Source organism: Hibiscus syriacus, unplaced genomic scaffold (assembly GCF_006381635.1).
Source record: "Hibiscus syriacus cultivar Baekdansim isolate YM2019G1 unplaced genomic scaffold, ASM638163v2 tig00110528_pilon, whole genome shotgun sequence".
Lineage (NCBI taxonomy): Eukaryota > Viridiplantae > Streptophyta > Magnoliopsida > Malvales > Malvaceae > Hibiscus > Hibiscus syriacus.
Window position 1 is genome coordinate 4,865,379 of NW_024062770.1, and position 105,612 is coordinate 4,970,990.

The 105,612-nt window shown below is 34.1% G+C and overlaps 2 protein-coding genes and 2 pseudogenes across 2 annotated transcripts; 2 read left to right on the forward strand and 2 right to left on the reverse strand.

Annotated features, from left to right (window-relative positions):
- Positions 1-35,185: 35,185 nt before the first annotated feature.
- LOC120130235 (histone-lysine N-methyltransferase ATXR4-like) lies at positions 35,186-55,608 on the reverse strand (the record flags this gene model as incomplete). Its single annotated transcript, XM_039147514.1, has 8 exons — positions 35,186-35,473; positions 35,737-35,798; positions 36,076-36,085; positions 36,401-36,580; positions 36,674-36,743; positions 37,105-37,231; positions 54,200-54,312; positions 55,234-55,608. Coding segments are annotated over 8 exons (1,056 nt in total), but the record flags the coding sequence as incomplete, so codon positions are not given.
- A 1,622-nt stretch (positions 55,609-57,230) lies between these two features.
- LOC120130236 lies at positions 57,231-58,321 on the forward strand (annotated as a pseudogene).
- A 3,110-nt stretch (positions 58,322-61,431) lies between these two features.
- On the forward strand, positions 61,432-61,815 carry LOC120130237. The gene has a single exon (XM_039147515.1). It carries the CDS (start codon positions 61,432-61,434, stop codon positions 61,813-61,815), a length of 384 nt encoding a protein of 127 aa, XP_039003446.1.
- Positions 61,816-62,104: 289 nt separating this feature from the next.
- LOC120130165 lies at positions 62,105-93,056 on the reverse strand (annotated as a pseudogene).
- Positions 93,057-105,612: the final 12,556 nt, after the last annotated feature.

Below are 105,612 nucleotides of genomic sequence, written 5' to 3' on the forward strand. Positions count from 1 at the left end.
TATATTATAAACATAATTAATAATATTAAATTATATACTTAATCTCTCGATAAGTCCATTTAAGTACAATAACTTTTAAAATTGTTTAAGATTTAAAGATAATTAACTCATAAAATAATCATATAAGATTATAGTAATATTTATAAGGTAAATTATAATAATGATTGATCGTATAAAATACCAAAAAAATGAAAACAACAAAATATCTCTCTCCTATCTTTAATTCTTCTTTAATTTCTTTCCTTGGTACATAATTTTTCCTTTTCTGAAAAAAAAGAACTTGTAGGATATATAGTACCTACCACGTATTTTTTTTATTGATAGTTGTAGATTATTGGTCTATATATTAAAAATTATTATGTTAATTTTATATTATATTATTTATTTAATTTTTATATAATATAATTATATATTGTTGTACCACCTCTCATATTTTCTCTGAAAATTATATCTATATTATTATTTTCTGTTTATAAAATTTTAATATCTTCAGAATTTTATATCATTCGATTAGCCACAATCCTTTATAATTTCATACACTTCGGATTAATGAAAAGTGTCATTTAGAATTTGATACTCGGCTTTCAATTCAACTAATTTAAATAACGAGGGTAAATTAAGTTAGATATCATTAAATTTTGTCTGTTGATTCGTTTATACTATTGAACTTTCAATTTTATTAATTATAACACTGACATTATTTTGAGAAGAGTAGCAATACCTCAAAATTAGCTTCATCGGTTGGTCATCGAAAGAGATCGAAATATTAATATATTGAACTTTTAAACAAATTTTTGTTGATTCTAAGTGGATTTCATGGAAAATCAATCATAGGAGAAGAAAGAGGAGTGAAACACGAATGTTTTGATACCGATCTTGTCACGACATATGACCGATGAACGACGATGCTTGGCTGACGACGACAGTTGGAAAGTGCAGTGGTAAAAAAACTGTTTAAAATTTAAGTGAAAAAATCGATACACCCTAAAAGTTTAGTGTCTAATATGTCGTCGTTTTAAACATAATAACAACTACACCAAATGATGTCATTTTTGTGTGACATGCCACGTAAGCAACGTCACTCATGTAATTGTTCCGTTAATAACTTAACGATTGTCGCGATCGTCTTTCGGGTGGACCCAGAATTGGGCTTCGGCTTAGGAAAATGGGTTGGAGTCGCCACCGACTATTTTAAAACGAATTTAGGTGGATCGGACACCATCTTACCTGATCTGCGTTTTACCATAAATGTGTCGGGTTCAGGAGTCGGTTACGGTCAAGGAAGGATTAGCACCATTGAATCGCCCTTTCGGTACCAATTAATTTGTCGTTGTCTTTAATTGCAAAAAATTAGAAATTAAAATTTAAAAACCCATTCGGATTACTTACCTTTGATCGATTGAAAATATCCGTAAAAAGTCAAAAGTGTTAGAGAAAAAAGAAGTAATGGAAAAAAATAAAGTAAGGAAAATAAAATAAAGAAGATTAAGATAAAGAAAGTAAATAATAAAATAAAAAAGGATAATAAAAAAAGAAAAGAAAAGAAAAAGAAAAAACAAAAACAAAAAAAACAAAAACGATAAATAATAATAATAATAATAAAAGAAAAAATAATAAAAATAAAGAATGAAAAACAAAAATAAAACCAAAGAAATAAAATAATATATAAAATGAATGAAAAATAAGGAATAAAAAACGACAAATAAGAAGGAAATGTTAATATATATGCATATATGTAAAATATAATATTAATTAAATAGAGAAAAAATGTAAAAAGGACTAGATTAAAATAAAATAAATAGAGAGCAAATTAAGAGAAAATCGGGATTAAATTGAATTAAAGGACTAAAATGAATCCTTAATACAAATGAGGGACTAAAAGGGAATTAACCCCTTTTTCTCAAAAACGCGTGGACTCATAGGTCGGGTCACGCGCGGGTCGAATCGGACGGGTTCAATATAATCCTAAAAATCACCCTTTAACCTCAATTTAATCATCCCTTAAAAAACAAGCCTCAAATGCTCTCAACTACTCTCGCTTGGGCGATATCCGGTGTTTTTTTGTATTTTTGTGTGTGTTTTTATTTGTTTTGTTTCGACTTTTGGTTACTGTGATGGGTTTTGGTTTGATGTTTCAGTGTTGATCGTGGTGGTCTTGTTTGGTTGTTGGTAATTTTGTGTGTGGTTGTTTTGTTCACCGATGATGCTTGTGGGTTCAGTTTTTTCGATGATGCTTCGTACCCTTTTCATGGCCTCACCAGGGGCATTTTATAGCCCCGATGTTGGCCGTTTTGGTCCTGAGATGAGCTGGATTGTGGCCGTTGTGAGGCCGGTCAACTCGAGATGGGTCAGTCCCGGGATTATCGGCCGACCGTTTCGCCTGGTCTCCAACTGTTTGACCGGCGTGTGTTGTCACGTGCACCACTTGACCCCCCTCTATACGACGCCTTTGTTGATTTTGTTTTAGTGTTCCCAAACCCTAAACTTCGACAAGCTGGATCAGGCCCATCTCTGGATTGCTTATTGGACCCTGACAGTGAACCCATATGAACCTGAAATGAAAAGAAAAAGAAATGCATAAATAATAAATAATAAATAAAATAATAAAAATAAAATAAAAAAGAATATTTAAAAATCATATTTATATATGTTTTTTAAAAATATTTTTAAAATCATATAATATATATTTTCAAATAACATTTTAAAACCATATTATATATATATATTTTAAAAATGTTTTCAAAATTATATATTGTATAGTTTTCAAAATGTTTTAAAAAATTATATATTATATATATTTTTCCAAATATTTTTTAAAAACCATATATTATATATATTTTTAAATTGTTTTCGAAAACTATATTATATATATTTCAAAATGTTTTTTTAAAAAAAACTATATAATATATATGTTTTCAAAATGTTTTCAAAAACTATATTATATATATATATATTTCCAAAATGTTTTTTTAAAAACTATATAATATATATGTTTTCAAAATGCTTTTTAAAAAACTATATATATATCTATTTCAAAAACCATTAGCACATATATATATATATATAAAATAAAAATACGGACGAAATGAGTGTCTATAACTGCCCCTCTTTGTCCTTTTTCATAGAACGAAAAATAGGACAAAGATAAAATGACACAAATTTTTGTTCGGTGGAGTTGAAAATTGATCTCGATTAAGAATAACTCCCTGTCGAAATATGATGTGGATGACTCCTCATTCGCGAAGTCGGGTCCATCTTAAAATGATCTGGAATTGAAGCCGTAATTCGAAAATAGAATGTGGCTTCTCGTTGCCAAATTGTAGTCAACTTCAGTCTTCTTCTCGACTTGAAAACCTCGACTGCAACAAAAAAAGTAGTGTGATTGATGTGTCATTGAGATGAATGGAATCGAACTCGATACTTTTGTTGACAGATATCCCTTTTTGCCTTGAACTATGCTGTTAATGAGCTGAGAGATTGTCCCAGATCTTCTTCTTGACTTAAAGACCTCGGCTTCAACCAGAAAGTAGTTTCTTGATGCTACCATGTGATTGATGTATCATCGAGTTGAATGGAATCGAACTCGACAATTTTTATTGACAGATAGCTTTTCTTGACTTAAGTTATACTGTAAATTTGTCATGCCCTTGAGCTGAATGGAATCGAACTCAAGGGGTTTTTTTTTGGCAGATAGCCCTTCTCGCCTTGAGCTATGTTACAAATAATGTGCCTTGGAGCTGAGTGTAATCAAACTCGAAGGTCTTTAGTTAGCAGATAGCCCTTCTTGCCTTGAGCTATTCTGCAAATGATGTGCCTTTGAGTTGAGTGTAATCGAACTCGAAGGTCTTTTGTTGACAGATAACCCTTCTAGCCTTTGGTTATGCTGCAAATAATGTGCCTTGGAGCTGAGCGTAGTGGAACTTGAAGGTCTTTTGTTGGCAAATAACCCTTCTTTCCTTGAGTTATGCTGCAAATGATGTGCCTTGGAGCTGAGCGTAGTTGAACTCGAAGGTCTTTGGTTGGAAGATAACCCTTCTAGTCTTGAGTTATGCTACAAATGATATGCCTTTGAGCTGAGCGTAGTCGAACTCAAAGGTATTTTGTTGGCAAATAGCCCTTCTTGCCTTGAGTTATGTTGCAAATGATGTGCCTTGGAGCTGAACGTAGCCGAACTCGAAGGTCTTTGGTTGGCAGATAACCCTTCTAGCCTTGAGTTATGCTGCAAATGATATGCCTTTGAGTGTAGTCGAACTCGAAGGTCTTTCGTTGGCAAATAACTCTTCTTGCCTTGAGCTATGTTGCAAATGATGTGCCTTGGAGCTGAGCGTAGTCGAACTCGAAGGTCTTTGGTTGGCAGATAAACTTTCTAACCTTGAGTTATACTGCAAATGATATGTCTTTGAGCTAAGCGTAGTCAAACTCAAGGTCTTTTGTTGGCAAATAGCCCTTCTTGCCTTGAGCTATATTGCAAATGATGTGCCTTGGAGTTAAGCGTAGTCGAACTCGAAGGTCTTTGATTGGCAGATAACCCTTATAGCCTTGAGTTTGCTGCAAATGATATGCCTTTGAGCTGAGCGTAGTCGAACTCGAAGGTCTTTTGTTGGTAAATAGCCCTTCTTGCCTTGAGCTATGTTACAAATGATGTGCCTTGGAGCTGAGCGTAGTCGAACTCGAAGGTCTTTGGTTGGCAGATAACCCTTCTAGCCTTGAGTTATACTACAAATGATGTGCCTTGGAGCTGAGTGTAGTCGAACTTGAAGGTTTTTTTTGTGGCAGATAGCTCTTTTTGCCTTGAGCTATGCTACAAATGATGTGCCTTTGAGCTGAGTGTAATCGAACTCGACGGTCTTGGCTGACAGATAACTCTTCTCGCCTTGAGTTATGCTGTCTATAGTTTCTTAAAAAATGGCTTCCCTTCACGGGTCTAAGCCGGTCATAATTCTTTAGGTGGTTCCCCTGAGCGGGTCTGAACCAAGTGATATGATTTCTGGATGACTCTCCTTCACGGGAAAGCACACTGATAAATTATGTTAGTCGGACATCTTCCGTCGTGGAATTGAAATCTGGCTAGAAACCTGCTACTCATTATTGAGCTGAACTAGTTCTCGAACCTATCTGAAATTGATTCTGAGATTTGTCAATCTTTTGATGTATCAAGTAGGTAGCTTCGCACTGCTGAGTAAAGCAACTACCATCATGCTTTAAAGGAGCTTTTGAATCGAATATCCTTCATCCTGAAGTCGGAACTTGACTCTAAAAGCTATAAAAATTATGTGTGCTAAAATGATGAATGTGGTGCTCTTATGTATGTCTAAGATGCATACAACATGAATGAGTTCGATTTTATTTCTTGGATGAAGTCTCGTGCTTTGTCTGCCAATCTGGTCCTTGGAATTGATCGTGCCCCATTTGCTTCACGAGCTTTGGCTTTACAGACCTTTCATATTTGAGATTGTCATGTTTGAAAATGTTTTTCTCCTTTTCCTTGTTTTAGGAGGGAAAAGGATAAAAATTTTGTAAAATATTACTCCTTAATTCAGGCTCGTAATCGAATCAAATTATAAACATGAGTTCAAAGAAAATCAAAGGAATCAATAGCTCTTTTAATGCCTTCAAAGTTATAGCTCTTTGAAAAATATTCAAGTGGATGAGTTGGCTTTAGGTTGACCTAAGGTTTCAGCCATAAAAAAATGTCATTTTTTCGGTTATTGCAACATGCTTTTTCTTTGGCTTGGCATTTTAATTGGATGCGGGCAAAATGACGCAACTAGCATAATCAATTAGTAGACCTTCTATTTCGGTCCTCTAAAATCTTCCATTTGTTCAAGCGTTGTAGACTCCTCTAGCAAAGGCAGTGCGGAAATATCGGTCTAAAAATGAAATTCCTGAGTGTTCGTGTAAAACTGACTATAACAGGTGTTCTTTAACTCCCTTAGTTTATTTTTACCAAAACTCCTTATTTAAATAAATTTAACTTGCCATTGTCTGGCTAGCTGAATCCATAAAGTCGGGGCGTTTAACCAATTGCTCTAGAGGGACAACTTAATATCATTGTATAGATATTATAATCACCTTTATCAGGCTAGCTGAATATTATCCATAAAGCTGGGGCATTTAACCAGTTTCTCTAAAGGGACAACTCAAGCTTTATTATAATTACCTTTATCAGGATAGCTGAATCTTATCCATAAAGCTAGGGCGTTTAACCAATTGCTCTAGAGGGACATCTCAAGCTTTATTGTATATATATAATATTATAATTTGGGTATACGGATCTAATTTCTTAAGTTTGTCAAGAAGAACCTGTTATAGTCTAGGTGTTTTTGAAAGTCAAGGAATCTCATCTTTAGAGTTCAATTTCCAAACAACTGACCTAAACTAGATTTACTTACTCGACTATTCCATCTGTGAATATCATTATCATCACTGAACATCCTCAATAAAAGTATAATAATGTCATACATAAGAGATGCCCCATGTTGTCCGCTTCTATGTATACCTAATACCAAGCCTTTTGTTTATTCCCTTATGAGATGAGAAGACTGTATCTGTTCTTTACAATAAAAGGGTACAGTGTTTGAGCGTATCTTCTTGGGTAAGGTCAAAGTCCTTATCATGTTACTTTATCAAAGATCTGTAACTCCGACCACTTACAGAGTTTTTAATTCATTTGATATTCAAAGAATTTCAAGTTGTAAATTTGATTCAATGTTCTGCATAAATTCATTGAAATATCCAAAGAAAGTTTAAAAACAAGTTCCAAATATGAGAAAGTTCAAAAACAAATTCAAACAAGATGCCTCAAAATTGAATAAGGCCTCATCAGGATGCCTCACTTGCCATGACTCTTTATGCTTTGGGAGTGTCATTGCTTTCATCATAAAATTCTAGCTCTTTTTTGTCCATCATTAGCTGGATCAATGCTCTAAATTCGGCACATTCTTGTACATCATGTCCATCGTCATTGTGATAACAGCAATAACTGCTACCTTTGGAATCTGATGTGCCATGAGGTGGTGTAAGATACCCTGCATTTATCATTTGCCTCCACACCCAAGCAAGAGATGACTTCAGTTCGGAGACTTCGATTTTGGCCTTTTTACCCATCTCCTTGGTGATTGCATTTTCCTTATTATCTAGATGATTAGATAGAGGGTTCTGTACGACAGTGGGTGATTCTGAATTGTTGAAATGAATCCAACTCCTGTTGCACATTCTTTGGATAATCCTCTTAAAGACAAGGCAATTTTCAATAGCATGCCCCGAAACACCGCCATAATATTCACAATGCACATTTTTGTCATACCACTTGGGGTATGGGGGCTTTAGAGGTATCCCTGGATAGGGTGACACCATATGTGTGTCAAATAGTTATTGGTAGAGCTCCTTGTATGATATGGGAATGGGATCGAAATGCTCTATTTCTCTCTTTGATTTTCTCGAATCTTGTCTAGAAGATGGTACAACTGTAATTGGTTTTGATTTGGAGATTGTAACGCCTTTGCTAGAGTTGAAAATGCTAATGATCTCTCCTTCTTTTTTCTTCTGGGGAGGCTTTCTACTCGACTTACCTCCTTGTTCAATGGTTGTTTTTACTTCTCCCCCAAATTTTAGAATGTAGTAACTATTCAAATTATTTTGAAGTCCTGATAAGATTCTGGGTGAGACAGCTACTTGCGGGGTAGGTGACATAGTTACCCTTTCTGATGAACCTGCCCCAGGTGCACTTGTCTGACGTAGGCCGGTTAACTTAGCAATGATCTGATCGACCAAAGACTCTTGGCCTTTCGTGATTGTATCTAGGGAACTCTGGCTATTTTGATTTATCTTTTCTTCTAGATCCTTCTATAACCTTAGCATGTTCTCTTCAAGTTGAGCAATTCTGACTTCCATTTCCTTTCTGTTTGAATGGTGATGACATGTGTCCGAAGCTTGTGGAGGTATGTCCAGTGTTTGTACCCCCTTTGTTTATGAAAATCTTTTGTTAGTTCGTATGGATGCAATGAAAAAAGAAAATTATACGAAATATGCAAGAATGCATGATGCATGAAATGTTCGAGGCATTGATCCAAAAATGTATATGTTATTATAAATAATCCTTATTAGGGACAAAAGTGTCACTTATTAAGAGACAAAAAACATTTTAAAGGTATAGATCCCGAACAGCCTCTGACAAGTTGATTCGTCTTCAGCCTTTTTTCTGTCACTGGTTGAATGCCCTGTCGAACTGTTCTGGCTTCTATGGCTAAACTGTGCAAGTGACGAGTTGCTTGCTCAAATAACTGTATCTCCGGCTTTAACTCTCTGCTGAGCTTGTTCCTAACGAAAGCGCCATTGGAGCCCTCCATCGATAGGAACTATCCGAAGTTTATCTGCTTGTTTCTTGAATTCGTCAACAATGGTCTACATCTTAGCTAGGGTTTCGCTATTTTGTTCTTGTTGTCTTTGAAGGGATTCTCCAAGTCAGTAACCTTTTTTGTGTATGTCCTGTAAATTTTTTCCAACTTAAAAAGGTGACTTTTGGTGTGCTCGGTGTAAATCCCGGTCCATTTCTGAGTATTCTCTGACCATAGTCGGACTCCTGAGCTTTTCATCTCTTGTATTATAACCCTTTTGTCCATTAATACAAAATATTTACGTTTAACGAACACATTTTTGGTGGATCAACACCTGTTTTGAATGATGCAAATGATGAAAATAAAATAAAATAAAACAAAAATGAAAAGAGTTAGTGAGGTAAAAATAATAATCAAAACAATCATGAAAATAAAAAGTCATAGCCCACATGATATCTACCTCACATGCTTATTATTCCTACCCAGACAAGATCTCTATCCCACATGTTAATCTTGAACCAGTCCTAACCGCATAAATTTCTAGTTCAAATGCTTTGAACAGAAAATAAAGCAGGAAATAATATCAAAGCAGCCTAGGATTTGAAATGAGGTTTTGGGGTGGGCTCTAATTCCTTGTAGTCTCCCGGTTTACGTTCTAAAAAAGGTACCCGAGTTCTCCTTGCTGGTGCCCCTTGGGCTTGCCAGACCCTTAGTCCTAAGCTCATTACAAGCTTGTGTGGACTAAGTTAAACTCGAGGGGATACATTCCCTTATGTTTGTGCGGTGAATAAATTCACACGAAGACATAAGGTATATGAATCCCGAAGGTTACTTGCTAGGCATATGCGTAGAATAATTTCTCACAAAGGCGTCGCTTTCACCCCCACTTAAAAGGGTTCGGAGCTCGGGTATAGAGCCAGAGATATAAACTTTTCAACAATCTGAAATCATTAAAAAAATTGTTAGTACAACTATTTATTTGAAAAATAATCAAAGGTAAATAATTAGAACCAAATAAATAAATTAAAATTAAAATTTACCATTTTTGCATAAAAAGACAACCGAAAATTAATTATGGCCTGACTCACTTACCTGTCCCCAGTGGAGTCGCCAAGCTGTCACGACCGTCTTTCGGGTGGTTGGAATTGGGCTTCGACTTAGGAAAATAGGTTGGAGTCGCCACCGACCATTTTAAAACGAATTTAGGTGAGTCGGACACCATCTTACATGATCTATGTTTTACCAGAAATGTGTCAGGTTTAGGAGTCGGTTATGGTCAAGGAAGGATTAGCACCCTTAAACCGCCCTTTCGATACCAATTAATTTGTCGATTGTCTTTAATTGCAAAAAATTAGAAATTAAAATTAAAATTTAAAAACCGATTCGGATTACTTACCTTTGATCGATTGAAAATATCCCTAAAATGCCAAAAGTGTTAGAGAAAAAAAAGTAATGGAAATAAATAAATTAAGGAAAATAAAATAAAGAAATAAAGAAGATTAAGATAAATAAAGTAAATAAATAAAATAAAAAAGGACAATAAATAAAAAATAAAATAAAATAAAGAGAAAAACAAAAATGATAAATAAAAATAATAAAAGAATAAAGAATAAAGAATAAAGAATGAAAAACAAAAATAATAATAATAATATAAAATGAATGAAAAATAAGGAATAAAAAACAACAAATAAGAAGGAAATGTTAATATATATGCATATATGTAAAATATAATATTAATTAAATAGAGAAAAAATGTAAACAAGACTAGATTAAAATAAAAATAAAATAGAGAGCAAAATTAAGAGAAAACCGGGATTAAATTGAATTAAAGGGACTAAAATCTTTAATACAAATGACGGACTAAAATGGATTTAATCCTTTTTTTCTCAAAAATGAGTGGACCCATAGGTCAGGTCGGGTCACGTGCGGGTCGGATCGGACGGGTTCAATATAATCAAAAAAATCACCCTTTAACCTCATTTCAATCATTCCTTAAAAAAAGCCTCAAATGCTCTCAACTACCCTCGCCTGGGTGATATCCTGCCACCGCCCGGTGGCCTCCCCGCTATGCCATCCGCCGCTCCGGTCGTCAGAAAAATTTTAATTCACCAACATAACCCTCTTTACACCCTAAATACTAACTCGATGCCCAAAACTCCAAAAACCTTGCGAATTTCTAGGCCTCTACCTCTTCCGGCGAGACCTTTCACTTCCCCGGCGTGCTTGCTTCTTGCTTTGCTCAGCTCTTTGTTGCTTTTTTGTATTTTTGTGTATTTTTTATGTGTTTTGTTTCGGTTTTTGGTTGTTGTGGTGGGTTTTGATTTGATGTTTCGGTGTTGATCGTGGTGGTCTCGTTTGGTTGTTGGTATTTTTGTGTGGTCATTTTGTTCTCCGATGATGCTTGTGGGCTCTGGTTTTTTCGATGATGCTTCGTACCCTTTGCATGGCCTTACCGGGGGCTTTTTATAGCCTCGGTGTTGGCCGTTTTGGTCCCGAGATGAGCGGGATTGTGGCCGTTGTGAGGCCGGTTATCCCAGGATGGGTCAGTCCCGGGATTATCGACCGACTGATTCGTCTGGCCTCCAACCATTTGACAGGTGCGTGTTGCACGTGCGCCCCTTGACCCCCATCTATGCGGTGTCTTTGTTGATTTTGTTTTAGGGTTCCCAAACCCTAAACTTCGATGGGCTGGATCAGGCCCATCTCTAGATTGCTTATTGGACCTTGACAGTGGACCCATTTGGACCTGAAATGAAAAGAAAAAAGAAATGAATATAATAAAAATAAAATAAAAAAGAACATTTAAAATCATATGCTATATATATGTTTTTTAAAAATATTTTTAAAATCATAAATTATATATTTTCAAATAACATTTTAAAACCATATTATATATATATATATATATAATGTTTTCAAAATTATATATTATGTAGTTTTCAAAACGATTTAAAAAAACTATATATTATATATATTTTTCCAAATGTTTTTTAAAAACCATATATTATATATATTTTTAAAATGTTTCGAAAACTATATTATATATTTCAAAATGTTTTTTAAAAAACTATATAATATGTTTTCAAAATGCTTTTTAAAAACTATATTATATATCTATTTCAAAAACCATTAGCATATATATATAATAAATTTTTTGTGTTTAATTTCGTGGATTTTGAGTGAGTTTCATAGAAAACTAAACAAATGAGAAGAATGAGTAGTTAGATGTAAATATTTTGATATTGATTTTGCTGTGAAAGATGATCAATGACTGGATTTGTTTAGCTGTCAACGAAATTAAAAAAAATAGAGCATTAAAAAAGAAACTTGTTTAAAGTTTAGTGGCATAATCATCAAAGTTTTAGGCATTAAAACAATCGCACCAAAACGACGTCATTTTGGAGTGGCATGCCACAACAACAATTAGCCATGTCATCATCTTGTTAGTGACTTATCAATTGATTGACATAACTAAATGGAAAATAAAGTTCAGTGCTATAATTGACAAAATTGAAATTTTGTGATATATACTAGTCAACAGACAAAGTAAAATGGTATATGATGTAATTTACCCAAATAATTAGTAATCAAAATTTTTAAAATCAAATTACATCTATTAAATTAGGTTAATAAAAATCAATATATTTAAATCTCAAAATTTCAAGATGTTACACAATCAAATGGCAAGAGTTGGGCAAAACTAAACAATGGTACAGATGGTAAGGTTTATGGCTTCATGCTAATCCTACTTATACTACTAATATTTTCCAAATACAAATATCAAATTTTATCCAAATTCATTTATAAATGAATAATTTAAATTTATTTAATATATATATATATATATATATTATCTAAAATGTTTATACATTACTAGTAATAGTCTACCTAAACTACAACAAATTTTAATTTGTTTAAATTAAGGCTTAATACAAAAATAAGTGTATAAACTATATTTCGAAATGCAATTTGGTGCTAAAAGAAATTTTCACTAAAAATAAGTATCTAGCATAGGGATGGGCATGGGTGGGGTTTTTGGTCCACCCGACCTGACTCGAGAATAAGTAATCCTCCACCCGAGAACCGACCCGACCCGACCAAAACAAGATTTCAACCAACCCGATATAACTTAAAAGCCAGACCCGACACGACTCGACCCGAATAATAAAAAAAATTATTCAATAAAAACAATGACTTAATTAAAATAATAATATAGAGGGGTATTATTGTAATTATTCCTAAATATATAAGGTAAAATTATATATTTTTTCGGATCGGTCGGGTCAGATATTTTTCACCCTAAAACCGAACTTGACCCGACCCGAACATAACGTTTAAAAACACCGACCCGACCCAACCCAAACCCAAAATATTTTTAAAAAACCCGACCCAGTCGGGTCGGGTCGGAACCCGTTGGGTTCGGGTCCCGTGCCCATCCCTATTCTAACATTTTCAACATTAAATTTTTAGGTGTTTAGATAACGACCATTAAATTTGATCGTTATCTGACACATGTCATGCATATAAAAATTTAAAATTATTTTATTTAAAAAATTAATGTTATAATTAAAAAAAATAACACTTGAAATTTTACATTTTCATCATTGATTGGCCACCTCTGGTCTGTGGTTGTCACCATTGATACCATTAGAACCAACTCGTCATCACGACCAAAATCCATTCCCCACCCACCGTGAAATTGCACCGATCATTGTAAAAATGTCGCAAAGGGTGTCGAATTTTTAGATTTTCGTTTATGTTTTCCGGCAATTTCAACGGCTACAATCGTCCTTACGTTACACGATCATTGAGTTCGTCATCGTGCTCCAAACAAAATCCGACCATTGGTGATTGTTTGTTGTCGGAGGTGGGGCGACGGGAGGGAGAGGGACGAGTTAGAAAGATATTTGTTTTTTAAAAAAAAAATCTTTTTTTAAAATATTATTTTTATGATTAATAAAATAAAAAATATATAACAGTGGACCACTAAAAGTGTAACGGAAAAACGTTAAATACTTATTATTAGCAAAAAATTATTTAAACACTAAATCGTATTTCGAGATATAGTTCATTTACTTATTTTTGTATTAAGCCTAAAATTTAATGTTTGAAAAAGATAATAAACTTGTAAAAAAAAGTTCAGTGCTATAATTGACAAAATTGAAAGTTTTGTGATATATACTAGTCAACAGACAAAGTAAAATGGTATATGATGTAATTTACCCAAATAATTAGTAATCAAAAATTTTAAAATCAAATTAAATCTATTAAATTAGGTTAATAAAAATCAATATATTAAATCTCAAAATTTCAAGATGTTACACAATCAAATGGCAAGAGTTGGGCAAAACTAAACAATGGTACAGATGGTAAAGTTTATGGCTTCATGCTAATCCTACTTATACTACTAATATTTTCCAAATACAAATCTCAAATTTTATCCAAATTCATTTATAAATGAATAATTTAAATTTATTTAATATATATATATATATTATCTAAAATGTTTATACATTACTAGTAATAGTCTACCTAAACTACAACAAATTTTAATTTGTTTAAATTAAGGCTTAATACAAAAATAAGTGTATAAATTATATTTCGAAATGCAATTTGGTGCTAAAAGAAATTTTCACTAAAAATAAGTATCTAGCGTAGGGATGGGCATGGGTTGGGTTTTTGGTCCACCCGACCTGACTCGAGAATAAGTAATCCTCCACCCGAGAACCGACCCGACCCGACCAAAACAAGATTTCAACCAACCCGATATATAACTTAAAAGCCCGACCCGACACGACTCGACCCGAAATAATAAAAAAATTATTCAATAAAAACAATGACTTAATTAAAAATAATAATATATAGAGGGGTATTATTGTAATTGTTCCTAAATATATAAGGTAAAATTATATATTTTTTCGGATCAGTCGGGTCAGATATTTTTCACCCTAAAACCGAACTTGACCCGACCCGAACATAACATTTAAAAAATCGACCCAACCCAAACCCAAAATATTTTTTAAAAAACCCGACCCAGTCGGGTCGGGTCGGAACCCGTTGGGTTCGAGTCCCGTACCCATCCCTATTCTAACATTTTCAACGTTAAATTTTTAGGTGTTTAGATAACGACCATTAAATTTGATCGTTATCTGACACATGTCACGCATATAAAAATTTAAAATTATTTTATTTAAAAAATTAATGTTATAATTAAAAAAAATAACACTTGAAATTTTAACTTTTCATCATTGATTGGCCACTTCTGGTATGTGGTTGTCACCATTGATACCATTAGAACCAACTCGTCGTCACGACCAAAATCCATTCCCCACCCACCGTGAAATTGCACCGATCATTGTAAAAATGCCGCAAAGGGTGTCGATTTTTTAGATTTTCGTTTATGTTTTCCGGCAATTTCAACGGCTACAATCGTCCTTAAGTTACACGATCATTGTGTTCGTCATCGTGCTCCAAACAAAATCCGACCATTGGTGATTGTTTGTTGTCGGAGGTGGGGCGACGGGAGGGAGAGGGACGAGTTAGAAAGAGATTTGTTTTTTTTAAAAAAATATCTTTTTTTAAAATATTATTTTTATGATTAATAAAATAAAAAATATATAACAGTGGACCACTAAAAGTGTAACGGAAAAACGTTAAATACTTATTATTAGCAAAAAATTCTTTAAACACTAAATCGTATTTCGAGATATAGTTCATTTACTTATTTTCGTATTAAGCCTAAAATTTAATGTTTGAAAAAGATAATCAACTTGTAAAAAAAAGTTCAGTGCTATAATTGACAAAATTGAAAGTTTTGTGATATATACTAGTCAACAGACAAAGTAAAATGGTATATGATGTAATTTACCCAAATAATTAGTAATCAAAAATTTTAAAATCAAATTACATCTATTAAATTAGGTTAATAAAAATCAATATATTTAAATCTCAAAATTTCAAGATGTTACACAATCAAATGGTAAGAGTTGGGCAAAACTAAACAATGGTACATATGGTATGGTTTATGGCTTCATGCTAATCCTACTTATACTACTAATATTTTCCAAATACAAATCTCAAATTTTATCCAAATTCATTTATAAATGAATAATTTAAATTTATTTAATATATATATATATTATCTAAAATGTTTATACATTACTAGTAATAGTCTACCTAAACTACAACAAATTTTAATTTGTTTAAATTAAGGCTTAATACAAAAATAAGTGTATAAATTATATTTCGAAATGCAATTTGATGCTAAAAGAAATTTTCACTAAAAATAAGTATCTAGCGTAGGGATGGGCATGGGTGGGGTTTTTGGTCCACCCGACCTGACTCGAGAATAAATAATCCTCCACCCGAGAACCGACCCAACCCGACCAAAACAAGATTTCAATCGACCCGATATATAACTTAAAAGCCCGACCCGACCCGACACGACTCGACCCGAAATAATAAAAAAATTATTCAATAAAAACAATGACTTAATTAAAAATAATAATATATAGAGGGGTATTATTGTAATTGTTCCTAAATATATAAGGTAAAATTATATATTTTTTTGGGTCGGTCGGGTTAGATATTTTTTACCCTAAAACTGAACTTGACCCGACCCGAACATAACATTTAAAAAACCGACCCAACCCAAACCCAAAATATTTTTAAAAAACCCGACCCAGTCGGGTCGGGTCGGAACCCGTTGGGTTCGGGTCCCGTGCCCATCCCTAGTCTAACGTTTTCAACGTTAAATTTTTAGGTGTTTAGATAACGACCGTTAAATTTGATCGTTATCTGACACATGTAACGCATATAAAAATTTAAAATTATTTTACTTAAAAAATCAATGATATAATTAAAAAAAATAACACCTGAAATTTTACATTTTCAACATTGATTGGCCACCTCTGGTCTGTGGTTGTCACCGTTGATACCATTAGAACCAACTCGCCGTCACGAGCAAAATACACTCCCCACCCACCATGAAATTGCACCGATCATTGTAAAAAATGCCGCAAATGTTGTCGGTTTTTTAGATTTTCATTTATGTTTTCCGAGAATTTCAACGGCTACAATCGTCGTTACGTTACACAATCGTTGTGTTCGTCATCGTGCTCCAAACAAAATCCGACCATTGGTGATTGTTTGTTGTCAGAGGTGGGGCGACGAGAGGGAGAGGGACGAGTTAGAAGGAGATTTGGTTTTTTTTTTAAAAAAAATCATTTTTAAAAATATTATTTTTATGATTAATAAAATAAAAAAATATAACAGTGGACCACTAAAAGTGTAACGGAAAAAACGTTAGATACTTATTATTAGCAAAAAATTCTTTAAACACTAAATCGTATTTCGAGATATAGTTCATGTACTTATTTTTGTATTAAGCCTAAAATTTAAAGTTTGAAAAATATAATCAACTTGTAAAAAAAAGTTCAGTGCTATAATTGACAAAATTGAAAGTTTTGTGATATATACTAGTCAACAGACAAAGTAAAATGGTATCTGATGTAATTTACCCAAATAATTAGTAATCAAAATTTTTAAAATCAAATTACATCTATTAAATTAGGTTAATAAAAATCAATATATTTAAATCTCAAAATTTCAAGATGTTACACAATCAAATGGTAAGAGTTGGGCAAAACTAAACAATATTACAGATGGTAAGGTTTATGGCTTCAAGCTAATCCTACTTACACTACTAATATTTTCCAAATACAAATCTCAAATTTTATCCAAATTCATTTATAAATGAATAATTTAAATTTATTTAATATATATATATATTATCTAAAATGTTTATACATTACTAGTAATAGTCTACCTAAACTACAACAAATTTTAATTTGTATAAATTAAGGCATAATACAAAAATAAGTGTATAAATTATATTTCGAAATGCAATTTGGTGCTAAAAGAAATTTTCACTAAAAATAAGTATCTAGCGTAGGGATGGGCATGGGTAGGGTTTTTGGTCCACCTGACCTGACTCGAGAATAAGTAATCCTCCACCCGAGAACCGACCTGACCCGACCAAAACAAGATTTCAACCAACCCGATATATAACTTAAAAGCCCGACCCGACCCGACTCGACCCGAAATAATAATAAAATTATTCAATAAAAACAATGACTTAATTAAAAATAATAATATATAGAGGGGTATTATTGTAATTGTTCCTAAATATATAAGGTAAAATTATATATTTTTTCGGGTCGGTCAGGTTAGATATTTTTCACCCTAAAACTGAACTTGACCCGACCCGAACATAACGTTTAAAAAAACCAACCCGACCCAACCCAAACCCAAAATATTTTTAAAAAACCCGACCCAGTCGGGTCGGGTCAGAACCCGTTGGGTTCGGGTCCCGTGCCCATCCCTAGTCTAACGTTTTCAACGTTAAATTTTTAGGTGTTTAGATAATGACCGTTAAATTTGATCGTTATCTGCATGTAACGCATATAAAAATTTAAAATTATTTTACTTAAAAAATCAATGATATAATTAAAAAAAATAACACCTGAAATTTTACATTTTCAACATTGATTGGCCACCTCTGGTATGTGGTTGTCACCGTTGATACCATTAGAACCAACTCGCCGTCACGACCAAAATACACTCCCCACCCACCGTGAAATTACACCGATCATTGTAAAAAATGCCGCAAAGGGTGTCGATTTTTTAGATTTTCGTTTATGTTTTCTGGCAATTTCAATGGCTGCAATCGTCCTTACGTTACACGATCATTTTGTTCGTCATCGTGCTCCAAACAAAATCCGACCATTGGTGATTGTTTATTTTCGGAGGTGGGGCGACGGGAGGGAGAGGGACGAGTTAGAAGGAGATTTGGTTTTTTTTTAAAAAATTCTTTTTTTAAAATATTATTTTTATGATTAATAAAATAAAAAAATATAACAGTGGACCACTGAAAGTGTAACGGAAAAAACGTTAGATACTTATTATTAGCAAAAAATTCTTTAAACACTAAATCGTATTTCGAGATATAGTTCATGTACTTATTTTTGTATTAAGCCTAAAATTTAAAGTTTGAAAAATATAATCAACTTGTAAAAAAATGTTCAGTTCTATAATTGACAAAATTGAAAGTTTTGTGATATATACTAGTCAACAGACAAAGTAAAATGGTATATGATGTAATTTACCCAAATAATTAGTAATCAAAATTTTTAAAATCAAATTACATCTATTAAATTAGGTTAATAAAAATCAATATATTTAAATCTCAAAATTTCAAGATGTTACACAATCAAATGGTAAGAGTTGGGCAAAACTAAGCAATGGTACATATGGTAAGGTTTATGGCTTCATGCTAATCCTACTTATACTACTAATATTTTCCAAATACAAATCTCAAATTTTATCCAAATTCATTTATAAATGAATAATTTAAATTTATTTAATATATATATATATATATATATATATATTATCTAAAATGTTTATACATTACTAGTAATAGTCTACCTAAACTACAATAAATTTTAATTTGTTTAAATTAAGGCTTAATACAAAAATAAGTGTATAAATTATATTTCGAAATGCAATTTGGTGCTAAAAGAAATTTTCACTAAAAATAAGTATCTAGCGTAGGGATGAGCATAGGTGGGGTTTTTGGTCCACCCGACCTGACTCGAGAATAAATAATCCTCCACCAGAGAACCGACCCGATCCGACCAAAACAAGATTTCAACTGACCCGATATATAACTTAAAAGCCCAACCCGACACGACTCGACCCGAAATAATAAAAAAATTATTCAATAAAAACAATGACTTAATTAAAAAAAATAATATATAGAGGGGTATTATTGTAATTATTTCTAAATATATAAGGTAAAATTATATATTTTTTCGGGTCGGTCGAGTCAGATATTTTTCACCCTAAAGCCGAACATGACCCTACCCGAACATAACGTTTAAAAATAACCGACCCGACCCAACCCAAACCCAAAATATTTTTAAAAAACCCGACCCAGTCGGGTCGGGTCAGAACTCGTTGGGTTTGGGTCCCGTGCCCATCCCTAGTCTAACGTTTTCAACGTTAAATTTTTAGGTGTTTAGATAACGACTGTTAAATTTGATCGTTATTTAACACATGTCACGCATATAAAAATTTTAAATTATTTTATTTAAAAATTAATGTTATAATTAAAAAAATAACACCTGAAATTTTACATTTTCATCATTGATTAGCCACCTCTGGTCTGTTGTTGTCACCGTTGATACCATTAGAACCAACTCGCCGTCATGACCAAAATCCATTCCCCACCCACCGTGAAATTGCACCGATCATTATAAAAATGCCACAAAGGGTGTCGGTTTTTTAGATTTTCAATTATGTTTTCTGACAATTTCAACGGCTACAATCGTCGTTACGTTACACAATCGTTGTGTTCGTCATCGTGCTCCAAACAAAACCCGACCATTGGTGATTGTTTGTTGTCGAAGGTGGGGCGACGGGAGGGAGAGGGACGAGTTAGAAGGAGATTTGGTTTTTTTTTAAAAAATTCTTTTTTAAAAATATTATTTTTATGATTAATAAAATAAAAAAAATAACAGTGGACCACTGAAAGTGTAACGGAAAAAATGTTAGATACTTATTATTAGCAAAAAATTCTTTAAACACTAAATCGTATTTCGAGATATAGTTCATGTACTTATTTTTGTATTAAGCCTAAAATTTAAAGTTTGAAAAAGATAATCAACTTGTAAAAAAAAGTTCAGTGCTATAATTGACAAAATTGAAAGTTTTGTGATATATACTAGTCAACAGACAAAGTAAAATGGTATCTGATGTAATTTACCCAAATAATTAGTAATCAAAATTTTTAAAATCAAATTACATCTATTAAATTAGGTTAATAAAAATCAATATATTTAAATCTCAAATTTCAAGATGTTACACAATCAAATGGTAAGAGTTGGGCAAAACTAAACAATATTACAGATGGTAAGGTTTATGGCTTCATGCTAATCCTACTTATACTACTAATATTTTCCAAATACAAATCTCAAATTTTATCCAAATTCATTTATAAATGAATAATTTAAATTTATTTAATATATATATATATATATTATCTAAAATGTCTATACATTACTAGTAATAGTCTACCTAAACTACGACAAATTTTAATTTGTTTAAATTAAGGCTTAAAACAAAAATAAGTGTATAAATTATATTTCGAAATGCAATTTGGTTCTAAAAGAAATTTTCACTAAAAATAAGTATCTAGCATAGGGATGGGCATGGGTAGGGTTTTTGGTCCACCCGACCTGACTCGAGAATAAGTAATCCTCCACCCGAGAACCGACCCGACCCGACCAAAACAAGATTTCAACCGACCCGATATATAACTTAAAATCCCGACCAGACCCGATCCGACTCGACCCGAAATAATAAAAAAATTATTCAATAAAAACAATGACTTAATTAAAAATAATATTATATAGAGGGGTATTATTGTAATTATTCCTAAATATATAAGGTAAAATTATATATTTTTTCGGGTCGATCGGGTCAGATATTTTTCACTCTAAAACCGAACTTGACCCGACCCGAACATAACGTTTAAAAACACCGACCCGACCCAACCCAAACCCAAAATATTATTAAAAAATCCGACCCAGTCGGGTTGGGTCGGAACCCATTGGGTTCGGGTCCCGTGCCCATCCTTAGTCTAACGTTTTCAACGTTTAATTTTTAGGTGTTTAGATAACGACCGTTAAATTTGATCGTTATCTGACACATGTCACGCATATAAAAAATTAAAATTATTTTATTTAAAAAATTATTGTTATAATTAAAAAAAATAACACCTGAAATTTTACATTTTCATCATTGATTGGCCACCTATAGTCTGTGGTTGTCACTGTTGATACCATTAGAACCAACTTGCCGTCACGACCAAAATCCACTCCCCACCCACCGTGAAATTGCACCGATCTTTGTAAAAAATGCCGCAAAGGGTGTCGGTTTTTTAGATTTTCGTTTATGTTTTTCGGCAATTTCAACGGCTACATTACACGATCGTTGTGTTCGTCGTCGTGCTCCAAACAAAATCCATCCATTGGTGATTGTTTGTTGTCGGAGGTGGGGCGACGGGAGAGAGAGGGACGAGTTAGAAGGAGATTTGATTTTTTTTTAAATCTTTTTTAAAAATATTATTTTTATTATTAATAAAATAAAAAATATATAACATTGGACTACTAAAAGTGTAACGTAAAAAACATTAGATACTTATTATTATCAACAAATTCTTTAAACACTAAATCGTATTTCGAGATATAGTTCATGTACTTATTTTTGTATTAAGCCTAAAATTTAAAGTTTGAAAAAGATAATCAACTTGTAAAATAATCATATAAAATCATAATAACTTTTAAATTATGATAATTAATTAATCGTATAAAACACAAAAGAATTGAAAAAACAAAACATGTCTCTCCCAACTTTAATTTCCTTCCATGGAACATAATTTCCTTTTTCTAAAAGAAAAGAAAAAGAAAACACTTGTAAGATATATAGGTTGGCATTTGTATGTTTTTAGGGTAAAATACACCATTGTCACAAAACTTTACTCTATCCACTATTTCATTCATCGTACTTTTAATTTTTTTCAATTTACTCATTAAACTTTAGAATTACTTCTGTTTTGGCACTACAAGTTATTTTTTATTGTTATTATTCTATGACATGTCATTCTTACATATTAAAATAAATAATAAAATAATATTTTATTATTATTAAATTTAAAATGATTTAAAATAATCACCACTGTCGAGACGTTTCTCTGCCCTGGCGACGGATAGTGCAAATAGTACACCCCAGACTGTGTAACTAGTCTCGAAAAAAGTAAGTACTTATCCTCCATGAATCAGATTAAACACCAAATTATAGAGTCACCACCAATCTTTTAATTTGGTGAGATTGGTCACCAAAATGTCATATTATTCTAATAAAATTCCTAAGAATAATATTAAAATAATACAACTCGAGTCTGCTTACCAGAAAAATGAGTTCGAGAGTCAGTTACGTATGGGAAAGAATTAGCATCCCACAACGCCCAAAATTGGTATCAGTATTTATTAATTATATGTCTTTTCACTAAATGACAAATTTGCTTATTGCAACTTAATAATTATTAAATAACTTAACATAAATGCAAAATAAAATTACTAGTCCTATTATTTAATATTTAAGCCATATTAAATTAAAGTAATAAATTATATTTGATAATAATCCTAAAGTAAAAAAATACTAATATTGATTAATAATATAATAATAATTAAAGAGATAAAATAATAAAATTAATTAGCCTTATTTGAAATGATATTGAAAATAATAGACTAATTATATAATTTACCCTAATTTACTAACAAAGGTCAAAATGTAAACTTATTAATATATAGGGACTAAATGTATAATTAACCTAAATATACGTATATATATATAATGACTAAAATATAAATATACATAATGAAAATACCAAATTAAAATGCGAATAAACCTGATTTCGGTGACCAAAATGAAAGGCTTACAAATCTGGAGGGACCACGCGTGTAGTTTAACCATGCAGAAATTACAAAGATACCCTCTCCAGAACGACGTCATTTGGGAAAGGGTATAAATGCATAATAACTGGCCCTAAGGCCTTCACTCTTCTTCCTCTCTCTCTAGACGAGAAAACCTCTCGGTTCTCTCTAAAATCCTCACCGACGAGATGACCGGCCACCAGTCGACAGTCGTTCGCCACCATCAAGTGCCACCGTCGACCACCACTCATGGTGGACGAATTTTACAAATTTATATCAAAATAAAGTTCTGTAACATCCTCCATACCGGGTAAGTGATCAAATTGTGAAATTTTAAAATTTAGTGACCAAAGTAGATAAATTGAATAGTTGAAAGATTTAATGGGAATGATTCATGTAGGATGGATAAGCAAAGAAGGGAAATTAAGAGGGCAAATGAGTCTTTTAGCAAGAGAAATAATTAAATATTACTTAAGGTTATTTAATAAACCATGTGGAAAGCAAATGAGAGAAAACAAGGTTCTAGATATTTCTTTCTTCTTCTTCTTCTTCAAACAATGAAGCTTGCTATCAAAGGTGAGTTGTCTTCTTTTGAATTAATTCTTATGAGTTAAGCATGGTTTTGGTTAATAAAGATTTAGAAAAGATGTTGGAGAGAAACAAGGACTTAGATACTCAAATAATTGTAAGTTAAGGGAGATTAAAGGTTAAGAGCCATTGAATGAAATCTTGGAATATAATTCATAATAAGAATCAGAAGTTGGATTTGACTTGTCATAAAGCTAATTAAGAAGTATGAGGTGATAGAATTAAAATTTGAACATGTTGAAATTTGAGTAAGATTCTTAAATTCTATATGGGGGATTGAGTTTTTAAGTTTTAGAGGTGTTGAATGGATAATAATTAGTTTAAATAAGTGTATGCAAGCAAGTTAGGGATATAAAAGGAGGTGAATTATGAAGTGTGGAGAGGATTATAAAGAGATTTTCGTGCTCAAAATTACAATTCTGGGTAGAGTGCATCGATACACATTCAATGTGCATCGATTCATCCTCAAGTAATTGAACATCGAATGTTGTCAGTGTATCGATGCATAAGGAGTGCATTGATGCATTTTCAATTAAATGAACATCGAATGCCCTCAGTGCATCGATGCATAAGGAGTGCATCAATCCACCTCCTTAAGAAGAAAACATCGAATGTAATTTGTGTACCGATGCACAGGTAGTGCATCGATACACACATTAAGGAGTGCATCGATACACTGTAGAGTGCATCTATGCATACCTTTATTTAGAGATGAAATAGCTTTTCTTTTAGCCTAAGAAATGATAGTTAGAATATATTCATTAGCATACTGATAAGTATCAATAAATTACTATATAGATACAGAGCCTAAACAAGTTCCAGAACAATTGCCTAGTAGGATCGATCGAGGAAAAAGAAGGGAAATATAGGTGAGTGCATATACATAACATGATTATAATGATATAATTAGTTCTAGACTTGTGAGAAGTCTAGATTCATTATATTGATGCATGATTCATTTCATATTGTGAAGCATGATATGAATTCATACTATGTGCATTGTGTAGCATGTTTTAAATGAATATGTATGCAAAGTTATATGAGCAATGTGATGAAGGTAAGGAAATGATATGTCTATGTGATATATATTATGTAATTTGGGGAAAAGCCCATGTTATGTAGATGAGAACTATAGGTATAATTGGCATGCCAAGAGTAGAGGATCTACGCGGTTCTTCGGGACATATATGTACTCTTTGGAACATGTGTGAGGTCTTTTGAGACACATACTTGATCCTTGGCATATGTATATGATTCTTAAGGAATTATCTACGTGGTCCTTAGGGATAATCTTATATGGCACTACGGTGTAATTCTACGCAGCACTTCGGTGCAATTCTATGTGGCACTTCGGTGCATTTATACGAGCTGTGGTGACAGCATAGTGCACAACCTCACAATACTCATATACCTTAGGTTCTCAGTATGGTATCATGGGCTAGTGAATTTATGAATGTGAATTTGATAAGTCTATGTGTAAGAAATATGGTTATGATTATTGCATTGTTTACATACATATTATCATTGCAATCTATATCATTTTGACATTTTCATTATATTTTATTGTTATTGTTATATTGCCTCACTAAGTCGATGACTTAGCGTGTGAGTGTTTCACACGTAGGATCTGATAAAGTAGACGATCAAGGTTAAGCAGCTGGACAACATTACTCCTACAACTATCAGATCAAAAGCAACTTAATAGTATGTTATTTTGTTATGTAAATTAGTGTTGGCATGTAATAGAATGTTAAATTGTGTATGCTCTGAGTATTTTGTGAACTTTGTATAAATCTATATATATATATATATATATATATATATATATATATATATATATATATATATCGTATTTTCTCAATATAATTCAAATATTTTATTATTTTGTTAAGAATAATGCTTTAAAAAGGTAATGTGATATCTCAGACTCGTATCCAGGTCGGGTACGGGTTGGGGGTGTTATATTTAATGGTATCAGAGCTATGGTTTAGCTGATTCTAGGCATAAACCAGAGTCTATAAAGTCTTTAAATGGAATACATGCCAACAAATAGTGAGAACTTCTGATCTGGTATAGTATGAGTACGCTGTTTTGCTAATACAACAATGTGTTTATTCTTATTAGATATCTGGACATAATACCTCCTGAAGTGAAGCAGGAGAAGATAGGCCTGCTGAAAGCAGTAATTCACCTGCCCTGGCTAGGCAAGGTGAAGAACATGCATCTCAAGGAGTGCCTGTGCAAGATCATGATATGTTCTTTAGAATGTTAGATGTTATTCTGACGCGTCTTCAATCTCCTGCTCCACCAACACAAAGAATGAATGTAGCAAAAGAGTTGAGAGGTTTAGGAGCTCTCGAATTTAAGGGAGAAGTCGAGAAAGGTCCGGTTGCGACAGATCTTTGGTTAAATGATTTGAAAATCATGTTGGATGGTCTTCACTGCTCTGAAGTGGAGAAGTTAGATGGAGCTGTCTCGTTGCTGAGGGGTCAGGCGAGGATATGGTGGACGAACGTCACCTTGAGGATGTCAAATGACCAGTTGACTTGGACATTATTTTTAGAAGAATTCAAAAACAAGTACATATGAGATCCGTTCATTCGACAAATGAAGTAAGAGTTTATAAATTTGAAGCAGATGAACCGTTCTGTATATGAGTATGAATACGAGTTTAACAAGCTGAGTCGGTTTGCATCTGAGCTTGTGCCTACGGAAAAAGAGGCTTGTGAATGGTTTGTGGAGGGCTTACGCCCTAGATTGAAAGAGATGCTGATAGTATTGAATTTGTCCTCGTTCTAGGAGTTGATCAATCGTGTAAAAGCTCTAGAGAGAGCTCAGAATGAGAGATTTGGCGACTCAAGAGTTCAGACATCAAAGAGGACGGGTGCTTCTTCTACCTCAGCACCACCAAAAAGAGGAAGAGACTCAAGATTTCGATCACAAGCTAGATCTGAATCAGTTGCATCCTCAACTAGAGGAGCAAGTCAGGTGAGACCTAGACAGACGCAATCAGTGGGATCTGGTGTTAGGAGATCCACTTCGAGTAAAGCGAGACAGTTTCAGCATTATGGAAAAAACCATTTTGGGTCATGTCGGATGGCTTTTGGAACTTGTTTTCGATGCGGAGATGCCGAACATTTTATCCGAGATTGTCCGTCAATGATTGGAGAGTCTGCACCATCTAAGAGAGCTGGCTCTGCCTCACAGAGAGGTCGGGGAAGAGGTAGAGGAAGGAACCAGTCTGAATCCTCTACTCAACCTGAAGTTCGGTCAACCGCACGGGTGTACAATTTAAAGACAAGTGAAGACAGTGATGACCCTGATATTATAGCAGGTACTTTTCAGCTGTATGATAAATTGGTATTGGTACTGATTGATCCATGTTCTAATTATTTTTACATTACAAGTAAGTTAGTAAAAGGATTGACAATTCCCTTAGAAGCTATGAGTAATGATTATAGTAACTAATCCTTTAGGCCATAGTGCTCGAGTGAACAAAGTCTGTAAGGGGTCCCGTAAAGATTCAGGGAATTGAATTCCCTGCTAATCTGATGGAATTACCCTTTGACGAGTTTGAAGTGATTCTGGGAATGGATTGGTTGTTCCGTTACTATGGAGATGTTAATTGCAGATCGAAAAAGGTAACCCTGAAAAAGTCCAGGAGAAAAAAAAATAAGTGTGAGTAGTGAAAGGTTTAATCCTTTAGCAAACGTAATATCAGTAATGTCTGATAAGAAGCTATTGCTACAAGGATGTCGAGGTTTTCTTGCAAATGTGATGGATACAAGAGCTATAGAGAAAGATTAGATGAGATTTCAATAATTCGGGAATTCCCTTATGTTTTCCCTGCTGAGTTGCCAGGATTACCTCCAGATAGAGAGGTAGAATTTCAAATTGAAGTAATGCCGGGAACCGCTCCAATTGCAATGACACCTTATCGGATGGCTCTGAAAGAATTACGAGTTAAAGAATCAATTGCATGATTGTTAGAGAAAATTTATCTGACCAAGTGTATCGCCTTGGGGAGCTCTGGTGTTATTTGTTAAGAAGAAAGATGGATCAATGCATCTCTGCATTGACTATCGACAGCTCATAAGGTGAAATCAAAAGTAAATATCCCCTCACGCACATTGATGATTTGTTTGATCAGTTAAAAGGAGCTTCGGTATTCTCGAAGATTGACTTACGTTCTGATTATCACCAATTGAAGATTCAGGAGAAAGATATTCCGAAGACGGCTTTCAGAACGAGATATGGTCATTATGAATTCATCGTAATGCCATTTGGAGTAACGAATGCACCTGCTGCTTTCATGGATCTCATGAACATGATTTTCAACCCTATTTGGACCACTTTATAGTTGTCTTTATTAATGACATACTGGTATACTCGAAATCCACTGAAGAACATGGCGCACATTTGAGGATAATCTTGCAGATTCTTAGAGATAATAAACTTTACGCCAAATTGTCCAAATGTGAGTTTTGTATTAATGAAGTGATTTTTCTTGAGCATGTGATCTCTTCAGAAGGAATTAGGGTGGACCCTCAAAAGATAAAAGTTATTCTGGAATAGGAGATTCCAAAGAATGTATCGAAAGTCCGGAGTTTTCTTGGACTTGCAGGTTATTATAGAAGATTCGTTAAGAATTTTTCGATGATAGTGTTACCTTTAACAAAGCTGACGAGAAAGAACGTACCGTTTGTTTGGACTCCTGAATGTCAAGAAAGTTTTGAAGCTTTAAAGGAAATTCTGACAGAAGCTCCCGTATTGATTCAACCTGAAACTAGCAAGAATTTCTTAGTGTTCAGTGACGCATCTCATAATGGATTGGGGTATGTGTTAATGCAAGAAGGGAAGGTGGTAGCGTATGCATCGAGACAGTTGAAACCACATGAAAAGAATTACCCCACCCACGATTTATAAATAGTTGCTATAGTATTCGCTCTCAAGATTTGGCGTCATTATCTTTATGGAGAGCGTTGTTACTTTTATACGGATCATAAGAGTTTGAAGTATCTGATGACTCAAAAAGAGCTTAATTTGAAAAAAGAGCTTAATTTGAGGCAACGTAGATGGGTAGAGTTCTTAAAAGATTATGACGTGATAATTTAGTATTATCCCAGAAAGGCTAACGTGGTAGCAAATGCCTTGAGCAGGAAAATGTTTGCAGCCTTACGAGCTATGGATGCAAGATTATCTTTAACTGGAGACGGTGGTCTGTGTGCAGAGTTAAAACTTAAACCAACATGGTTGGAACGAATAGGAGAATTTCAAAGTAAAGATGAAAGGTGTTTGAAAAGAATTGAGCAAGTAAAGAGCAAAGAGATTAAAGACTTTGAGGTTAAGTCGGATGGAAATCTGTATTATAAAGGAAGAATTGTGATACCCAACAATGAGGATTTAAAGAAAGAAATATTAACAGAGGCTCATTGCAGTCCATTAACGATGCACCCGGGTGGAACCAAGATGTATATGGATTTGAAAGATCGATTTTTGTGGTCAGGGATGAAACGAAGCATCACCGAATTTGTGTCTAAGTGTTTGATATGTCAACAAGTCAAAGCTAAGCATCAAGTTTCATCAGGATTATTGCAACAACTTTACATTCCTCAATGGAAATGGGAAAATGTGACGATGGATTTTGTTTCGGGGTTACCCTTGACTCCGAACAAAAGAGATTAAATCTGGGTAATTGTTGATCGATTAACTAAGTCAGCGCATTTCCTTCCGGTTAGAACATATTTCTCTATGGAAAAGTACGTGGAGCTATATATTAGCGAAATTATTAGATTGCATGGAGTGCTTGTTTCTATAGTCTCTGATTGAGACCCTTGATTCTCTTTGAGATTCTGGAAATCTTTGCATGGAGCGTTGGGAACTCGTTTAAACTTTACTACGGCTTTTCATCCTCAGACTGACGGGCAATCAGAGAGAACTATTCAGATATTGGAAGATATGTTGAGAGTATGCGTAATAGAATTCAAAGGATCATGGGAAAAGTATTTACCACTGGCAAACTTTACTTACAATAATAGTTATTAGACCAGTATAAAGATGGCCCCATATGAGGCATTATATGGGAGGAAATGTCGTACACCATTAAATTGGTATGAACTCAAAGATCGAAGTGTTCTTGGTCCGGATTTAATTCAAGATGTAGAAAAGAAAGTTCAAGAAATTCAACATAACCTCAAAGTGGTCTCTGATCGGCAAAAGTCCTATTCTGATCTTAAAAGAAAAGAGATTGAATTCAAGGTTGGAGATAAAATTTTCCTTAAAGTATCTCCCTGGAAGAAAGTATTACGATCTGGCCGGAAAGGAAAGTTAAGTCCGAGATTCATTGGACCATATGAAGTTGTTAAGAGGATAGGACCCGTGGCATATCAGTTATCTTTGCCACCAGAAATGGAGAAAATTCATAATGTTTTCCATATGTCTATGTTGCGGAGGTATAGGTCTGATCCCTCTCACATCATTGCACCAGAACAAGTAGAAGTCCAATCGGATCTGACATATGAAGAAGAGCCAGTGAGAATATAGGATTATGAAGTAAAATAGTTGAGGAATAAAACTGTTCCATTAGTCAAAGTTCTCTGGAGGAATCACAAAGTAGAGGAAGCCAAATGGGAGCATGAAGAAGATATGCGTTGTCAATACCCCCATATGTTCGTGCAATGAAAATTTGAGGACGAATTTTCTTAAGGGAGGGAGATTTGTAACATCCTCCATACCGGGTTAGTGATCAAATTATGAAATTTTAAATTTAGTGACCAAAGTAGATAAATTGATTAGTTGGAAGATATAAGAGAATGGTTCATGTAGGATGGATAAGCAAAGAAGGGAAATTAAGAGGGCAAATGAGTCTTTTAGTAAGAGAAATAATTAAATATAACTTAAGGTTATTTAATAAACCACGTGGAAAGTAAATGAGAGAAACAATGTTCTAGATATTTCTTCTTCTTCTTCTTCTTCAACCGTGAAGCTTGCAAGCAAGGTGAGTTGTTTTCTTTTGTATTAATTCTTATGAGTTAAGCATGGTTTTGGTTAATAAAGATTTAGGAAATGTTGGAGAGAAACAGGACTTAGATACTCAAAGAATTGTAAGTTAGGGAGATTAAAGGTTAAGAGCCATTGAATGAAATCTTGAATATAATTCATAAGAATTAGAAGTTGGATTTGACTTGTCATAAAGCTAATTAAGAAGTATCAGGTGATAGAATTAAATTTGAACAGGTTGGAATTTGAGTAAGATTCTTAAATTCTATATGGGGATTGGGTTTTTAAGTTTTAGAGGTGTTGAATGGATAATTTAGTTTAAATAAGTGTATGCAGTTAGGGATAAAAGGAGGTGAATTATGAAGTGTGGAGATGATTATAAAGAGATTTTGTGCTCAAATGACAATTATGGGTATAATGCATCGATACACATTCAATGTGAATCGATGCATCCTCAAGTAATTGAACATCGAATGTCGTCGTGCATCGATGCATAAGGAGTGCATCGATGCATTTCAATTAATGAACATCGAATGCCCTCAGTGCTCGATGCATAAGGAGTGCATCGATGCATTTTCAATTAAATAAACATCGAATGACCTTAGTGCATCGATGAATAAAGAGTGCATCGATGCACATCCTTAAGAAGAAAACATCGATGTAATTTGTGTACGATACACATGTAGTGCATCGATGCACACATTAAGAGTGCATCGATGCATACCTTTATTTAGAGATGAAATAGCTTTTCGTTTAGCCTAAGAAATGATAGTTAGAATATATTCATTAGTGATAAGTCAATGAATTACTATGTAAATACAGAGCCTAAACAAGTTCCAGAACAATTGCCTAGTAGGATCGATCGAGGAAAAGAAGGAAATATAGATGAGTGCATATACATAACATGATTATAATGATATAATTAGTTTCTAGACTTGTGAGAAGTCTAGATTCAATATTGAGTATGATTCATTTCATATTGTGAAGCATGATATGAATTCATACTATGTGCATTGTGTAACATGTTTTAAATGAATATGTATGCAAAGTTATATGAGCAATGTGATGAAGTAAGGAAATGATATGTCTATGTGTATATATATGTAATTTGGGGAAAGCCCATGTTATGTAGATGAGAACTATAGGTATAATTGGCATGCCAAGAGTAGAGGGTCTACGCGGTCTTTCGGATATATATGTATTCTTTGGAACATGTGTGAGGTATTTTGAGACACATACTTGATCCCATAGTATATGATTTTTAGGAATTATCTACGTAGTTCTTAGGGCTAATCTTATGGCACTACGGTGCAATTCTACGCGACACTTCGGTGCAATTCTACGTGGCACTTCGTGCATTTATACGAGCTGTGGTGACAGCATGCACAACCTCACAATACTCATATACCTTAGGTTCTCAGTATGGTATCACGGGCTAGTGAATTTATGAATGTGAATTTGATAAGTCTATGTAAGAATATGGTTATGATTATTGCATTGTTTACATACTATTATCATTGCAATCTATCTCATTTTGACATTTCATTATATTTTTTGTTTATTATTGCCTCACTAAGTCGATGACTTAGCGTGTGAGTGTTTCACACGTAGGATCTGATAAGTAGACGATCAAGGTTAAGGAGTTGGACAACATTACTCCTACAACTATCAGATCAGAAGCAACTTAATAGTATGTCATTTGTTATGTAAATCAGTGTTGGCATGTAATAGAATGTTAAATTGTGTATGCCTCTGAGTATTTTGTGAACTTGTATAACCTATATATATATATATCGTATTTTCTTAATATAATTCAAATTTTTATTATTTTGTTAAGAAAAGCAGCTGGACGACATTACTCCTGTAACTATCAGATCAGAAGCAACTTAATAGTATGTCATTTTTTGTAAATCGGTGTTGGCATGTAATAGAATGTTAAATTGTGTATGCTCTGAGTATTTGTGAACTTTGTATAAACCTATATATAATAATATATATATATATATATAATATATATTATCGTATTTTCTCAATATAATTCAATGTTTTGTTATTTTGTTAAGAATAATGCTTTAAAAGGTAATGTGACCTCTCGGACTCGTATCCAGGTCGAGTACGGTATTGTGTATGCTCTGAGTATTTTGTGAACTTTGTATAAACCTATATATATATATATATATATATATATATATATTATATATTATTTTCATATAATTCAATGTTTTGTTATTTTGTTAAGAATAATGCTTTAAAAAGGTAATGTGACATCTCGGACTCGTATCCAGGTCGAGTACGGGTTGGGGGTGTTACAAGTTCTTTTCCCCCTAAGCTATATATGACCTTGTTTTCTACCAAAAACGACACTACATAAGTATATCTACAAAGTTTACCTTCGAAAATGGCTTCTCTGAAGTCGCTGTTTTCTTCTGTTAATGGCCAAAACTTTGAGGGTAAGATTTTCTCCTCTATTCTCTCTATTTTTTTGGATTTTGTTGTGTATTGGGTTGCTGCGTTTCTTTCTTGCTTCCTTGTTTTCCCTTTGTTGTTCTTCTTCTTCTTTGCAGTGATGAGGTTTATATAGCCCTTGACGATACTCTGTTTGGACCGATTAAAGAGAGTACCCAAGTGAGTCATCGGAGCTACGGTGGTGACTCACCCTAGGGTTGCAATGTGTGTGGTTGGTAATCCTCTTCTAGTGCCTTTTGGAGTGCTTTGGTGAGATCTGGAGAGGCGGCAACCATCATGGCATGTACTGGTTGGAGCAACAAGAGGCGGTGGCCAAAATAGACCCAAGGGTTGCAATGATACCCTAGGGTTTCTGCTGGATGGCTTCTGGCCCTTGGATCTCCATCTGATCGTGCGGTTGAGCTAATGTGCGACGCTGGAACGTTGGTGGAAACCCTAGCTTCTGGTGGGTTTGCTCATGGGCTTGCTGGAATTGGGCCTGCTTGGTTTGTTGGGCCTGAATTAATTGTAACCCAAATCTAGACATAGCCCGAGTTGGGTTGTAACCAGTTAGGCTCAGGTTTGTAATCGGGCCTGTGTGCCTTGTAATCGGGCCTTCGGGCTTTATAAATAATAATATCTATAATATTATATTATTATATATAATAACATATATGTATATAATCATCGTCACTCGGACGAAAACTAGTGTCGACAACCGCCGTTTCTGGTCATCGTCGACCACCGTCTAGGGTTAATTTTATATTTTAAATTATTTTAAATTAAATAATAATAAATGTCATGTATATCAAATAATAATAAAATATTCAGAGTGATCAAATAGAAATAATTTGAACGTTCAGTTAGTGGATAGAAAAAATTGAAAGTACAATGAATGAAATAGAGGAGAGTAAAGTTTTGTGATAAATAATGTAGTTTATCCTTTTCTCAAAAAATGTTGTAGATTATCTATATATATATTATCTTTTAATCTTTATATTGCAGTATTATTTAATTATTTCTAATGTCAATTACATAATATATAAATTAAACTATTACATTTGAAAATGAGTTGAATTAAACAAAGCTAGGGTTGGGTAAGGTTGATGTTAGTTCTACTTATAGCATTGATATTTTCCCATTCGAAAATTTAAATTTTATCTAAAATATAAATTTCAAAATTTATCTTAATTTCATTTTTTATATGGGTAAATACAAGATAGTACTGTTTGAAGATAACTCTCAACTTTTAACAGTGAACGTTCACACCCATGATATTTATGTTGCTCAAACATGAGTTCGAAATGGATAACAACAATTCTTTTACCACATAAACCATTTAGCCGTGAAAAAAAAACTACCTAACTTCATTTATATTATAATGACTCGTCTAAATTTATTTAGTATATATATACAAGTATAGTCCCTCACTTACGCAAGGGGTTTAAAAAATCTTTTATATTATTTAATTAATTAATTTTATTTCATAAACATACAACTAATAATATTAAATATGTTAGTATATTCATAACATATGAATAGTAAAAAGGGATTATTCGATCAGGTATATATTTAAAATTATTGTTTTATTTCTATATTATGGTATTGTTTATTTAATTTTTATATAATATATAAAAGAAAATATCATAAAATTGAAAAATAAGAATGGAGTTTTGAATTATAAGATTCAAGTTTCACCTATTTTCTAAGGGATTCCTTCTTTTCAAGAATACAGTTGTTCCTTTCAAATACTATTGATAAATATTTTAATTGAAACAAATAATTTTATTAAATTGTGACTTTTTTTGTATTTAAAATGCCATTAGAGGTGCTTCCTCAATTCATATTCTCTCGTGATATTATTGCATTAGGAAGAAATGTGAACCTCTAGCTAATCTAGCCATCAATATGGTATAAATATTCTGCACACATAGACGCTAATGTATTAAGTCTTTATAAACATGCTAATTAGAACTATGACCTTATCCCACAACTTTATTGCAGGCAAGAAAAGATGGACCAAGGAGAGCAAGTAAAACAGTTCGCCCCTAAATAGTTAAAATTTATAATCCGTCCCCGTTCCTGGATTGCATTGTGTTTTAACAGTACAGTAAAATCAGCCCATCTCCAATAAAACGCCCAAATGTCTAAGCATCTGTAGTTTGGATAATTCCTGTCCGAGCAACCTGAATAATGATTTTCTTTTGTTTGAAACTTGCATAAATACATATTTTTTAGGTGCTACAAAGAACCCTTATAGATTACAATTTACAAGCAGCCTTCCAGAACTAAAAAAACAGAGTACATTATCTTACCACAAACTCTTACCAAGTCGAAACAATTGACATATAAATTGAGTACATCCTTCGAAAACTTACAGAACAAACACGGAATAAGTTTTGACTTGAGAGTGAATATGATAGGCCCCTTAATCACCAGACAAGCATCTCAGACAATTGCACTTGAAACCAAAACCTTGAGACAAGAGACTTTGTCGAGCATCATAACTCATACTGACGTCGATGTAACATATCCGAAGCTCTTCACCTACAAGATGCCAAGAACGTGTCATTCATAAATCAGGATTGAAACCAAAACCTTGAGACAAGAGACTTTGTCGAGCATCATAACTCATACTGACGTCGATGTAACATATCCGAAGCTCTTCACCTACAAGATGCCAAGAAGACGTGTCATTCATAAAATCAGGATACCTTTGAAGTGGTCCTTTGGAGCAAATGAAGACAGCTAAACAACTTCGAAAGACCAGGATAGAAAGGATTATGGAAAGCCAGCAGTACAAGGCACACCTTCATCGATGTCACGGAACGCCTTCAGTTTTGTATCAGCATTCTCTATCCACGACGTGTGTTTGGATCGTAATTCAATATCAGCAATTTCTGACACCAACAATATAGCATTGCCATGTTTCATACATGATACACCACATGTGTGATAGTTTCTTGTTATTGATAAACTTTTAAGATGGCTTCATTTCAGTTTATTTGACTGCATCTACATATTCATTATCCCAAGCTCTTTCTGCCCATTTTGATGGTCAAGTTGGTAAGCATGTTATTGAATCCGGACCGCTTTCTAGAAGAGATGTATAGCACATTTCATAAAAATTCAACCAGCACAATTAGGTAGCATTTGGAACTTCGATTTCAAAAACCGATTTGGATCCTATTGAATCTCAACCATTTAATAATGTATGTATTTCATTCTTACCATTTACATAGCAAACAAAGTCCAAATCAACATTTTCAAATTCATGTTTCCAAACGGAGAATTAAGGTTTGGTTGAGAAAGTAATCTTACACCAAGAAAATATGGATCCTTATCGGTAGACGATATGTTTTTCCTTAAAAGAGAACAAAGCTCATCCTAACTTCGATTCGTAATTGTGGCGAAAGATGTATAATGAACCACGTAGAAAACAATAATCACTGGTAGAGAAACAAGTAAACTTACAACAATCATGGTTGTAAAAGGATGGAAGCATGTAAATAGCGTTTCCAACTGCAGCTTCAGCTTCGATGGAGACTGAAGCTAATGAAAGAAGATCTTCATATGCACCTGCAGCCAATTCAATACGAAAAGCATTGATACGAATTCGTGCAAGCACATCAGTGTACCATTGTTTTGTTAGGACTTTCTTCTGTCAAAGAAAACAATTAGCATCAAACCATGAAAACAAATACGCAGAGGGAAAGAAACTCATGTATTTTTATAAGTGGAGGATACAAGATGTATGTTCATCTCCAATATTTGACTTCACCAAAGCTTTTCTTAGTAAATGGAATCCCTCTTCAATCTGAAATTATCACCATACAAAAAATTATTAGATGCCTATTAATGATTTTGTAGCATGTAAGGATCAAGAAAAAGGGTATAGAGATCCCAAAAAGTCCTTTACACAATGAAATTGGAAGAAAAAAAAACTAAGATGGCTGGGAAGGAGTAAAGACAAGAATCTCATTGAAGAATGAAGCCAAAGGAAGCACTAAAAATAGAAAAAAGTACGGGCAATTTGTTTGTTTTGGAATGAAAGAACAACAGTTTTTAAAGCTAATCTATTCATTTTGATTGACTATTAACCGGTTACCAAAGATGCTTGTCAGTTGGGAAAATGAATAGTCACTATTGATGTTCCAAAAGAGATGGATGGCTCTCACCTTTGAAATCATCGCTGGAGTTAAACTAGCTGGTTGAAGTATGTCCAGAATACCAGCAGGTGCAGCTCCTGATATGACCTTACAAGCTAACCGCTTCACTAAAAAGGGATATTTCAGACCTTGGGTGCTTAAAGACAAATTGGAAATAAGTAAATGCTTTAGCGTTTATCTCCAGCATGATTGTAGGGTTCTAAGCACAATAGAATATAAATACTTAACAAAACAATAGACTGTAGGCACATCCACTTCAATAACACTTTCTAAAGGAAAATTTTCTTCTATCAGATCTAAGCCACATTGTTGACCAAGAAAGTAACTTAGCCTAAAGATTACGATGGAAATATTTGGACTTCAATTCAGTGAATTTTACTTTAATGTAAAAAAAATTCCTTCCTTAAAGGATACTTAGATAAGAAGGTGAACAAAACGTGATTCAATCGAAAAATCGACTCAAGTAAAAAATAAATAAATAAAGTTTAAACGATTAAAGTATGAATCATCAATTCGAATGGCATGTTCCTCTACTTTAGCCCACAAATCAAAGATATTATAGGGGTTCAAGAAAAATAGTCCCGGCTTATATTTGGGTCTTCCTCTCACCATTGGAAGCAAATTGGATACCTTTGATTTCATTAAAGGTAAAGTTAGCAACCGTATCAGTGGATGGACGAAAAATCTACTTTCTCTCGGTGGAAGAGAAATCTTTCTCAAATTGTTGCACAAGCTCCGCCGAATTATGTTATGCCGTCTACCTTCTTCTGGATGGCATTCTCGATTCTATTACCTCCCTAATGAGAGCTTTTGATGGTCGGGGCGCCATGGGTCTCGTGGATGGGCTCTTATTGCATGGAATAATGTGTGCCGTGCGAAAGAGACGGAGGTTGGGCTTTCATGGTCTTTGGAAAGCGAAGGAGGCTCTCAGAGAAGGCTATTTTGGCGAGTCGGTTTCAATGTATTGAAGCAAATATTCTAGAATTCTAGAACATTGTTGAAGTAATCATCTAGAATATAGCTGAAGTAACCGACTGCATGTGTAGAATGCTGTGTGTTATAGTGCAGTTAATTTGTTGCATTCTGTTACACCAGATTACTTGCTTAGGTATGTTTCTATGCATATATAAACCATGTACTGGTTAATAAAGAGTCAAGAAGCTTTTCTAAGGTTTTAATATTCTTTGCTCAATCTAATACAATGGAACGCTTGCATCATTTGGATAATTGGGGAGGCTCCCAACCGATGGCCTTCTCCACGTCTACTTGGACAACCCGACTAGCCACCTAGTTATTTTTTATGATTGAGGGACAACCAAATGGAATCCAGCAAAGTTAAGACAGTTTTCCAAGATGCTGATGCAACAAAAATCCTCAACACCCTCATCTCTCGGTGGAGACCGATCGACTTCTGTGGGAACACAATAATGGAGGACGATTCTCGGTTAAGTCAGGTTATAACTGGCTTCTTATGAAGAAAGGCACCGCCCGTGACCCTTCAAAGATCTGGAGAACGTTAAAAAAGCTTTTACTCTCCCTAAAATTAAGATCTTTGGATGGAGTTTGCCATGATCCCCCTAACAGGAGAGAACTATTGCATGCTGATATTGGTGACAGACTCTGCACCATATGCAAGCAAGCCATTGAAACTACGCTTCATGCACTAAAAGATTACGTTCAAATCAGGGAGATCCTTTAGATTTGAGGGCTGGTGAATTGACGGGCTAATCTTGCAAAGAATGGTTCGAAAAGTTGCTTCCTTCTCTGACATATGGTTTCACTCGGTTTCTCACGCTTATCTGGAATATATGGAACCGAAGAAATAAGTTGTCGTGATCCTCCAAAGAAAATTGGTGCAAACCCATCGAAGGAGCCATTAAAATCAATGTCACGGAACTTTTCGACTTCATTCGGGGGAGGTAGCAGTAGGGATTGTGACTAGGGACTGTTGGAAGTGTAGATGGACACTCAATAATTTATAACATGAATTATTATTGATACGAAGCAAAATACGTTACAACGACGTTACCCAATATTACAATACTAGTTGCTGCTAGTTTACAAACTCCTTATAGCTTTGCTAAGCTCTCTCAAATCTTTCTAATTTTTTTCACTCTTATTACATTTCACACATTAAGCAAAAACACCCATATATATATAGATGTAATAAACCGCCTCATATGCTTCTACATTCTTCTTGCCGCCTTGAATTTGCTTGTTGTGGTGGACATCTTTGCTGCAATCTTATCTTAATTGATAAGCACTTGTATTTGCTCATGCCACGCGTTCCTTGTTGCTACCATAAGCCATTTCCCATGTGCTTTTTCTACAAGGTTCTTTTCTTTTGTCCCCACCTTTTGTTTGTCACCTTGTTATGATTTTTGCTTCCACGTTGACATGCTTAATTGTTAAGCATAACACATGTTAATTCAAGTAGCTTCTATGCAATTCTTGTCGACATATTGTTGCAAAGTTGAGTTTGACTTCCAATACTCCCCTCAAACTTGATTTTCCATTCCGAGCTTTTCTTTGAGTCGGTTTAATATATTTGCTCTCAATGGTTTTGTGAAAATATCTACTAGTTGATCTTCAGTTCTGCAGTAAATTAGCTCCACATTTTTGTTCTTCACCTGCTCTCGTATAAAGTGATACTTTGTATCGATATGATTGCTTCGGCTATAGGAGACTAGATTCTTGGCAAGGGAAATTGTAGACTTGTTGTCGACATAAATTGTAGTTGGTTCTTCTTGTGCCAAATTTAGCTCGTTCAAAATATTCTTTAACCACATTGCATGGTAAGTGCACGCTGCTGCGGCTATGTATTCTGCTTCACATGTTGAAAGAGCTACCGTTTGTTGCTTCTTTGATGACAATGAAAATGTAGCAGAGCTTATATGAAATAGATATACATATGTGTTTTTTCAATCATCTAAGTCTCCCCCATAATCACTATCAGAATAACCAACCAGCTTCGAATATTCTGATCACGTGTAGAACAAACCATGATCTGTTGTACCTTTGACATATCTCAGGATTCTTTTTGCTGCAACTACTCTGAGAAGTCTGATGGTCTCGATCCTTGCTATTGGATAAAATATTTAATCATAGTCTATTCCTTGTCTTTGCTTATAGCCTTTGACAACTAGCATCGCTTTGTGTTTCTTGACCTTTCCTTCTTTATTGGTCTTAGTCTTGTAAACCCATTTTACTCCAATTGGGTTATGACCTTCTGGTTGTCTTGTTAGCTCCTATGTATCATTTCTTTCTATTGATGCAATTTCTTCTTCCATTTGTCATCTTCAACTGCTTCTTCGTATGTTATTAGATCACTATTTACAAGTAAGCAGAAAAGTGAAACATTATTTAATTCATAATCGTTGTACCTTTTTGGTATTCTTCTCTCTCTTATGGATCTTCGAACTTCTGTTGGAGGTGCTTCAGAATTTTCTATTATGTTGCTAGCATCGCTGCTACTGCTTGACGACGATGATACATTTTGTTGAGGACCTTGATCATCAGCTTGTTCATCTTGATTTATAAGATCGTCATCTTTATCTTTATCTTCATTAAAAAATAGTCCTTCAACTTTCTTTTCCTCTTTGTTCCATCTCTAATATTCTACTTCATCGAACTCGACATCTCTTGAAATTATTACCTTCTTGGTAAGAGGATTATATAATATGTAAACTTTGCTTCTTTCATCATAGCCAATGAAAATACATTTTTCTCCTCTGTCATCAAGCTTCTTTCTAATCTTTTCAGGAACGTGGGCATATGCGATGCACCCAAAAATCTTGAGGTGTCCAACTCCTGGTTTCTGACCACACCATACTTCGTTTGGCGTCATATACTTTAAACTTTTTGTTGGACATCTATTCAATAGGTAAACTGCACACCGAACTGCTTTAGCCTAGAAATTTCTTGGTGGTTGCTTACTTTTTATCATGCTTCTTGTCATGTCAAGAATTGTGAGGTTCTTTCTTTCTGTAACTCCATTTTATTGTGGTGTGTATCTAACTATTAGTTAATGGATGATGTCATGCTCTTTACAGAATTCTTCAAATAACTTTGATGTATATTCGCCTCCTCTATCTGATCTGATTATCTTCATATATTGACCACTTTGCTTTTTTGCCATTGCTTTAAATTCTTTCAATTTTTTCAGCGCTTTCAATTTTTGTTTCAAGATATAAATCCAATATTTTCTACTAAAATCATCGATAAAAGTAAGGTAGTACCTGTTACCGCCAAGCGATGGTATATCAAAAGGACCCGTTATATCTGTGTGTACTATCTCCAGCAATCTTTAGGCATACCATGATCTACCAACTTCAAAGATTTGTCTATGTTGCTTTCTTTTAATGCAAGCCTCACATAATTGATTTGGAAGGTTGATCTTTGGTAGTCCTTTCACCATACTTGTTTTTTATAACAAATTCAATCCAGAAAATCCAAGATGTCCATATCTTAGATGTCATAACCATGAATCATCTTTGATCGCGGTCTTCATGCACTTGACTTCTCCCGACTCGATATCAATTGTAAAGAGACGATTTCGAGTCATATCAACTTGGGCTATCAATTCTCCTTCTTTATTTTTTATGGCAAGCGAGTGATTCTTCATCTGCACTTCATATCGTTTTTTCCAGGAGTTGACCAAGACTGGTGATATTGCTTTTCAAAGCAAGTACATAATAAACATCTGAAATGTATTTATTTTCTCCATTTCTCTAATTAATCATGACTTCACCTTTTCCTTTTAGTTCTGCGTGCGAGTCATCTCCGAAAGTTACTCGCCCATGGATTGTTATGCTTAACAATTAAGCATGTCAACGTGGAAGCAAAATCATAACAAGGTGGCAAACAAAAGGTGGGGACAAAATAAAAAAAACCTTGTAGAAAAAGCACATGGGAAATGGCTTATGGTAGCAACAAGGACCGCTTGGCAGGAGCAAATACAAGTGCTTATCCATTAAGATAAGATTGCAACAAAGATGTCCACCACGACAAGTAAATTCAAGGCAACAAGAAAAATGTAGAAGCATATGAGGCGGTTTATTACATATATATATATATATATATGGGTGTTCTAGCTTAATGTGCGAAATGTAATACCGGAGAAAAAATTAGAAAGATTTGAGAGAGCTTAGCAAAGCTATAAGGAGTTTGTAAACTAGCCGCAGCTAATATTGTAATATTGGGGTAACGTCGTTGTAACGTATTTTGCTTCGTATTAATAATAGTTCATATTATAAATTATTGAGTGTTCATCTACGCTTCCAACAGGGACCACCACGGAATGGTCTAGGAGGTTTGGCGCGGAAACTCGACCCCCCAAACTTCGAAATCATTCGAGGCTCTGGCCTTCACTCTCGGAATTTAAAATGGCTATTGAACATGATGGGGATAGGGTGATTGTTGAAGGAGGTCATTTCGATTGTTAACAGACTCTTTAGCCTTCATGAAGATATTTCGGTGATTGGTCTGTTGCTGAGTGAGGATCGGACTAAAATTGCAAGCCACCCCAACGATAAAGTCCATTACATTAATTGAACGATGAATCGAGCAGCGCACTCATTGGTGCAATGGGCATTTTTTAGTGTAAGTCCTTAATGGTTTTATTTTGATGAACCCAAATGTTTTAAGACTATTGGTATCTAATGAACGAATTACTTTAAAAAACAGTAAATTTACTCTTTTTTTGCAATAGTCCCTTAACTTTGCATTTCATTCAATTTGGATTTTTTATTTTTTTTTCTAATTATTTCTTCCCATAAATTCTTTAACTCATTTATACTTATCAATACTTTGTCCCAAAATACCTTTTTCAAAAAATAAAATTATATATATATATATATATTTTATAATTTAGATGATATTTGATTTATTAAATAATATTGCAATTTGAAAAAAAAAATTAGAAATATATATGTATATCTTATATGGTTAGAGAAAGTTGTTAAATTGAATCAATCATTACCATTATTTTATAATAATCATAATTAAATTTGAAATGAAACTCGAATAACTCAACTCAAATTTCATAAACGCAACTCAACTCGAAAAAAAACTTCAAATAAAGTTTGAATGATAAAGTATGACTCGTCAACTTGACTAACTCGAACTTTTTTACTCTATTTGGCTCGATGTATACTCACCCCAAACCTAACACTTGTAAATAAAGCTTGTACAATTAAGGGTCATTTATGAATGAGAAAATTCTATTATTTTCTCTCAATTTTCATGTTGAACGTGGTGTCAGAAGAAGAAAATCTAGTTTTCTTGGACTGATTTTCCTTTCAGAAAATCTAATTTTTTTGCCCATTTTTTTCTTTCTTTCTTTTTTGATAGAAGTAGGAGGCCTCATTAAAAACCTCCCTCTTAGTTGGCTCTTGAAAAGAGGCAACTAGCGAAAGGAGAAAAAGAGTACCTCAATTTATTGATAAGTCAATAATTACATAAGATTACACCATTACACTTGTAACAACCATAAACAACCAAACCCAATTACTATAGGTAATAAAAAACCAAAACACTCATCCAATCCCCTCCTTAGCTAATTTATCTGCCTCCCAATTACAGCTCCTAGGAATCAGTCTAACAATAATTTCCCTAGCAGAAAGTAAGGACCCAATTTCCCCGACCAAAGAACTGAAAAACAGAGGAGCAGAACACGGCAACAAAATCCAATCAACTACAGATTTGCAATCACTCTCTATGATCAGTCTTCCTTTCAATTCCCAGGAAGATGAAAGAAAAAAATCAATGTTTCTTTCAACTCAGCCAAAGGAGGACCTGGTCCAACACCATTAGAGAAAGTGGCTAAAGTAATGCTATTAGAGTCTCTTCCATCCACATTAAATTTGAATAAATCAACTGGTGCAGGAAGCCAACATTGGACCTTAATTCTATTAACAATATGAGTAGGAATCCTGTCTGCAAGAGATGGGTCCCCAATTAGTAAATCAGCCTGAATAGGAAGAAGAGGAAACTTAGCTAAAAACCACTTAGCCAGCCTAAATTTAGAAATGAAGAAGAGTGAATAACTGTCGAGATTCCAGTTATCAAACACCACCGAATTCCTAGCCTTACATACTGACCATAGGACAACTCTCAAGATAAACTTCCAAATTGAAGAATAAGCCCTTAGATCAAACCAAGAACTAAACAGTGAATGGGGGTCTTGAGTTAGAACTGAAGAGATGTCCCATAACCTTAGAAATCTATTCCACAACTCCTTTGCAACTGAGCATGTAATGAAAAGGTGATGGATAGTTTCTTCATGCTTGTGACATAATGGGCAAAGAACATCTTCCAAGGGAACTCCCTTTTCTTCAAGTCCACTCTAACTGCCAGTTTATTATGGGATATTTTCCAAAGAAAGGTTTCGACTCTTGGAGGAGCCAAACCTGACCACACCCACTTGTTCCAATTGAAAGTATTTCCAGATTTACATGATAGAGTCATCCTGCAAGACTTAGCCGAGAACAAACCATCACCCTTCCCCGGCCATGCAAGAAAGTCATCCACTGAATCAGACATAACTATATTATTGAGCAAAGACATTAAAGCAATCCACTGATCTAATTCCCAATCACATAAATTCCACCTAGATTGAATGATCCAAACCCATCAATTACTTTCGAAGCATCCAAAATCAGCCACTTTACCCCATTTATTGTTAGATAAAGCAAAAATCTTGGGAAATTGGTTTTTTAAGGTTGAATCATTAACACAAACATCGTTCCAGAATGATATTGACTTACCATTCCCCACTTGAATATTAGAATGAGACCTCAAACACTCTCCGATCTCGTCATTTTTCAAATAATTATTAACAATACCTTTCCAAATCCATGAGTCTAGAGGAGAAACTGCCTTGTTAATTGATAGAGACAAATTACTAACATTATGTTTACTGCAATGCATCTTTTTCCATTGAGTGTCTTTTTCATTTGCAAATTTCCACACCCATTGACCAAGCAACACTCGATTAGCCAAATTCATATCTAAGACTCCCAATCCCCCATCTTTATAGGGTTGACACACCACTCTCCAATTAACCCATTAAATACGTTTCTTTGTTGGTCCTTCCCCCAAAAAAATTTAGCCATCAAAGAATTAAACTTCTGATTTACCTTGAACGGAATTCTGAAAATAGAAAGGAAAAAAATCGACAAGGAGGACAACGCCAATTTCAATAACACCAATCTTCCCACCATTGACAATGAAGATGCTTTCCAACCAGCTAATCTCTTGTTAAACTTCTGGATGACCGGCTCCCAAAGAACCTCTGAATTTTTCTTTGCCCCTAATGGTAATCCAAGATAAACCGTAAGAAAAGATCCCACCACACATCTCGCCTGAGCTGCCTATTCATTTAAGGTGACATCCTCAATATTAATGCCATACAAATTACTCTTAGATAGATTCAGATGAAGCCCTGACATTAGACTGAAAATCCTCAACACTCTCCTGATATTAAGAATATGAGTAGGAGAATCTCGGTAGAATAATATAAGATCATCGGTAAATTGTAAATGTGTACGCTGGAAAGGATTATCAGGTGTCGTAACCGGTTTTCGCCCGAGTATGAATTTTTACTTGGCGGGAAAAATAATGTGGATAAATGGTTTTTATTGAAATATTTTGGGAGTCGCCACCGGCCTTTTGGATCAGGTAGGTCGAATACCTAAAAATCCTCTTTTAAAAGAGTTTTTAAGAAAACATCAGTTAAAAGATAAATCGGTCTGCGTTTAACCAAAAATTCGTTATTTTTAATAATAAAAAGGGATTCGTGGTCGATTACGTTTAGGGAAGGATTAGCACCCCCACAACGCCCAAAATTTGTCATTGTCGATTATAAATTGTCTCTAATATTAGAATTTAAGAATTCGAATATAAATTTAATTTATGATCCTATTATTTCGTATTTTAATCGAATAATTCTAAGGAAGAAAAATATATTAAATAATTTTTTATAAATTATAAATAAAATATTTATTTATTTAAAACATCATAAAGGAACATCTAGTTGCTTTAATACTGTCATTTCTTAATATTTGAAAAATAAATAAATATTAAAAATAATAATTTTTCCTAAGAAAATAATTTAAATAAAATAACAACAACAACAATGAAACCCTATTCCCATATGCAATGGGTAAGGGGAGGTAGGGTAGTAGGCTGTCTTCAACGCCATGTTGAGAGCAGCTTCCGTGGAAGACCTCCAGCAGTCATATAAATTACAAATAAAAATAAAATGCAATGCATGTATAAATAAATAAATACATAGTTGACCATTTTTTTTAATAAGCAGTCTTCTTATGCGAGTCTGTAATGGGAAGTAATCTCTACAAATAAATCACTGCATAAAAATCTCTGCAATATAGACAGAAACATAAGATCCGACTAAATTTAAAAAGAGGAAACATGAAGAGAATGATACACAGAAGTCAACGATAGCAAGCTACGAGAAGGAGTAAAGTCAAATGTGTTAAACCTAAACTAAGGCAACACTATTCCGCTACCCTAGATCTAAGCCTTCATAAATTCCACTGACAAAAAATTGAAGAAAGTAGAAGTCAGTGAAATTACTACAAATGCATTAAAAAGAAGACATAGATGTTATAACCTATGACTGTGACCCGCACTACTCGGCTACCCTGGTCTTAAGTCTCCATACTTTCCTATCAGAGGTTATGTCCTCGGTAAGGGCTAAATCCCTCAAGTCAGATCTCAAGCAGTCTTCCCACTTCCGCCTTGGTAGTTTTCTCCTTCTGGCACCGTCGACTATAATCAACTCTACCCTCCTGACCGTATCCGATGATTGTCGCCTAAGGACATGCCCAAACCACCGTAGTCTTCCCTCCCTCAATTTTTTGGATACAGGCACCACCCCCAAGGACGTCCTAATAGCAGAGTTTGGTGTCATGTCCCACAGAGTCCTACCACATGCCCATCGAAGCATTCTCATTTCTACGGCCTCCATTCTCCTTACGTGATCCTTCTTGATTGCCCAACATTCTGATCCATACAGCAGTGCTGGTCTTATTGCCATTCTATAAAATTTTCCCTTAAGTTTTAGAGGCACCTTTTTGTCACACAAAACTCCAGTAACAGCCCTCCACTTTAGCCATCCCGCCTTTAAACGGTGTGTCACGTCATCATCAACACCCCCATCTTTATGTATCATAGACCCTAGGTACTTGAAACAATCCTTTGAGGGGAGAACGTGTCATTCTATGCAAACTTCTACATCTTCATCGTTTTGTTTCCCACTGAAGTTTGAACATAAATACTCTATCTTTTCAATATTGATCCTTAGACTTTTTTCTTCCAAAGCAGTCTTCCAAGTAGCCAGTCTATTATTCAGCTCAGTTTTTGTTTCAGTAACTAGGACAATGTCATCAGCGAAAAGCATACACCATGGAACACCGTCTGGTGTCACACAATAGATGTCGTCCATAATCAAGGCGAATATGTAAGGGCTAAAAGCCAACCCCTGGTGGAGTCCGATTTCCATCGGGAATGCCTGGGTGTCACCAACTGTAGTCCTGACGTATATAGTAGATCTACAGTACATATCACGAATCGCCCGGATATAAGCAGTTGGGATCCGTCTCGTTTCCAAGGTCTTCCAGATCGTATTGCGGGGAACGCTATCATACGCCTTCTCAAGGTCAATGAACACCATGTGAAGATCTATATTTTTTCCCTATATTTCTCCATAAGCCGTCGAAGTAGATGAATCGCCTTCATAGTAGACCTGCCTGGCATAAAGCCAAATTGGTTTTTTGAAACCTTAGTAACCTGTCTCAACCTAGCCTCTATCACCCTTTCCCATAGCTTCATGGTATGGCTGAGTAGTTTAATACCTCTGTAGTTGCCACAGTATTGGGGATCTCCTTTATTCTTATAGATTAGTATCACCGTAGACTCTCTCCACTCCTCTGGCATCTTGGCAATCTCTAAAATAATATTAAAGATGTTAGTCAACCACTAAACTCCCTCTTCTCCTAGGGCCAACCACACAGTGATAGGAATTTGATCTAGACCGACAGCTTTGTCCCTCCCCATCTTTCTAAGAGCCATTTTGACTTCATCAAACCCAATCCTACTTGTAGGGCAGTCATTGGTCGTAGTATGATGGTCGGTTGACCCATCAACAGTACTATATCTACAGGGAGAGACACCGTCATTACATAAGCCAAAGAAGTAACTACCCCAAGCTCTCTTAATATCAACATCTTTCACTAAAAGAACACCATTGTTGTCCTTAATAAACCTAATGCTACCTAGATCTTTTTTCCTATTCTCCCTGGATTTTGCAAGCCTGAAGATGTCGTTTTGTCCTTCCTTGGTGTCTAATCTCTTGTACATTTCCTCGTATGCCTTATCCTTTGCTTTAGCCACTGTTATCTTGGTTTCCCGCTTTGTCTCCTTGTATATTTATTTAGCTCTCGATCTTTCTTCGTCGTCATTGCATTGTAGCAACTCCTTGAAGCAAGTTTGCTTAGTTTTCACCTTAGTTTGGACTTCGTCGTTCCACCACCACGATTCTTTATGTTCCTTAACCTTTCCTGTAGACAACCCAAGGGTGTTTTTGCCCACCTCTCTGATGGAATTTTCCATATTTTTCCATAGCATATCTGTATTATTTGCGTTTGTAGCTTCAAAAATTGTATTAGATAAAACCTTACTCCTAAAGTCATCAGCTGTCGCTCCATGTAAGTTCTTCCAAAGGATCCTAGGTTTACCAAGTTTAGCCCTCCTATACGTGCTCCTCTCGTGACGTACCTGGAACACCAAAACCAACAATTTGTGTTGTGATGCACATGCCTCTTCAGGGAACACCTTACAGTCAATGCAAGCTCATCGATCCCGATTTTGAACCAGGATGTAGTCGATTTGGGTACACTGTCCCCCGCTATGGAACGTAATCAAGTTCACATTTCTCTTGTTAAAGAAGGAGTTAGTGACCACCAAATCGTGTGCAGTAGCAAATTCAAGCAACGTACGTCCCTCCTCGTTCCTACTACTAAAACCGAAACCCCTATGAACATCGTCATACCCATCGATTGCACTACCTATATATTCATTGAAGTCTCCCCTTATGAAAACTCTTTGGTCCTCCGGAATGCTCCTAAGTACATCATCTAACTGATCCCAGAAGCAACGTTTCTCCCCCTCCCCTAGGCCAACGTGTGGGGCATACACTGAAAAGATATTCATCACTTCCGCTTCTATAATAACCTTTATCATCATGATCCTATTCTGGTATCTACAAACTTCAACTACATTTTTCTTGAGCCTAGAGGATACCAAGATACCCACCCCATTTTTAGCATTATCTGCGCCTGAATACCACAACTTGTACTCATTACACTCTCTAGAGCAAGCCCCTGTCCACCTAGTCTCCTGAATGCATGCAAAATCTATTTTCCTATTACTAAGTACGTCGGTCAGCTCCAGCAGCCTAGCATTTAATGTGCCTACATTCAACGAACAAACTCTAAGTCTAGTCTCCTTGTCACCACTCTGTCGAGCCCTCCCCCTATACGCCCTATGGAATCTAAAAGAAGAACATGACCTCAAGTAATCATCTATAGCCGAAGCTATGAGGAACTATGAAAAATTAATCCAAAAAAGACAGAAGATGCACCAATAAACACTAGAGAAAAGAATATGGAACTTTTCAATCCGAGCTGCAAATTTCAATACTAACAATGAAGATCTACTTAATCCCAGTTTTCTAGAGAAAATACTCTGGATAGTTACAAACTTTTCAAAAATCCTACCATTTGTAACATACTAAAAATACACATAAAATGAACCCATTTTATCCATTTCGTTTCCTATTCAAAAACAATAATTTTTATAAATAAATACAGCAAGGTTAGTTTAACTAAGATGTAAATTAATTAATCCCTCAAATCTTAAACTAAAAAAAGGCTTTAAACAAAGGGGGAAATCCAGTAATTAAGGGCGTGAACTGATAAATCTCAAACACCAAAAACACAAAAAGCATAAATAGGAAACATATCAAATCCAGATCTCATACATTAAAATAAATCCAATAAACACCAAATCCATCAAAACATAGATTCAATTTGAAATCAATAGAACACACACACCCAAACGAAAAGCCAACAAATATAAGAAGAAGAGGGATGGAAAAGGAGCAAACTTAGAGTAGACGAAGGGAGTCGATTTTCACTTCCAGATCTGTGGAATCTGACCTGGGCGAGATTTGTGATACTTACAGATGGTGCAGTTGAAAGTAACAGACAGCAGACCGCAGAAAGCAAAACTCAAAGAAAATGAAAAGCCTACCACTCGAACCTTGCTGCAGAAACCCAGATGTGAAACGATGAAACGTTCAGAGTTGCAAAAGAATAAAGAGGGAAGAAAAGAATAAATGCATGCTATAAAATAATTTAAATAAAACAATATGTATTTTCTGGTTTTTATAAGTAGGATATTTATTTATTTTTAAAATATCAGAATATGACATCTAGTTATATTAAGACTGCCCTTTTCTTTTATATTTAAAAAATAAATAAATATTAAGAAGAATATAAAGATTTTCCTAAAAATAATGAAGTAAATATATATATATATATATATATATATATATATATATATATATATATATATATATATATATATATATATATATATATATATATATATATAAGAAGGATATTTATTTATTTTTAAAGTACCAGAATAGGACGTCTAGTTATTTTAAGACTGTCCTTCTTGAGTATTTAAAAATAAAAAAATATTATTATTTAATCAAATTATAAAATTATTATATTATATTTCATATAAAATATTAATGAATAAAAACCAAAATAATAAAAAAAAATTAATTACTAATTTAAACATATTGAAAAATAAATGACAATAAAATAAAAAAATAGAATAAAATTGCAATAAATAATGACTAAAATAAAAGAAATTAAAACTACTAGATCGAATTACAAAATATAAAAATTAATGTAAATAATTCGAAATATCATAAAGTATAAGTATTAACATTATAATTTAGCCTATGTTAATTAATTCGGGATATAAATAAAATTTATTAAAATTAATATGGGCTAAATAGGTTATTTTACCTTAAATATAAATATAAACTGGTAATGACTAAAATATAATGAAATAAAATTAGAAGATAGAATTAAAACATATAAAAATTGATTTTAGTGGCTAAAACGGAAGTTTACAAACTTCAAAGGGCTGCGGAAAGGGTTTTACCACTATGAAATTACACATATACCCCTCCCCAAAACGACATCGTTTGGGAGGGGTATAAATACCCCAAATGGTCGACCCTTCGGGCCATTCTTCTCATTTTTCCTTTTCTTCTTCTCTCTCTAAGAGAGAGAATTTTAATTCTCTCTCGCCTCTCTCTAAAAGGCTCCACCCGGTGGGAGCCCGGTCACTGGTCGGCCGCCTCACTCCGGTGCCGACAGTCCCCGTCGGCCACCGTGGATGGTGGCCGGAAATAAAAATTTTTACACCAAAATTTTCCTATTTTTCCCTTGAACTCGAATCTGAGTACCTTTAGTACTAAAACCACCTTTAAACCCGTAGATCTAAGCAAAACCAAATATTTTACCTCAATTTTTCGGTGGTTTCACTGAGATTTGGAGGCTCTGATGAAGGTAAGTTGTTTCACTTTCACCTCTTTTCTTTCGGTTTGTAGTTGTGGGTTGATTATTTTTTGTTGGTGTCTTGCTTTTTGTTGTTGTTGTTTCCTGTCCTTGGTCTCTGCTGTTGGTTGCTCTCGGTTTCCTCTCGTTCTTTGCAGGTGGTGGCTTTTTATAGCCTCGTCGGATCTTGCCTCGGACCGGTCACAAGGGTTGAGTTTGGTGAGTCACCATAGCTATGGTGGTGACTCACCATAGGGCTTCAACGTGGGGTTGCTTCTGGAGTCTTCGGCGAGACGTCGTGGCAGTGGAAGAGTTGGTCGTGGTGGTGGCAGCAACTGGTTGGGTCACCTGGCAGTGGAAAATCGGTTGCATGGTGCATCAGAGGCGGCTGGAGATAGTTGAGGCGGCTGCAGATAGCTGAGGCGGTGGCGGCGCTAGGGTTAGAAACCCTAGCAGAAATTATACAAAACCCTAAAGGGTTTGGGTCATCTGTTGGGCCAGATTGACTTATGTTGGGCCTGTGTTGTAAACGGGTCGGGTTTGTATATTTTGGGCCTGTAAATATATATATATTAATAATAAAAGTAATAATATGAAAAAATTAATGTTTACATCAAGCCTACCAACAACAAACCCTTCAAATAGTCCAAGATCAACAACTTTAAGCAACATTAAATTAAGAAGTTCCCCAACTATATTAAAGAGAAGAGGGGGAAAGACTACAACCTTGTCTCAACCCTTTACCCATCGAAAATTCGTATGTTGGACTTCCATTCACTAGAACCGAGATTGAAGCAGAAGATAGACAATACTCAATCCATGAAATCCATCTCTCACCAAAACTCATGACTTTCAATAATCTCAAAAGAATCGGCCATTCCACCGAATCATATGCTCTGCGAAAATCAACTTTGAATACGACCTCATTCCTCCCTTGTTTCTTTTCTTTTTCATCAAGGCTAGAAGGTTGCAGGGTTGTGTAACTGGATCTGCCAAGACACCTGCACCAGATGCCTCATCTTTTGATAAATGGGATTCGGAGAATAATCTCGTCTGGTCTTGGCTCATCAATTCGATGGAGCTTAATATTTCAAAGACATGCCTATTGATTAATGCAGTGACACAAATATGAGAAGCGACAGCTCTTACATACTCTAAGATTGTAAATGATGCACAAGTCTATAAAATCCGTAATAAAGTTCGAACACTAAGCAATGTGAGTTGTCGATTGCACCATATTTTTCTGAGTTAAGCAGCTTATAGCAGGAACTAGATTACTACCAGGACCAACAGGCAGATAGTACAGGAAATGCAGTTAAATTCAAGCAATTGATTGGAAAGGAAAGAGCCTGACTTCCTCGTTGATCTAAATAATAAGTGATCAGATAAGGGTTTAGGTACTTGGAAGGACACCGTTACCTTCACTTGAGGAAATATTTGTCCATGTTCAAAAAGAAAAAATCGTCGGAGTGCTATGCTCTACACAACACCTCCTGAAAAAGTCGGATTGCTTGTTACTGGGCACAATAGCAACCGAAAGCCAAAAATCCAAAAAAGGATCACTTGTTTTACGAGTATTATGGGAAATCAAGGCATGCTAGGGAGACCTGTTGGAAGCTACACAGTTGACCTATTAAAGGAAGGGGCAGAAAATGAGCTGGTTTCACTCGTAGTCAAGCTAATCTGTCTGGAACCACGGGGTCATCTAGGGAGACAACTTTTATTGAGAATTTTTCTGCATATGAAATTCAACATCTCATACATCTTCTGTCTCAACTTGGCTCCTCTTCCAATATAACATCCAACTTTATCAGTCAGATAATGCTTTTAAAGCTCATAAAAACTTTGAATCTTGAATTATTGATTTTGGTGCAAATAGACACATGACAGAATCCTTTAAAACCTTAATTACTCTCCAGCAGAGAAGGGTTACAAGCGCTATCATCCTTTCTCCCGGAAGTATTTTATCAGAATGGATGTTACTTTCAGTGAGGATGAATTGTATTTTAGCATAATTCAATCACCTCTGCAAGGGGAGAACGGAAGAGAAGAGATGATTCCTGTCTCTGTTTGTCTAGAAGTTTTTTCCCCTAATTATTGAGTTCTTTTCCTAATTAAATTTGAACAGACGTCACTATATCTTTCCCTTTTAATCCCATTAATAACAAGAATCTTTCTGTAACAACTCCCCATTAGATGCAGCTAGTTTGTTAATTTACTAAATTCCTTAAAGCCAAACCCCAGTCTTCTGTAAACCAAATAATTTTCAACTTTTGCTAGCCTAAGTCCAGAAAGTGATTACTGTAAACTTATTCTCTCTATCCTAAAACATGAAAGAACAAAGAAATGAAGCATACGAAGCAGAATTGCAGATACAGATGAAGCAACAATCGAAGTGACACCCTAGTGAACTGTAAAGGTTTCTAAGCAAACTTTCTTACCTGCAGTATTCATCAAATGCTAGCCAATCTGCTTTCTTCTCGACATCATAAAAAAACCAACACCCAATGTCAAGTAAGGCCCAAATTAACAATAGTATAAGAACAGAAAGACACTCTTTTTTGGAGGAAGTGTATAAATTGTTATCTACTTCAATGTTTAAAACAAAATTACAATTAGTATCAGTAGCCCCTAAAGGTGAAAAAAAATCTGAATATTCGATTTTGCATAAAAAATATTCGAAACTGGATTTGGAAAAAATCGATTTTTTAAACTGGATCGGATATTTAAAAATCGGATAGTATAATCGGTTTGAGAAAAAATTGGACGATCGGTTTTTTTATCGGATTAAAAACCGGATTGAAAAAAACAAGATAAAAAACTGGTTTTTACCCGAAAAAAATTCGGTCTGAGGTTTTAAAAATTAGCCGTTAATATAGCCGTTGGGGTTTTTTGACCGTTTTTTCTTTAAAAAATCATCATTTTACCACCCTAAACATGTATAAATAGGTTGAGGATGTATTTGGTTGATTACAACTTTATCAAATCTAATTACACAACACCTAAACATCTCTCAAATCTTATTTTTGTAATTTTTTGTTTATCATGATTACAAACCGGTTTTTTATATTAGGTTTTTTTCAAAAATTGATTTTTTTAAACCGAAACTGGTTACACTATCCGACCCTCCAAACCGATTAGGATCCGAACCGATTTTTTTTAAATCTAATTTTTTAACTAGGTGAAAAAATCGTATCGATTTTTATCCGATCCAAATCAATTTTTTATCCGACTTTGTGAGTGTCTACCCCCATTAGTGACTTCTTTATGTTTTCAACTTCTAATTAGTTTTCATTTAATATGGCTTGAAGTTATATAATCAAACAATTGGTAGACACCCAACTCAAACGATTTGCCCAAACTAACCTTCAATAAGTGGTTACTAAATCAAAAACCCACATAAGAACCATTGCAAGAAGAGCAAACCCATTTAACCTTGGAGCTTTCTTTGCAATTTTCAAAGCAAAAAGCAAACGTCTTGAGGTTGGGATCCAGTGAAAGTTTTCATCTTTTTGAGATAAAAGTAACATACAGTGTCAATAGCAGAGAGAGAAGGATAAGATACAAAGGGTTTAGCAGTGTGGATGGTGTCCCCGGCACCGATTCTCCGAGTGGCGAACACACCTCTACCTGCTGACTCTGTGAGTGCAACTCGGATCGGAGGTGGAGATGGTGCACTCGATTGCGACTCATTGTTGTTAGGTGGGGTAACGGTGGCGGCGGTGGAAGAGAATAAAACGAGGGCGTTGGGATTATAAAGGGTCCCCACAAAGTCGAAGCTATAGGTGACGTTCTCATATTGTTTGAACGTTGAAGACAGACGAAAAGAAACGGCTATGGCTGTAATGTAATGTAACCGTTAACAATCTCCTTTATAATTGTATCAACTTCTTCAACCTACTTTATGTACCGTCTGCAAGGCCTTCACTTTTTCCTTCTCAAGGTCTTGAGTTCGTTATTTTACAAGCAAGAACAAGAACATCATCAACACCTTCCTGTGTCTCTAAATTGAAATTTTTTCTAAGAACTCCTGAAATTTGATATATTTTCTGGGTAAATTGCAACTTTAGTATTCAAACTATCACTTTTGTTTTGTTTTAATTACTCAAATATTCTTTCGAAGTCATACCCAATGTTTATTTTGATTTCATTTTGACCGTTCTTTGTTAAAAATTAATGGTGACACTGACATATCACCATAAAATAAAAATAAAAATAATATCATGTCATTGATTTTGTTAAATTTTTATGTAGGTGACCAAAATGAAAATAAAGCGTAACATTATGTATGATTTTTAAAAAATCGATAATCAAAACATAATAAAAGTGATAATTAGAATACTAAAAGTGTAATTTACCCATTATTATTACTGACAATTAAATAAAAATATTTAAAAGGATCTTGTTAAATTTTTACATCACATACCATTGAATTTAGGCAGTGTATCGTTTATTTTTTAATATCACTAATTACAATATTAAACTTTAATTTTAATTTTAATTTTATCGTCGAACTATTAAAATTCAAATAATATGATGACATAGATATAAAATTGTTTTAAACATCAAAGTTTAGAGATGCGGTCACGACATTAAATGTTCAAATAATTTATTTTTTGGAACCACTCTTTTTTTAGTTGCCCAAACAATCAATCATCACCCACCATTGGTTGTCTTTTATGATAAGATTAATTTCATAATGTTTGTATTTTACTACTCTTTCTTTCTTTAAGATTGATTTTCACAAAACACACTTAAAACTGTAAAAAAAAAACTATTATTTTTAAGAGTTTAAGGTTTTCTTAGATTTGAGAAGTTTTGAGTGTTTGTTCACAGTAAGACATTATTTTGAGAAGAAAATTAATATATCTCAAAATTAATTTAACCGGGCAATCATCATAGGAGATCAAAATATTAATACGTCAAACCTTTAAATATATTTTTTATCGATTTTGAGTAGGTTTCGTAAAAAATCAATTATAAGAGAACAAGAAGTAAATACAAATGTCTTGATATTCATCTTGGTGCAAAAAATGACGATGTTAGATAATGATTAGCTGCTTACAAAGATCATAAAAGTTTTAGTGCAAAAAATTGAATTCTTCTTAAAATTTAATGACAAATATACCTTTAAAATTTAGTGCTTAAAACATCGTTTTAATAGTATGAATGAAAATAAAAGTTAAATAATATAAAAAATTAGCTGACCCTATTCTCATATGTAATTGGGTGATGGAGAGGTAAGTTGAGAGCAGCTTCCGTGGAAGACCTCCGGCAGTTAAAATTATAAATTGCCCACCGTGAGACTCGATCCCACAACCACAAGATTAAAAACATTGTTCTCTACTAACTGACGGACAATTCTAAAACTTAAATAGTATGAACATCTAAAATACAGTGATATCCATATAATTTACTTATATTTTATATTTTATAATTGAATAGTAAAACTCAATATAAAAATGAAGTATAATGATAAATAAAGCAAAAGGTAAATCACCTTAATAAATTACAACCTTGGACAGATGAACCGCAGAAAACTACATGCATAGGGGGGGGGGGGAGAAAAGAGTACAGAAAAAAAAGGCGACAAGAAGAGGTTGAGTCGGTTTCATTATTCTACTCACCGAATTGCAGCCCGAGTTTGCCGACGATGGCGACATATTCTCCAAAGCAGAGACTTCTACTATCTAAGGAAGCGAACCGGATATACCCAGAAGGCAGCTTGCTTAGTTCAGTTGCGTGCAAGTGGCTCCTACTCTGATGGGTCTAAGCCAGTTGGACAACCCAGATACGGTATCACTGTTTTTGATCCAGTTAGTGGGTTCTGGGGTCGAATTGACCCGCTAAGCAAGTAGGACAACCCAGATACGGTATCACTGTTTTTGATCCAGTTAGTGGGTTCTGGGGTCGAGTTGACCCGGTTCCAAAGTACCCTTATGGGCTTCCTTTGTTTTTCCAGATAACAAGCACTGAAGGAAAGCTTGTGGTGATGGGCGGATGGGACCCCTCAAGTTATGATTCAATGAGGGACGTCTTCATATACGAGTTCACAACTCAGAGATGGAGACAAGGTAAGCACATGATGGGTACTCGATCGTTCTTGTCGGCTGGCGGATTCGAAGGTCGTGTTGTCGTGGCAGGAGGTCACGATGAGAACAAGAACGCTTTAAATACAGGATGGAAATACAACATAAACGATGATGAATGGACCGAGTTGACTAGGGTGAGTCAGGAGTTAAGGAGAGCGTCGGGTTGATGGATTTGAGGACAGGTCAATGGAGCCAAATCGAGGAAGTTTGGAAGGCGAGTTAGTGTCCTAGATCTTGCGTAGGAATCGGGAAAGAGAAGACACTCTTCTCATGGGTAACCCTGATTCGGGAAAACGAGTGGGAGTATGTGCAGTCCCATCAGAGGAATGGACACTTGTATCTGGATCAACTTACCAGGGTGGCCAACAAGGGTTTTTTTTAGCTGACAAACACGGTGAAAAATTCAAGAGCATCCATGTTCCTATCCAGTTTTCTGGGTTTGTACAATCTGATTGTTCTGTGGACATATAATTCTAAATCTAAATGTAAACGTATAAATTCTAAGGGATGTTGATGAGTGTATTCGGTAAATTTCTAGATTCCATGATATATGTGCACACATATATGTACAACAAAAACGCCTGTGCAGACAGTTCAGTTAAAGCACAACAAAAATGCCTGTTCAGCCAGTGCAGTTAAAGCACAACAAAAATGCCTGTTCAGCCAGTGCTGTTAAAGCACTACAAATCTGTGGGGGTCATGCAAGCGAAGACGCCTCTTTCCTATCACTCTTTTTGGGTTAAACTATACCATTAACACTCAACTATTTAACCTTTGTATTTTTACTATCGATCTTTCAATTTTGTCAATTAGACCACTTAACTATTTAATTATTGTCAATCAAACCACTTACTTTAACAAAATTGAAAGATCGATGGTAAAAGTAAAAGGACTAAATAGTTGAGTGGTCAATGGTATAATTTATCCTTTTTTTTCCTTTATGCACCTCATTTTTTGCGGCTCATCTGTCCGACTTCCTCACCCATAGGGCATTGGGAAAAATATTACTCATATAGGGCTCTAACCAAATTATTTCCTGAATTAAGGTGTTTTCTACAGTCTCAAGGGAAAGACGCATGGATTACCATGCAATTTCATTTTTTTTCATTTCCACTTTGTAGAGCAAAAAAAATGGTTGGTGGGGTGAAGACATGCAACAATCTTGAGGTCTTCTCCAAGTTATCGTTTCAAACACCCTAGTTTGAGAAATAATTGCTTGAATGAACTATTTGGGGAATTCTTTTTTTCAAACACAATATTTCAACCATTTCCCCGTCTATCCAAGGTTGTAATTTATTAAGGTGGTTTACCTTTTGCTTATATTTATCAATATAATTCATCTTTATGAGTTAATTGCATCATATGTCCCCAAGTTATTACTCTCATTTTAAATTAGTCCTTAAACTTTTAAACATTTCAATTTCATCCCAAAACTATGACTCTCATTTTAAATTAGTTCTTAAACTTTTAAACATTCCAATTTCATCCCTAAATTATGCATATCATTCTAAATTAGTTCCTAAACTTTTGCATATTTAGTTTTATCCTCAAATTCATCCAAATATGCAATCCATTTCAATCATAGTTTAACCTAAATTTATTTTTTTCAAACATGTAATAATATAGCTTGGTCTAACGATTTTATTAACAAGGGATGTGATTAGTATACACGTATAATTTAAGATTGAATTGAAATGTTCAAAAAGTTTGGGGACCAATTTAAAATAAAGATCATATTTTGGGGGTGAAAATAAAATGTTAAAAGTTTGAGGATTAGTTTAGAATGATAGTCGTAGTTTAGAGATAAAATTATAAAGTTTAAAAATTTACGGATCAATTTAAAAATGAGAGCCATAGATTAAGGACATATGTAATTAACTTTTTCTATATTTAGTTTTATTATTCATTTTAAAATATATAATTTACGGTAAATTATATGGATATCACTAAATTTTAGGTGGTATATCGTTTATACTATTTAAATTTCAAAATTTTCATTTATAGCACTATAATTCGATTTTGACTCCAATCATGTCACTTATTAAATTTTAATATCATGATGACATTAACGAAAATTTGTGTCGACATAAAATGGACAAAATGACATTGTTTTGGCGCAACTATTGATGCCATAAACGACACCATTTTAAGTACTAAATTTTATAGGTATATCGTTTTGTCATTAAACTTTAAGAAGATTCAATTTTTTTACATTAAATTTTTTTCTGGTCATTGTTAGCAACTAATCATTATCTAACATCGTCGTCTTTTGCAACAAGATCAATATCAAGACATTTGTATTTTAATCCTCTTTTTTCTCATATGATTGATTTTTCATGAAACCTACTCAAAATACCCTTATGGGCTTCCATTGTTTTGCCATATAACAAGTACTGAAGGAAAGCTTATGGTGATGGGTGAATGGGACCCCTCAAGTTATGATCCAGTGAGAGACACAACTCAGAGGTAGAGATATGGTAAGCAGATGTTGGGAACTAGATCTTTCCTCGTAGTTGGTGGGTTCGAAGGACGTGTTATCGTTGCAGGAGGTCACAACGAGAACAAGAACGCCGTAAATACAGTGTCACAGACCACAAGTTTAAGTCCGTGACTTGTGCGCAGAAGGGGTTCCTTTATGCAGTCTTGGGCTTGATAGGGCAAGTTTTTGGCCCGATTCTTGGAGAATGATATTTCGTAAAGGAGTAAGTTTAAGGCATACGAGAAAAGTGACGAGAGTGTTATAAGGGTCGATGGGGCAATTGTTGAAGTTCGGGATGTCCGAACAGAGACATTGGTTCACGGATGTCCATAAAGAGTCGTATGGAGTATCGAGTTTGCTTAGAACCTTCAGACTTAGTCCATTCCTTGGAAGATTCTAGAAAGATTAATTATCTCTTAATTTAGAAATTTAATTACTTAAATTAATAAGATAATGTTTAGTTTGAATTTGAAAAGATCTGATAGGATTTCAATTCAATATGAGCCGTTAATATAATTCAATTTAGACCGTTAGATCTGATAGAGCTCAACTATAAAAGGAGCTTCACCTTCTCATTCGTAATCATTCAATTCATTCTTCTCGGCATTTACTAAGTTTTTCTCTCTTGTCGCTTCTAAACTTTGTTTTCACTTTACTCAACTTATTAGCTTGGCTCTTTTCTTAGGTTTTTGAAGCTTTCTTCCTAAGCCATTGTGCTTCGTCATTGCGCAACTTAAGTTGATTGGCTTCATTGCCTCTCTTTGTGGCTAAGTTAGCCCCGACAGTATTACCATTCCCATAAAGTTGTTCCAGTCTTGGTGGCGTGTTTAGCCCCAAGCGCATTAAGCTTCTGCATCTTCGTGTGTTAACGCTGAGTGGTTTCATCATCGCTAAGTGAGTTGGAGCTCACAAGGGCATGGTTAAGACTGACTTAGTCGCCACTTCAATCCAGAATGCGTCTAAAATCGTATGATTGGCTAATCAAAACTCTAACCACAACAAGAACAAGAACGCTTTAAATACAGCATGGGAATACAACATAAACCATGATGAATGGACTGAGTTGACTAGGATGAGTTAGGAGCAAGACGAGTGTCACGAGATGGTGATCGAGTCGGTATTCTGGGTGGTGAGCGATTACAGAACGGAAAATCAAGGAGGATTTGAGGAAAGCGCCGAGTTGACAGATTTAAGGACAGGTCAATGGAGTCAAATCGTGGAAGTTTGGAAGGCGAGCCAATGTCCTAGATCTTGCGTAGAAATCAGGAAAAAGAAGACACTCTTCTCCTGGGGCAACCGTGATTCGAAGGAATGGACATTTGTATCTGGGAACTTATCAGGGTGGCCAACAAGGGTTCTTTTTGTATCTAGATCAGCTTATCAGGGTGGCCAACAAGGGTTCTTTGTAGTTGACAAACACGGTGAAAAAAATTCAAGAGCATCCATGCTTCCCATCCAGTTTTCTGATGTAAACGTACAAGGGTGAAAATATATTGTAATATAATGCACAGATTACCCATACCCTGCATGTTTTCTCCTTCATTAGTTTAATGGGCATCCTAACCACAATTTTGATAAAAATTGCATCTACTTACCATGAAGAAACAAGAAGGCGAGAGGAACATGTTCAAAATCGTTCATTTAAGAATGTTTAACATCATTACTAGCTACAACCAGAACAGGAACTAAATAAATTTTGTCCTCAATTATATAGTAAAATTTATTATCGAACACATAATAAAGGGTTCAGTCACCTAGAATAGTCTACACTTTCATCTCTTCTCCTAAAGGGTGACGTAGAATACAATCATTACATATTAATCCTCACACCATCAAGTCAGTCACCTGGAATAATCCACACTTGGGCTCCTACTACTGTAGGGCGACCTTGAGTATGATCGTCCTCTATATCTCCCATCTCTGGGTGAAATGGGCCTACACCACATTAGTACAACAATTCACAAACCACAGATGATAACAACAAAAACAATGAAAGGCCTACCTTGAGTACCGCCTTTTCCTAGAAGAATAATATTCTGGACTGCGGGGGTAACTTTGATCATATGTGATCGAGAATAACGACGCGGGGAGCGCCTATATGACCGGCTCCTGTCATTAATATCATGCACATAAATAACACTTAATTTCAACACTAACATTGTCCAATTACAACTTTATACCCAGAAATCCTTCATAACAAATAAAAGTTTCTCGTCTTTCAAGAATAAGAATATCAACTGAACAGGAGCTAATTTAGAATAAAAATATGGGGTAAAATACATGTAAACATCCGTTTTTGTCCGGGTCTACAAAAATATTATTATATTTTAAATATTAATTATTTTATTTATCATTATATATTATTATTATTATTAAATATTTTATTACATATTTTGCAAGCCAATGAGCCCAACAGATACAACCCCAGGCCCAAAGATATTACAAAGTAGCCCATTATAGATGATCCAATTACAAGACTTGACCCAGACCAGATCCAGGCCTACCCGGATCCGACCCGAGGCCTAGCAAGACCCGACTTGATTAAAATTAAGGTTTCAAAACCCTAACAGCATCCAACCGCCGCCAGTGAAGGTCAAGCGCCCATCACACGCGCCTTATGTTCCAACTTGCTTATCAGCGCGTGGACTTCACCGCTCCTCCTCCAGTTCGCGTGTGCTGCCGCCGGTCCATCTCGCCATCGCCGTTGTCGTCAATAGTGGCCAAACAGTGAGCCAACAACCTAAATTAATCAAACAGAAAACCAAACATCATCTACAGTGATTTAATCCCCCTAAGTCAAAAACCCCATATCTAAATCCCTAAAAATCGAGATTTTTCAATCAACAAATAAAAAACCCAATCCCATATCAGATAACCCATACTTGCGCAGAGAACACATGATTTCCTCACCAAATATCAACCAAACCAACATGCAACATAGAGAAAGACGAGAGAGGCATTTGAAAAGGGGGATAGAGAGAAAATAAACAAAAAAACAAAGAAATGGAGAAAACCGAAAGAAAAATAGAGATTACCTTGCTGGAACAATCCCCGCCGTGAACTTCACCAGACCAAGAGCCCCTCATCTCCGAAGGTAAGGGTCTTGTAGTTGTTGGGTACAGTTTTGGGGTCCGATATTTTCGTTTTGTTGAGAGGAATAGAAGAGGAAAATACGAGAGTGGAGAGGGGAAAGCTAAGGGTTTTTTTAAGGGTTGGCCACTAATTTATGGTGACCGAAAAGAGGGACGGTTCCTCTCCCTCAACGATGAAAAGAGAGGGTTGAATATATTTTCTCTCTAAGCAGAAGAGAAACAGAAATGAGGAGAATGGGATGGGTTTGGCCAGTTTAGGCTTGGGTATTAACCCTATATACATAACGTAAAACAACGTCACATAAGTAGACCGAGCGCCTGGGTTTTGAGGTTAATATCCACTTTAGTCCTCGTTACTTTGTGATATCTCTCGTGTTTTTTCACATTTTTTTGGGTAAATCATAGTGTAACCTTACTTTTCAACTAATTAATGAAATTTCATTTTCTTTGATTTCGAGCACTTACGTTACACTATTTATATTTGGCATAATGCAAACCAATACCCATAACGTTTGACTATATATGCAATTCTGCTCAAATCATTTTTTTAGCATTTGACCTCCCCACGTTTCAATTTGGGTTAAAAAGCACCCTCATTGGATGAAAACCGTTAGTTAACTAACGGTCAACGGCTCTAGCTGACTAAGCAAGAACATGTGGATAACGATGATGATGTGGCGTGTCCACGTCACTAATCTATGCTGTCGTGGAATTGACACGTCAGCAATTTTTTTTGTTTAAAAAATTAATTTCAATTAGAATTTTGCACCAATAAGAGAGTGGCACGTGTCACTCTCCTATTGGTGCGTATTAGAAATAATAAATTAAAGGTTGCTACTTGCGTGAAAGGGGATTCAAACCTGGGGCAAAGGCGTGATATTGGATTGCCCTTGCCATCAGGCCAAGAATGCTATTCTGTTATGTGATGAAACAAAAGATTATTTAACCCATGTTAAATCACTTCATCCATCACAAAAAGTCAATATGCTAACAAGGACATACAAATGTTCGATAAAATATTTTAATCAAATGCATTTTCCAAACATAACAGCACATTTAGTGTCCCAAAAACTTATGAATGTGCAAATAGTGGCCAAAAATAAGGAAGTCTTTACATCAGAACAACATTATTCAACATTTACGAGTCAAAAGAAGCTATAAATATTGCAAACAGAACTTGCATATTTCTTACCAAACAGTGCATATCCACAGGAATTTCAACTGCATGGAATGAAAAGATAAAGGGGAAAACTAAGGATTCACTAAGCCGTTTAAGAGTGTAATTATTAAAAATTAAAGTTGATAAAGGTCATACCTAATTTATTGTTAGTTAATCAAGAGTTGGCACTGAACTATCCAGATCAGAACTTCATCGGAAATGTCTGTTCAAGTCGAAGCATTCCTCAGCAGACACACAAAGGGAAAAATGACAAACAAAATACATATTTCGAACTGCTTGACTAAATGCAAAATCGGGTTTTCAATTCCCCAAAACTATTAAGCAAACAAGCTCGAACGAGAATCTATATATTTAAATACCAAAAAACACTAGTATCTAAAACTAATTGTATAAATGAACTAATCTATCATAAAACTATGAAACAACATTGAATCAAACAAAAACCAGAATCATCATCATCTGAAAAAACCGAACCCAAGAAAGATAGTTGGCTTGCCTTCCATTTCGCAATAAAAAAACAAACAATGGATGCATTAACATGGAGGACCACTTTCCTAATAAAAAAATCCAAACATGCAGTCCTCACCACTTATATACCCTACAAAGAGCAATCCCCACCGATCAAGTTGTACGGTTATTAACAACACACAAGTTAGAAAACCCAAATATTTAACAAATGATTAGATACAAAGGCATAAACCAAAACATTTAACCAAACCCATTAATCCTAAACAAACCCAAATATTCGAGGTTTTTCTTTAAAAACTAAACTCACATTCTATTGCATTTGAGATGGAGAGATTGAAAGGGGGAAAGATTCGAAATTTGTTCTTTTCGAATTTGATGGAGATGGAATTGAAAGGGGATATGAAATTAGGTTTTAGATCGATTTAAATTTGGAGTTACTTGGGTTTAGGAGGAAATCAATTTGAAGATCCTCTGAGATATTAGAAACGTGTTTCATTTGGTTTAATTAAACTGAAGATTTAATATGGGTTAAATAAGCTTGTTTCATTATATAACTGAATAGCATGCTTGGCCTGGTGGCAAGAGCAATCCTATCACGCCTTTGCCCCAGGTTCGAATCCCCTTTCACGCAAATAGCAACCTTTAATTTATTTTTGCCAATACGCACCAATAGGAGAGTGACACGTGTCACTCACTTATTGTACAAAATTCAAATTGAAATTATTTTTTTAAATAAAAAATTTTGTTGACATGTCAATTCCACGTCAGCATATTTAGTGACGTGGACACGCCACATCATCATCGTTGTCCACCTGTGCTTGCTTAGTCAGCTGGAGTCGTTGACCGTTAGTTGACTAACGGTTTTCATCCAACGAGGGTGCTTTTTGACCCAAAATGAAACGTGGGGAGGTCAAATGCTAAAAAAACGATTTGGGCATAATTGCATATATGGTCAAACGTCAGGGGTATTTGTTTGCATTATGCCTTTATATTTAAGTCCCTAGTTCATTTATTTTACCATATTTGTTTATGTTTGACATTGCTCACCACATTTGTAGATATTTCATTTTAGTCATTGCTTGACATGTGGTTTAATTGTAGTCTGGTCTTTATGTTTCAGCTTATTTCATTTTAGTCTTAAATGTTAATCGGTTATTTACATTTCTGGTTCCTATTTTATTTAATATTTTAATTTGGGCTCTGATTTATTTGTATTTACTTTTCAGTCCTTTAAGTTTTTTTTTTGCTATTTAGCCCATTTATTTTTGTTTTTGGCTATTTTAGTCCTTTAACTATCTGTTTTAGTTATTTTAATCCTTTAAGTTGTTGTGTTTTCTATTTTGGTTCTTTAACATTCCGTATTTACTGTTCAGCCCTTTAAATTTATGTTTTTCCTATTTCAGTCAGGTAAATTTTTGTTCTTTGATATTTAGTCCTTTATTTTACTAAGCATGTCTAATTTTTTATTATTCGTATTTTAGTTGTCATGTTTGTAAATATCTATTTTAGTCCAAATTTGTAACTTTGTTCTATCGATCGTTATAATTTCATGTATATATGTATATAAATTATGTAATTGTTATGAGCATTTTTGTATGAGTTTTTTTTTTATTTCTTTTCGTTTTACTATGTGTATATTTAGATAATTATTTCCGCATTTTGTTATATATCATTATTGTTTTATAAATATGTAAATGGGAAACTTTCATTGTGAGGGAAATCTTCGAAGACATCTCCCGACTATAAGGGAATGTGTCTTTACGAAGATTTTTCGCACAAATGTTGTTTTATATTCAATATTTTTCTTTGTTCCACGTTTAATTATTTCGAGTATTTTTCACAGCTTTTGTTCTTTTACTTTGTTTTGTTTTATTTTATTTTATCTTTGCAAAAATTGCGAGTAATGTCTTTTGTGAGGGGAATCTATGGGAAATTCTCCTAACTGTAAAGGAAGTATTTTCTCGAAGATTGTTCATAAAAAGGGTATTAATTATCCTAAAATTAACACTTTTTAAATAAATTCGAATGAATAATAGGATCGTAATTTAAATTTATTTTCGAGTTTGTAATTCTCAATATTTAAACAACATATAATCGTTTAGGTACCAAAGTTTGGGCGTTGTGGGGGTGCTCACCCTTCCCCACACGTAATCGACTCTCGAACTCTTAAAAATGAATCTTTGGTAAAACACATACCATTTATTGTTTTTAAGGTTTCCAACCTACCTAACTTAAAGGTTGGTGGTGACTCCAAAATCAAATTATTTTCCAAATTACATTTCATCACCTTCCATGAAACTAATTTTTTAAGTCTAACAGATCCCCAGGGAAAAGTTATGACAACTTGGCGACTCTGCTGGGGACGTCGAGAGTCAAGCCATGAACGATTATACGTTGTTTTATTTTTGGTAATTACAAACTTATATTGTATTTAATTTATAATCCTTTTATTTATTTTGAGTTTAATATATTATGCAATATTTTATTTTTAACTAATTGATTTTTGATTTTAGTGATTTTCATATTTGAACAGATTTTGAAAATTGTGAGAATGTTATTTTTTTGGTTGTGTTTTTAAAGGTTTGTGAGTTTCTCCTCACACACAACACATGCATGTACATATCATAAGCTCACTTATGAGCGTTGTCCTTTTTAAGTTAATGTGAAAGCTTAGCCTACGTGAGATAAATTGTTTCTCCGTATGGACATAAGGGAATGTATCCTCTTGAATTGAACTTGATTCGCATGAGCCTATAATGGGCCATGATTGAGGGTTTGTGTTGAGTTAATTGATCGATGGAATCAGCCAAGAGGGGGTGAATTGACAATTAAAATTTCAGTGAAAGCTTTTGCAAAAAATTGAAAAGATTTGCACAGCGATTTAGAGTGGTTCGACTTTCTTAACCAAAGTCTACGTCAACTACCTTAGCTATCCACACTAAGAATTTTTCAACAAATTCACTAATTTATTCTTTCTTTTGAGGCCAAAGAGATAGCATTACAACTCCCTCAAAATATACCCCAATTCTTGAGAACACTATTTCTCAAAGAGAATATTACAAATTTGCAAACTTAATGAAAAACCTCACAAGGTAAATGTGTTTGCACAATTCTATAACAAAGAAAAGAACACTCAAGAATGAATATAATTGAGTACAAGTAGTGTTCTTGAAAGTAAAATAAATATTGAATGAAAAATAGGCTTGAAATGCTCAAACTTGATGTTTGATGCTTTCTCTTTGATTCTCTCTTAATTTTTTATTCTTGTTGTTGATCAATGGCTTCTAAGCTTGTTTAAATACTCCTTGAATCCTTCTGAACGTTAGGGATCATTAATGAAGTAATTAGAGCCGTTTAACAATTGATAAAATCAGTTGGGAGCGTGTGTGCATCGATGCATAGGGCTAGTGCATCAGTACACTGTGTAAAATTCAAATATTTCGACCGTTGGACCCTTAGTGCATCGATGCATAAAATGCATTCGATGTTTTAAAATAGCCTGAGTGCATCGATGCAAAAATGCATTCGATTTTCATAAAAACCTGAGTGCATCGATGAATGGTATGTGCATCGATGCATAAAATGCATTCGATGTTTAATTTATTCAATGGTGCATCGATGCATGGATTGGTGCATCGGTACACTATTTTGAAAAATTGATTTTAGGCTCGTTTTTTGTTCGAAATACTTTGTGAAAATTATTTAAAAAATATTTTAAGATTAAAACACAATTTTACACTTTAGTAAGGATTGAAATTGATCTTTGAAAGACTTGGAGTAATATTTTGATATTCAAGTAATTAAATCGAACATACTTAAAAAATCATTTGTAAAATCTTAAAATTCATTTATACTTAATTTGTTTATCAAAACATCAAAATGTTTTCAACAGTCTGGCAGCCTAAGGAGGCACCAACATAGACAATTCGAGTACCTTTTTTTTCTTAGAACCCAACATAGCATATAGTGAGCCTTAGTAATCCACCCCGATTAAATTCATGCTGAACCTCTGCCCGTCAGTAGGTAACCGAATAAGTGTACACAAAGGAGAAACGACTCTAAACCTCTTCTCTCTACTTGCATTATTTTATTTTCTTGATATTTGCTTGATTTTGAATTCTTTTATACTAACACATTTTCTATGTTTGATTTTATTTATTTATTATTGTTCGGCATTGCATGATCATCATAAATAAAAGAAATGTGTTGATTAACCAAGTAATCATCATAGTAGAAGAGTCACCATTAAAATAGAAAAAAATTCATAACAAGGAAGAACGCAATCCGACAATCCGAGTTTGGTAGTTTGCCTAGGGATCTCTCTTGTAAAGATGAAAATTCTTTTGGATGAATGGAACTCTTTCTAAAAATGATTACTTTTGGAAATCAATATCTTTTTCATTTAAATTTTCCATTGCATTTATTTAAACATTTTCACAGTTTTTGCATCTGCATTTGCATATTTGCATTCTGCATGACATTCATTGAAGTATTTTTTACATGCATTAATCATGGAATCACGGGTTTTATCTCGTGGAGGACTATGAGGAAGTGCTTCCAATTGTGCAACTTCGTTCACACAGTACTGAGAATGGAAGCCAAATTTGAGAAGCTAAAGAAAGAGCTGGAAGAGAGTTTGCAGAAGATGCAAGCAGAGTGAGGATAAAATGGAGCAGGCACAAAAAGCCACCATGGATCGTATCTTGCAACACCAAAAACACTTAGTTGAGCAAATGGTAGAAAAATTGGCTGGGCTTAACTAGGAAAGAGGCAAAGAGAAGATTTCTTCTACCAAAGAAGCCTCTGAATGTCTGATGGCACACGTTAATCCATAAATAATCATTGCGCCCCACAAGATTCCAAGCCACCTCAACAAACTGCTCTACCACTAAAAATTGAGCAACTGTGTTATATCATCGGGATCATTCTACTGATCATAGTAGGTCAAATCCCGATAAGATAAAATGAGCCAACAATGAGATCCCGGAGAATTTGAAACAATGGTGCAGAGAGACATTCCAGAGAATGAGAGGACAAAGCTCTCACAATAAGATGGATGCAAGAGAACTAGTCTTAGTTCCCAACTTGGTGCTCCCACTCAAATTTAAGATGCCTAACTTTGAGATGTACAATGGAACCAGTTTCCCCAATGCACATCTCACGATGTTTATCCAAAGGATGACTGGATACACCAATAATGATCAGATGTTGATCCACTGTTTTCAAGACAGTCTGACTGGACCCGGTTTAAGGTGGTATAATCAACTAAGTCGTACTCAAATCCCCTATTGGAAAGATTTGGCTCGTGCCTTTATGGACCAATACAAGCACATGATTGATTTGGCCCCAGATCGAACAACGTTACAAAATATAGAGATGAGGAGTGATGAAAGCTTTTGACAATATGCTCAACAATGAGAGATGTATCTCAAGTACATCCACCAATAACTGAAAGAGAATTCATCACTCTATTCATCGACACATTAGAATCTCGATATATCAATTACATGATATGAGCTGCCACCAAGAGTTTCTCTAACATCGTCATGTGTGAAAAAATAATCGAAAAAGCTTTCAAGAATGGTCAGATAGAGGGCAGTAGCAGTACTGACTAGGATAGAGCTGAAATCAACATCGTGGGATTTAAGGATAGAGCTAGTTTGGGGACCAAACCTCATAAGGTGTTCTGTGATAAGACTTGCATCAATCCAATCCCAATGACATGTGAGGAATTGCTCCCAATGCTAGTGGAGTGGAACCTTGTGACTCCAGTTAAATCCAAACCAAGAGAGGTCTCATATCCTAAAGGTCATGATATTAACAACATATGCAACTATCATATTGGGAGCTCAGGGCACATCACTGGGAATTGTAGGGCATTGAAGCGTAAGGTCCGGTCCAAGATCTGATCAATTCAGGGGCATTAACGTTCAATGTATAATGGGGGCATTCTGATAGGAAGTTAGCTGGGGCATCCATCAGGAGTCTTTTTTGTTGCATTCTCATGCATGTCATCTTGTTTCAACTTGCTTTTCTTCTTATGTTTAAATGTTTGTAAATCAGTTGAAGTTCGAACATTTTCAATAAAATGCTTTCTTCCTAGGAAATGAACAATGAGAAAATTTTAATATTGAATTCTTTAAATATCATCTTAATTAAAAGCTCTTTAATAATTGAGGTTGTAAATCTTTGATAAATGACAAGATTGAATCCAGCAAAACAATGACCCCTTGATCATAATCTAAAGTTACACAGACTATATACTCTTCTCTTGCAAGGACCTAGCTAATTTTCTCTTCTCATGAAGAGTCCATGGAAAGTTTTGGCATTCAGGTAAGTGTTAGGAGCAAACAAAATGGGGCAACTAGCACATGAGTTTGCAAAAACTAAATGGTTTCTACTTCTGTTGATGACGTTTAATGATAATCATAATCTTCTCAGATGGAATGGTTAAGGAAGTTAATCTAGTTTAGGTCAGTTGCTTGAAAATTGAATTCTAATGATGAGATTTTAAGACCTTCAACAAACACTTAACTATAACAGGTTTTCCTCAACGAACTTAAGAAATGAAATTCGTATACCCAGAATACATATATATATATATGTATACAATAAAGATGAGTTATTCTGCTAAAGCAATTGGTTATAGAGGCAACTCGAAAGCACTGGCTTTATGAATAGATTACATTCAAAACATGACATTGATCGGGTACTTGGCAATTCGGTGTTTGCTCCACTGTGGTTGTCAAGTCGAAGACTTTGTGATGACATGAATCTTTCAGCTAGCCGAACAAAGACAATTATAAAATATATGTATAATAAAACTGAATTGAGTTAGCCAAACAATGGCAAATTAAATCAAATCTATTAAATAAAAAGAGTTTCGATGAATATGGACTAAGGGAGTTGAGGAACACCTGTTATAGTCAAATTCACATGAGCACTCAAAAATCTCATTTTTAGACCGATGTTTATGCACTATCTTGATTAGAGGAGTCTACAAAGCTTGAGCAAAATAGAAGATTTCAGAGAACTGAAACAGAAGTGTTCTGAAAAGTCTAGCAATTGACTATGCTAGTTATGACATTTTGTCAGTGTTCGATCAAAATGTCAAACCAAGAAAGAGGGGCATGCCATGATCTTCATGATGATCGAAGCGATGAAACAAACCTTAGAGTTTAGGTAACCAACCTTTCAATCTTGATATTTGTCAAAGATTCGCAACTATCAAAGATTAAAAGAGCAGTTAATTCTTTGATATCCAATGAACTCATGTTTTATGATTTGTTTCAATTGTGAAACTTAAGAGGAGGCAACATTGTTCAACATTCCTTTTTTCGAAAAGAAAATGAAGAAAAATATTTTCAAACAAGATAATTTCTCCGAGGCTAAAGATCGAATTTTGGACAAGAGAAGCTAAATTTTGGGGCAGAATTTGATGGGGCAAAGAAAACAAATTGTCTCAGGTTGAGGTTTACAAGAGTACACCCTAGTGAAAATTAAGACAAACTGAATCAATGATAGAGTTAAGACTACTCTCCCAACCATTCTCCTTCCAGATTGAGAAAACATACATCAACACATACATACATGACACATGAAATTTACATCTTTGCATTCATCAACATGTGCACCAAAGACATTTTACTCATCTCTTGAGGACAAATTCAATAATTCATCAAATAAAATACAAAATTCATCATGACACCCATGAATCCAAGATTAAGCAGTCATAAATACATCATTTTGATTTTTCAAGAAATAAAAGCTCGGAAATAACCATATGTCTTCAACCTGAAAAAATGTCATCCACATATTTGACTTCTTTAGTCAACAATCAGATATTCTAAAGATGTTTCCTCCACATGCATGAACTGATAGACAGACTATGAGCCTTTGAGATTTTCTTCTTAAAAAAACAAATATCATCTCGTTTGAGACAAATTTTCTTAAAAGTAAATTTTGTCTCGATTAAGATAATTTTTACTCAAAACAAAGTTTATGTCTTTCTTGAGACAGTGTCTTTTGAAACACAAATCTTTGAGTATGTTTCATTTAAAACAAATTTTATCTCTTCTGAGACAGATTCTTTTGAAGAAAAATCTTTGAGTCTATTTCTTTATAAACCAAAGTTTTGTCTCTTCTGAAACAGTTTCTGTTGAAGAAAAATCTTTGAGTATGTTTCTTTGGAAACAAAATTTTATCCCTCTTGAGATAATATCTTTTGAAGGAAAATCTTTAAGTTGTTTCTCTTGAAACAAAACCATCTTTGAGTCGTTTCCCTTGAAACAAATTGTCTTTATTGAGACAATTTCTTTTCAAACATCATATATGAGTAGGTTTCTCTTGAAACCATTATCCCTAAAAATGGTCAGAACTCTTCATCACGTATGAGTTGTGTCATCCCCCGACCAGATCTCATCACGTAAGAGCCTTGTCACCCCTATATAACCAGTCGTCCTCATCATGTATGAACCGAGTTATCACCCTCCCTAAAGATGGAAGAACTCTTCATCACATATGAGTCGTGTCATCCCCCGACCAGATCTCCTCATCACGTACGAGCCGTGTCACCCCTAGATAACCAGTCAACCTCATCGCGTAAGAACCGATATCACCCTTCCTAAAGATAGTCAGAATTCTTCATCACGTATGAGTTGTGTCATCCCCCGACCAGATCTCTTCATCAGGTAGGAGTCGTGTCATCCCTAAATAACCACCGTCCTCATCACTTAGGAATCGAGTTATCACCCTTCCTAAAGATGGCCAGAACTCTTCATCACTTATGAGTTGTGTCATCCACCGACCAGATCTCCTAATCACGTAAGATTCGTATCACACCCTAGATAACCAGTCGTCCTCATCACGTAAGAACCGAGTTATCACCCTCCCTAAAGATGACCAGAACTCTTTATCACATATGAGTCTTGTCATCCACTGACCAGATCTCCTCATCACGTATGAGCCGTGTCACCCCTTGATAATCATCCGTCCTCATCACGTAGGAACCTAGTTATCACCCTCCCTAAAGATTGCCAAGAACTCTTCATCACGTATGAGCAGTGTCATCCCCCAACCATATCTCATCATCACGTAGGAGCCGTGTCACTCTTAGACGACTAGAATTCTTCATCGCGTATGAGCAGTGTCGTCCTCCACCAACAAACACATCAAATTTCAAATCAAAAAGAAAGAACCGGAAAAAATTGATTGTCTTTTTCGTCTTTGCCCTATCATTGTTAACACAAGAATGTGCAAAAGGGAAAACTGTAGACACTCGTTTTTATCCGGGTCTACCAAAAATATTATTATATTTTAAATATTAATTATTTTATTTATCATTATATTATTATTATTATTAAATATTTTATTACACATTTTACAGGCCAATGAGCTCAACAGAGACAAACCCCAGACCCAAAGACATTACAAAGTAGCCCATTATAGATGACCTAATTACAAGACTTGACCCAGACCAGATCCAAGCCTACCCGAATCCGACCCAAGGCCTAGCAAGACCTGATCAATTTAAAATTAGGGTTTTAAAACCCTAATAGAATCCAACCGTCGCCAGTGAAGGTCAAGCGCTCATCAATCGCGTGTGTTATACACGCGCCCTACGTTCCAACTCTCTTATCAGCGCGTGGACTTCACCGCTTCTCCTCCAGTTCGTGTGTGCTGCCGCCGATCTATATCGTCGTCGTCGTTTCATCAATAATGCCCAAATAGTGAACCAACAACCCAAATTAATCAAACAGAAAACAAAACATCATCTACATTGATTCAATCACCTTAAGTCAGAAACCCCATATCTAAATCCCTAAAAAATGAGATTTTTCAGTTAACAAATCAAAAACCCAATCCCATATCAGATAACCCATACATGCGCAGAGAACACATGATTTCCTCACCAAATATCAACAAAACCAACATGCAACATAAAGGAGGACGAGAGAGGTATTCGAAAAAGGGGTTAAAGAGAAAACAAACAAAAAACAAATGGAGAAAACTGAAAGAAAAACATAGATTACCTTACTGGAACAATCCCTGTCGTGAACTTCACCGGACCAAGAGCCCCTCATCTCCGAAGGAAATGGTCATGTAGTTGTTAGGTCTAGTTTTGGGGTTCGATATTTTCATTTTGTTGAGAGGAATAGAAAAGGAAAATACGAGAGTGGAGAGGGGAAAGCTAAGGGTTTTTTAGGGGTTGGCCATCAATTTATGGTGGCCGGAGAGAGGGACGGTTCCTCTCCCTCAGCGGTGAAAATAGAGGGTTGAGAGAATCTATTTTCTCTCTAAGCAAAAAAGAAACAGAAATGAAGAGAATGGGATGGATTTGGTCGGTTTAGGCTTGGGTATTAACCCTATATACATAACGTAAAACGACGTTGCATAGGGAGATCGAGTGCTTGGGTTTTGGGGTTAATATCCGCTTTAGTCCTCGTTACTTTGTGATATCTCCCGTGTTTTTTTCACATTTTTGGGTAAATCATAATGTAACCTTACTTTTCAACTAATTAATGAAATTTCATTTTCTTTGATTTCGAGCACTTACGTTACACCATTTATATTTAAGTCCCTAGTTCGTTTATTTTACCATATTTGTTTATGTTTGACATTGGTCACCACATTTGTAGATCTTTCATTTTAGTCACTACTTGACATGTGGTTTAATTGTAGTCTGGTCCTTTATTTTTCAGCTTATTTCATTTTAGTCTTAAATGTTATTAATGGGTTGTTTACATTTCTGGTTCCTATTTTATTTAATATTTGCAATCTGTACTCTATATTATTTAATATTTTACATGGGGTTAATATTATTTTGGGTTGGGTCAGATTCAAATTTTATCTCAAAAAGACGAATCGAATTCAGGTCAATTATAAGGTGCATATTTTTTTGAGTTGAGTGAAGGTTGTATTTTTTTGATCGAATTGAGTTGACCTATCCCTAACTATAACATAGTTAAAACTTAAGGACCCTTGATAAAGGTTAAATTGGGAATATAATCAAAGTGAAATATTTTATTGGCCCAGTAGGCCAATCAAAAAAAAATATTTTGGAATTTAATACAAATACTACAATACATGCAAACTCATTGCGCCCACATGGCGAGTATGTCCATATATTATTTTTTAATAGACTCAGGTCTATGGGCCCTATTGGATCCATTATTTTATCATTTTTCTTGAAACTAGTCATGTCTACGTAACAAGTTTTATTAAAATAATATTATTTTTTAATTTAAATAATATTTTTAAATTATTAATTTTATTTTTTTAAATCCCAGAAAACTCGTATTGTGGGTAGTACGAGTTCCAATTGAATTCGTTAGTGAATGATGAGCAACGAGCAATTTCTTTTTAAATTTTCTTTAGAACTCGTCGTGTGGGCGTGACGAGTTTCAACGATTACATTAGACTTTTTTTGAATTTATAATTTTTTTCATCAATATTTCATTTCATATTCAATATTTTCTTCTTTCTACCATTCTTAAAATATTTTGTTCATTTTCATATCATTTAACAAAAATTCCTTAAGCAATAATTAAAATAGTAAATTTTAATTTGACAAATTTAATTTTTTTCATTTATTATGTAAATAGTTTGGTCAAAACTAATAATTAAAATTTAGTTACCTAAATACAATCATTCATAATAATAAAATTTACTTATATTTTCTTCATTCTGACGATGTCGATGAGTGGTTGAATGATAATGATGTGAGGTTCGTCGATTTCTTAATGGTCGTTCACTTTCATCGTCTTGTAACGTCCCAAAATATGGGTTAGTAGTTCGGGTTGGTAGTTTGATGATTTCTAGGATTTTCGATAAAAATACTTTTTATTTTAAAATTATAAATATTAATACGAAGTGTTTAAATGATTTTTGAAATATTAGTTATGCTTTTTAGTAATAATAAAATAAATGTTTATTAAGTGACTAAATCGAATAAATTGAAAATATTGATTTTAGTGACTAAAATGTAAAAGGATCACAAATCAAAATCTATGAAGCTAGTTTTATCAAGGCTAGTGTGGATGGTTTTCCCCTTCAAACTTAACCCTATCATTCATCTCATTTTTGCCAATTTTCTTACTAGATTCATTCTCTTAATTCATTCTCATTTTCATTTAGTTTTCATTAATCGTTCTCTTCATTCTCTCATCCAAAAACTTTTGTAATTCTCTCCAAAATTCTCGTAAAAGCTCTCCCATGGCCAAAACTCTTCTTCTTAAATTCCTATTGTTATTCCTAGTTTCATTCATAGTTGATTGATTCTTATTCCTTCATCTTAATTTTCTCTCTTCAGTCAAGATTGATTAAATTTCCTTTGTTCTTGTCATTTTCTCCTTTGTTTCTTGGTGTTGCCATTGTTGATCTCTTCATCCTTTCATATTCTTTTCCAATAAGGTATTTATCTTTTCCTAGATTCCTTTTTTTGCTTCAATGATTAATGATCTAATTTTTGTTTATTTTAATTAATCAATTCTTTTAAAAAGAAGTTTGTGAATTAAACTTGATTTTCTGATGTATTTAATTTGTTATTTTTCTTGATCATTTTTCAAGGTTTTCTTATGTTGGTTAAGATGTTTATGATTATTATCATACTAAATCAGTTTTTCAATTGCATTTGATTTAGGTAAGAAATTCTTCAGAACAAGCTTGATTTTGTCGGTTTTTCTAGAGGTGGGTATATGGGCTAAGGCCCATGGCTACCCGTTTAACCCTCAGCCTGTGCGGGTTTTGGACATAAAAAACTGAAGCTCGTTTAAATTGCGGGCTTTTTAGCCCGGACCGTTAAACCCGTGGGTTTAATGGGTATAACCACGGGTAGCCCGCAATAGCCCGCTTAATTTAAAATTTATAAAATTTTAGAGAAAATAAACTTAAAGAATTTTATAGAAAAAGAAAATAAATTACCTATAAATATGATGTTACTTATAACCATTGTAGTTCTTAAATTTATTAGGGCATTTGTCATAATTCTACCGTTGCTTGATTTTTTTTTCATTTACAATGTATCAAATTATTCTTCATTTTAAAAAGTAAAAGTAAAAGATTTATATAGTATTTTAGTCTTATAAAATTTACATCATTATCACTTTGGTATTTAAAGATTTTTTTTATTTAATTTTGACATTTATTTTTTTCATGAAATATGTTATCCATTTCGTTCTTTAATTATAAAAAGTCACGTGATATTCTAATAATATATCACATGACACGTAATATTTGGATTAAAAATAAGAAAGAAAAGTAAAAGAAAAAATTGAAAACATACTTTTCAACTTTTAAAGGCTTTTACAAAAGAAAAATTGTTAGATTTGTATAATGTTTTACTTTGTTAAATTTTTCTGTTTGAATTTCTACTTGCAGACACTTCTGTGTCTTCATATTATAGTCTTGAATAATCGTGTTTTATAAAAGTATAATGTGGTTATTATTTTATTTGTTTTTCAATTTGGTGATATAAGTAAATATTGTTTTTTTTTTAAATTTGAGTTTAAGTAATTATATCGTTATATATATATATATATTAATGATTAAAAAATATTATTTTATAATCATTTCCGGCTATTTAAAATAAAATTTAAATATTAATTATTATTTTGACGATGCTACCTTCCTTTTCAAGTTACTGGATCATTTTTAAAGGTGTAGCAAGTTAGAAAATTATATTTTATTGCATTTAAAATTATTTTTATTTAACGAGCTGCGGGTAAGCCTGTTTAACCCGCGAGTTAAACGGACGGCCGCGGGCCTTAAAATTCAAAACCGTTTATGATTGCGGGCTTTTTAAATCGCTCAGTTTAAGCACGAACCGTCAAAACCCGTGGACTAAACGGGCGGGTAGCCCGTATACCCACCTCTAGTTTTTCAAAAATTAGAGTTAATTGATGTCATTTGTGAGGTTTCTAGATGAGTTTGATTGTTGATATTAGTTGTTCTTGATCAATTGTTTTTAGGAGAAGTAATGTCGATTGGATCAAAGGCTTGGAGAGTCGTTTCAGTAAGATTTTGGGTAATTTTGGTATTTTCTCTCTTTTTTAGAAACAGAAAAATTTGCTTTGTTTCAGATGTGTTCTTGATGTGTTATTTTACTTTACAAGGTGTTTAATGTGTTGATAATTGAGGAAAATTAGTGCATCATGTTTTGGTGATCATTTACTAAGTGTTGGTAATTCGAGAATTAGAGTTAATTGATGTCATTTGTGAGGTTTCTAGATGAGTTTGACTGTTGATATTAGTTGTTCTTGGTCAGTTCTTTTTTAGGAGAAGTAGTGTCGACTGGATCAAAGGCTTGGAGAGTCGTTTCGATAAGATTTTGGGCAATTTCGGTCTTTTCTCTCTTTTTTAGAAACAGAAAATTCTGCTTTGTTTCAGATGTGTTGTTTTACTTTACAAGGTGTTTAATGTGTTGATAATTGAGGAAAATTGATGCATCGTATTTTGGTGATCATTTACTAAGTGTTTGAAAGCAATTTCGGTTAGTGGACAACAAAGGTGAGTGACTCTTATTCTTAGTGTAACACCTCGACCCGTACCCTATTCGAATACGACTCTGAGGTGTCACATTGACTTTTAAAACACTTTGAATTATTTAAAATGCAACGAAAACTTTACAAGGAAAACAAAACTTTACAAAACATAGCTATAAACATATCAGAGCATTTATGACTTACACATTTTCGTACATGCCAACAATTAAATCACATACTATTTAGTTTACTCTGATATGATATCCTTTAGAGCTATGATGTGATGCCCTTCCTTACTAAGTTGATGTCTCCAAACCTACATGTGAAGACAATCACACGCTAAGTCTATGACTTAGTGAGGCAATACTGGGTTTAGTAAAATAATAAAAAGTTATGAATATGTTTTCAAAAGAATCATTAACTATGATAAAATCATAATCTTTATAAACTTATAACGTACTTTTACTCATTGATTAATTAATATACATTAGACTCTTGCTTATACATTTCTTTGAAACATTTCGTATAAAACCAATAGACATTTCATTAACATTTTAATATTGTTACTCATTGTTCAAATTATATCAAGTTTGTTTTATAGCCCAACGTATATCGCTGAGAATTCAAGATATGCGAGTACATTGAGGTTGTACATTAATGTAGTCACCACTGCTCATATAAATTGCATCGAAGTGCCACATAGATTTACCCTGAAGGATTGCGTAGAATTTTTCCCGAATGACCACATAGAATTATCCCAAAGGACCACATAGATTTGTCCCGAATGACCGCGTAGAACCGTCGACTTTTGACATGCCAACTATGTAATACCCCAAATATCGGGTTGAAGATCAAAATGTAAGAAATTTAAAGTTTAGTGGTGTGATTGGAATAAGTGATAAGTTCAAGGACTAATGGTTGAATATTTTGTGTTAGGAGTTGATTGCAAAGAAGGAAGAAAAGAAGAGCAAGATGGGTTTTTTCATTATATAGATTTTATTTTAAGATATAAAGCGGATAAGAGAGATTAGAGTTATCTGGAACTTAGTCATTTTCTCTTCTTCTTGTTTGGCTCGAAGATTCTTGGCTTAAGGTAAGTAATAATAAGTTGTTGATTTCTTTAATTTTTGGGTTTATATTGAAGCTATAAGAGGTAAAGAAGATTAAGAAAGCTTGGAAATGAAAAAAAACTAAGTTAATAAGGAATTATCAGGGAATGAATAATATGGGTTTTGAGGTAAAAATTTGTAAATTGGTTGATTAATGAATTCTAGAGGTAGAATTGACTTGTCAAAGTCCTAGCTAAAAGATTCGAGGTGTTAGAAATGAATAATAACATGTTTGATAAAATGATATGATTCTTAGTTTTCAGAATATTATTGAGAAATTGGGATGTTATAAGAGGATTAGTGAAGATAAGTGATTAGTATGAGTATTAGTGAGTTTAAGGAAATGATTAAAGCTAAGAGTAAAGGATTTAGATGATTTTTGGTTAAATTCGAAGTGGGAAAAATGAAATCTGGGTAAGGGTATCGGTACTACAAGAACAATACTGATACTTCAAGGCTAAATCGATTAAGAATCAAGAATCAGTATCGGTACTGATTCTTGGGGTATCGATATTGTAAGGGGAGTATCGATACCAAGAGTAAGGTATCGATACCATTTTGAAGTTGAAATTTCAGTATGTAAAAACGGTATCGGTACCAGAGGGGGTATCGATACCAACCAAGGAAAATATCAGTATTGTTGAGGGAGTACCGATACTACTAAGTATGAAATGAGAAATTTAGTGTTTCTTGCAGATTAAGTTATTATGATAAGGAAAAGCGGTTCGAATTTCAATATTTATTTTTTCTATTGATTTGTGTAGACGTTGAACAAAATCAAACTTCAGACAACTCGATATTACAAGTTTCGAACATAAGAGTAAAGGATTTTAGAGAAGCAAAGGTGAGTGCAATCAAATTGTTTTATATTGGATTTGAGGACGACTTTCGATAAGTCAACTTCAAAGTTTTCAATCGAAAACTATTTTCAATTCTTTTAAGCAATATTTTATGATGCTTTATTCAATTATATGTTAAAGTAAGTTTTATGGTTAATTGTGTTGAATATGAATATGTGATATGTGAATGCGAAGTGCTTACGTGTAAATTATCTACGAGAATGCTCTATATGCAAATAAGATACACTTTAAATGGTGAAACTTAAGAATAATTATAAGTGAAAGCCCAAGGTATATGTGAGAATTAGAGGTATAGTTGGCATTCCAAGAGTCGAGGGTTCTATGCGGTCATTCGGGACAACTTATGTGATCCTTCGAGATATTTCTACATGGTCCTTAAGGACAAATTCTACGTGGTCCTTCGGGAAAAATTCTACGTGGCACTTCGGTACAAATTATATGATTGTGGTGACAACAATTGTGCACAACCTTGGTGTACTCAGATATCTTGAATTCTCAGTGTTATTCATTGGGCTAAGAGAATAAAGTTGTAAGCTGATTAGAGAGTGATTTAATGAAAGTTTTTAAACTAAATTACAGTCAAGTATAAAAGTTTTTATATATTAAATTGGGAAAGGTTTTTGAAATGTTTTATGCTACTTATTGCCTCACTAAGTCAAAGACTTAGCGTGTGGATTGTTTCCCACATAGGTTCAAAGAGATACGAAGAGTGTAGAGTAGGAGATGACAACATTAGCAGTGAAGATCAGATCAGAATCATTTGAGATAGTATGTTATCACGTTTTGTTTATTTTGTTGACATGTATCCCTGCCTTAAATGAAAATGCTCTGATCAGTTTTTATAAATGTAAATTTTATGGTGTTTATGTAACTGATGAATTATATTTTTTTCAGTTAAATTTAAAAGTGTACTCTTTATCTTTAATCAAAATGTTCTACTATTCAAAATAAAAAAATTATTGTTAATTGTTTGTTAAAAGCCAAAGATTTGAAAAGTCAATATGGCACTTCGACTCAATATTCGGGTAGGATACGGGTTGGGGTCTTACATTTATTGGTATCATAGCTATGATTTAATTGATTTTAAGTTCAAAATGAAGTAGTTTTGTTTTAAAACAGTGTACATGCCAAATAGAAGAAAAATTTTCTTATCTGATAAGGTAATTATTATATTATCCTCACTGATAGAATATTAATTCCCTCTTATTAGATGTCGGCTTTTGATGGCTGCCGAAGTGAAGCGGGAGAAGGTCAAGAAAGAAGTAGTAATTCGCCTGCCCCAGTTAGGCAAGGTAAAGAACAGGCGTCTCAAGGGGTCCCTGTGCAAGATCAGGGAGTGTTTTCAGAACGTTGGACGCTATTCTGACGCGTTTCCAACCTTCTGCTTCTTCAACTCTTAAGATAAATGTGGCCTAGGAATTGAAAGGATTTGGAGCATCGAAATTCAAAGGTGAAGATGATGAAGGTCCTGTGGTTGCAGACCTTTGGCTGAATGAAATAAAGATCATATTGGAGGGTCTCCACTGTTCTGAAGTGGAGAAGTTAGATGGAGTTGTATCGTTACTATGAGGACAAGCTTTGGAGCGAGCTTAGAATGAAAGATTCAGGGAACAAAAGACCCAATGGAAAAAGAGAATTGGTGCCTCGTCAAGTACGTCGCAATTAAAGAAAAGTTGAGGTTCAAGTTTTAGACCCCAAATAAAATCTGAGTCAACTGCATCCTCAGGTCGAGAATCTAATCTGAGAAGAGCTAGATAGAATCAATCGGTAGAATCCAGAGCAGGAAGAACAAATCAATGTCAGCATTGTGGCAAGCAACATAGTTGTATTTGTAGAGTGCTGTTGGAGCATGTTTACGGTGTAGAGATACGAGACATTTTATCCGGGACTGCCCATTAATGACTAGAGAAATTGCATCATCTGAGAGATATGATTTTGTATCTCAGAGAGGCAGAGGACAAGGCAAATGGAGGAATTAGACTGAATCGACCAGTCAACCTGAAATTCATTCAACTGCTCGGGTATACAAACTCAAGACTAGTGAAGATCACGATGATCCGGAGATCATTGCAGGTACTTTTTAGTTATGTGATAAACCTTTTTTGGTTTTGATTGACCCATGATCAACCTTTTCTTATATCTGTAGTAATTTGGTAAAAGAACTGAAACTTCCATTAGAAGCTATAAGTAATGATGTGATAGTGTCTAACCCATTGGGGCATAGTGCTCGGGTAAATCAATTGTGTCAAGGGTGTCCCAAAAAGATTCAGGGAATTGAATTCCCTACTAATCTGATGGAATTACCCTTTGATGAGTTTAAGATTATTTTGGGGATGGACTGGTTATATCGGTATCATGCCAATGTCGATTGCCATTTGAAGCGAGTAATTTTGACAAGTCCTGAGGGATTTGAAGTGATGTTAATTAATGAAAGATTCAATCCTTTAGCAAATGTAATATCTGTAATGTCAGCCAAGAAATTGATATTGCAAGGATGTCCAGCTTTTATTGCAAACGTAATTGATGCTCGAGTTAAGAATAGAAGATTGGAAGATATTCATGTTGTTTGAGAATTTCCATAAGTATTTCATAAGAATTACCAGGGTTGCCTCCAGATAGGAAGGTAGAATTTCAAATTGAAGTTATGCCGGGAACAACACCTATTTCCATGACCCCTTACAGGATAGCTCCGAATGAATTAAAGGAGTTAAAAGTTCAGTTACAAGAGCTTTTGAACAAAGGATTTATCAGACCCAGTGTGTCACCGTGGGGTGCACCGATATTATTTGTAACGAATAAGGATGGGTCGATACGTCTCTGTATTGATTATCGATAGCTCAACAAGGTGACTATAAAGAATATGTATCCTCTCTCGAGAATCGATGATTTATTTGATCAACTTAAGGGAGTTACGGTGTTTTCTAAAATTGATCTACACTCAAGCTATCACCAATTGAATATTCAAGATAAAGATATATCAAAAATGACATTTAGGACTCGATATGGCCATTATGAATTTGTAGTAATGTCATTTGGGTTTACGAATTGATAACTCCATAAAAAGACTATTTCTAGTCTTTTTACTTAAGTTATTGCTCGTCTAAACAAAGTATGCACATTATATTAGTTGCATTTAGGTTATATTTGCTTATGGTGGATAAGTTTTGCTTCGATAAAATTTATTTGGTTTGACTGATGCTACTGAGGAGAAAGGGTTTGTGTGGATTGTGTATGTGCAGGAAATTTACTAAAAAAGAACATTTCAGTCGCGACAAAGTAATTCGCAAGGGCCAGTGGAATAGAGAAGTTAAAGAAAGTGAGGAGCAGATATATCTCGCCAAGGCAAGGTTTATCTTGAAAGTCTGAAGCGGATATGACGAATCACCTATGTCACATGCCAGTTGTACGACTTCTTTCACGTGCAAGCAAGCCCTCAAGATTTTGAAAACAGCCTGCCACATTTCCTTTTTTAGCCTGGACAAGACAATAATGTGTATTTAGGGAATCTCCACTTATGCGAAACCCTAGGAGACTTCCCTTATAAATACTCATCTATAGCCGCCAAAAGAGGCAAGGAAGTTAGAATATCTTTAACTGAAGCGTGAGCGAGCAACTGCAGTGCTTCCCCAATGTTTACCAACCGACCATCCTTGGTGTCCTCCATAGCTAGACTGTAGTAGAGTGGCGGTCAGGCCTCGAGAGAGGTTGACCGCCAGGGCAGGCGCGGTGTTGATCAGAATTATCATGACAGAGTCCCCGGTTTTGGGAGTCGTTCTTTCTTTGTTCTTATTTTCTTTACTTTTTGATAACACGATGAACTGTTTTACTTGGTGTTCATATTTTTTTTCCTAAACAATTATTTTCTGCTTTATGAATGATGAATTATGATTTTGCACATGACTATTTTGTGCATTGTTTAAATAATTTACCTTGACACTGTAATAGCTTTGAGAGATTGCTTGGGGTCTAGGTGAAACACATCTTGGCAATGTAAGAGCATTGAGACATTATCATTTGTCTAGATATTGATTCTTAGATTCGAGAGAATTAAGATAAATCTACGTGAACAATGGAATGGATATGGGATGGTGATGTTCTAACTTGTATACCTTAGAGATAAGGAGAGGGTTTTAATCGACTAAAAAGGATAAACGCTAGAGTAGGATAGACAACGATTATAGTTCATGCTGAGATATATTGCTACAACAACAGTCTGACAAACCAAGGGTTGTAGTTAACGCTGAGTAGTATTACCATAACAACCGTCTAAGAATACTCAGTAATCCTGTAGGGCAGCTTAGGCATATCATAATAATTAATTCTAGACTTAGAATAATTGGTTGTCATAACAAACGATTAACATGAGTGCTCTGTGATAAGTCTGTATATGTGAGGTTGCTTTGAATATATTTGAATCAACGTTTACCTTTGCTTTATTTTAATTTGATATTTTTTCATATTTATTTTGTCTCGACCAAACTTTTCTGCAATCATACTTTATAATATTTTCTTGCTTTATTACTAATAGTTTTATAGTTTGACAAGATTGTAGGAATTAGCTTATGACAACTAGTTCTGGTTATGGTGAAGCTTAAAAATAATCGACCAATCCCTGAGGAGACGATAACTCACTTACTCTATATTACTTGATTTGATTGTATATACTTGCACAGAATTGTTTGCCTTAGCATATACATTTACAAACGATTATTAATGGGTTGTTTACATTTCTGGTTCCTATTTTATTTAATATTTGTAATTTGTACTCTGGTTTTTTTGTATTTACTTTTCAGTCCTTTAAATTTCTATCTTTTGCTATTTAGCCCATTTAGTTTCTATTTTTGGCTATTTTAATCCTTTAACTATTTGTTTTAGTTATTTTAATCCTTTAAGTTGTTGTGTTTGCTATTTTGGTTCTTTAACTTTCTGTATTTACTGCCCAGCCCTTTAAATTTATGTTTTTCCTATTTCAGTCCGGTAAATTTTTGTTCTTTGATATTTTTTCCTTTATTTCACTAAGCATGTCTAAATTTTTTATTTATTTGTATTTTAATTTGTCATGTTTGTAAATATATATTTTAGTCCAAATTTGCAACTTTGTTCTATCGATCGTTATAATTCCGTGTATGTATGTATATAATTATGTAATTATTATAAGCATTCTTTGTATGAGTTTTTTATTTAATTCTTTTCGTTTTACTATGTGTATATTTAGATAATTATTTCCACCTTTTGTTATAAATCATTATTGTTTTATAAATATATAAATGGGAAAATTTCATTGTTAGGGAAATCTATGAAGACATCTCCGGGCTATAAGGGAATGTGTCTTTAAGAAGATTTTTCGCACAAATGTGGTTTTATATTCGATAGTTTTCTTTGTTTCACGTTTAATTATATTCACAACTTTTATTCTTTTATTTTGTTTTAATTTATTTTATCTTTGCAAAAATAGTTAGTAATGTCTTTTGTGAGTGAAATCTACGGGAAATTCTCCTAACTATAAAAGATGTATTTTCCCGAATATTGTTCATACAAAAAGGGTATTAATTATCCTAAAATTAACACTTTTTAAATAAATTCGAATGAATAATAGGATCATAATTTAAATTTATTTTCGAATTTGTAATTCTCAATATTTAAGCATATAATCGTTTAGGTGCCAAAGTTTGGGCGTTGTGGGGGTGCTCACTTTTCCCCACACATAATAGACTCCCGAATTCTTAAAAATGAATCTTTGATAAAACGCAGACCATTTTTTTGTCGTTTAAGGTTATCAACCTACCTAACTTAAAGGATGGTGACGACTCCAAAATCAAATTGTTTTCCAAATTACATTTCATCACCTTCCCCAAAACTAATATTTTAAGTATAACGGATCCCCTGGGGAGAAGTTATGACAATATGGACATGAATCACAACAAAACACATGCTTACCTTCGACGTTCTCTTTCCCTCATTTCTGAATGTTTATTCTTGTTCTCCTTCGCAAATACAACAGTTAGTTCTCGTCCAAGAACATATCCATCCATATGATATTTTGCGCCAGCAGCATCAGTAGTCAAGATACTGAACAAACCCAAGGCCACATGGTTCCCTGCATCACACATTAGGTAGCTCCCATAAAATAACACAAATATAAAAAAGGTATATAATAGACTTCATAAGCCACACATGCTCACTGATTTTCAAAATCACAAACAAGATCTTGACTGCAATAACATGGAAGATCTTGATAGCAAGCCAATGCTTCATGCAATTCAAGTTCGCGACTGCTAACCTTGTGTAGCCAAATTTTAATTGAATTGATTTTCTTCAAGACTTGCAATTCTTCATAATGAGCTCAAAATCAACTTCCTTCCAACTTGTTGTAAAATTAAGATCATCTTGAACAGTACTCATTGCTTGAAAGTGTCTTCAACAATGTACTCTTATACTTCATAGGTGTCTTCAACACAATAATCTTAATCTTCAAATCTTTCAATAAAAACAACCAAATTCCAATAAACCAATGAAAATGACGAAAAAAATCCCATGATGCAAAGCCTTATGTGGGACAGTATAAAGATAACAGTTGATATTACCAAACAGCGACACATGCATACACACTGAGTTACCATTTTAAGGAATACAATATTATACTTACCCAGTATAATAATCTCGAGGCAGGTAGATGTCCTTGAGGCGACCAAATTGGCCAAAAGGTCAGCGGAGATCTTCTACCCTGCACATGGAGCGCAATTAGATATTTATCAACTCTAAGAAAACCATTTCAATAAGACCGAAAATTTAACCTGTATTAAGAAAAATTCTTTCTGTTCGCACAAAAGACAAACACACAAGCTACTTTGTCATGTTTGGGTATGGAAAATACGATACATGCAAAAATTGAGGTGTTTCCCCAAAAGGCTTTGCATAAAATCACTACCATGAAAACAAAAACCAAATACAGCTATCATAGAACCGATTCCAGTTAAGAGGGAGACAATTCAAACCTGCAATCATGGGGAAGGTTGCGAACAAGAAGACTTGTGTGAAGATCTCTACTACGACCTCCATATCGACCCCTAGGGCTAGTGCTGTGATACCTCCTACCATAATCCCTTGGTGGTGAGGGACTGTCACTGTAACTTCTACCCCTCATTTGCAACAAACCTGAGAAATTTGAAAAAATTAAAAAGCTAAACACGTATTGCAAACTGAAAAAGAAAGAAAAATCCAGACAATACTACAGCTCCAATGAAATGAAAGACTAAGACATGTATAAATTTCAGCAAAATGTATGAATTAAAATTGCATTTAAAGAATTTCATCGTGCTTGATCGAATAAAGACGTGATTTTGAATTATTAGATTTTTCTTCGTAGATAAATCAAAAAATTGAAAAAAAATGAGAAAGAAGGTAACAATTAAACTGAGCCTAAAGTTTTTTTTTGATAAAAACCATTTTTCAGCCATGAAAATATTTCTATAAAATAAAAGATAACCAATACGCAACATCTACAGAATACACTCATAAAAGACTAAAAAAGAGAAGAAGCAAAAGTACTGAACATGTAACAATGAAATTACTCATTAGAAAAAGAAAAAAGAAAACAATACATTAAATTACAGAATTTCGAAGAAAACAAAATCTAATTAGGGTATTATATAAAGCAAATTATAACATCTTAATTAAATAGATTTAGGAATCAGAGATTTAAAACGAGGAAGAGAGAAGTAACTGCGAGAAACTTAACGATTTCACGAGCAAGACAGAAAATCCCAAGCTTTCAATTCTTCAATCTTCAAAAAAATTTTAGCGTTGTTTGATCATCAGGCCTTTCTATACAAATACCTACCCTCCACTTCTAAACTCCAGAAGCTTCCTGCTCTACGCATCCCTATCGTTCACGTGTTTTCCAACAAAAGAATTAACGGTAGAATATCATTAAAGTTGGCCTGGCTGGATCCACAAATAGGCCTTGATCCAACTAAACTAAGGATGAGTACACCATCCGAATTTCAATTCGATCTAATTTTAATAAGTTGATTTTTTTTAAAAAAATTAAATTGAATTAGATATTTTAGATATTATATTTGGATGGGATCAAATTGATTTTAGAGTAAAAAATATTTAATTTGGCCCAAAAATAATATAATTTATCTTATATTTAACTATAATTATAATAATAGCCTTTTATATATTATTATTTTTAATTATATCCATATTTTTATCAAATAAAAGTAATATTTTTATAAATATATTATTTTGGGTTGGGTCAGATTCAAATTTTATCTCAAAAAGACGAATTGAATTCAGGTCAATTATAAGGTGTATATTTTTTTAAGTTGAGTGAAGGTTGTATTTTTTGATCGAATTGAGTTGACAAGAAGCTGACCCTATTCGATCCATGTCTATCCCTAACTATAACATAGTTAAAACTTAAGGACCCTTGATAAAGGTTAAATTGGGTATATAATCAAAGTGAAATATTTTATTGGCCCAGTAGGCCAATCAAAAAAATATTTTGGAACTTAATATAAATACTACAGTATATGCAAACTCATCGCGCCCACATGACGAGTATGTCCATATATTATTTTTTAATAGACTCAGGTCTATGGGCCCCATTGAATCCATTATTTTATCATTTTTCTTGGAACTTGTCATGTCTACGTAACAAGTTTTATTAAAATAATATTATTTTTTAATTTAAATAATATTTTTAAATTATTAATTTTATTTTTTTTAAATCCCAGAAAACTCGTATTGTGGGTAGTACAAGTTCCAATTGAATTAAAAAAATTAATCGTTAGTGAATGATGAGCAACGAGCAATTTCTTTTTAAATTTTCTTTAGAACTCGTCGTGTGGGCGTGGCGAGTTTCAACGATTACATTAGACTTTTTTTGAATTTATAATTTTTTTCATCAATATTTCATTTCATATTCAATATTTTCTTCTTTCTACCATTCTTAAAATATTGTTGTTCATTTTCATATCATTTAACAAAAATTCCTTAAGCAATAATTAAAATAGTAAATTTTAATTTGACAAATTTAATTTTTTTTTCATTTATTATGTAAATAGTTTGTTCAAAACTAATAATTAAAATTTAGTTACCTAAATACAATCATTCATAATAATGAAATTTACTTATATTTTCTTCATTCTGACGATGTCGATGAGTGGTTGAATGATAATGATGTGAGGTTCGTCGATTTCTTAATGGTCGTTCACTTTTATCGTCTTGTAACGTCCCAAAATATGGGTTAGTAGTTCGGGTTGGTAGTTTGATGATTTCTAGGATTTTCGATAAAAATATTTTTTTATTTTTAAAATTATAAATATTAATACGAAGTGTTTAAATGATTTTGAAATATTAGTTATGATTTTTAGTAATAATAAAATAAATGTTTATTAAGTGACTAAATCGAATAAATTGAAAATATTGATTTTAGTGACTAAAATGTAAAAGGATCACAAATCAAAATCTATGAAGCTAGTTTTATCAAGGCTAGTGTGGATGGTTTTCCCCTTCGAACTTAACCCTATCATTCATCTCATTTTTGCCAATTTTTTTACTAGATTCATTCTCTTAATTCATTCTCATTTTCATTTAGTTTTCATTAATCGTTCTCTTCATTCTCTCATCAAAAAACTTTTGTAATTCTCTCCAAAATTCTCGTAAAAGCTCTCCCATGGCCAAAACTCTTCTTCTTAAATTCCTATTGTTATTCCTAGTTTCATTCATAGTTGATTGATTCTTATTCCTTCATCTTGATTTTCTCTCTTCAGTCAAGATTGATTAAATTTCCTTCGTTCTTGTCATTTTCTCCTTTGTTTCTTGGTGTTGCCATTGTTGATCTCTTCATCCTTTCATATTCTTTTCCAATAAGGTATTTATCTTTTCCTAGATTTCTTTTTTGTGCTTCAATGATTAATGATCTAATTTTTGTTTATTTTAATTAATCAATTCTTTTAAAAAGAAGTTTGTGAATTAAACTTGATTTTCTGAAGTATTTAATGTGTTATTTTTCTTGATCATTTTTCAAGGTTTTCTTATGTTGATTAAGATGTTTATGATGGTGTTATTATCATACTAAATCAGTTTTTCAATTGCATTTGATTTAGGTATGAAATTCTTCAGAACAAGCTTGATTTTGTCGGTTTTTCTAGAGGTGGGTATATGGGCTAAGGCCCGCGGGCTACCCGTTTAACCCGCAGCCCGTGCGGGTTTTGGACATAAAAAACTGAAGCTCGTTTAAATTGCGGGCTTTTTAGCCCGGACCGTTAAACCCGTGGGTTTAATGGGTATAACCACGGGTAGCCCGCAATAGCCCGTTTAATTTAAAATTTATAAAATTTTAGAGAAAATAAACTTAAAGAATTTTATAGAAAAAGAAAATAAATTACCTATAAATATGATGTTACTTATAACCATTGTAGTTCTTAAATTTATTAGGGCATTTGTCATAATTCTACCGTTGCTTGATTTTTTTTTTCATTTACAATGTATCAAATTATTCTTCATTTTAAAAAGTAAAAGTAAAAGATTTATATAGTATTTTAGTCTTATAAAATTTACATCATTATCACTTTGGTGTTTAAAGATTTTTTTATTTAATTTTGACATTTATTTTTTTCATGAAATATGTTATCCTTTCGTTTTTTTAATTATAAAAAGCCACGTGATATTCTAATAATATATCACATGACACGTAATATTTGGATTAAAAATAAGAAAGAAAAGTAAAAGAAAAAATTGAAAACATACTTTTCAACTTTTAAAGGCTTTTACAAAAGAAAAATTGTTAGATTTGTATAATGTTTTACTTTGTTAAATTTTTCTGTTTGAATTTCTACTTGCAGAAACTTCTGTGTCTTCAATATAGCCTTGAATAATCGTGTTTTAAAAGTATAATGTGGTTATTATTTTATTTGTTTTTCAATTTGGTGATAAGTAAATATTGTTTTTTTTAAATTGAGTTTAAGTAATTATATCGTTATATATATATATATTAATGATTAAAAAATATTATTTTATAATCATTTCCGGCTATTTAAAATAAAATTTAAATATTAATTATTATTTTGTGATCATTTACTAAGTGTTGGTAATTCGAGAATTAGAGTTAATTGATGTCATTTGTGAGGTTTCTAGATGAGTTTGACTGTTGATATTAGTTGTCTTGGTCAGTTCTTTTTAGGAGAAGTAGTGTCGACTGGATCAAAGGCTTGGAGAGTCGTTTCGATAAGATTTTGGGCAATTTCGGTCTTTTCTCTCTTTTTTAGAAACAGAAAATTTTGCTTTGTTTCAGATGTGTTGTTTTACTTTACAAGGTGTTTAATGTGTTGATAATTGAGGAAAATTGATGCATCGTGTTTTGGTGATCATTTACTAAGTGTTTGAAAGCAATTTCGGTTAGTGGACAACAAAGGTGAGTGACTCTTATTCTTAGTGTAACACTTCTATTCGAATACGACTCTAAGGTGTCACATTGACTTTTAAAACACTTTGAATTATTTAAAATGCAACGAAAACTTTACAAGGAAAACAAAACTTTACAAAAACATAGTTATAAACATATCAGAGCATTTATGACTTACACATTTTCGTACATGCCAACAATTAAATCACATACTATTTAGTTTACTCTGATATGATATCCTTTATAGCTATGATGTGCTGCCCTTCCTTACTAAGTTGATGTCTCCAAACCTACATGTGAAAACAATCACACGCTAAGTCTATGACTTAGTGAGGCAATACTGGGTTTAGTAAAATAATAAAAAGTTATGAATATGTTTTCAAAATAATCATTAACTATGATAAAATCATAATCTTTATAAACTTATAATGTACTTTTACTCATTGATTAATTAATATGCATTAGACTCTTGCTTATACATTTCTTTGAAACATTTCGTATAAAACCAATAGACATTTCATTAACATTTTAATATTGTTACTCATTGTTCAAATTATATCAAGTTTGTTTTATTAGCCTAACGTATATCGCTGAGAATTCAAGATATGCGAGTACATTGAGGTTGTACATTAATGTAGTCACCACTGCTCATATAAATTGCACCGAAGTGCCACATAGATTTACCCTGAAGGATTGCATAGAATTTTTCCCGAATGACCACATAGAATTATCCCAAAGGACCACATAGATTTGTCCCGAATGACCGCGTAGAACCGTCAACTTTTGACATGCCAACTATGTAATACCCCAAATATCGGGTTGAAGATCAAAATGTAAGAAATTTAAAGTTTAGTAGTGTGATTAGAATAAGTGATAAGTTCAAGGACTAATGGTTGAATATTTTGTGTTAGGAGTTGATTGCAAAGAATGAAGAAAAGAAGAGCAAGATGGTTTTTTTCATTATATAGATTTTATTTTAAGATATAAAGTGGATAAGAGAGATTAGAGTTATCTGGAACTTAGTCATTTTCTCTTCTTCTTGTTTGGCTCGAGGATTCTTGGCTTAAGGTAAGTAATAATAAGTTGTTGATTTCTTTAATTTTTGGGTTTATATTGAAGCTATAAGAGGTAAAGAAGATTAAGGAAGTTTGGAAATGAAAAAAAACTAAGTTAATAAGGAATTATCAGGGAATGAGTAATATGGGTTTTGAGGTAAAAATTTGTAAATTGGTTGATTAATGAATTCTAGAGGTAGAATTGACTTGTCAAAGTCCTAGCTAAAAGATTCGAGGTGTTAGAAATGAATAATAACATGTTTGATAAAGTGATATGATTCTTAGTTTTAAGAATATTATTGAGAAATTGGGATATTATAAGAGGATTAGTGAAGATAAGTGATTAGTATGAGTATTAGTGAGTTTAAGGAAATGATTAAAGCTAAGAGTAAAGGATTTAGATGATTTTTGGGTTAAATTCGAAGTGGGAAAAATGAAATCTGGGTAACGGTATCGGTACTACAAGAACAATACTGATACTTCAAGGCTAAATCGATTAAGAATCAAGAATCAGTATCGGTACTGATTCTTGGGGTATCGATATTGTAAGGGGAGTATCGATACCAAGAGTAAGGTATCAATACCATTTTGAAGTTGAAATTTCAGTATGTAAAAACGGTATCGGTACCAGAGGGGGTATCGATACCAACCAAGGAAAATATCGGTATTGTTGAGGGAGTACCGATACTACTAAGTATGAAATGAGAAATTTAGTGTTTCTTGCAGATTAAGTTATTATGATAAGGAAAAGTGGTTCGAATTTCGATATTTATTTTTTCTATTGATTTGTGTAGACGTTGAACAAAATCAAACTTTGGACAACTCGATATTACAAGTTTCGAACATAAGAGTAAAGGATTTTAGAGAAGTAAAGGTGAGTGCAATCAAATTGTTTTATATTGGATTTGAGGACGACTTTCGATAAGTCAACTTCAAAGTTTTCAATCGAAAACTATTTTCAATTCTTTTAAGAAATATTTTATGATGTTTTATTCAATTATATGTTAAAGTAAGTTTTATGGTTAATTGTGTTGAATATGAATATGTGATATGTGAATGCGAAGTGCCTACGTGTAAATTATCTACGAGAATGCTCTATATGCAAATAAGATACACTTTAAATGGTGAAACTTAAGAATAATTATAAGTGAAAGCCCAAGGTATATGTGAGAATTAGAGGTATAGTTGGCATTCCAAGAGTCGAGGGTTCTATGCGGTCATTCGGGTCAACCTATGTGATCCTTCGGGATATTTCTACATAGTCCTTATGGACAAATTCTACGTGGTCCTTCGGGAAAAATTCTACGTGGTACTTCGGTACAAATTATATGATCTGTGGTGAGAACAATTGTGCACAACCTTGGTGTACTCAGATATCCTGAATTCTCAGTGTTATTCATTGGGCTAAGAGAATAAAGTTGTAAACTGATTAGAGAGTGATTTAATGAAAGTTTTGAAACTAAATTACATTCAAGTATAAAAGTTTTTATATATTAAATTGGGAAAGGTTTTTGAAATGTTTTATGTTACTTATTGCCTCACTAAGTCAAAGACTTAGCGTGTGGATTGTTTCCCACATAGGTTCAAAGAGATCCGAAGAGTGTAGAGTAGGAGATGACAACATTAGCAGTGAAGATCAGATCAGAATCATTTGAGATAATAGGTTATTACGTTTTGTTTATTTTGTTGACATGTATCCCTACTTTAAATGAAAATGCTCTGATAAGTTTTTATAAATGTAAATTTTATGGTGTTTATGTAAATGATGAATTATATTTTTTCAGTTAAATTTAAAAGTGTACTCTTTATCTTTAATCAAAATGTTCTACTATTCAAAATAAAAAAAATCATTGTCAATTGTTTGTTAAAAGTCAAAGATTTGAAAAGTCAATGGAAAGATTCAGGGAACAAAAGACCCAATGGAACAAGAGAATTGGTGCCTCGTCAAGTACGTCGCAATTAAAGAAAAGTTGAGGTTCAAGTTTTAGACCCCAAATAAGATCTGAGTCAACTGCATCCTCAGGTCGAGAATCTAACCTGAGAAGAGCTAGATAGAATCAATCGGTAGAATCCAGAGCAGGAAGAACAAATCAATGTCAGCATTGTGGCAAACAACATAGTTGTATTTGTAGAATGCTGCTGGAGTATGTTTACGGTGTAGAGATACGAGACATTTTATCCGGGACTGCCCATTAATGACTAGAGAAATTGCATCATCTGAGAGATATGATGTTGTATCTCAGAGAGGCAGAGGACAAGGCAAAGGGAGGAATTAGACTGAATCGACCAGTCAACCTGAAATTCGTTCAACTGCTCGGGTATACAAACTCAAGACTAGTGAAGATCACGATGATCTGGAGATCATTGCAAGTACTTTTTAGTTATGTGATAAACATTTTTTGGTTTTGATTGACCCATGATCAACCTTTTCTTATATCTGTAGTAATTTGGTAAATGAACTGAAACTTCCATTAGAAGCTATAAGTAATGATGTGATAGTGTCTAACCCATTGGGGATTAGTGCTTGGTAAATCAATTGTGTCAAGGGTGTCCCAAAAAGATTCAGGGAATTGAATTCCCTACTAATCTGATGGAATTACCCTTTGATGAGTTTAAGATTATTTTGGGGCTAGACTGGTTATATCAGTATCATGCCAATGTTGATTGCCATTTGAAGCGAGTAATTTTGACAAGTCCTGAGGGATTTGAAGTGATGATAGTTAATGAAAGATTCAATCCTTTAGCAAATGTAATATCTGTAATGTCAGCCAAGAATTTGATATTGCAAGGATGTCCAGCTTTTATTGCAAACGTAATTGATGCTCGAGTTAAGGATAGAAGATTGAAAGATATTCATGTTGTTTGAGAATTTCCATAAGTATTTCATAGGAATTACCAGGGTTGCCTCCAGATAGGAAGGTAGAATTTCAAATTGAAGTTATGCTGGGAACAACACCTATTTCCATGACCCCTTACAGGATGGCTCCGAATGAATTAAAGGAGTTAAAAGTTCAGTTACAAGAGCTTTTGAACAAAGGATTTATCAGACCCAACGTGTCACCGTGGGGTGAACCGATATTATTTGTAACGAATAAGGATGGGTCGATACGTCTCTGTATTGATTATCGATAGCTCAACAAGATAACTATAAAGAATATGTATCCTCTCTCGAGAATCGATGATTTATTTGATCAACTTAAGCGAGTTGCAGTGTTTTCTAAAATTGATCTACGCTCAAGCTATCACCAATTGAATATTCAAGATAAAGATATATCAAAAATGACATTTAGGACTCGATATGGCCATTATGAATTTGTAGTAATGTCATTTGGGTTTACGAATTGATAACTCTATAAAAAGACTATTTCTAGTCTTTTTACTTAAGTTATTGCTCGTCTAAACAAAGTATGAACATTATATTAGTTGCATTTAGGTTATATTTGTTTATGGTGGATAAGTTTTGCTTCGACAAAATTTATTTGGTTTGACTGATGCTACTGAGGAGAAAGGGTTTGTGTGGATTGTGTATGTGCAGGAAATTTACTAAAAAAGAACATTTCAGTCGCGACAAAGTAATTCGTAAGGGCCAGTGTAATAGAGAAGTTAAAGAAAGTGAGGAGCAGATTTATCTCGCCAAGGCAAGGTTTATCTTGAAAGTCTGAAGCGGATATGACGAATCACCTATGTCACATGCCAGTTGTACGACTTCTTTCACGTGCAAGCAAGCCCTCAAGATTTTGAAAACAGCCAGCCACATTTCCTTTTTTAGCCTGGACAAGACAATAATGTGTATTTAGGGAATCTCCACTTATGCGAAACCCTAGGAGACTTCCCTTATAAATACTCATCCATAGCCGCCAAAAGAGGCAAGGAAGTTAGAATATCTTTAACTGAAGCGTGATCAAGCAACTGTTGTGCTTCCCCAATGTTTACCAACCGACCATCCTTGGTGTCCTCCATAGCTAGGTTGTAGTAGAGTGGCGGTCAGGCCTCGAGAGAGGTTGACCGCCAGGGCAGGCGCGGTGTTGATCAGAATTATCATGACAGAGTCCCCGGTTTTGGGAGTCGTTCTTTCTTTGTTCTTATTTTCCTTACTTTTTGATAACACGATGAACTGTCTTACTTGGTGTTAATCTTTTTTTTTCCTAAACAATTATTTTCTGCTTTATGAATGATGAATTATGATTTTGCACATGACTATTTTGTGCATTGTTTAAATAATTTACCTTGACACTGTAATAGCTTTGAGAGATTGCTTGGGGTCTAGGTGAGACACATCTTGACAATGTAAGAGCATTGAGACATTGTCATTTGTCTAGATATTGATTCTTTGATTCGAGAGAATTAAGATAAATCTACGTGAATAATGGAATGGATATGGGATGGTGATGTTCTAACTTGTCTACCTTAGAGATAAGGAGAGGGTTTTAATCGACTAAAAGGGATAAACGCTAGAGTAGGATAGACAACGATTATAGTTCATGCTGAGATATATTGCTACAACAACAGTCTGACAAACCAAGGGTTGTAGTTAACGCTGAGTAGTATTACCATAACAACCGTCTAAGAATACTCAGTAATCCTGTCGGACAGCTTAGGCATACCATAATAATTAATTCTAGACTTAGAATAATTGTTTGTCATAACAAACGATTAACATGAGTGCTCTGTGATAAGTCTGAATATGTGAGGTTGCTTTGAATATATTTGAATCAACGTTTACCTTTGCTTTACTTTAATTTGATATTTTTTCATATTTATTTTTGTCTCGACCAAACTTTTCTGCAATCATACTTTATAATATTTTCTTGCTTTATTACTAATAGTTTTATAGTTTGACAAGATTGTAGGAATTAGCTTGTGACAACTAGTTCTGGTTGTGGCGAAGCTTAAAAATAATCGACCAATCCCTGAGGAGACGATAACTCACTTACTCTATATTACTTGATTTGATTGTGTATACTTGCACAGAATTGCTTGCCTTAGCATATACATTTACAAACGATCAGGTTTTTGGCGCCGTTGCCAGGGATTGGCAATTGACGGAATTTTTATTTTTCGCCATAACAAGTTTTTCTTGTCACCTTATATTTACTTAGTTTAACATATTTTATTATTTTTTATAGGTTTTCATCATTGCATGACCCTGAGATCTACTTGTAAACCATTAGAACCATTCGACCCTAAAATTGAACAGTCGTTCAGACAAAGGCGACGTAACCAATGAACCAGAGAGTATAAGAATCAACTACAATTTCAAGGCAACAATATGGGCGATCAGGTAGATCCTGATGCATCAATTAATCTTCAGAGAGAAGTTGCAAGACCACGAAGCAATACGAGATCACTTGAACCCAATTCTTGATGATCTAAATCCAAGCATTATGGCACCAGAAATACAAGCAACCCATTTTGAGCTTAAATTGATGATGTTTAACATGCTAAATTCCATCGGTCAATTTGGTGGTTATCCTAATGAGGATGCTAGACAACATATATGTGTGTTCCTTGAAGTGTGTGATTCATTCCGACAACAAGGAGTTTATGAACATGTGCTAAAACTTAAATTTTTCCCTTATTCCTTATGCAATAGAGCAAGAGTTTGGCTCAGTGGAGTTCCTTAGGCTCAATGGAATCTTGGGCAGATTTATGCAAAAGTTTCCTACTTCGATACAATCCACCCAATATGAATACACATCTACGCAATGATAGGAGATGATGAATCAATGTACGAATATTGGGATAGGTATAAAAGTTTACTCGTAAATGTGTAAATCACAGATTTCATGGCTGGGCTCAAGTCGTGATGTTTTATAATGGAGTTAATGCATCCACTCGAATGATGTTATATGCCTCAGCAAATGGTATTGTACTTGATAAATCACCCGAGGAAGCCTTTGATATCCTTGACAGGATAGCAAATAACGACTATCAATTCCCAACTGCAAGGCTAGGACCGGTAGAAAAACATCTGAAGCATATGAAATTGAGGGTAAGGATTCATTAGTTGCTCAACTTTCTGCCATAACTAATATGTTGAAAAATTTGCAGCGTCTTAATGAGGTAAGAGAATTCAAAGCAACCAATAATGCATGCATATTTTGTTACGGCAACCATCATGAGAGTGAATTTCTAAAAAACCATGAGTCTACCAATTTTGTAGGCAACTACAACCGAAGTAACAATAAACCCTACTCAAATACATACAATCCTGGCTGAAGACAACATCCGAATTTTTCATGGGGTAATAAAGGGAACAATAATAATCAAGCAGCAAATTAAAATAGGCCACAACAGAGTAACTCGGACCATCCACATTTTCAGAATTAGCATCATCAGCTGCCCAGGTAAAACACTAATGGTACAACTTCTTCCTCTAATACCAACTCAAATTCTAACTCCTTCGAAGTTTCATTACAGGAATTCATAGCATCGACAAAAGATTTCTTGGTTTCAACAAAGACTCTGATACACGAGCATTCATCAACAATAAAAAACCAAGGAAATTTGTTGTAAAGTCAAACTGCTCTTTTGCAAAGCCATAGCTCATCCCTGAGAGCATTGGAGAACCAAGTGGGTCAAATAGCCACGGCATTACATTCCCGCCCATAAGGAAATCTCCCTAGTGATAGTGAAATCACTAAACATCATGGAAAGGAGCAGTGCAGTGTACTTACACAAAGAGTGGAACACAAATGAACCAGAATGACAAGTTTGAGGGAGAACAACTGAACAATTCTCACCAAGGCATTACACAACCAGAAGAACGAGCTAAAGATGTGGAACAGGATGAATTGCCCGAAGAGAAGAAAAAGGATGAAGGCTCCAAAAATCATCAACCAGATAATGAGAAATTTATGGCCAAGGATTCCTCAGCACCAATAGCAGATGAGGTGAGACCTCCACCACCATTTCCTCAACAATTGAAGAAACATAATGATGATATCTAGTTCAAGAAATTTGTTGATGTTCTAGATCAATTGTATATCAATGTGCCTTTACTTGAAGCCATCGAGCAGATGCCTTCATATGCTAAATTCCTAAAGACATTGTCACAAAGAAGAGAATGGTAGAAAATGTTGCCACGACAATAGAAATCTGCTCTGCAGTAAGCAAACTCCCACCAAAACAAAAAGACCCAGGCAGTTTTGTAATACCATGCTTAATTGGTACAACTTTATAGGATGAGCTCTCGTTGACTTAGGGTCGAGTATAAATTTGATACCAAACTCCATATTTTTAAAACTAGAAAGGTATAACGCTTGCCCAACTACAGTTATCCTACAACTAGCTGATCGGTCTTATGTGCGTCCTGAGGGAAGAATAGAAGATGTCATTGTGAATGTGGAAAATTCGTATTTCCAGTTAATTTCTTCATATTGGATTGCGAAGCCGATGAAAATGCACATATCATCATTGGACGACCCTTTTTAGCCACTGGATGAATCTTAATCGATTGAGAGAAGGAAGAGTACATGATGCGGGTAGGAGAGCAAAGCATTACAATCAATGTATTCAACTCCATGAAATATGTGGACGATTCAGAAGAGTGACAATGCATTAGAGACATAGACCCAATGGAAGAAGAGGAAAAGGTAATTCTTGGCCACAGTGAATTTTTAAAGCAAGAAGAATACAATACTTTGTACCATGACTCGATATCCATGATGCATAAACATGACAATCATGGCCTAGGTGAAAATGTTTCTGAAGATGATTCTGATAATTATGGCATTGGTAACAGTTGTTTGACTAAAACACTAAACGGGTTTCTTGCCAATGACACCAAAGCATATTATGAAGCAGAATTAGAGGAACAATCTAGTTTTCTTCATACTAGATCAGGTATTAAGTTCGAACCCTTAGATTTTAATGAAGTTAGCCCCTAGAATCTTCTCTACAGCATGCACCCAAATTGGAACTTAAAACTTTGCCATCACATTTGAAATATGCCTATATTGGTAGTAATGAGACATTACCAGTGATAATTTCTGCTAATCTATCCTCTGAGCAGGAGAATAATTTGTTAAATGTTTTATGACATCAAAAATATGCCTACCTTGGCAGACCTGAAGGGAATCAGCCCTACCATAAAGAAGACAACCATAGCACTTCGGTGGAGCCACAAAGAAGACTTAATCCGATCATGAAGAAGGTAATCATGAAGGAAATCATAAAATGGCTGGATGCAGGAGTTATTTATCCTATATCTGATAGCTCATGGGTCAGTCTGGTGCAGTGTGTGCCAAAAAAGCTGGTGTGACTGTGGTTGAAAATGATAAACTTTTAACTACTAGAACAGTCACGGGCTGGCACATATGTATGAATTATAGGAAGTTCAATAAAGCCACAAAGAAAGACTACTTTCCCCTTTCTTTTATTGACCAAATGCTTGATAGGCTAGTAAGAAAAGCATATTACTATTTCCTAGATGGATATTCAGGATATAATCAGATAGCCATAGCACCAAAGGATCAAGAGAAAACTACTTTCACATGTCCATATGGTACCTATGCATTTAGACGAATGTCGTTCAGGATGTGTAATGCCCCAACTACCTTTCAAATATGTATGATGGCCATTTTTTGGATATGGTGGAAGATTGTATGGAAATATTTATGGATGACTTCTCTGTCTCAGGCGACGATTTTAACCGATGTCTCAGCAATTTATCTAAAGTAGTAAAATGATATGAAGAAGCTAATTTAGTACTAAATTGAGAGAAATGTCATTTTATGGTAACCGAGGGAATGGTGTTGGGTCACAAAATTTCTTGTCAAGGCATTGAAGTCAATAGAGCCAAGGTAGAAGTAGTCGCAAACCTACCTCCACCTACCAACGTGAGAAGCGTACGTAGTTTCCTTGGACATGCAGGCTTCTACAGGCGGTTCATAAAAGATTTTTCTCAAATCTCAAAACCCTTGTGTCTTTTACTTCAACAAAATCAATCATTTGTGTTTAATGATGATTGTTTAAATGCTTTTACAGATTTAAAGAAAAAAACTTTCAGCAGCACACAATCGTTGTTCCACCTGACTGGAATAAACCTTTCAAGCTCATGTGCGATGCTAGTGATTACGCAGTTAGGGTAGTGCTAGGGCAATGAAAAAATAAACTCTTTCATGTTATCTACTATGCTAGCCGTACTCTTAATGATGCACAAATAAACTACACCACCACTGGAAAAAAACTTCTTGTAGTAGTATTTGCATTCGATAAGTTTAGGCCATATCTCATAGGAACTAAAGTAATTGTGCATACAGATCACTCATCCATTAAATATTTGATCAATAAAAAAGATACAAAGCCTAGGCTAATTAGATGGATATTATTAATACAAGAGTTCAATTTAGAGATTAAGGATAGAAAGGGTACGAAAAACCAAGTAGCAGATCATTTGTCTAAACTAGATAACAAAATTAGTTGTCATGACATAACAGAGATTCAAGAGGATTTCCCTAATGAGAAAATTTTATTTGTCAAGGCTGCGCCGTGGTATACTGACATAGTCAACTTTCTTGTTATTGGTATTGTGCCTCCATATTTATCTAGCCAATGCCAAAAAAAGTTTAGACATGATGTGCGACATTACTACTGGGATGAATCGTTCCTATTCAAGCAATGTGGAGACCAAATAATCAGAATATGTGTCCCAGAAAAAGAGCACAAGGATATAATACTTCAATATCACTCATCACCGTATGGAGGACATTTTGGTGGGATGAGAACAGTAGTGAAGGTTCTTCAATCCAGTTTCTATTGGCCAACCTTGTTCAAAGATGCGCGCATGAATTCTACAAGTCATGTAATAGATACCAATGAAAAGGGAACATATCAAAAAGACGTGAGATGCCATGGGAAAACATTCTGGAGGTTGAACTTTTCAACGTATGGGGGATAGATTTCATGTGACCCTTTCCCACATCTTTTGGTGACCTATACATATTCTTGGCAGTAGATTATGTGTCCAAATGGGTGGAAGACATCACAAAACCTAAAAATGATTCCAAGAAAGTGCTAAATGTCTTGCACAAGAACATATTCATGCGTTTTGGAACACCATGAACAAACATCAGTGATGAAGGCACACACTTTGACAACAAGTTAATTGCCAAGGCACTGAAACGATATGGAGTGCGACATCGGATAGCTATGGCATATCACCCCCAGACTAATGGACAAGTCGAAGTCTCTAATCGGGAAATCAAACAAATCATTGAGAAAGTGGTCAACCCAAGCCGAAAGGACTGGTAGCAAAAGCTATATGAAGCACTATGGGCCTATCGCACATCATTTAAGACACCACTAGGAATGTCCCCGTTGAAACTCGTACACGATAAGGAATACCATTTGCTTCTGGAACTTGAACATAAATCTTACTGGACCATCAAAAATTAAACATGGATGCTCAGCTTACTGGAGAAAGAAGACTATTGGAACTGAATGAAATTGATGAATTCAGAGCCCACGCTTACGAAAATTCCCGCCTATACAAAGAAAAAAAACGATGGCATGACAGAAAAATATTTGCCTAGGCAATTTTATTCTGGACAACAAGTACTGCTCTACAATTCACGGCTCAAATTATTCTTAGGTAAGTTAAAATCACGATGGTCAGGACCGTTCATCATACATCAAGTCCATGACAATAGAGCAATAGAAATCAAGAACCGAGACGATGGATCCATTTTCAAAGTGAATGGGTAGAGTATAAAGGAATACAAAGGAGCACCAGTCATGCGCGATAAACCAACATCAACAACACATGATGCCCAAGAGTTTGCCTTACATACCTGAACATAATTCGTTTCCTAGGCAACGAAAATCTGAATTTTATACATAAACAAATTAAGTTATTTTATGCACTAGTTATTTGTTTTACTTTATTTCTACTGTTTTTATTTATTATAAGCATGCAAGGTACACGTGGCAGTATGGGGTGAGAACTTACGCATGAAAGGAAGAGAAACCCTAGAGCAAAAGAAGTTTTGGCGGCAATTGTAAAGAGGGAAACTATCTTTTCCCCACTTTATATCCAATCAAATATTGAGAATTCAATGCCATATATTTTCCACTCTCATTTTGACCAAATTGCCCCAAAGAAACCACCCATTAACTTTCCAGAAAAACCATTTTCAACTCCATATTCATCATCGTACATCATATTCTCTCCTTCAAAAAGTTTTTCAAAAATTTCCCCATCGCCGCCATGAAACACACTGTACCAACGAGTATCATGGCCAAATCGAAGAAAAACCCAACCCCAACACCAGGCTCTGAGTGTTTCCAGATAGTTGAAGTCGAGGTACGATTCAAGAACCTCCAAAAATAGCAAGTATATTTGGAGGATGGTTTCATTTTTCCATCAGAAAATGAAGAACTATTTGGACCAGAAGTGATGGTTGTGGTTCGAAAACACAACTGAAAGAAGTTTGCTTGCCACCCTAAACCCGTAGCACTAACGATGGTCAAAGAATTTTACGCCCATCTAGAAGACCCATCCCAAAACATCGTTTGTCAGAGGGAAACTCCTCGATATTCCCCTTCAACGTTCAACAGATATTTCAAGTTGGGAAAGTTGAGGATCAACATAAGAGGTTTATGGCTGAGGCAGACCAAGAGACTT

Excerpts from the sequence above, each read along its gene's own strand:
- LOC120130237 (XM_039147515.1), top strand. The coding sequence starts at position 61,432 with ATGGTGATCGAGTCGGTATTCTGGGTGGTGAGCGATTACAGAACGGAA.